General features: G+C 46.4%; 1 protein-coding gene and 2 long non-coding RNA genes across 9 annotated transcripts; 2 read left to right on the top strand and 1 right to left on the bottom strand.

Moving 5' to 3' along the window:
• Nucleotides 1-4,109: 4,109 nt before the first annotated feature.
• SYT16 (synaptotagmin 16) lies at nucleotides 4,110-106,479 on the top strand. Of its 5 annotated transcripts, XM_035327982.1 has the most exons (9): nucleotides 38,377-38,414; nucleotides 38,521-38,768; nucleotides 50,827-51,003; nucleotides 63,082-63,124; nucleotides 63,353-63,979; nucleotides 81,793-82,046; nucleotides 86,171-86,614; nucleotides 87,654-87,843; nucleotides 98,828-106,479. In XM_035327982.1, exons 5-9 carry the CDS (start codon nucleotides 63,424-63,426, stop codon nucleotides 99,139-99,141), a joined length of 1,758 nt encoding a protein of 585 aa, XP_035183873.1. In that variant the 5' UTR covers nucleotides 38,377-38,414; nucleotides 38,521-38,768; nucleotides 50,827-51,003; nucleotides 63,082-63,124; nucleotides 63,353-63,423; the 3' UTR covers nucleotides 99,142-106,479. The 5 variants fall into 5 exon arrangements, with proteins under 5 accessions (XP_035183876.1, XP_035183875.1, XP_035183877.1 ...); XM_035327983.1 differs by lacking the exons at nucleotides 38,377-38,414; nucleotides 38,521-38,768 and adding an exon at nucleotides 47,668-47,686; XM_035327985.1 differs by lacking the exons at nucleotides 38,377-38,414; nucleotides 38,521-38,768; nucleotides 63,082-63,124; nucleotides 63,353-63,979 and adding exons at nucleotides 4,110-4,264; nucleotides 4,920-5,021.
• Nucleotides 106,480-109,083: 2,604 nt separating this feature from the next.
• On the bottom strand, nucleotides 109,084-110,146 carry LOC118168169. The gene is made up of 2 exons (XR_004751400.1): nucleotides 110,033-110,146; nucleotides 109,084-109,922 (listed from the first exon to the last, which is right to left on the bottom strand). It is a non-coding gene; the product is annotated as an uncharacterized LOC118168169 (long non-coding RNA).
• A 1,529-nt stretch (nucleotides 110,147-111,675) lies between these two features.
• LOC118168096 lies at nucleotides 111,676-123,111 on the top strand. Of its 3 annotated transcripts, none has more exons than XR_004751357.1 (4): nucleotides 111,676-111,854; nucleotides 113,070-113,191; nucleotides 117,911-118,027; nucleotides 118,115-123,111. It is a non-coding gene; the product is annotated as an uncharacterized LOC118168096 (long non-coding RNA). The 3 variants fall into 3 exon arrangements; XR_004751359.1 differs by lacking the exon at nucleotides 111,676-111,854 and adding an exon at nucleotides 112,522-112,545; XR_004751358.1 differs by lacking the exon at nucleotides 111,676-111,854 and adding an exon at nucleotides 112,638-112,900.
• Nucleotides 123,112-124,588: the final 1,477 nt, after the last annotated feature.

Below are 124,588 nucleotides of genomic sequence, written 5' to 3'. Positions count from 1 at the left end.
TCATCATTCAGCCCTGTAAGGCTATAGCCTTAAATACCCCCTTATGACAATGCCAATTCAAGAAGAATGTGGATAATTATTCTCTTTGGTATTTTTCTCCATTTGAACAGAGCTGAAAAAAAAAGACCTGTCAAGAAAGGCCAAAGGAATTCAGGTGTCCTTTTCTACAATAAATACAAAATAGAAATATGAAAGGTTTTCAATATAAAAGGGGCCTAAACTGAATGAATTAGCTTGGCAGGTTTCTCAAAGGCCAAAGGAATTGAAGTGCCTTTATCTAGAAGAAGCTGTGAAGTGTAAATATAAAGGGTCTGAATATAAAAGAGGCATGTATTAAATGCATTAGTTGGTAAATGGGCCTAAACGATGAACAGGATGGATACTGGAAAAACTAATAATATTGCACTGGAAACTTTGCTTATGGGCAAAGAGGAAACACTGTTTAATAAAGCCAAGAATGTGTTGTATAATTAAGTGAACAATTGAATATTCAGTCGAATAGCTGAAAACTTTACGGTTTAATCCAAAAGCCATTATTAGTCCAGATGTAGTCATTACAGAAAAAGAGTACTTCTATACAGGAAAAACAAAATCTCCATAGAGGTAATTTACAGGTAATTTTATCATACAGTTTATATTCCTTTTTCCTGGTGTGACATACCCGCTTCCATTAAGCTTCTGGTGCTGAGTTACTAGGTTTAGTCTGTTGATTTAAAAAAAAACATACTGCAGATGTTTTTGTTTTAAAAAAAGACTCATCTGTAGTTATAAATGTGGGCAGGTATCATATCTGTTAATTTTAAATGAATTGGTTTTATTTGGATTTTCTGACACTAATAAAGGCTGTGCTTTTCTGTTAGCAGTACAGACTTATTCTGCCCCTAATTTTTAATGAGCAAATACAAGAGACGTAAAGAAACTTCTTAAGGAAAACATAACCAGACCTTTTTTGGTCAATATTGTCTGCTCATCGTAATGCTGTTACGATCCTGTGGGCAACACTGCCTTTGGCCATTTAGTCAACTCCAGATGATGTTCTGGCTGTGGATATGGAGGCTGACAGAGAAGCCTCTGGTATCCTGATGTTGCAGAGGATGAACAACAGTCAGTACTGGTGCAACAGAGGAACAATTTGAAAATGAGATACAGAGAACTTGAATCTCTTGGGAAAGCCCAGGACTGTTAAAAAAGATACAGATCTCTTTCTAGCAGATACTGGGTTTATGGCTTCAAATTCACCACTTACGAGTTTCTTCGCTTGGGAGGTTGTTTAAGGATGAATGTTGCAGCACTAGTCCCCTTCTGCCATTCCTAGGCACTAAGGTTAAGTTAGGTCTTCAGCTACGGGATTTTAAGTTGTTGGAGGTGGTTTCTCTATTTCCTCTGACTTGCAGGTTTCTTTCTCAAGGAGACTGAAGACTAAACGTATGTACAAAAACTTACTTTTCACTTTCTTGACATGCTTCTTTCAGCTAAATTATTGTTATTCTGTCAAGCATAAATTGCTCATGCTTCCCAGAAGTGGCAGTTTTTTATTATGTGACCATCTTGTTTGCCTCATTTTATATCTTTGAACCATCCCAAGAGCTGAGTAGGAGCATTTTTCAGTTTTTGACATGAGTTCTCCTGCAGACTTCTGAAAATGATTTGCAAATCATCATCTGATGTGTGCAAAGGCTTGAATATGCACAAAGATGGGTGCACTCAGCCAGCAGTTAGTTTAGCATTATAATTATGAAAACAAGTGTGCTCTTTAATTTGTTTATAAAATAACATAGATGTAAAAAGTAAGTTATGCTTAAGGATGAACTTGACTCATGACTATATACGGTGGTAATATTTCAAAAGAGTGATCTTTAGAATTTTGAGGCAACTGTAAACAACATTTCATAATGCTGGTGTGATCTCTTTTTTTTTTTTTTAAAAAAAAAAAAATATATATATATATATATATATATATAAATTCCCTTGCTGCAATCTGGTGAGCAATGACAGGCTATTAAAAACAAGAGAGGGAATTCCTAAGATGCTTCAGTAAAGCAAGGTGGTGTCATTTAAAAACAACAACAAAAACAGTAAATCTAGATTTCCAATGAATATTGTTTTCTAATGTCTAACTTTTATCCTGTTTATAGCCTTCTATCCTGGTTATAGCCTCAGTTAATATAGTAGTGCAAGACCTCAAGGTAACTTCATCTCTGTAACTCCAGTCTAACGTCCAACTGGCCTGCTAGATAAGGGTGAAGCAGCATGACAATATGTATCTAGATGCTACTATGGCTTTTCTAAATAAATTAGAGAAATACGGTTTGGCTGAAACTTCTCTAAGATGGATATACAACTGACTAGAGAATAACATTCATACAATAGTAATCACCATATGTTTAGCAAAGCTGAAGGATCCTCTAAGTGGACATTTGAATGTGTGGTATGCCACGTTTACAAGTATAACGTGGGTGATGAAAAGCAGAGTACACTTTAAAACACTTTGAGGTGACATTAGTTTAGAAACAGCTTAAGTGGAAGACATTTTCCAATACAATTTTTACTCTAATAATGGGAGAAATCAACAAGGTCTAATCAAGTAAAGCTAAGTGTGAAAGGCTGCACTTGGAAGGACAAATTAAATGCAAATACTAGCTAGGGAATGCTTGACAAAGTAGCTGTTCTCAATCTGGAGGGTTTTGCAGCTCTCAAACTGAAGGTGGATTGGTGGTGTGCTAATGTGAAAATTCCAAGTGTTACGGATGGCAGTGGTGACATGTTTGTGTGCAGTTCAGGGAGTATGTAGACATCTCTAGAAGAATCTTAAAAAACAAAATAGGGGGGCAACAAAGAGAAAACAAGCTCTGGGAGAGTTTAGTGTGGAAAAGAAAAGGTTTGAGAGCGAATTAACAGTCTTCATAACTATGTAGATGTGTTTATGCAAGTGGTGATTAATTGCTCTCCATGCTCACTGAGGTAGAGCTATACAACTCACACCAATGTGAAGTTACTAAAACAATGAGAGGTTTTTGCAGTTAAGAAGCTAGATTGGCCTTGTAGCAAAGTGAGTCACTTTTACAGTAGGAGTTCAAAACAATATTGGAAAAATAGTAGTGATGGTTGTCTGAGGTAGACCTGATCCTGCTTTGGAGAACTAGAGCACAACTTCAGGTTTCATCTAGTTGTGTACTTTAATACTTTTAAATAATATGACCCTGTGTAGATGGTCTGTGTTTTCTTATCACACATGCATGGGAATAAAGTTCTGTCATGGCTATTTTATCCCTTGTTTTCTGGAATGTTTCATTCTAAAGTTCATACCATTTCTGGAAGTACCCATTCACATTTTGTGAAGCTTGCTGCATGGAGCTGGAGTGAGGTCCTAGTTTCCTCACACCATGTTCATCTGTGTCCTCAAACCTGGGCACCAGACTAAGCCTGGTAAGTGAACACTTGTGTCCTCCATCTGTACCCGAGCCTATGTGTGGACATGGGACTGTGACAAGGTGTTGAGCAATGTGCTGAAGCTCCATCTTACTTACACTTAAGGGCTTGGGTCAGCCTTCTCTCTGGTGCGTGGTAGGTGGACTGCATTAGAAACATATGTAAAGGAATATTCTCTTGCAGAAGCTTGAATTTCATGTAACGGGCCCCAACCTGGTTCCTCTTTGGTCATAGTAATACAAACTTGGATATGGAAAATAGTGGATGTAAGGGCAAGTCGTCAGCCGTTAAGGGTTATTGGGCCTAACATTTTAAGAAAAGTTTTGTACATACAATGACATGTGAGGCATCATTTAAATCTCAGATACAAGCTAAACCACAGCCTGCTGTGTGGCTCCAGATTAGTTTCTGACAGGGGCTGGGTGCTGCAATAGGGGATGGTGGAGATGGTGCGTTATTGGTACTTTATTGGAACACCTGAGGGCCCCGCATGTGGAAAAAGGCTTTGGGACTGGCACAACACTTCCACAGAGACGTGTGAGGAGCGGGTGCAGCCTCATCCCCCGATATTTACCACACAAACACACCAGTGCCGAGGGCACCGTTCCCCATCCCCTCACGGGGCCCGGCTCCTCACCGGGACCCCCCTCGCACCCCATCCCTCGCTCCCTCCCCTCAGCGCGGCCGCGGCCCGGGGGCTCCCCCCGCGGCGGGGAGGCGCTGTGCGGGTCACCGCGTCCCCTCCCCGCTGGCGGCGGCGGCGGCCGGGCTCCGCCATCGGGCCGGCACGGGCTGGGCCGGGCCGGGCCGGGCCGGGCCGCCATGGCGACGGACGGTGAGTGCGGGCTGGGGGTGCCCGAGGGGCGCTGCCCCTTGCCGGGGCTTTCCTCAAGGCGCTGGGTGGCCGTGGGAGGACGAATAGCGGGAGGGGGAGCACCTGCTGGCAGGGGAATTAACCAACAAAGAGCGGGGGGGGGGGGGGGGGGGGGGGCGTTACGGGGCTTCAGCTGTGTCTGTGTGCAGCCAGCCGGGGCGGGGGGGGGCTCTGGCCGCAGCAGTGGTTTTGAGGAAAATCGCCTTCTGTTTTCTGATGCTAAGCCGTACGCCCCGGCTGCTGTTCGGGTCTGGCTGCAGGCAGGGCAGAAATTCCGGTTGGTGTGCCAGGGCACAGCACCGGGGGGGTAAAACCCGGCTGGGTGCTGCTGAGGTCCCGGGGAGCCCCCCAGCGCGCTGCAGAAGCGCGGGCATCGGTTCTGCTGGAGAGGGCTGGGCTGGTTTTCCTGTGTCTTTTACCAGAGTGTTTGGGGAATAAATAATCGCAGGAGCCTTTAAAGGATGTCAGGATGGCATAAAATGGTTCATCGTCTCCCCATCTCATCCTAGGCTTGAGTTTTTATAAAGATGGGACTTAACGGGCAGTCTAATTTCTCTCCTCCTTTTGTCATTTAGCGGTGCTCGCTTGTGTTTGCTGTTCCTCGTTGTCTTTCAAGAGTGTCCCTAAGGAGGGGTGATCTCGGGCAAGGCCCAGGCTGACACGATGTGGACGTCATTCCATGCTTTAACGCAGCCTTTGGAGAACGCTGCCGGTCAACGTGAGTAGATTGAACTAGATCAGCAAGCATAATGTGAAGCAGTTATGTGCGATGCTGTAAATTAGCCCCTCTTAAGCCTAACAAGTGCCAGAGGTGGGATTTACCATGTGGTGTGATCAGTGCATTGATCAGTGCAGTGTTGAAGTGTTGTTCAACTGATTGTAAGAGTAAGGAGGTAGCCTGGAGACACTTATATTGCCCTTTGGTGTGAATCTTCGTGTCCCAATCTGCTTTCAGCTGAGCTTTGCATTAAGCTGGAAGTGTTTGTGCTCCGTTGGGTGCTGTTCCTTGTAGTTCCTGCTGTGTGTTGCTGTCCTGGGCCTGCCTTCACCTTTCACTGGCACTGTGGTGAGAGACCAAGCTGATAAACCCTGCTAAACTCATCTGTCTTGGTCTGTGGCAACCAGAGTATCTCATACAGCCTACTGTTTTATGCTTGTTTTGGGTGCCAGGCAGAAGTTCCTTTTTTCCTCACCACTCTCTGTCTCAGCGTTAGTCCTCTTCTCCTTTAGAGGTGAAATACTTGCTCCAGTCACCAGTGTACTGCTGTACTGCTTTCAAAGCTGCCCATGTGCCTTGTGTTCATGAGGTTCCTTGGTGGCTTGCAATACCTAATCTTGGTAAGCACATCTAACAGTTAATTCCTGATCTAGCTGACATTTATTCAATATAGTGATCGAGAAATAATACCTGAAGTACAAAAGACCTGAGGGGTGCCCAGTATTAGAATGAAAGAGGTTTTATTCCTTGGGCTTGGTAAGATGGTGTCCTTATATTAAATTTCATTCAGATATAAACTGTGATTTTTATTCAAGTGGGCAAACTTGGACTGTTCTGTTTAGCTTTCTGTCTAACAGGTGCCTTAGCAGTTGTCAACCCTGCCAGTACCTGCATGGAGCAGTGGCACCATGGGCAGAACAGAGGGTTTGTGTTGATCAGGGAACTCTGGGAGGAGCAGGGGCATCCTGTAGCTCAGGTGCTATCAAATTCTGTCCTTGGATCAGAGCTGTTCCTCAGGGAAAGGAATAATAGCCAGAGCGTCTCTCTGTGGTCCTGGGCTGCCAGAAGAGGTGGCAGTGATGGCTTGAGGTGATCACAGATGCATGGTAGAGCAGTCTGCTCTGGTTTTTATCGTTAAATAATTCATTGTTCCTGATGGCTGAAGGATCGGAAGCAAGGCAAGTTTGGTCTCCAGTAGCTTTGGCTTCTGCCCAATTTGAAATGCATACAGCTTGGCCACAGTTCAGATCTGTGCTAGAGAAAATACTGTGCATCACTTGAATACACTTCTAATGGTAATAAATATGGTGTCCTCACAGCAGTAGTGTGTTCCAGACATTTTTAAATGAAAAATCTGCCAAGGGGACATATCAAAAAGATGAGTTAAATGGAGCCACAAGTGACTATTCAGAGTAGACTTTAAATACTAGAGAATAAATTAGTTTTAATTTGAAAGTTCATTTTATTGTAGGTGAGTTTGCTTTTTCCTGACTTAGGAACCTGTGATGCACAGAGAAACCATCAGTGTTATGGGGATGTGCACGTTTTCTGCTGCTGGTTCTGTGGCATCAGGGCTTAACCACATTTTGCATCAGCAGCCCTGTTTGTTGCACAGATGAGTGTGCTGGCTGTATTCCACCCAAAGGCAGCTTCACACTGCTAAAGGGCTGTTGGTCATTTGAACAAGATTTTAATTAAACAATCTGTGCCTGTGTATTTGCGTTACTTCATGTTCACGGGTTTCACAGTGCAGCAATGTATCATGAATATTTATTAGTGCAATAATAAGATCCCAGGCAAGGTACCTGAGTCCTGAATGAATTTTTCTCCCTTAACGAAGATGCTAGGAAGAGGATGTGGGTCTGGTATGGCAATCTAGAGGAGGGTGCACTCGTTTCCTTGGCTAAAATCCTTGTTAAAAAGCTTTGGAAATACAGGCAAGACTGTTAGGTGCTTCTTTATAAAAATAAGCGAATAAATTGTCACTAGCAGTTCAGAGTGTTAGTGATTTCACTGTCCCCATGAGCTGGTTGCCCTAGGAAATGCCTGCGTAGAGCCAACCCCTGCACCTGTATGCCTGATAGCTGCCCGTGAGACTGCGTGCAACCGTGGAAGGCTTTGCTGAGTACTGCCTCGCTGGTGTGTGTGAAAAGCCTCCCATTTGAAAGTAATCAGGGCTGTTAGATGCTTTGATTTTTGTTACCTCTCTTGTTTCATTTTGACACAACGCTGCTTAAATTTGTGCTAATAATAGACCTGCACCGCATCTGGTTGTGTTGCAAGCAAATCTCGAAAAACGCCTGCTTTGTGTGAAATATTGATTGCAGTTGTATGTTCTTTTCTGAATACTTGAAACGCAGTTAATTTTATAAAGAGCCTCTATTTGTGCTTACGCACTGTCCCCAGGAGAAAACTTTGAAAGAGAAATACAAATTCAGGCTTGAAAATGGCTCGCGAAATAAATTGGAGAGCATTTTAAATCTTCTGTTTCCTTCCTCTTTGGATGATCATTGAAGTGGAGGGTATTCTCCAAGGGAGCTACCTCTGACGAGGGTTTGTTTTGGGCATTGTTATTCACAAAGACAGGCGACTCTGACTGCTCTAGGAGCGGATGGGGACCTGGGATGCAGTGGCAGGGGCGCAGGCAGTGTTCCTTCTCCTATAAAAGAAGAGCTAAGGGACCACGGGGCTTGTGGGCCTGGAAGCCAGGCTCTTAAAAAATATTTTTAGAGGTTTGAAGACACAAGTGAGGTAGCAAACCAAGCGTTCCCAGGCATGTAGGGCACCTTAAATCAAAGCTGGCCCCAGAGCCTTGCTGGTAATGGCCGTAGCACTAATTTAGTATGCTTAGGTCATGGTGAAATGGGTCCCTTTCGGGGCGGGTGGGCCATTAAGGAGGAAGCCCTGCAATGTGGTGGTGAATCTGCGGATGCGCTGAGGCCCGTGCTGGAAGCGCTGCGGCAGCAGGAGAACTGTTAGCTGTGCAAGGGGTTGTAAAATGGAGGTCTGCGGCTTGTCTTCGCTCTAAGTAATGATGCCAGCGCTTCCTCGGGGACCCATCTGCAGCAGTCCGTAACGTTTATTGCGTGTTCCTTTCTTGAAGTGTTCTTTTGGTTCCCCTGCACATGGCAAACAAGCGCGTGCCATCTGGCCCGGCTAAGTCACAGCGCTGCTCAGCTGCAGAGCTGCCTCTTATCTCAACAGGAGCAGTCATAATTACCAGGGGAGGTTATCCGAAAACATCGGGCAGCGTTATTTCCAAAAGCAGCCTCTTTATGCCTCAGATAGGCCGACATCATGGTCGGTGGGGTTAAGTGTGCGTTCAGGAGACCTTGTGTTCCCTTCCCATTTGTACCATCTATCGCTTATTGCTCTTGTGCACTGAGAGGGTTCCATCAATTATTCAGCAAGGGCTGAAGGGCTGGGAAGGCACCTACTCTACAGGCAGGTTCAGCAGGAGCTGCTGTTTGGGCACACAGGCTCTGTACTGACTGTTCTTGGTGGAGTTTTAGGAAATGAATTCCCACTCGGGGAGGGTATAGCTATCGACTGTTCATCTGGTAATTATGTGCTCAACTTACTACAGTGGCTGTAAACAAATCCAATTAGACACATCTTAATCAGTCATAGATATTATGTTAGCTGTGCTCTCCAGAATGAACTTCCTGGATATCTTCATGTTTTAGTTTTTCTCTATTTTGTTTTAGGTTTTGGTGTTGATGGGTTAAAAGAATGGATAAACAGATGGCTAGAATTGCCAACAGCAGTGTTACCCATCAGCAGTGTGGCCAGCTGCAGGACTTGGTTAAAGCAACAGGTTGAAAGAGTGGTGGTTGTGGCAGCCTTCTGAACAGGTATGATGAGGACAAGGTGACGTTCATGAAGTCCTGAGGAGAACAGCTTACGGTAGTCAAAGTGGAAGACTAGGAAGAGAATTAAAGAGTATGTAGGGACTGCAAAGAGCAATCCTACGATGCTCCCTGGTGAAACCTCCTTGTGAGAGGAGAGCAGGGGGCCCAAGCTGCACTGGAGAAGGTGGAATAGGGCTGGTTTATTTAGTGTCTTATGGTACCCCTTAATCAACACTTACATGTATACAAAACTTTGCTTAGAGAATCTTTGACTGCTCTGACCACTCCTTTTTGCAAGTGGTGTCTCGGCCCTATGCAGAAGGTACGGCTGGGATTTGTGTCTGGGCTTCGGGCCTTGTTCTGCTTCTGAATTCCTCAGGTATCGTTAAGCGAGGCAGTGTTATCGAGCCTTTCTGGGTCAAATGTACACAATACTGGGTGACTCCAAGGAGTGGGGTTCAGCCATAATTAGCCTTCGCTGGTTTAATAGGGTCTGAAAGCCCCCGGACCTTGCAAGGTAGTGCAAAATGTACACATCTGACTGATGGATAATTCCAGTTGGATAATTATTTTTAAAAAAAATAATAATTTTATGGATACTGGAACTACTTAGTTCAGTCAAAGTTTGGAGACTCTTAAACACTTTTTGTGAAAATGTGGAAAACCAGAACATGGCTTACATCTCACAAGTGTCTAGAGAGCGTATTCAGGTAACATGTTGTATACATATGTATTAAAAAAACTCCACCAAACCTCTCCCATAACCTCCTCCTGGGGACCAAGCGCTTATGCAGTTGAAACAAAAATGTGTTTGGTGCCTGAACCCAGTAATTTTCATACAAATCTATCTACTCAGCCCTTTGCGATATCTCACTGTGACTGGAAGAAAAGAGCTTTCTGAAAGAGTTTGTTGCTCCTTGATGTGGTACTTGCTCTTTTCCTAACCGTTAGCTCTTCAATGGGATTCTGCTGGTAGAGGGCATCTGCACCCTGCTAATTCCTGGTGGCATTGCTGTTAATTTGATCAGAAGGGAAGCATTTGAGCCACTTTCAAAAGGTTATTTTCAGGATCTTGGGTTGTCATCTGCAGCAAACAATTGCAATAGGTTTTTCTCTTTTCCAGTATTTAATTTTGCTCAGAGAGAGACGAGGAAGTGAGCCTTGCAGCAAAGAGTGAAGCTCGGCAGTGGCTGACTGAGGCAACAAGCCCTGCCAGCAAACACAGACCTGGGAGCGGGCTCTCCCTTTCAGCAGCGTTCGCCTGATCTGCTCGCTGCAGACTGCTCCAATAGGCTGTGCTGCTGAAACTGCTGCAGGGAATTGTTAATTAACGAACCAACACGCAGCCACGGCTCAGATGCGTGCGTGCCTCAGGTATTAGAGCTCTGGGCAGACGTGCACAGCTCTGCTGGCACGTGGAGGGGGACAGCGTCCTGTCACGCTGCTGCTGGAGAAGGTGGCAGCAAACAAAGGGATTCTGCAGCATTTGCTCTTCACCTCTGCTCTGTGATTTCAGGTGGGATTGTAGTTCCTGATGCCAAGATCTCCGGAGCTTTACAGGGCCTGTGTTTTGCTAAGATATAGAGACCCTTCATTTTTAATGGGCTATTTAAGAATCAAAAGCATGGTTAAGACATCGTAGCCTGCAGTGCCTGTGTTGGCTGCAGATAGATATATCTGCTTCCTTACCACCCATGTCTCAAAGTCCCTAGGTGCTTTGGTGTTTTGCAGTGAATTGTCCCTGAAGCTGTGATCGTTTTTGTTCACTCTCTCCTGGGAGTTAACACCGAACAGTGTGCAGTCTCTCCTAGCCGTTGGCATAAACTGGTGCTTGTGCATGAGGAGTTGAGATGAGATGTGCTTTGCAGGGCGGCAGGAATTCAGGCAGTGATTTTGTGGCCTGACGAGTGAGGGGGAGAGGGTCATTTCACAATGGGTTAACAAGCTATCGGCAGCTAAGAGCCAAGACAGTCATTAGCAGGAGACTGACCGGTCATGCCCAAGAAACACAAGTATTAATAGAGAGCAGATAGTGAAATCCCCTTTGGGAAAAGCGTTATAACCTGGTTTCTGAAGGTCTGGGGTAATGAGCTGGAGAAGTGTTAGAAGAAGAGTGAGAGGAGAGAGTACAGACACTGAGCTGAACAGAAACCTCTGGAGAAAAAGGTAGTTGCTTCTGCCAGCAGAGGTCTTATGAAAGCAAGGTGAGTGCCCTGCCTGCAGGCTGGGCCCTGGCATCTTTCAGTCTGGATGAAACGAGAGAAATTCTTACAGCTGGAGTAAAACCAAGTGTGGCTTTTCATGATATCCTTACACATCTCCAAACCAAGTAATTGTTGTTTAATGTGTTTGTTGTAGCAAATAACTGACATGATTCCCTTAACTGATGAGTGGCCCAGTTTCTGAAAATTAGTTCAGAGGACTTGCAGTCACATCACTTTCCATCCCAAGGACAGGGTGAGCCTTAAAATCAGACAGTGGGATTATCTGCACAAACCATCCTGGGAAAGTTGAAAAATGCCCACACAGTAGCAAAGCCACTGGATCTGGGAGGTGGTGGTAGTGCAGGACTTGTGTTTGAGGTAGGTGCCTTTTGATGACCAGCACTAGTTGCAGTATTTTTGGCACATGTCAGAACAGTGTAGTGTCAGGATCGCGGGAGTTTCAGGTGAGTTTCTGACAAAATGTAGTGGGTTTTCTATATTGTGGGTGGTTTACTTTTCCATTCTTTTGTAACTGGGCAAAAGCAACCTAAAACTATCAGACAATAGCAGAGGGGGCTGAAACTGTCTGTTCCAGGGTGGATATTTGTCTTTTTTGTTGTTGTTTCCTAGTGAATCTTTGGAAGCAATGTTTGCTACCAAGAACTTTTGTTGAGTTCTTAAGAAGCTTTGCTCTTTGAAGCCCGTTTTGTATAGCTGTGCTATGGTTACGCTTTGTGCTTAAAAACTTTGACTCAACCCTGAAGAACGATGCAGTCACCATAACAATCACACACACGATGTTTAATGTGCGGGAGGTCTTTGTCTTCTTTCTTGTTTTGCAGCAGTTTAAATTCTTTTGAGTTTCTTTTTAGGGAGCAGGTGAAGAGAAAGAAGGGATTTATTTTTCATTGCCACAAAGATTAAGAAGTCAGTTGTTACAACAGCTGAGATTCTCACCTCACCACCTCCCACACACCTCGACAACACCTGTTGGTGCTCAATGAAGACTGACATTTTAGCTGCTGAGGTTGTGATAGTTGCATTCAAATAGTCCTTTGACCAAGCATACACGTTCCATGAAGGTAGGTGTCATTACAAGTTACTTTTCTTTAGAAGTTCTGTACCTAGACCCTGCAACTGCATTCATCATTCCCCATGTGCACAGCCCTGCTGGGACATGAGGCCAGGTGGTTCTGTCGCTGCACACCAAGGTAAGTGCTTGCTAAGGTTTCACTGAAGCCCTGTAGGTGAGGTGCATAACATGCTCACAGTGTTTTGCAGCTTTATTTTGTTGTTGTTGTTTGTTTTTGTCCTCTGTGATTTCAAGTACTTGATTTGTTACCCCCTCGCGCACCCTTGGAGTTTATATGGCTGTATGTTTGTCACAGGCTTTTTATGTGAAGGACCTTTCATGACGCTGAAGTCAGAAGACAGCCTGGAAGCAAATTAAGATATATTCATGTTGCCAAAACTTAAGCTGCGTCACAAGGGGTCCAACAGGCTGTCTGTGCTGCTGTATGTTGAGGGTGCTCAACCTGCCTGTCTCCAAGAGCCACCTGCCAACATTTTCATGCAGTAGAGAACTGTGTTGGTGTGCACCTAATGTAATGGAGAGCTGTAGTACAGGGGCGCTTCCTGGGTAGGAGATGACAGTGACTTCTTTGGGATCCCACTCCTCAGTTACAGAGCATTTTTGCATTTGATGGTGCTCTCATGTTCGCCCCAATTCTGGGAAACACTCACCTTTTTGATTACTCAGGAGCTTTATGGCTGGCCGTGTGACCTAGTTTGAAATGGTAAAAGAGCTGTAATTTAGTAAAGGCAAATATTAAATGCTATGCTGAGGAAGAAGTCCTCAAGCTGTTGGTTTTACTGGCTGTGCTGATACAACTCAGCACACCCCAGTTTGATGTTGCTAATTAATTTTGTCTTTATCAGTGGGACTTGCTGTAGTATGTGCTGCAATGACATGGAGACAGATGTGCTGTTCCCTGGAGCTGCTATGTTTTCACTGAAAAATGGCGGAGGTATGGCCAAATGCTATGGTTTAGGCTCTGTGAGGAGTCAAGGAGGCACTGCCACATGCTCAAAACTGATGACCCAGGCCTCCCAAGCCTGCAACCTGACATTGAAAAGCAACAATTTCAGGTCTCAAACAGGGCACGCGTTCTGACTGACTCTTCAGTCTGCGTATTTCTGATTTTTGGTTATTTCTTCTGCAAGTGTGAGAGCTAGAAACAAAAATGTAAATCAAATCAGAGCTTCTCTTTTGTTATTACATCGTTCCATTGTTCTTACATCTGTAGATTTAAGATAAACACCAAGTAACCTCTGTTTGATAGCAATTCTGATAACAGAGCTGCAGGGTACCCTTTTGCAGGGCAAAGGATGGGATTAAAGGTTTCCAAATAGGAGTCTGATAGGTGAGGAGTGATTCTTTTAAACGCAGTTGTTTTCAGTGTTCCTCAGCAAGAAGTGTGAAAACAAATGGTCGTGCATTTGGCTGGCTGAAGGCACAAGCACAGACCTCCAGAGTTGTTGTTCTTGTTTGCTTTCCTGATGCTTTCTTGCCTCTTCCTGGTTCAGTTCTTTACTCTCTCTGAAATTCCCCTGTCTCCTGCCTGGCAGAGGGATGCAGTCAGAGTTGCTGTCACCTCAGTTTGTGTTTTGTTCTTCTTTTAGACCGGGGAAAGGGGAGTTGTGTGGAGCTGGCCCCTCGGGAGAGGGAAGGAACACTTGCTCATATGGTGTTGCTCAGCAGCCTGTGCCTGCCTGGAGTCACTGAGCACCATTTGTGAACGTCCCTTGCTGAAAGGAGTAGGTGAGTCAGAGGCAGCCTGGGATTTCCAGAGTTTATTGGAGTATGAAATCCATAACTAGATGGTTCTGGAACGGGGTCAGTGGGAAATTAAGAGTTGTGCTTTGCATGATCACTCACAGGCTGGGGACACAGAAGGAATATTTCTCTTCTAGACATGGCAGTGAGATCCAGGATGAGCTCCTGTCAGACCATTAACACAACAGTCACAGGGATCCAGTGGTCAGCCACACATCTGCATGGTAAAACCTACAGCCAGCAGCCTGAGTGTGAATTGCTTTAAGGCAGTCAATATGTAATACTGTGAAGAAGTTTCCCCCTCTGAAACTGGAAAGAGGAGCCTTCATGCTCCTTCCAGGGAACCAGAGACAGCAGCTGAGGACTGTCCTGTCTTGTAGCCATCGCCACACATCTGCTGGAGGAAGGTGCTGCCTGCTTGATCTCACACATTGCTTTGCCTCTTGGGCGAGAGAGAAGCTTGTCAGGAAGCACAGGCAGATGTTTGCATTGTGGGTTACAGAAAGGATCAAGTGTGAGGGCGTTGTGCTGATTGGGTTAATGCTGTCACAGTTTCTGTGAGCATGTGGGTGCCTGGAGAATTGTAATGCAGAAAATGTCAGCTCCCCTGGGATTAGGTGCCACCTGACTGATGATTTTGAGGACTACAGTTTTGAACGTGGCACCTAAAAAAAAAAAAGAAATTGTGTGGGACTTTTGTCACTGATTTCCTGCAAGACTCAACCCTTTTTTTAAGACCTTTAACTTTGGGATTCTGTTGACATTCAATTCTAGTACGTAAAAATTCATTCACCAAATCTTTCTGTGCTGCACTCTAACCTTTGTGGCATATGCTGTAGAGCTTCAGCAAACGGGGTGGCAATAGGTTACATGATGCATAGCAGGGTGAGCAGTGCAAGGCCAAAACCACACGGTTAGGAACGTGTTTGTGCTGTGATAATCGCAAAGTAGCAGCTGTCTTGCCCTGTCTTTTTCTTTTTCTTTTTGAAACCCACTCCACTTGTTTTATAATGACTTGGGCTCATCACGAAGGTAAAAATAGCTTCTCTATTTAAAGAGAACAGATGGTTTTTCTAATGTTTTTTTTTTTTTTTCTTTAACATTGAATGAATTGTGGTTGAGTCAGAAACTGCCAGCACAGAAACGTATGTTTTCATTAGAGAAATACTTGATTAGGTTAATTGAGTGTGATTCAATGTGATGTACATTTGGCCAACTTAAAAGCTTTCCAACTTTGTCTTGGATGGAGATAACAGCATCTCAGTGTTTGCAGCAGGGCTCGGTAGCTCCTAAAAACATTGCCCAAGGAGTAATGAAACACTGAAGGGACGCTACTAAATTAGCAGAGGGAATATACATTTTTTTTATAACAAAAAGTCCCAACAACAAAGAGGCAAAACCCAAAACATTTTCAAGAAAGATGCAGATGGGGAGTGTGTGCTTATGGCATGTCCAGGCATAAAACTTGCACTGCTCTAATTACGCACCAAATTTTGAGCAAGGCATGTGGCTTCCCAAAGGCCAGACACCTGTATGTCATTGCTATGGCTCCATTTCCCATGGCTGCACAAGACTTCATATCATCTCCAGGCTGTAAGAGGCGCCCCGGTCCCTGGGGTTCTGGTTTTGTCTCCCACAGCATTTTTGTCAGTCTTCCCCACCCACCTGCCCCTGTGCTCTCTGCTCCCTTTCTCCCACCTGGTTCATATTCCTGCAGCAAGGGCAGTGGGGATTTGTGCCCGTAGTTGTTAGGATCTGGTACCAGCAGAAGGTACTTGGTAAAGATTTGCTGTGATACGTTTAAAGCATGTTTTGTCCTCACCTTGCCAGCTTATAAATGGGAGAAAAAAATGATGGTGGTTAATTACATGCAGAGGGATATGTATAAAAAGGAGCTGTGGTGAGGAATCTTTAATTTACAAATTTGAGGAAAAGGAATTGAAACTTTTAAAAACAAAACAAAGCACCAGTGGGAGCAGTATCCTCCTTTCTGTAGCCCTGCACCGAGTTTGAATGCAGCAGATCTGAGTGCAGCAATTGCCTGTCTTGGAAGGATCCAGTTAGATTCTGTCCCGTGATATGATTTATGGGAATAGTTGTAGCTTTTGGGAAGGGAGCAAGTAATAAAAATACAATACTTGCTTTCACCTTTGTTAGCATCTTATTTTTTTAGTAGGATATAAAGATAGTGATACTGAAAGTCCCTCCTAAAATGCTATGCCTTATTTTATAGGTATGCCCTTCTGAATAGAGGCTGGGGGAAAGGTGTTGTCCAAGTAACACTAAGAATGACTTGAACTCTCAACTTAATTATTAGCCCTGCTTTATATCCTCTCCCCTCTGTGATATCTGTAGAGCCATTTTTGCAAGAATCTCTACATCTAGATGTGAATGATAAAGTGATGGAGACTCTAGAGGGCACTGCAGCATCCTTGTGATAGAAGTAGCTTTTTTTTTTTTTTTTTTTTCATAATCTTACTCCTTAGGATGATTGCTTAAAATAGTTAAAAGTAATTTGGTATTTATTACAGAGAAAGCTTTGACTAATGAAAATTTTTGTAAGGAGAAGACTTGTCCCTCTTTTTAGAAGAACCTTGAGCATTAGACCAACTATACTGATTTGGTTTTAAATTTTTAATCACTTGTAGGACATTTGTATATGATTTAAGCAAACAAACCAACCAATGTAAATTCAGCATTCTTGTGCATCTTGCAGACTCCACAAATGAGCTATTTGCTTCCACATTGCTTTCCTCCTCCTCCTCCAGGACAGCCTAATGCAGCATATCCTTCAACTGGAGGTGCTGCCGCGTGCTTTCCTTGTATACAGGTAAATCAATAAATCATCGTGTCAGCACAGCACAGCTTGAAACTGCATTTTCCTGTGCTGGAAGGTTTCAAATTAATTTTAGATGGGAGCTCAAATGTGCCATACACACATCTGCAGATAACGTTACGAGGCTGCATTCGGAGCGATAGGGTGTTGATTCAGTACGGCAAGCTGCTCTGAAGGATATTGAGCCACAACCTCGAGGCTGCTCAGGCTGTCAGAAGGGGTCAGTAGCTACTTTCTACTCAATAAAGAGTTTGTGTGTGCAGCTGGCTGATTATCTAATGAGCATTTGCTGTGGGTTTTGGCTTTGTGGGAGAGTTCACATCCCCAGCCAGTGACCTTCTGTGTCTCTGCAAAGTGGAGCAGAGCCCAGGTCTTGCAGCACACGGGGGCTGTGCAGCCTGTTGTCCTCCGGGCGTCTGCTCACGGTGAGTTAAAGCGCAGGAGTCACACTCGGATGCCTCCAATTCTTTTTCAGAACACGTGCACGCAATTATCTGGAAGGATGTTTTGGAGGGCACGCTTGGCATACGCGACCCTCTTCCCCTGATATCTAATAATAGGTGCACACAGCAGCACCTGCTGTTTTACAGCCATCAGCAAGGGGCAGTGCTTTGTGCTCGCTGTCCTTCTGGAGGTGCCTCTCCCTCGGGGGAGGCACTGCACGCTCGTGCAGCACCTGCACACTGCCCGCACAGATGCGCGTACCGGGGATGCAAAGAGGCAGGGCATCGTTGCCATTGCAGGCACGTCTGGTGAGGGCACTGAAAGGTCCGTGCTGAAATCCAGCAGGCAGGTGCTCGAGCTAGGAGCGTGCTACCAGCATCGCTCTGAGAGTCAGCAGATGATAGATTTCTATTAACTTTCACTGTAGCAATGCTTCTTCCAAATTAAAATTGACTCCTTTACGCAGCAGGAAAAGGAGAATCATCCTAAATAGTTACTCTGGGCGCATGCAAAAAGCTCTGAGTGGACTCAGTGTTACACAACTGACTCTTCTTTGCCTTGCCTCACTTCTGCTTAGGGGCTCTTTCTTCCATTAACAGCATGAAATGCAGCTACTAACTTCTGTATGTCTTACAAAATACAAAGTGCGCATCTCTATGCACGGTGTTTTTAATACTTGATGCTCTTGAAATATGTATTTGTTTGTTTTCTAAGTAGAGCGCCCCTTGTCAGTCTGTGCAAATTAGAAGTGATGACAGGACAAGGAGAGCAGGTGGTATCAGAGACGTGACTTTACTGAGCTGAAAAATAAGATACAACATGGTCTTTTTTCAACCTGAGTAAAGGAAAATTGCCGATACATTTATATGTACTTAGAGAAATAAAAAAAAAAAAAACCAACCAACCAACAACAAAAAGCAGTAGTATGTTCCCTCTCAGTTCTGTCTGGTTTATCTTTTATTCAGTTTTGCATTAAAAACCAAAGTCAAGAGCATCCTGCCTGAGCTGCTGTAGGGATAACGCTGTAGTTGGGAAGGATGTGTCCTGCAGGGCAGGCTGGCTGCCTGCAGACTGGTGAGTGAGCTGCATGGCGACACCTGGGATGTGCAGAGAGCAGCACAAAGGTGCCTTTGCTTATACTTCTGTGGCAAACCCTTGTATGGGACCTGCCAGTGCCTAAAAGGGGCTGCAGGACAGCTGGGGAGGGACTCCTTGTCAGGGAGTGGAGCGATAGGACAAGGGGTAAAGGCTTTGTATTAAAATAAGTGGGTAGGTTTAGATTTATGAAAACAGGAGGAGGTTTTCATGCCCAAGGCCATGCTGGATGGGGCTGGGGGCAGCCTGGGCTGGTGGGAGGGGTCCCCGCCCATGGCAGGGGCTGGGATTAGATGTAAGGTCCTTGCCAACCCAAACCAGCATGTGATTCTCTGAGCTGGCATGGATGTTGGAAGCAGCCTAGCTGCAGCAGCACAGAGCTCTGTTGGGGCAGGAGCCTTGCACAGGCTCAGCCAGCGCAGGCAGCTACGCTGTGCTTGTCAGCACACGGGACGCAGTTGCATTTCTGTTTGATGCGGTCTCTTCTAGACTGCTGCCAATGCAGTGCCTTCGTTCATTTTCTTCTCCTTGGCTATCTTCAAACCCAGGGAACTTTACCCATTAGGTTTCCCTCCTTCAAGTTCCAGGTCTGCCAGAGCCTGAAGCCAGGGGCAGATATTGCAGCCCAGCAGGTGTGCATCAGCCCGACCGATTCTCCCTGGAACTGTGGAGCATTTGGGGGGATTGGCAGTGGCCTTGGTTTGTTTAACTGGCCAGGTGAATTGAGACTGCCTGCTGGACTGCCCTGCTCTTCAAACACTGAAAACATGTTGTCCTCAAGCACGTTACCTATCAGTAAGAGGCTTTCTGAATCTGGCTGACTGCTGGGTGATGTGTTGCGTAGGTATTGCATAGAAATCACAGTTAATTTATGTTAGTACCAATTAATTTCCCTCTGTGTTTTCTAATTAGCGAAGGTGTGACTTCAAAGTGGATTAACAGAACGATGATAAATCTCCGTGTACGCACTCTCCTTGTGAATGAAGGTTGTTATTTCTCTGTGGTTTAAAACTGAGCCGCGTGTGCTGTCTGACTTGAAGTGCCTGAAATCAGCATAATTGAACAGTGTTGTTATTTAAGGCTACTTTGAGTTTTCAAAGAGGAGAGATTGCAAAAGGGCTTAATGCCGGTGAGATGAGATGCTGCAAGTTCTTGTCTTGAGCATTTCTTTTGAGTGCACATCTCTGTCAGCCGCTTTAAAGTGTGGGACCTCTTTCCTGCTCCCACTTCTGCCCTCAGTATCTGCTTGGCATTCTCACGCCGTTCCTTTGGCTGCCTGCTGTTCCAGGTGTTCAGAAGCTTATGAATAACAGAGGAAAAAAAAATCATTTTTTTCCCAGCAATTGAGGGTGTCAGTTCTTAAACACGGTAGGGCTTTTTAGTGCTCTTTTCCCCCAGGTGATTTGGTCTTCCATTAACGGGGGCAGATCCGCCACTAGGCAGTGAACTTGGCTGAGTTCTGCCTGTTTTGACAACAAAAAATTAAAAAACAAAAACACAAAAAGCCCCCTCTTATCATTCAAAAATGTTGAAGTTAGATTCAGTGTAAGCAGTTTGGCTGAGAACATATAAATCTGCCATGCTGTGCCAGGAACTTATATCTACCAGATACACACAAAAAAATGAATTATCCTCCTAATGACAGATACTTCTGCCTCTCTCAGCAGGGTCAGCTGGGATCTTAGAGAATTAAACGGGATGACTCTGGGCCTTGAAGCTTATGCTGGTGTTACTGCTGTTGTAATTCTTGCTCTTGAATGACGACCATAGGGTTTTTAATACTCCCTGTCTTTATATGCTCTTATTAAAGGTGTGTTCATGGCTTACAGGGCTGGAGCTGATGCAATCATCGCAGCTCCCTAACTTCCCTGGAATTAGTCTGTCGTGCTAGATGACCTGATGAAGGCTTTAAAATGAAGTGCAGTTCTGTTTAGCTAGTAGTGAAGACCATCCTCACGTGCTGGGGCTGCAGGCATGTGGCAATGTTGGATAAAATCCAGACAGGCACCTGAAAAGAAATGGCTGTGTGGATGAGCAGTGCTGGGACCACCCGCTTGTGCACTCTTATTCAACATGCTAGGTCCTCAGGTTTGGTGCTGGGTGAAGCATTTCCCATTTAATAGGTAAGAAAGCAAGCACTGAGTCGTGTGATGGCCAGGGCACACCCATGTGGCTGCCAGTAGCATGGCAGGAAAACTCCTCTTCATTGCTGAGCTGGTGGCATGGGAGAAGCTGGGGCTGGAGAGATTGCACCTCCCAGGGGTCTGTTGACAGCGGGATCTTTCCGTGGAGCACAGAGTCCTTGGTGCTTTGCGAGGACGGAGGGAATTGCTGCTGCTTGAAGAAAAAAGTGCAAGACAGGGACTGGTGGGTGAGTCATGACCATAAACTGCTCAGAGGCTTGACAAACCTGTAGCAACTTTGCCAAGATAAAAGGGCCGGTGCCTGGCTCATCTCGTGAACCTCTCTTGCCAGTATCATGGCATGGGGGAGCCATCCCAATGCACGCAGTGCTCTTGTGCCCCGTGTCCTGATTGCATCCAGAGAGGGTGCAGCGTTATTCCAGGGCTGGATTCTCCCAGCTTCCATGATTTGCAGCGAGGGCACTCCCCAAGCTGGAGATGGGTGTCTTTGCTGCGAGCTCCCTCTGCCTCGCTTCCCCAGGTCCCTCTGTCTCGCTTCCCCAAGCTGCAGAGATGCAAAGTGCAGGCAGGCAAGGTCACGCTGCCTTCCTGTAAACGGCAGGCATGTTCAAAGTGTAATGGATAATTCCGTGATGTCAACGACCAACAGCAAACGTCTTGCAGGGTGTAATTGGTTTTTCTATGGTGTCAAGAGCTTTTATGTGTTCAGCATAAATATCTTTGCATTGATTGGGAGAAGGAGATAAAAATCGATGAATTACAATGCAGAAGTGCTTAGAACATGACATTAAAATGACTCTGGAAGACTTAGCTCATAGGAGACATAGTAAATACTCGAGATGTACAGGAAATGAAGAGACTCTTCCCAAGTCCTGAAGTCAAGCAATAAATTTAATAGTCTGCCTTTCCCTACCTAATGGATTTTAATACTGACATTCTGTTTGTCGAATTACTTTCATTTTTGTTGTTTGGATGTGGTTATTTCTTATTGTTTTTTATTTTGTTGTTGTTTGTTTGGATGTTTAGGACCTGGGGCTAAACACAGACTTTATTGTTTTGGGAGGAAACTCTCCTGCTTGAACGAAATGGGAGCCAAATCCTATTTTGACTGGCTTTGTGTACTAGTCAGGAAGAGGGTGTCTTTACCCATAGGTTCTGAGGAGCTCAGATAATCATAGAAAATAATGGTGGAAAGGAAATAGACGGTCTATTCCCTTGCCCTTTGTATAGGTGAGCTGTATCTAAATCTCTCCTGACAAATTTTCTTGTTGTGTTGTATCTAGTAAACACAGAGATCAGACAGTTCCCTTTCTTTACACAGTAATTTTGTTTTCCCTCTCCTCTAATCTTCTCTTTCCAGCCTAGGTGGTCCCCCTTTCTTTGTCCTCTCCTCGTGTGTCATGTTTTCCATGATCTTTCTTTTACGTATTCATTTAATGGCCATTTAATTGTCCCTTTCTTTCCCCCCAGTGTGCTCCTGGACACTAGACGCAGTACCGCAGAATGGAGCAGTACTGAGAAGGGAGGAAGGATTGCTTCTCGTGCTTCATGCAGGGATGGTCCATACTGCCAGAAGCAAAAGCGTGGGGCTGGTGTCTCTTGGCTATAAGTGCACCACAGTTGTCGAGGTCTCTGCAGGTGAAAGGGCTTGATCCCAGAGAAGCTTACAGGCTTTTCTGTGTCTATCTTGCAAGCTAATTGTTGGCAAGGTTAATTAGTTTGTGTGTTTCTGCCATGAGGAAACTGTCCCTACTACTTGTGCAAGCCAGCCTGAAGCTAGCTGAAGTCTCTTCTGCATTATCTAATGAAACGCAGCATGTGAAGCATGCAGACAGCACAGCAGCCTTTACCTTCTGCACAGTTTGTCCTTTGTCAGGCCAGGGGTGTGCTGCCACAGCTGAAGGCCTTTGCTGAGAGGAGCCTTTGATTGCCAGTACTGCTCCAAGGGTTTACGGAAGAATATCCCAAACTTTTTGCGAGATCGTGGAGCTTTTTTCTTTCCTTCTTCCCTGTGATCTTTGAGACTGGAGAATGAGAATGGAGCAATGGTTTGTTCTGCAAGTATTTATGTATATATATTTATATTAATCAGGAAAGTGCTAACTGCCTTTCCTTGCTGAATGCAACTTCTATGAGTAGCTATTCCTATGAGACTGTGTGCCAGCATTTATGTGAGGGGTACAAAACGGGATGTCCCTTTGTCCCGGAGGGCCAGAGCACTCTGCTGGCGTTGTGCGTCAGTACGAGCAAATGGCAGCACCAAGGCTTGATTCTGTTCTTCAAATACCTGCAAGGAACAAGGGCAGGAAATGGCCTGAAGGGAATTGCCTTCAAGAATTTCCATTGTGACTGCATGCTGCTACCTGCAGATACAAGGTAAAGTGTGAAATAGATCTAGTGTCTCCATCTGTCTTCCTCAAATCTATGCTAGGGGAAGGAAAAACCATTCTCTCCAGACTGTCTCACCACTGCACAGGTCAGGTTTGACTTTGGCTGCTTGCTTTAATTGCTGTTCAATGAAAAAGCTATAAAAAGCCTGTGGAATAACCACTACATCAGCACTACATGTAGAAAAATAAAAAAGTGTGTATGGTCCCCGAACGGCCTGAGAACAGTTGAGGATGTGATCTTATAAGTTCTTTCAACCTCTTTTTCCTCCAAAAGCTCTGAGGAAGCTCCCATGTTTCCCTGTGCCTGTTGAAAGAGCATCAGCTCTGCCGTCTGCCCCTCTCCCCAGCCCGGGGCTGCCTTTGGATGCAGCCCAGCTCCTCTGCCAGGCAGCCTGGGGTGGGAGGCGCTGCCTGTATGCATCCAGCACTGCCAGGAAGCTGCTGCCCGAGGGGCAGGCCAGGAACACTTACTGGTAAGTTTTTACAGAGCGAGTGGAGGCTACTGCTGAACTGAGGACAGAAACACACTGTGAGCTGAAATAATTAGCGCTGCTTTGATCGCAGAAATAGGGATTGCTTTGTGTGTGCAGTGAGTATTAGGGAGTTTAAAGGAAGAGAGGGAAAGGTGCTAATGATCCCTCCTCATTAACCTAACCCTTCAGGTTGGCGTTTCAGGGATTAGGTCCTGTTTTCTCTCCCTGCCACATGATCTGCATTTTACCCCTTCCCTGTTGTGCCTGCAAACTCTTCTGGACCCTGGCTCTTTTACTGAATGGCACCTCGGGCTGCAGCATCCGAGTTCTGGTTGACATCTGGAAAGTGCAAGTAATAATATAATAATATAATGCACATAATATATATAATAATAATATAACGCAAGTCTCACGTTACCAGAACTGGGGTTATTCAGGTATACAGGTATGCTGCTCCAGAGCTCCAGGTGAGGGAAGCAGGTCTGTCAGTGAGGAGGAAGGCTGCTCTCTCTGTCCCTGAAGGGATCTGTGGCTTTTTGGCTTCGTGTTTCTCACCAAGGGCTGCGTGCTGTTGTGGGAGTATCCTGGTTCCTGGATTACTGGTGGGAAACTCCTGCCGACGAGATGGCCGGATTAGCTTGGCCGGATTAGCTGTGTTGACTTGTTTATACCTGCAAAACCGTGAGAGATGCAGGAATGCCTTTTGTTGGGTTATTTGGAGAAAAGCAGTTCTGTACAAAGAGCTCACGATGCCTTTCATTAAGTGATTAAATGTGTCTTTCTTCCTCCTTAGCGCTTCTCTTCTTCCTCTGCCTTTCCCACTGCCCCAGTTTGTGAGGGGTGATGCTGGGTCCCTGAGCAGGATGACTTTGTGAGGGTTTAAGGCACAATTCAGGTGGTCTGACCATGCGGTTGCCATGGGCTCACCCAGCACGAGGTCACTGTTGCCTGATTTTACTTCCCCCGTGGCATGGGCATGAGCAGGTGCTGTCTGAGCCTGCCCTCCAGGAGGGATGCTCAGCAGGAGAGGCCTGACCCTGCAGGCTGTGGCAGGACGCCCTGGGAAGGAGAAGACTGTGGTTTTATTCCTGCTTGGCCAGCATCACCTGCTGGTCTCTCCTCCCATCTTTTTGCAAGCTGTGGGTGGCCGGGCTAGGACAACCACAAGCCCTGTAGTGCTTCTCCTCCTGGCTGTAGAGCCCTGGGGAGGGAGGATCGCTGTGCAAGTGCACAGCAGCGGCTGGGAACATCTGCTCAAACCAAAGAATAAGCAGAATTGGTAATTTTGCAAAGCTGCTGAAAGCTTTGAAGAGTTGGGGTGATGGACAAGAACTTTGCTGTCCAAGTGCCAGTGATGGGCTATGTGATGAGTGATAAGCAGCCCCGCACAGGCAGGCAGCATTCCCTGGTGGAGCTCCTCTCCTCACAGACCCAGCGTCTGTCCCGGCTGCCTTCTAGAACCCACCGAGGGCAGAGGCAGCACCGATGCTGCTGGTTGAGGGCAGCAGACTTGGAAGGGCATGGAGTCGGCATCGCTGAGCCAGCCTGGAAGGCTTGGCTGGAGGAAACGGGGTTGGCAGAAGCAGAAGGTTCTCCAGCACGCCTGCCGAGTGGCGGCTTGCGTTGGCCCAGGATGCTGGAAACCACTTTTTAGCCTGGGCACGTCTCCATCTCCATCCAATCTGTGCAGCAGAAGTCCTGCTAAAGAGCAGGGAAGTGGCTGTCCCCGGGCCTGTCTCCTGGCAGGTAAAGCGCCATCTGCAAGTCGGTGGCACGCTCGGGCTGCGTGAGGTGCCTGCAGAGAGAGGCAACACAGGGCCCACACCTTACAGATAAAGGAGGGTGCGTGGGTGCCATTTCCTCAGCACTTTAAGCTGTTGCAGAGTCTGATCTCGCTGTGGTTTCAGTCTCTCCAACAGCCCTCCTCCTAACGGGATGTATGGGAAGAACTTTTGCTCCATAATAAACTTTCAGGGGAGATTGGGTCTGAGATCAGCACGGGATTTTTCTTGCTCAATTCATATTTTCTCAGCAAATACAGAGATTTTCAGATTTGGTACTTCTGTAAATATCAGTGAAATTTCTGCTTTGAACACTGATGGCAGCTTGTTCTTGATGTTCTGTGTTTTTATAGCCCACCCTCCTGGTTTGTGCGCCCTCCTCTTTTTCTCAGAATTTAAGCATTTTATTTTATTTTACTTTAAATACCCAGTAGTTGCTTAGTTTCAGACTTCTAGACTTGTGTCTGATTTGCAGCATCTCCTTTTGATATCCTTTAGCCACCGTTTCCTAAGATGCTTTGCAGGCAGAAACTCACAGAAAAGATAGACACTTGGGAATATTGGGTACCTTATGTCTGAAGGTGGACGAACAGGAATTAAAGTGCTTAAAATTCTAGAGAACTGTTGGAAAATGTTTCTTCCGTCCCGTAACTTTGTAGGCTGGGGTAGTTCTGCCTCGGAAGGTAGTCGTGAAGATGGTGAATTAATCTTCCTGCTTGTCAGTGGTTATCTCCTGTCCTCCCGCAATTCCGAATGACAGCCCACCTCATTAAAACTCGGCGCGTGTGTGCTTGATATTAAACAAATTGGATAGTCTTGAGATTGCTTATTTCTTCCAGGGATACGAGGATGAATTGAAGCAAAGCAGTTTGCAGCCTGGCGTGTTTCAGCTGAAGGCTGCTAATGACGCATCCCAGAAACACAGAGCATCAGCAAGTCCTTTGTACCTCGCTGATATTTTTCCTGCAGTAGCACGAGTGCAGTTACAGCTCGGAAGGGTGGGAGCTGAAAGACTGGAGGAGATGAAGGAGTTTGAAGAGGAAAAGAGGATTTCACAAAGTGAAGTCAGGGGGCGTATGTGGGTTGGTGGGGGAACAAGCAGCTAGAAATAGTTGGCACTAACAGCTGCTTTAGAAATGTATAGGGATTTGGAAAGACACAGGTAAAACACTTTCAAGTGTGTTTGCTGTGCAGAAAGGAGAGCAATGTGCGTGCGGATTGTGAAGAAAGGAGCAGAAGAGCAGAGCTAGACAGGAATCAGGAAGGGATGAGAGAAAGTGGAGCGTTAACAAGGTAAAAGTGGGGAAGAAAGATGAATGAAGCAGTTCTCAGGGACGGATATAAACTACAGGGCACCTGATGTAAAATTCAGTCTTGCTAGCGACCACCAGGGAGGAGAAATTGCTGCTGCCTGCCATTCCAGCCTGCCCTTCCTCTCTCTCCCCCTTTTATCTTTTGATTTATAGCAATAAGAATTGTCCTTCCTAAAAGCAGATCATGAGACTCAGATGAGGGATTAAAGCCGAGCCGCTGACCTCCGAGCGCATCGTAATGCCTGTGAATCATTGACTCATCTTCTGTATTGGCAGGTTGATGGATTCCTAACGAGGTTGGTGGTGGCATCTCCGTGTTGCTGCCTGAGATGTGCCTTTTGTGCTTAAACTCTGACTTGGAGAAACAAGTTCATTCCAGGCTCTTTGTGTTTCTCTCCTCCTCCTTTTCTCAGCTTTTACTTCTTTAAATGTAGACTTCTTTTGACAGATCATCGCCATGGTAACTAACAGGACCGGGCTGCCTACAGAAATTGTAGTAATAAAGTGGTTGGTTTTTACACATGATGAAAAGATGATGAAGCACAATGATAGGTGATAAAGACACAGGTAATTGCTCTAGAATAATATTGCTGCCAAGAAGATGACTGAACTCCCACACAGAAGATGAACAGATGGTGTATTTATTGAAATTCATAGGCTGCGAGCAGGAAAAAAAAAATGTAATTGATGGCTGTGTAGGTTTTGTTTCAGTTTACTATATATTGAACAGAGCCAGGGGAGCGGCGTGCCAGCAGATGGAGCCCTTATGCAGAGCCACCGCATTTCTCTGGAGAACTCGTTTTGCTCCTTAGATCAGAATTCCAATCAGAGCCATAAAAGCAGCAGAACTGCTAATTACTCGGATGCGTTTTGCTGCTTTAGATCTGTCACATAGCCCCGTTTTATTTTAGAAAGGGTGTAACACTTCTGTAAGAACAGTCGTGGCAAGTTGTACTAGCATGCTGGGAATGTCGAAGGAGAAAGTAGAAAAGCGAATACTTGTGAAACTTGTGCTCAGTACCAGTTTCCCAGGCCAAATGCATGTTTGTGACAGTAAGTAGCAGCTGTAGCTTATTTGTTAGCCTGGTTGCTGAAGACTTTCTCCTGGTCTGCTTTGCAATATCCATGGGAAGGCAAAGGCAGGATATTTTCCTCTGGTTCCTCTCTCCGCCTCTTCAATATAAGATAAAACTGGTCAATCTGTTGTTGAGGATCTTGGCACAGTGTTGTCTGCACACACTTTGCAGTGCTGTGGGTTTGGTTTGAACAGTTCTGTTGTTTCTGTGTTGTGTGGTGCAAAGGTCCTGAGCATGCAGGGCCATGGCATCCCCTACCATGGGGCTTGGTGCCCTTAATTTCCCAAAAAGATCACTTCAGTGCTGCTCAGAGGTCAGACGTCTGCAGGAATCGTTGCCTGAAATGTGTTTCTCTGAGAGGTGTGACAGGCTGCTGCCTTCCTGAGCTGCTCGCCGCAGCCCTGACACCCCTGCTGTGCCCCTGCTGGCTCCCGTAGAGCAGTGATTTATTGGCGATAATGTTTGGGTGCTGTTAGTACATCGTATGGCTCTCTTCTCTGCAGCCTGGTGCTGCTTTATCGATTGCAGAACTCATTTTCTCATCAAGTTCAGTAAGGAAACCACTTCCCACCTGGGTTTGCATCCAGCTGCACCTATTCACGTATTGACTACGTTTTGTAGGGCTTGCATGCAAGGGGCTTGGAGAAGGAGTGTAAATAAAAGAAGAAGGAGGTTCTTTGTCTTGCAATGGTAGTGTCAATGAGAACGAAAATAAAAGTAGTATGGAAGAGCCTCTCTCTCCGGGGCACTTTGCTCTGGGGGAAGAAACTGTAAATTGTGGGTTCACCTCTTGACAGTATTTGTGTCAAAATCTCCCTGCCTTTTATCTTCTTCCTCTGGATTGTCAGGGCCCCCACATCTTCTGTGGCACCTGAAAAATCTGATTTGTATGCAAATTGCTGCTGTTTAGGTTAAAACTAACTTGCTGTCACTCTTTTTTTTCAAACTTTGTTCCCTTTTCCTCCAGAAAAGGAGGGGGGGGAGAAAAAGTTCCTTAAGTGGTACACCTTCTCCATACAAGATTAAACAGAATTGCGCTGGCAGGAGAAAGATGTGCTTTTTTGAGACCTGTCAGCCAGCCAGCAAATGGAGCATTAAGTTAAAGAGACGCCAGAGAGATGTACTATATTAATAAAAGAGAGGATAGGAAAGGAAAGGAAGAACACGAATCTGAGCACCGAAAGGAGCCTGGCTTACCAGCTATATTTGAGCAGTTACTCGAGTGCACGAAGCGTGGTTGGAGTTGCATTAACCCAGCTTGGTGACTGTCACCGTGTGGCGATGAGTTCCTAAAGAGCCTTCGGATTTATTCTCAGCGCCAGCCGTGGGCGTTGGTAGCTCCAGGCACCCGAGAGCTCCCACAGACCTCGCTGCGGGGAGCTGCAGGGTACGAGGCACCCCGACGGGCTGGTGGCTTCTCTGGGGAAGACGGTGCAGGACATCAGGACCTTCAGAGGATGAACTTCGCATGAAAGAGAGGATGGAAACATCATCCTGACCCCAGCTGTGTGAGCTGCCTGGTGGCCTGGTGCTGGCATCATCTCTCCAACAGGCTGGCTTTGCATGCTGCCCTGCTGCTGCTGGCCTCTCCCCCCAGCTCTTCCCGTCGCCACTAATTGAGTGTTTCAGGCAAAGCTGGTCAAAACATTTTATTCAAAACTTATTTTCTTGGCAGCCGAGCTTGGCAGCATCTCAGAAAAAGGTGCATAAAAAGATACTGTCATTTTGCTGGAATAAATTGTGGAATACATTTTCATTTTCCAAGTTAGAAGCTGTGCTGTTTTGTCACCCAGCTTGGGGGGGACCTTTCCTATTGCTTTTTCCTTTTCTGCTTCACCTTCTCCCTGTTTTCCCTTCCACCTCTGCTCTCCCTCCCCATCGCTTTTTTCATTTTTCCCCTACTTGGCTGTATAAAAATTGCCAGGAAGGTTGAGGGAATGTTAACTGATGTGAAGGTTTCCTCTCCAAGTTGAATATTTTTCATTCAAAAAAAAATAAATAGATGGTCTTCTATCTCCTTTCCCCCACAAGTAACGATTGTTCTTGTTTTCTGCCTCAGGTGGGCTGAGGCCCCTCTGGTTTCCTTGCCCATCGGAGCAATAAGAGCTTGTGGTTCCCAGACCTCTCCATCAGGTAGCAAAACCCACGTGAGGAGCTCTCAGCATCCCTGGGGTGTCCCTCATTACACACACGGGCACTGATTACGCCTGGGGCTGGGAGGGGATGCTGTGTGGGCACGCTGTAGCCCTCGGGCAGGTGGCTTTGATCCTTGTGGCAGAGGAGAGCCCAAGCTGGAGGAGATCAGTGCCTGGGAGAGGATTTGTTACCTCAGCACTGACCTCTGTGCTGCCCGGTGTGAATGAAGAGCACCTTAGTAAAATGGACATGAATAAAGATAAGGCTCCAGTTGATGCCTTGCTCTGGTCTAGGGGAGAGTCTGGGTTACGTGGTGCTCACAGTACTTCTGTGCAGTCAAGTTGCAGGACGTGGGGGCTCGCATTGACCAGTGTGCGCACAGCACACCACTTGGGCTGCTGTGGCATGCTGCTAGCTGCCTGTGACTAGCAGCCTGAAGCAGCTTTCAGGTGGCACTTCTGTGGGCACTGCTGCCCCTCAGCTTAAAGAAATTATCAGAGAGGTTTATGGGACAGCTACAGCTGCTGGAGCAGGTTATCTGTTGGATTCACTGAGTGAAAGCTGCGAACCAAGCGGCCATTTGTTCATCTTCTGTCATAGCTTGCAATCATGTGGGTTCAGGTTATTTTAGAATCCAAAAATATTTTTAAAAAGTTAAAAAAGGCAAACTGTGGTGTGCTGCCAGAAGGGCGGCTGTGCTGTGTCAAGGCAGAGAGCCCTGACTCCGCCTGGTAGCAGGTACCTGGGGAGCACGTGAAGGGAGGTTAACAAACAGATCTGGGCAGTGCATTCCCCGCTGCTGGCAGCCAGCATCTTAGGCCAGGGCTTTCAGTCCAACATCTGTGTTTGGTAGCCCGGGATGAACCCATACTCCATTTATCTATTTGCCTTTTTAACCCGCTTGTGCTACCCTGCAGCAGGGAGTTCCTATTTTCTTAGTTCTTTATTTGCCTTTTTACTCAACACCGATCTTATTTTCAAAGACCTATTTGGAGAGTCGCTGACATCCCCTTTTCTGAGCAAAAACAGTTGAATTAGGTCCTTCAGCTTCTCTGCAAGTAGCACCGATGCAAAAGTCAGCTCTCTTGCTCTAGGCCTATCATCCTGATTGTTTCTTGTACACCTTCATCATCTTTGACCCCACCAGCTCTCTGGAAGGTGTCCTATTTCTGCAACACTTGAAAAAGAATTGTAATTAAATTTTTATGCCGTTAGGAAGCTGCTTACCACAGTTGTTTCTTGGTCTGCCCTCTTATGATCCTACATTTAACTTGCCAGAAGTTCATGGTCTTTTTTTTTTTTTTCCTTCCTCCTTTGAACACGACGCTCAGATTTTGAAGGATATTTTTTCCCCTTTTTTCCTTACTGCCAGAAGCCATCTTAATCTGCTGTGTAACCCCAGACAACAAATTGATTTTCTCCTTGTCCTCTCAGAGTACTTTGAATTGGTGATGCAGGTAGCCTGATGCTTTTCTCTAGTACCTGTACATGCTCTCTTGAAAGCATTCCCACCTTTTCAGCTACAAGGATTTTTATATAGTTCCCCTTTTTCAGATCAAAGATTGCAGGTTGGATTTCTGTGGGCTTTTTCCCTTTGCAGGGCTGTTGAAGAATCGCCTTCCTTGTGTGTCCGAGGACTGGCTGCTTACAGCTTTCTACTTATTTGTGACGTCTAAGCAGACAGTCTTTTCATCACCCTGCCAAGATATTTTCCCCATGCGTGCGGGATAGCTGGTTTCAGATCACTACTGCTTCCTGTCCACACCCCCACTCTCCCTTAGCCCAGCAGACAGCGTCGCAGTCCGTTTGGTTTTACTAATCGTAATCTCTGCTTTTTTTTATCACATCACACCACTTCCCCACTGGCCTCGCTGCTTGCCACGTCTGGGGATTTGCAGTTTCCCGATGGCTTTTGTCAGCCTTGAAGATCAGGAGCCGCCTGCACCCTGGATTTCTGAACCAACCACGTGTGGGACTGGGCTGTGACAGCGTACGCCGCCCTTTCCTTCCACACCCCTTATCTGCAAGGTACTGAAGTTATTCGTTGTTTTCCATATAAAAGTTCTTCCAAGTATTAGGGGAGTGGAATATCGCAGCTGAAATCCACTTGGAAGCCATCTGCCACTTTCACCGTTGTGTAAGCCTGGAGTTTGCCTTGAGTACTGTGTACGTTCCCCAGAGCAAACAGCAGAGCTGGGAGAAGTCCAGGACAGGAGGCTGGGCCAGAGGCGTGGAAGTCCTGGTTCTGGGCAGAACTGGTTGACAGACTCATAAAGCAGGGAAAGAGGTTGACTTCGGGGGATCAGAGACCTGCCTGAGTAGCAGCAGAGGAGGTGGGCAGTTCACAGCCTCACAAAGCCTGAGAGGCATCAAAGGGAGCAGGAGCAGGCTCAGAAGGAGCAGAAGGAGGTGGCAGCAGGTTGGCAGCCTGCAGAGATCTCTGCTAAAGGCTGCATTGGATGCAAAAGGTTTCTGTGGGTTCAGTGAGAGACTGGAGAAGACAAACCATGTCAGACATGAGATCTCCTTGGAAATGACCATAGTTGGAGGTAGGAAGGTTACTCAGGAGAGGAGGGCACATGTGGGTGTCCTGCTTGTGCTCTTTCCTAAGGCATCCACTTAGGGCAGTGGGTGGAGAGCAGGCTGCTGCTCCTTGCAGGGAAGGAAGGCTGCTGGTATGTTCTCATCTTGTGCTGAAGCTTTTGCAGTAGGTTTTGATTTACATCTCTGATCTCCACCAGACCTTCACCTAATTGAGTAGATTGACCCTGGCTCTTACACAGCAGGCAATTAATCAAAGATTGACTAATCAGCGCTTTCAATGGCTGGCACCTTGCAGGAAGGCTGAGAATCACTTGCATGCTACCTCCACAAACCAGTTTTATGCTCCAAGATTTATAGCCAGCTGATTCTATTGAATTCTGTGGATTTACTGTAAACTTTAATTATTATAAACTCCAAAATATAGTGAAGGCTACTTCACTTTGCTAACTTAAATGGGTATAAAAACTAACTTTTGTAGATTCTTGAAGGCATCACACTCTGCAGTTTTACCTCTCCCTAAGAGTAAATACCCTAAAATCTGAGTATCTGAGCACTAGAGTCTAAAATGACTCTTTGACGTTTAAAGGTAGTTTTATTCAAAAATCTTAATTTTCATCTAGATACTTTCCTAAGTTAAGGTTTGGCACTGCTGAAATCTAGAGTTTGACTTCTAAGCTAAGGTTCTTTACTAAGCTTCGGTAGTTAATAATCACTCTGATTTTTTTCAATGTATTAGGAGTTTTAGATTGAAGATGCACCGTGAAATAAGGTAAAAATTATACAAAGCAGAATTCAGTATAGAAATATTTAGCCTTCCCCCACAGGCAAGCCGATTTATGTTGGTGCAGCCTGTGCCAGGGCTGAAGCAAAGGGCAGCGAAGGGATCTGCTTGGCAGCTGTGGCACCATCCCGAGGGGCCCCATGGTGGTGTCTGAAGGGGAGCAAGCCACTTGACAGCCTTGTCATGAATAATGAGAGGGATGATTTCATTTTTTTTTTTTTTTTCCATCCAGGTCTATGTATGAGCTTCCAGCTGGTCCTCTAAGCCCTATTCTGACTTGTTTTTTTGTGCAGAGAGGGGTAAGTTGGTGCTGAGCTTTGCTGTGATGTTCCTGAAAAACACGTGTTCCCTTCCCGGTAGCAAATGTTCAAATCTTAGATTTACCAGAGTAAATACACTTAATTAAATAAACTTAATTGTCGTGGGCAATTGTGAAGGGGTTCCCTTAATGTAACACTATTTTTTTCTAAGCAACCCAAACTCTGGAGGTCCTTCACGAACTTTTTCCATTGCTTCCCATGACTGATTGACAAGCGGAGCCCAGACACACTCATCTCAGCTAGGGGCTTTGTGGTCCTTGGTGCCTGTCTTGTAGAAGTTGTCTGCTTTGCTTGGTTTTCTCTTAATGACTTTTGTGTCCTTCCTGTTATTTCTAAGTCCTAAACCAGCCTGCTTGTCACTGAAAATACCTTCATTTTTGGCCTTCCAGTCAAATCCTGGGCTGGGCTACCCTTGCAGCTGTGTCGTTACTGGTAGGGGAATGCCCCCTGCACTGTTAGCCTGCTGACTGTCTTTTCACTGATTTTTCTTTTCCTTGCTGGTAGGTAACCATATTACATTCATGTGGAGTTGCACAGAAGCGTCTGGAAGCACGGATGATCTGTTTATAGTGGGGGATTCCCTGCGTGTGCTGGGTATTTCCTTCTGGCTTTTGAGTTTCTCAAAAGCTGAGACTTTTGAGGGCCACACACAGCCATTGCAGAAGGGTTTGGTTTTTCCCTGCTCTGTATTCAGACAGATTTTTGTTTCGGAGCAGGGCTGGGGTTGGGCTGGTTGACCGCATGGCCCCGCTGTCCTCCCTTCTCTCCCTTCTCCTGCGTGCCATAGTGAACTCCCAGCAGATCCCTGGCTGTCGTTCACGTATGCTGAGCACAGGCAGATGACAGACCTTGTGCATGTCAAGTACTGTGAAGGTTTTGTGATAACATTCCTGGTGCTTTGGGCTCCTTACTGGCTGCCTGCGTTTGTTTATGCATCTCTAAATGGTTTTACTGTGCATTGCGAGCAGCTGGTTCCTTTCCTTCAGCCTGATATTGCTGCTTATCAGTGTCACCGGGATTAGATTGCAGTGTTTGTACATGGCAAGTGTTTGAATTAGTTAAAGCCGCTCTGCATGCATCTTCCTCTTCTTCAGCAGCGTTCTCAGCCAGTGCACGTGTTACTGTTTGCTTTTTTTCTCCATCCTGGGCTGTTTGGTCCTGTCTCTTCCAAGATTGCTGACAGAGCAGCTATCTTCCTCTCTGCCTCTCATATCACTTCCCATGGTAGGCTGCTTGGTGTTGCCTCTGTTCTGGGTCTGTTTGCCTCACCTGCCCTGCTGCCTTGCTTTGGTAGGAGCCCATGTGCTGATTTGGTATTTGTGTTCTTGTTTTGGTTCCCGCCCTGCACAGCATGTTTGTCTGCAGCTCTCTTTGGACAGTTTTGGAGATTTACCTCTTCTCTTCTCCATTCACTTGCTTGCAAACGGGATTCATGTAACCCCCAAGCTCTCTACTTAGTCTGCTCTTTCCAAAGTGCATTGTGGACTCAGCTGCAAGGTGAAAAGCACTGATCATCTGTTTCTTAATTTTTTACAGAAAAAAAAAAATAATTCTGGGGAATTCCAGCCTCCCTTCATCTTATCCGTAGTTGTCAGGCTTTTGGTTGTGTTTCTAGCAACACTGTCTTTCAATGTTTATCCTTCTTCTCATGCTCAGATATTATTAAATAAACCACCCACCTCTAATTAGAAAAAGAAAGTCTTTACCATTGATTTTCAGGTCTCTAAATGGATTTGATCTTTCTTCCATCCACATGTACGCAGACTTTCTTTGGAAATCCACCTCTTGTGGAGTTCTTGTGGATGTCCTGTCTGCTTGCTTTGTTTTTTGGGGGTTGATTTGTCCATCAGCTTCTTTGCTGGGTGTCCTGCTGGACTGAGCGCTGCTTTCCTTCTTCCCACCTTCACTGGCACAGTAAAAAGTGTGTGGGTTGCAAGGAAGAGCAGAGACCCTTGGTTCTGCCCCCCAAATCTCCAAATATCTGTGAGCTGGGCTGCTCAGATTCCCTTCAAAACCCGCTGAATTAGTGGGAGGGATTTCACTGGGGTAAGTGAACCCCCCGGTCCAAGCTCGGGGCAGAAGTCAGGCTTGGATCTGAGAACAGTGTGAAGCGTGCAGGTACTCAGGATTTTAGTGAGCCTGGCCATCAAAGAGCACATGCTGGAACAGCCACAGGGAAACTGTTTCATCAAATTACTGCTGACTTAATAATCTAAACAGACACAATTTCTTTGCATACTCCTGCAAACCAGGTCAGATTTCTCTTCTGCAGGCTAGGGAGGCACATTGATTTTGTTGATACATTCAGATATAGGTGAAACTAATCTTTTTGTTTGTGGTTAATGACTTAGGATCTCGTTTCAGGTAAACAAGGCTGTGCTTTGGTCTGTGCCACTTCGTAGCAATTTGCTGGGGAAAAGCAGTGGAGTCCAGGCACGTGTGTAATTTGTGTGCTGGTTCTGCCACGGCAGCTCCTGCTCCCGAGTGGGGAACCTTGTCATCTACACCTGTTAGCAAGCAGCAGGTGAATATGACTTGGGCAGAAATGTGTTGTGTAAATATTTCTGAGTTCACACTCATCTAGCACAGGCACCTGCCTTCCAGTGTAGGCAGCTCCCGTGCTCTGCTAGCCCAGGGGAGGGAAGTACCAGGCAGACAGCGGGCGCTGAGACATGCCAGGGGTTCTTCAGTCCCATACGTGCACCTTAGTAAGAGACAGCAGGTCGGTGCAATCCTCAGTCCCGTTTCATAGGGTTTCCATCCTGGGGGCTTGCTGACTCCCCGTCTCTTGACACACTCAGAGGCCTGGCTGTTTTACTCAATTCTATCTTTGAAATTTTCTTTTCTTTTGAAATTTTATTGAAAATTTCTTTTGAATAAAGCTTGAGGCAGAGGTGAAAGCATAGTTGTACTTTGAGCATAACAAGCAGGAGGTACATTTGTTTTTGCAAACTTTACACTAAACTTTTTTTTAGGCATTAGTGCTGAGGGGTATTCAGAAATCATGGCAGCATCAAAACATCCTGGGAGGAGAGCATTGGCACGGGCTGAAACACAGAGCGAGGCATGTTTGGGGATGGGGCTGGCAGCAGGGTTGTGGCTTCAAGGAGGCTTCCTGACACCTCTGTGGGACCCTGCAGCTTCCTCCTCCTCCCACCTTTCACAAATCCTCCTCTGGCACCTTCTCCCTGCGCTTCCCGGCGAGGGGATGCTTGGAAACAGCGGTGTAAAGTTTTGTGTGAGACGCATTGTCCGGGTCTTTAAAATAACAGCTTGACATTTAGTGGGGTATAAAAGGAATATTTTTGCAGTTTAGCTGGTGGCTGACAAATAATAATAAAAACTATGTCTGTTTGAGAGGATGCTTGAATTTCTGCCAGTTCTGCCACAGATCTTCTAGCAACAGTTTGGGGAGGGGGGGGAAAGTGGTAGAAAAAAGAAGTGTCAAGTAGACAAGGATAGGAGTTTTATTCTCCTAGTGTTATTGTAGCGATATTCCTGTATTACTTTTTTCATTGCAACATAACAAATGATATATTCACGAATAAAGTTTAGAGTAAGAGGTTAATGTCAGAGAGCAAAGAAAGCAGCTGAGTGCATGAGAGTTGGAAGACTTAAATTGTCTCCTGTTTTCCTTCAGAAATAATTCTAGAGAAATTTAAATAAACGTGGATCAATACGTTTATTAGCACAGAAAAAAATGGTAAGGGCCACAGAAAAAGTTGCAGTCATCACCCAGCCCGGGGAACCAGACAGTGCATTGCCTGCCTGATGCATGGCAGGGCTTGTGTAAGTCAAGGGGCTTGGCATTTACACAGCAAGGATTTTTCTTTTCCTTCCCTCTTCAGCTCTTTCTAAGTAGCTTTTATTTTGAAGCTCCCAGTCTGGACTATTCTTCAGGGATCTGCCAAGCAGCACAACTTTTAAAAACAATTTCATCAGAATGCCTTCTTTTTTCTTTTTTTTTTTTTTGGGGGGGGGAGGGGGGTGGGGGTGAGTGAAAAATTGCCTCAGGGAGCAGTTTGCTTTAGAGAGGCAAGACATTGCTGATAGCTGATTAGAGCCAACTTAAAAATTGCTACAGGCAGTGAGGCCGGAAGGTGGTTTTGATAGTGAACAGCCAGGTCTGCAAGCTCCTGAGCAGGGGATGTACTCCTCTCCTTCCCTACATTTTTGTCTGCCTTCCTGGACCCTCCTGCTTTGAGCATTGTGAGTAGCTGGGTTCAGATGATGTGATTTTATTCTACAGCTTTTCCATACTGCTTATGAGGAGGATGGGATATTACAGAAACCAGAAACAGTATTTTGCAGTAATTAATAAGGTCCTGGGAAGATCTTCAGTTTCTCTGCAGGGAGAAGAGGCAGTGGGGATGGATTTGACCTGAATGATGGGGAAAGCTAACCCTTCTACTGGGGATCAAATCTACATCCTGAATCCACGTTCAAAGCAGCAGTTGTGTGGATAGCGAGAACAGGATGTGATCTCACAGCGAACATCACAGAACGTTCTTTAAAATATGCATTAATGTCTAAAACCAAAACCAAGCAAATCAGGAGGTGAAGTCCATTTTCTCTCTTTTTTTTTTTCCCTTCAGTGAGGCAATACTTTATAAGAGGCAGTCTTCAAGATGAAATCCCCACTAGTCACAGGCGTGTAGTAGGTATGTGACCTGCTTTGCGTTAGGATCAGTGCTGTGCTGCACACACAATAATGCCGAGTCTTACTCTTCTTGCTCTAAGAACGGTTTTTACCTGTGGGTACCCAAACCCCATCAGCAGTGGCAGAGCTGCTGGTGCTGCTTTTCTCTTCCAGCTTCGTAAGGCAGAGCCAGCTGGGGAGCAAGGAGTGGATGAGGCCTGGCAAAGGCAAGGGGTGGGCTGTACCATGGTATGTACCTTCATTTTCAACTGAATGCCAGCTCTGATCCTCACTTTGCTCTTCCCAGCAAATCTGTGGGATTCCAGGATGGAAAGGATACATTTCTAAAGTGGATGCAAAATATTTAAGGCCAGTGTGAATTTAAGGAGCACAATATTTTATATCTTTGTACAGGAGAGAACAATTAATTGCAGTTTTGTGGTAACTGACTGGCAATTTACTCTCCTTTAGCCAAATTTGTCAGCAAGGTAATTGTTCAAATAAAGACTAAGCGGTCAGGAAAGCTACAGGTAAGGTGGTAGTTTCTAAACAAAGCCCATCAAAGTGGCTTAGGCTGCTTTATCTTGTTTCTCTGGCTAACATTCCTTTGGTGGCTGTCACGTGTTTACCAAGCAGCAGCCTTCCTTGTTCCTTGGGACTTTAAGTCAACAAGTACGCACAGAGAAAGAGCAAGAGCACCACTCCTGTTTCTGAAACTTGGGGCTCTGCAGCTTTGCCCAGCGTGTGCGCACACCACAGGTTCAAAGAATTTAGCAACCTGCCCCAGGAAGAAAGCTGTGAAACGTATTATTTGTGAGAAGAGTGTTTTTGGGAGATTTCATTGCTGGTTTGACTTGTTTTGTGCTTTATGTAACAACAATTAGGTAAGTCTAGTGTTTTCAATGATTTGTGGCTATTTCTCGGTGGGAAGATAACTTTCCTATTTTGTTACTTCTGTGACAATTATGGTTTTAAAAGCAAATCTTGTGTTAGCAGTACTTGTTACTGTGGATTTGCATGCTTTTTTTGGTTTTCTTGAAGTGGTAATACAAAGATCTTGGAAATTGCAAATAATGAAATAGGAGTTAGCCTTTTCTTCTGTTTTCTACTTTGACATTGTGCCATTTCCTGCTGTCACTTTAGATTTTGCTGCAGAGCAGTGGTAAGACCATAATTACAGACCCAGAATGAGTAACGCAAGTGCAGAGAACTTGCATTCCGGTTAAGCGGAGGGTGCATCTGATCCCTGTGCAGGGGAAGCCGTGGATCCTTGTAGGTACTTGTGAGAGGTAGGTTAAGAAAAGGGCCTAAGAGTAGCGTGGTGCTTGTGGGAGAAGATAGTTGAAGAAATCCAAATAGTGAGCAGGCTCCACAGTTTGGCTGCATGTGTCTGAACACATCTAAGGAATGATGTTCTTTATTCTTGTGGTTCTGTATGTCAGGTGTTTTGTAGAATGTGTTCAGGGCCTCACATGGGCTGGACTGGAGCACTGGAACTGCAAAACCCCATGAAATATGCAGAATCTACTTTAGTGTCCCATTGCATGTGTTTTGTATGATAATCACCTTTATCTGCCTCCCCCCTTCTCACTCTTCCTGTGGCTCTTAAGTGGTGTGGCTCTCCATTCTGGCCTTGAGACTGGTCCAACATGGCTGATTTTGCTTGAAAGAAACTCAGATGCTTTGAAACTCGTTAATGCCTCTGAGGCAGAGCTGTGGTAATCTGGAGGGGGCCATTCACCCAGCTTTCATAGCGCTGGGGTCCTGCTCTGAGAGTTGCTTTTTCAAAGGAATTATGGAGAGTGTCTTGCAACACCAACATTTGTTTTCTCTGAGATCAGTCTTGGTCCCCATTAGGTCAGTGAAAATCCTGCTTTTGATTTCCATGGCCTTCTGCCATGGCAGGGACAGATATTTTGGGCGTAAGTCCCAGAGTCCACCTCTGATTCAGTTTGGCTGAGCTGAGATTAATCCGGTCCAAGGAGTGCCTGGAATGGACAGAAGGCATGGTACAGGGAAGAATAAGGGGAGAAGGCACATGTGGGGACCCAGGTCTTCACGTGACCATTAAAACCAGCTCTGGTTCACACTTCCTTATGCCTGTGGGACCTGTTTTCCTCTCCCTTGTCACAGAGCCCTGGGTTAGCGGAATGACTACTTCAGTTCCTGCCCTTCTCCTTGCAGCCCTAGTAACAAGTTAATTGGTTTGTTATGCTAGAGTGTGTAGAGAAAATTTCACAGTGACGTTGTAAAAGGTGGCAGTACTCACTAAGCTCTTTACTCTATTAAATACACAAATCTGAAAACCACTGGCATTTTTCCCCAAGCATTTGTGTTAATGGCTTTTGTTATTGTTAGGACATATTTTCTCAGGGCGTAGGTCACTTGGTCGATACTAGAGGCCTAGAAATCTTCCATAATATGATCTTTCTTGGAAACCACACCCTGCTTTATGAGCAGCCTTCTTCCGCTTCAGGGCTCCCTCTTAAATACCAGCAATTCATCCATCCCATTCCTCAACAGCTGGTGCCTGAGCTCAGTAACTAGCCCAGGACCTAGAGAGCTGTGAAGAGGCAGCCTCTCCTACAAAGACAGCTTCCATACCAGGCCAAAACCATACCTAAATGTCCCCACAAAACCCAGAGTATGGCCTGTGGCTTTCAGGTTCAGAGAGCGGTGGGTTAATGTCTTCTGCAGTACAATAAAGAATGGCCCAGCAGGGGAAGGAGAGCCTGAATGCTGGGGTTGGCTGTGCTGTTCAAAGCCCCCAATTTCCTTCAGCAATTGTGTGGAAAGGTCACAGTCAAAACCATGCTAGGTGATGTAGGGCTGAGGGCTGTTAGATGGTAATTGGGGGCTTTTCACTGACACGAATCTCTTAACCACCAAGTAAAGTTTCTTTCCAAGGCACAATTTCATCTGTGAGAAATTTCCCTCCTGTCTGCCATTTTGGCCTCTTTTCATGTCCCTTTGGTTTGCCTAAAAGCCAGGCTAATTATCTGTCATGGTGGCTGGCCTTAAATTCATGGGCCAGGAACGTTTGGTGGAATGGTAGAGAGAAAGGCTTTGTTTTAGTCTTAAAATAATCAATTACTGGTTGTGCTTCAGGCAAAATTAGCCACTAAAGCTGCCCTTTTAGCATTTCCAATTAGAAGTTTTATAATAAAGCAAGTGTTCTGCACTGCGGTTTGACAGCATTGCCTGGTCTAGGAAGGTCAGGAGCTGGTGATACGTGGCTGTCCCAATTTTTCTCTCAGGTCAGCAGATTGCCATGAGTGGTGTTGCCTGGATGTGTTTAATGGGGGCTGAAAAAGGGACGAGGTGGATTGAGAAGGCCACATTTGTAACAGGTAGCACCAAGCTTGTAGGCAGTGTGTGTTCCCAATCCTCAGAAATGGTATTTCTTTCAAGAGGGGATTGAGGCCTTGAGAAAGCATGGACCTTGTCAGGGTCCTGCTGCCTGGGCGCAGGCAGTCTCCTTGTTAACAGCCTGTCCGTCTCCTCAGCCTTCCAGGAGGCTCTCCAAGAGTGCACCAAGATACCCAGCACATCATGGCCTCCTGCCTCCCTTTCATCTCCTTCTGTAGCTGTCAGGAGGTGTGCACGGCCTACCACGAGCTAACAAACAACGGGGCAAGGAGGAGCCAGGGCTGTGTTCAGAGGGTGCCCCGCTTCCCGTGGGCATGCAGCCTGCTCTCCACAGATGGGAAATCGTCTAAGTATTAGGAGATTTGGTTTGATTAGCTGAAATCTCCTGTTGGCAGCACATTTTCAGTCCCTGGAGCAATGGAGATCAGACAGGTTGCCAAGGCAACGCGCAGCCTTCAGCGAGAGGTTTACTGCTGCATCGTCCTTGGTCAATTGATGGAGTGGGGTTTATTTAGGCCTTTGGAAAAAAAAAAAAATGCTGCTGTCCGGCCTTTTACTGTGGTGAGTCATTCTGCCTTGGGTCACATCGGTGGAGCTAAGAACAAGGTTTTGTGGATGAGAAAAATCAGTACATGACAGCATAAAGATCCCAATTAGATTCCTCTTTGAAGAGGTAAGAGCACTTCAGTTCTGAGTGGAGACAACTTATTCTTTTTCTCCTCAAATAACAGAGAAGCATTAACTGAGATCCTCCTTTCTCCTCCCTCTACTCCCTGCTCCTCTCTCTCCCAAATGTAAAATACTTCTTTTCATTTGCAAGAGGACTCTCTGCTTATTGATGAATTCTTGACCGATACCCAGGATCCTTCCAGTTCAACTTCCCATCAGTGCTTCGCTGGCTGTTCTCCATTCTCTCCTCTGTTGCAGAAGCCTTGATGAATTGAGCTTGTATAGGTTTTCTTTTAATTACATTATTTCTCATTTTGCAGGACCTGGGAGCTGAAATGCTCAGCTTGCCACCACTGTGAACACCAATGCGAGGGTACAGCTGAGGTGTGCGTGGGAGCTGGCATGCTCAATGTCACTCTGGTCTGCTGCAGGTTCATTGATCTGGACTCAAAGTCAGGGAGAGTGCTGGGACAAAGCCATCTTCCTGATTTTGATGACATAGAAGGGTTGGGCCAGTGCTGTGCAGACCTTTCGCTGAAATTTTGGAAGGGACCTGATGGAGGGGAATGCCATCATGCTGAGTGCAAGACCTTGGTGTGCTAAGTTAATCAAGGTCCCTTTAAAGTAATTCTCACTGCATGGTCTAACACATGGAAACAGGCTGGCATTTTGTGGACATACTGTTGCTCTGGTTCTCTTGTGTTCATGCCCCTCAGCTGGTGTCATGTAGCATGGGGAGTAGAGAAGGAATCAAAAAATAAACCCAGACTCTGCTTGCTGAGAGACAAATTCTGACCTTCTCTGTCATAAAGCCAAGGCATGGCCTTTGGAGACTACAATTTGTGTATGAAAGGGAGGAATTAAAAAGGGTAGAGGAGCCTTTAAAAGTCTACATTGGCATCCTTATTTATTTACCCTTTTTTGAGAGGATGACAGTTGATAGATGTGTCACTGTGATGATGCATGGTTATCTTCTTTTCCTGTCTCAAAATACTGCATTAGTGATACCATGGCAACAAAGAAGTTGTCTTTAAAGGAAAATGAAAAAAAAAAAAAAAAAAAGGAAGCGTGACTTGAGCGTTTGAGAAAGGTGGCAGACTGACAGCCCGAGCCTTCCCTTTCTACCAGGAAGGCAGTGGCTGTGTCAGCTATGACAAAATGTATCCGATTATGAACTCTGTGTTGTACCATGACTGAAATCAAGCCTGGGACACCATCAAAGACAAACCTATCACAGTAAGTCGGTTGGGAATTTCTGAGATAACATATTCTTGTCAGACAGTTCAATTTGGTTAAAATGTATAATTTTTCTAAGAAAAACATCATCTTGAAAAAACCTTTCCTAAATGCAAGTCATGTCCTTGCTCAGGATGGAATTCCTCTCTGAGAAAACATGGTGACAGCAGGAGAAAGCAGCCGTCCCTTAGCACAGCAGTAGGTTTTCCGGTGGTAAGAGTCAAAGGACACACGGAAGCTGCCTGTTTAAGTCTCTGCCCTGCTTGGTTCAGACTTGCATTTGAATCCAGGTCTCATCTCGAACATGAGAGCCCTGGGCAGCAGGAGGTTGGCTTTTAGGGACTAGTTTCCTTCTCCCACTTATCTAATCCAAACTGTGTACATAGTTATCACTACAGTCTTTTTGTTGCTTTTCTACATTTTGAAACTTTTCATCACCAGATTAGTCCTCTCACTGCATTGTCTAATGGAAGTTTTTACAATGGGAAATAGTTGGAGCATACAAAACAGAATTTGAGATTAGGATGAGCATTGAGATAGACGTGAGATGTCAGAATGTAGACTTAGAGTGTAGGGGTTTTCTCATAGCAGGTGGAACACTCACCTCCAGACTCAGTCTGTTACAATTTTCTGAAGATCTTGGTTTTGCCCAAGAGCTGATCAGGAGATCTCAGAAGTACCTGGGGACTAGGAAAATGATTTTCTGCCTGGTTCTTATTTTTCTTTGTTGGGTCTGGAGAAGGACTGAGATAAGCTGTTGTGAAGGCTGCTGTTTTTACTCTGTTTATCTCAGTTGTTGGCCCAAATCTGAGAACAATATTTTTTCTTAATAGTAAGTTTTCATTTGGGGGAAAAAATGTCAGGGAAAAGGTGGCTGTAGCATTTTAGTAGAGCATGGAGAATAAAGAGCTTAAGTCCGCTTCAATGTGGGGATAGGGAGCATGACCACTGCAGTCAGTGGGACATGCAGAAGGATTCAGGCTGCCCTGCCCAGCCCAAAATGCTCATGAACGTTGAAATTGTAGAAAGCTAATAGAGAGGTGGGATTATCTGGGTATTGCAGATGTTTTCATCTCTGACTCTTTAGCACAGTGAGATGTTTTCTTGCTAATGGTTTGTGTCCTGTGTTCCCAGCACTGTTCATCTGGCTCACCCACCACAGCTGAAGGTCTGGGGAAGGACGCGTACATATGGGAAACTGGTCAGAAGTGTGGTTTGGGGTCTGGCAGAACTGACTGCTCCTGGGGAAGGGGGCTCAGTCTGTGTGCAGAGCTCAAAGCAATGACCGTCCTGTTGTAGCTTGGGGCAGGGAGCAGCTGTGGGACAGGAGGTACTGGTACATGGCTGGGACCGCAAGGTTCCTTGTGCTGTCCCTCTTCAACCTCTTCAGCCTTGACATGTGCAGGACCAACTTTAATTCTGTGAATGGCAATTCAAGTGCTGTGCTGCTCACATTTTCAGTCTCCAAAGCCCTGTTAACTTCAATGAATTTTAAAAACCATGCTTAACAGGGGCATTGTCTAAAATTATTAATAAGATTAACAATTAGTCTCTGGATCATCCTTTGGAAACCTAGACTGTTACTTGAGTCACCTCTGTTAGACAACGTGAGTGCTCCCCTGTCCATTATGACACACTTCTGTCTCCTTTTCTCGTTTGTACCTGCAGTGTGTGCTTACACCCAGAGAAGTGGGTGAGAGCCAGGACTCTTCGAGCTGCAGAACATCAGGCATCGTATGCAAACACAGCGTACTTGCTGTTGCCTTGACCTAGTACTCCAGAGTTGTTTGAAATGCATCCAGCAAAACTAATTCTTCATATTTTCTAATAGGAAAATGCCTTTTGGTGAAGGCAGAATATTTTACAGAGCTGTTTGCTCGCTCGCAAACATTGTCAAGGACATTGCTCAAAACTAGGGTGGTGTTTCTGCTGCAGGGAAAGCAGTGCTGCCACAGAGTAGTATATACAAGCTATATAGCAGCCTTTGTGAGGTAGAAAATCTAGTCTCAAACAAAGCCTGCTTGAACTTGCCTCTCCCAGTTGCTGGCTTATGGCTCTCACAGGTAAGCTGTTGGATGTTCTGGAGGTTTTATCTCCAGGTTTTTATGTTCTGGTCACTTACCAGCAGCAGATACACAGTAAAGCCCAGATCGTATCCTGTGAACGTGAGTCTGGGTCTGTCCTTCTTGAATGTCAGTAAGCAGGTTGAAAAAAATAATGTTTACCAGTGCTCCCCTCTGATTGTGAGGCTGGGACATTGTACAAAGAAAAGAAAAATCTGAGTTTATGGGAAAATGTCACAGGCCTTTCATTTCTTAGCCCTCAATTATTCCTACTGCCTCCATGCGCCTGATGTGCCTTCCCTGGTGTTTCTGGGAGGTGTTGGGCTTCACCTGAGCACATCTACTGCTGGATTGTGTCCATAAGAAGAATCAGGTTTAGGGGAAGAAATGCCAATCCCCTGGCTTTCAGGTCATTTGGGGTGTCTGAGGAGATGCCCAGAGGCCAGCAGCTCTCCGTGTGGTGTCATCTGTAGAAAGGTGCTGTAGGTATTCTGTTTGGGAGCCTTGAGGTGAAAACTGAGGTACTTCTAGATGCTAAGTGCCTGCGTAGATCAACAGGACTCTTTTTTTTATGGCTCTTTTGGGCATAACTTGTACCACTTTGTGTGGAAAATCTGTGCCGAGGCTCCCGTTCCATGGAGTGGCTGCAATCAGCATTTCCCTGCCTTGCAGAGTTGCTGGGGGCGTAAGCACATTGAAGCCTGCAAGGTGTTTGGGTGCTGTGGTTGTATGGCTTGTAGAAGAAAGGGAAAGGAATTTGCTGTACTGTCTTTGAGACCTTTGAAATTGCATGCCTATGTCATAGGGCATAAGGGCTGCTTAAATCTTTAGAGGTGATCTGCAAACACATCAGCAACAGCTACGAGTGGGCCCATTCTTCCACCTTTTGATCAATTAAATTTTGCAGCCGAATTTAGTAGAAACATAGGTCAAAAGTTTCTTTCAGTCTTTCATGTTCCTTATATAAAAGGACTGGAGAGCTTCCACATCTTGCTATCTGTAGATCCGTACATAAAAATAAAGCGTGTGAAAGTTGGGCCTCGGTGCAGGGCAAGTCCTCCTGCCTTGGGTGGGAATTTCACCCTCCTGCCACGGTGCTGCACGTAGTCTGCTTGCGGGTCTGACAATGTATTTGTGGATCACCTTGAGGAGAAGAGGAGGAGTTATACAACCATTCCCTCACAGCACTGCTAGGAAGGGTCGGGCTTTGTCTCCTTTGAAATAGATATCAGGAGAGAGCTGCAATCCTGTGAAAACACACATTTATTTCTGAAGTGTTTGTGTATTGTGTGTGTGGTGCACATGAATAGAATTGCCACCTGTCCAAGGCTGATAACGATGATCCTGGGAGCAGTGGTCATGTGCTCCTTGTTCTAGCACTTTGCTATATGAAGAATCTGCTCCTACAACTCTGCCTCAGTTGGAATTTATGAAATGCTGCGTGCAGCGAGTTGCTTTGTCCTTTGTGGCACTTTCTGAGCTTGCATAGATACAGGTTCATTACAGGTTTTGATATTATTCAAACAGTGTTATCTGTGGCTCATGAAAACCCTTCAGCTTTTTTTTTTTTTTCATGGGGTCAGGAAGACCCCATTAGCTATCTGCTCTCCTCCCTCTAGGAGTCCACATCTGGTGCTGTTTTCCTTTACAGCCCTGACCTCAGCTTAAGGGCGGGCAAGGTGACTCCTGAGATCCTGATAGCCATGTGCATTGGTCAATGAACAAAGGAAGTGACTGAGAAACCTTCCTGGTGTTCTCATTGTCCCCAACAAGAAACTTGTCCTTGCATTTGGGCTGCTGTCATCATTTCACCCTAGACAACTTTCCTACAATAGCTGCTGATCACTGCCAAGCATGAGGCTTACTGCGGGTGGACTCCTGTGCTTCGCTGTGCTGTGACACTGATAGGGATGAGGACACAGAGGTATGCAAGTAGGTGGAAACTTTCTAATACATCATAATAGTAATAATAATAACGTGCGCTTCTTTCGCCTTGCAGCTTTCGCTAGAACTTCTGCCCACACATCAGCCTACTTGGTTCACAATGCAGTGTGCATGCTAGACAATTAGTGGTTGATAATGAAAAATGTCATGGGAACCAGCAGGAAAATCATAGCTTACTCCAAATATATAATGAAATGTAATTAGCATAGACAGTAAAACAGACAATTTATGGTGCTTTTTTTTTTTTTTTTTCGTAATTAAAAAGTACCAGTAAACATTCCTTTTGCAGAAAGCTTGGTAACAAATGGAATTAAAGAGCTATTGTCTGGAATAGGATTTTATGCAAAAAATTAACCCTTGCAAAGCAAATTGTATTAAGGTTTTGTTAATTGCAGGCTCTCCAAGTGAATCTGTTATGGCAATTGCATTCATTCACCTGGTCCGTTTGGAGGTGCCCAGAAAGCTAGCAGAACTGCTGTGAAACCTGCTGCAAAGCAAATACCCAGCTAGATTCAATGAAGGTAATGGCGTGGCCAGTACTTCCCAACTGCTCTTCCAGACCGGTTCTGCCTTCAGTCATCTGGTAGCATGGAGGCAGCTTTGAGGGAAGTGCAGGAGCAGGAACAGCATTGTGATGCCTTGTGTCCTCTGCCAGATGTCTCCTGTTCACCTCCCTTCTTTCTCTGATTTCCTCTTTCCTGGCTTGGGGCCCTTCACGCTGCACCTCTTGTTTGTTCTTCAGCAGTGTACACAAAGCAGTGCATACAGTTTGCATGCCCTCAGCCTGCCAGCTGTGTTGACACCATTTCTTGGCTTACACTCTCACCTGGAGCTGCAGAAGGTGGGGACTCACTGTGGCATTTCACTAAGGCATCTACAGCATTAATTGCTTGGCTTGAAAATGTGTAAATGACTGGGAGAAAGTCCTGGCTGAATGGGCTGTTCATGTCCCAGAGCACATGGTGGCCATCTCCTTCCCTGGCCTTGGGTGCTCGGAGTGTGAACCAAGAACTGAGTGCCACACTGCTCCTTCTCTTCTTGCCCTCGGGCACAGTGCATTATCCACTGCGGTGAGGCTGGATGTTTTACTTGGGCGAGAAGCTCTGACACACTCCGATGATACTGTAACACAAGTAACCTGTAGTTCTGAGCAAGCCAGAACAGAACTCTACCCCAAATCATTCCTGAAATGATTTCCCAGGCTTAGCCTGGAGTTCCTTGTCTGCAGCAAAGCCCTTCTGCTGAGGGCTGAGAGCAGAGCTGGGCCCCGTGCTCAGAACCATATGCAGGTGCAGTCCATTTTCTCCCTGATGACAGAGGAGCTAAGCACCAATGTGGCTCCTGTCCCAGAGGAATACATGCTTCCAGCAGGAGCCAGGTGCAGAGATGTAACGTTTCTGCCCACGTATGTGAGACAGTGCTCAGGTGCAAACTCACAGCCCTCCCTCAGAGATGCTGTGTCACAAACCACTAGGATCTGGCACGGATAACGTGGGGGAGAGAAGAGGAAACTTCTGCTTAAAGCTGTGGGACAGGATGCACAAGCTCCTCTGCCTCATGCTACAGAAGTCCCAGCCACCTCCTCGTGGCCCTCCTTGGATGGGTGCTGTGCAGGAGCGACCTGTGCAGGGGGTACCATGTCCTGCCAGAACTGCGGTGGTCCTTTGGGATTTTGCAAGGTGCCATGCAGCTCTGTTGGAGAAAGGGGCACCTGGGGACTTCTGTGGCTGGGTGCCTTGTAGCATATCTGAGCATGTGCTGGACAACTGGTGTTCAAAACTATTGGTTGCTTGCTTGCTTCCTTTGCTCAAGAAAAGGAAGAGTCAGCGATGGGACCCACGTAGGCTGTCATATATATCCTGGGTTTATGGCTACTTCGATTTATACTCAGCTTCTTTGATTCATACTTGGCTCCTGCAGCCACTTCATGGTGACTTCAGCAGCTGAAAATAGCTGCTGGGTGCATCGCTCAGCTGCACCCGGCGTTGAGGGGCTGGAGGGAACAGGGCAAGTTTCAGCCCTGGCTGGAGACCTGCCGCCTTCATGGCCCCTGCTCAGCGCTGGGCTGGCATGAGGAGATGTAAATGTGTTCACCAGAGAAGTGACTGTGCCCGTATGGAAGAGAGCAAGGCAAATGCAGGTTTGATGGTGTTGTCATTTGAGCTGGCATAATTCAGCCCATATTTATGTTCCCTCCTCGTGCTGCAGTGAGCGAGGTCAGAGCCAGCTCCGGGCTTTGTGTAACCCCTGTTACGCTGGGCTCAGCCCCCAGTGCTCGTCTGCTTTTATGTGGGCTGCCGCTATGCGTTTGTGAATTTTGTTTCCAGTTAAGGCACGTTGCCTTGTAGTAATTCAGTTTTTTAAAATCCCCAAGATCATAGTCCTAGAGTGCACGCTCAGGGCTGTAGCTGGAGATGGTTCAGCTCTTCCAGCCTGAGTCTTTTGCTGAGTCAAGTCTTGTAAACTCCCAGTGGGTTGTTTCACAGGCAGGGCTGGCTCTGTTTACATCCTTTCCAACTGCTCATCTCATCTATGAGCTGTAGCTTTACAAGCACAGGCATCCCTGGTGTGCCACTGATGCTGCTGATGTCTCATTTTTATGGGATCTTTGACTTGAATTGGACAACTGAACTTCACCTCTTCTTGGTGAAGTAATTACCAGAAAAACAAGCCATTTTTTTAATTTTTTTTTTTTTTTTTTGTCCACAGCACTTACAGTTTTTGACGTGTGTGCCCTTGCTGTCCACACTGGATGATCTATGTGGTGTTTGTCCCTTGTTTTGGCATCTTGATATGTGTGAGAGAGGTGAAATGGCTTTAAAAGCTTTTTGCTGGCGCCTGCGTTTTTTTGCAGACCTGGTGGGACAGTGGAATGTGATGGATTGAAATAAGACTGTTTCTCCCAATTTAATGTAGGGATGTTGATGTATAGCACTAGGTCATCAGCTGGTGCAAACACTGTGCTTGTTACGTGTGGCCAAAACTGATACCGGGGGGAGCTAAACTGAATTACCTCAGCTGGAGCCTGGGAACGATGTGCCTCGGTAATATACCTCCTACTTCAGGGTAAAGTAACAGGTTAATGAGGCTCACAGGCTAGACGTTAACCTGTTTCTTAGTAAATGTAGTGAAGTTAATGAATCCCATTCCAGCGTAGTCTGCTGCTTTGAGAGAAAATATACAAATTCCAAACAAGGTGTTGGGCCTTCTCCCCCGGAGCTAATCCTCCCCACAGCCACCCCTGTGCAGGCTCAGGAATGGTTTACAGCCAGCAGCACTTTCTTGGCTAGGTCCTTGTTGCCAGTATATGCCAAGAGTCCCTCTCTTGAAGCCAGTGGACTTCTACACTAAGATGAAGTTCGTTGAAGTCAGTAAGGGTCTCTCGCGATGGAGTTCACCATGTGACAGAAGTAAAGACCTCGATCAGAATTGGGTTTGGTGTGTAACATACCCCCTGTTGTTGATGCCCTCAGAAGACTGGCCTGATGTGGATGCTGTAACCATCTAACACAAGTCCAAATTCTGCTGAAATTTATTGCTCTTTCTTCTGGGAATGAGAACAGGAGGCAGAGCTATAGATGCAGATGTGGTTAAACAAATCTTTCTCTGGATAATTTCTCCCAGTTGTGCTGATATTTTCTTTCTGAACTTTTCTTCCTAGTTACTCCTGAGGCCACTGGGTTTTTGTCTGTAGTTGGAGTCTTTGTTATCCTCCTTGCAGTCCTCTTCCTCTTCATCAACAAGAAACTCTGCTTTGAAAAGAGAGGTGGACTCTCATGCCTGGAACAAGGGAGAAGAAAACACTGCAGAGAAAAGTCTAGAGTTCATGAGGGCCTTGGTAAGTATCACAATATTATACCGCCTTTGATGTACAGAATCTTCTCAAGGCTTTGATTGTGGAGAGGATAGAGATAGAGCCATTTGCTGTGTCTCAGGTTATTTGTGTGGAAAACAGCAGGGTTCTGGATAGACTATAGTAACCTCCAAAACTTGATCAAATGGATATGCAATTGCAACCAGGAATTATCTTTGTTGTCTGGAGTACTCTCTTGAGAAATGGAGGGCAACACTGGGGAAAAAAACACTCCCTGCTCTCTGTCTGTTATGGGAGTATTCTGTTAATCAAGTGAAGAACAAAATGTGAACAATTCTAAGTAATGACACTGGCTTTCTGCTCCTGAAGGATGCACCTGTCCTGGTTTTCTTGCAGTAGCTATTACATGCTTTTTCATGCATTTGTTCTTGTCTGGAAACATTATGTCTTGGGTAAACCAATGAGTCCTGGAGTCAAAATAACTGTAAGAGTGCCCATCAGGGAACCTTACTGTGTTGCAAAAATAACATTTTAATGTTTCTTGGCTGTCGGAAAGGCATCTATTCTGGTCATGGTGGTAAGTGAGAATTTGGTAATTTCATCATACATTTATTTGTAAATTTGCATGTCATAAGCATATAGTCATTGAGTCTATTAGCCAAGAAGTGGCCTTAGAAGCCTCACAATTAAAAGGTTGTCTTCTTAGAGGTTTAGTCATAAAGGTAATTGTAGAAAGGCACAATCGCACAGCCTGGAGCTTCTAGAGATTTTTTGATGTACTTTTTGCCTCGTACATTGCGTTCAGCATGGCTTTTGTAAGGGGCTTGGCATGGTTTTACTTTCAGAGTCCAGTACTTTTGAGCAAGCAAAGCCTTGGATGTTATGTGTGATAGGAAGTCAGTAGGACCCGCTGGTTCTTGCTATTAAGTGAGCCAGGGTCAGGCTGATGGCACCCACAAGTTAAAAAAGCAAATGGTGCTTCCAAGTCTCCTCTGCTAAAATTTTTTGACTTTGATATTTCTAAGCAAAGATTGTGTTGTTTTTTTAAACCATTTCCTTCACCAAGATTATATTTAAGTCTTTCTTCCCTTCTCTTCCCCTCCCATCAAGTAGTGTAAAAACGTGGCTTTTATTTCAGTTTTTAAGATGACACATCTCGCAGGAATGTGTAGGCGTTGACATTCTATGGAGCTGTCACAGGCTATCATGTAAACATGTATTTGCAATGCCTTTTAAAATGTGAATTATTAATAAACAGGGTGGCTTGCTTTTTTTGTTTTGTTCCTTCCGAATTTTGAAGGACAAAAAATTGCTTCCCAGCTGACACACTCAATGGCAATTTTCATTTCAGACTAAATCTTATGTGTCTGAGTAATAAACCTTTGAAAACATGGGTTTATAATGGAAACACTAATTCAACTTTAACTACAGCTGTGCCGTACAAGCAAAATACCACACACATTAATGAGGTGCTAAATCTGATTCGGTAGAGGAATGTGTTGTAATCATTAATTACAATAGAAACTTAAAGTTGGAGCCTCTTTCTTCTTACAAAATCAGCCTGGTGAGTTGGAGCTAAGAGCTATTTAAAAATACCAGGTCTCTATATTTAGTTTAAATTTTACCATAGTGTTTTGATACTTGTAAGGCCAATATGGAATATACGTGTAGGAAATGCTAATGTTTTTAAAGGACAGCAGCATGAGAGGATAGATTAAACCTGGGGCTGACATAACATGTCATATGGCAAACGCAGAAACCTGGAACCTGCGCTTGGGCTGGGAAGCCAGGAAAGCCAGTTTCTGGCACAGCAGTTGCCTGGTGAGGGAGCTCTCCCAAGAGGAGTGTTGACAAGCAAGAGTTGGTTTCAAATTCAGTCCTACTTTGCTGGGTAGAAAGGAGCAGGATGGAAGTGTTTGTAACGTGTAATTTAATGGTTAGCATTCACTTTTCCTATTCTCAGCTTGTTTCTTCTGGTGAGCTGTGTTTATTACAAGGAGATCCTGACTCTACAGGCTCTGCTGTTCTTTAACATGTAAGCTGATAATGATTGTTCTTCCCAGTTCTAAGTTCTCAGACTGGGGAAATCCTTTCACTTCTCCCCATCTGGAATCAAGAGTGGTTAGATCCTATTGCTCTGCTATGACTGTCAGCATTATAACGGTTCTAAATAGTCAGAAGGCATTTTGTGTTTGGCATGACCATAATTTCTGCAGTAGGATAAACCAAAATTTACAACAGCATATGTAAATGAAGGCTGTAGCCGCTGGATGTTTCTGGGTTCGATGCTTGTTTTTCTCTTGTCCTTGGATCTCGCTTAGTTTTAACTTACCTACCAGTAAAAAAGGAGAGTTGGTATTGAAACATAAGCAATTCTGCCTGCTTTGCACTTTGCAGGTGCATGAGCTGACATTCAGAAAATGTACTGTGAAGTGTCAAAGTCTGTTTTGTTTTGGTTTTGCTTTTCTATAAAGAGCCTGACCTCAAATTGGGATGTCAGGATGAAATAGATGTTTCCATCATCATGGCTCTATGATACACCTGGCTGGTTTGTTGCTAATTAAATTGTAATTGCACAGTTTCTGTCCTCATGAAAGGAACAAGAGAAGGGAAAAACCTTTGTGAAAATGATGATTTAATTGAAGACTCCAGGACAAAGGCTCTTAATTTCTGGGACACAATGGATACCTTTTCTGATACTTGAGGCTTTTGTGGTTGCTACTCTTGACTCCTTCACTGACCTTAGCGATGAGCCCATCTCTTGCACAAGGATGCGCTGCCCCTGATGGCCTTCCCTCAGCTGCATGAATCTATTTGCTGTTGGGGCTGGAGCTCATCTGGACATAATCACCCTGTATTTTGGACAGGCTTGGCACTGCAAGAGAGAGCTTAGAGCAGGCCACAAAGCTGGACGGAGAATTTGGTAAAGGCTTAAGTGAGAAAAGGGTAGCACAGAGCTGAGGTCACGTTTATTAAGCTTGCTTGGCTATGCCCAAGCATGTAGGCCTACATAAGGAGAGGCCTTCCTTTGAACAGAGGCCTGTCAGTGGGGTCTCTCATGAGACTGTTTTGGGGCTGTGATGGTTTGGTATCCCATTTTGTAGTGTGGATTTCATGATGAAGAGGTGGTGATGGTGTTCTTGTGGATGGTGTTTGCTGTGTTGCCGAGCCCCCTTTTCTTCAAAAGTTCATGGGTGAAGTGAACTTCCTCACAGAAACATGCAACGATGCTGTGCAAACCCTTGTGTTAAGAGCTGTATTGAACCGTGTGCTTCAGTGCCACGACTCAAGAAAGAAAAGGGCCCGCTTTGTTCTGTACCACAATCTTCATGTAATGATGTGACCAGAGACCAGGAAAGCAATTGTGATTTTCTGACTGTGCTTCATACAAAAATATTCCAGTTGCACTTTGCCTTGAACACTTGTGGTAGTGTTAAGCCTGTACTCCTGATACGTGAAATCTGTTTAAACATCATGAGATTTTGAAGAAATGTTTCTCCATTTTTTCCTTCTGGCTCATCAGCCTTGAGAGTGCTCTCAGTTCATGTTCTCAAGCTGTTCTGCACAGCCACTGCTCCAGCCTCTGGGACTAGAAACATACTTAAAATAAATAAATGGAGATGCAGTTCTTACATAAACCACTTGTCTTCAGTGGCTGAGGCTTTAAGGAATCGACACCTGTAAAAGTCAAGAGCAGGAAGGGCAGCAGCACTGCCTGTTGGCCCTGCTTTGCCAGCATGGCCTGGGCCCAGTCAGGAGCTGGGAACATGTCATGTGCATCTTGTGAGACCTTCGTACGTTTGCAGAGGTTCAGCTCGATGTTTAAAAACAAGTAATGTGGTATGCATAGCAGGCCTTCTTCCAGTGGTAAGTGGTAAGACACAAATGTGCTTTTCCAAAATGAATAAACCTGTGGGTGATCTTTGTAACCCTGACGCTGAGAGTCCAGTGGCTCTGGGGTTCTGTGCAGACTGAAGATGTCACCTCATTGAGGTGCATGGCTCAGCCAGGCTGCCAGGCTCCCTGAGCAGCCAGGGGCAGGAGGGAGGGGAGCTCTCAAAAGGGAAATTTCTCAGTGCCGGAATGAAGCTGCTCTTCTAAATTGCTTTCTCTCTCAGTTGTCTTGATAGAGGGTCTTAAAAAGAGTACATGGCAAAGTGTGAATGTGGCCACTGAAGCCTGTGTAGGTATCAGAAAGCCTGGCCTGCAACAAGGCCGAATTAAGGATAGTGTAGCTGTGGGAGCAGTTACTGAGTTGGTAGGGACAATGGCCTGCTTGGATCTGTGGCTCTGAATCCTTTCTTAAGTCATCTGAAACCAAACCTAGTTCTCCCAGTGACCCCGCAGCCTCCCAGTATGAGCAGTAGGACCGGCGCTTGGCTTCGCAGAAGTGACAGGAGATGGCAGGTATGGACTTAGCCATCAGTTTATGCAAAACAGTATCGAGGAGTGGGTTGTCACCCACTTCTTTTGGCAGCCAGGGCTGCAGTTCCCAAACTGTGCTCTGCCTGTGGTGGTCCATACCATCAGTGCAGCAATTTCCATAGGCTGTGCTACCGTGGAGCAAATGTGGGGGAAGAAGGAGTAACAGCAACCGGGTGACTCCTCAAAATGTTTCTGAAATAACGTAATTGTGTTAAACAGCTAGACAGGCTCTCCCCCTGCTAATTTCCATGCAAGTAATTGCTCTGATTGACCCTGGCTTGTTCAGTTCCTGCAGGCTGGGTAGCACGAGTGCGGGTGGAGTGGGGACTCGGTCTACTGGGTCTGCTCTACGAGAACAGCTTGACAGCACAGGTGGGTGGGCTCGAGTGGTGGTGTAAGCTGGTGTTTCTCCAGCCTTCTGAACTTGTGATTTCCTTTTGGATCTTCTGTCTTCACGCAATCCGACGAATGACAGCAGCTCAATTACAGAATGTGCTGTAATTTCTGACTGCAAGTTTCTACTTTCATTCCCCTAATCCAGTAATTACAGACATTTATCACTCCTTTACAGTGAAAGAACATGGTTGCCACTACGAACACCACTTCTCTAGTACCCCAACAATCTGTGATTTCCTTTATGCCCTTTTCTCAATCCCTTGGTTTGAAAAATAAAAGTAATGGAAGTTATGCATTGTTGATTTGTTGTACTACTGCTTAGCACAGAACTGTTTGTTGGGTTTTTGTGCATGCCTCTGGTGACAAGTGGCTATTTAACTGCAAGGGACCTGATTTTGACTTGGAGGACATGACTTGCTTCAGTGGAGTAACTCTGGGGTTACAGCAGTGCTGAGACAGAATCTGGCTCCCTGCTATACCCAGGCCAAGTATTATGGGCAAGGAAGGTGTTTTCATTCTTACCTCCTGAAAATCCACATGGGGTTGATATTACATTTTTGCTGACAATCTATGCATGCAGTTACAGGTTCCCTGTTTTGTGAGCACTGCTCTTAATGCAACAGACACACCACTGACTTCAGGAGGTCTCGCAGTCTGAGCAAATATCAAGGTGCCCAGTGGTCACCATAGGAAATCACTGGCAGTATCTCAGACACATTGCTGGTGGAGCTTCTGACTGTTAGTATTTGGATGCTGGACTTCAGGGAGTACTCTTTTTTTTTTTTTTTTTTTTTTTCCTTCTGAATTTGTCACCAATTCTCTCTATTGTGTGTGGAGAGATCTGGGTTTTTGAAAAAGGCTCCGTGGTTTTCAGCAATTAATGTCACATTTGCATAATAGCATTTCTCTGTTATCCCTTTCTTCTTCTACCTACCTGCTGAAACTGTGAGGATCCATAATTAGTTGTTGCCATTATTTTTAACAAGAGGAGAGCTTGCAACAAAAGGATTGGGAAGAAAGAAGGAAACACCATGGGGCTAAAAATACTGACCAGAACCACTTCTGTCATTTAGGTATCACTTTTTTACAACTAATTTGGCACAGCATCGGTAGTAGCGAGCTGCCTGCAAAGACATGAGATGGTTTGGGAGTACGAAATAAGTCTGCAGGCTTTCCCTGCTCAGGCTAAGTGCTGTTCAGCAGGGTGACAAGTGGCTATTTAAATGTCTGTCTGATCTCATCTTTGCCCTTTAGGGGGCTGCAGGAACAGTGCTTTGCTTTAGAGGGTTTAGGACCTGTTGATTTGTAACCGGTGAATTCTGGGTATGTGTTGTGGACCTGTCTAAACTGGCAACCCAGCAGCAGTACTCAAAAGTTTCAGTTGTGGAAAGGTAGATTCAGCAACCTGTCCAAAGTGCTAAAGTTTTTTGGTACGATCTTCTTGACAGTGGCAAAGAAGGTGCATCTTCCTAAAACGGTGGTGGGGCAGCAAAAGTGTCTTCTGATTCTTTGGATCTTTGGAAGCTGGGAGCCAAGGTCCTCCTCTTGTGTCTCAACACAGGACGGTGTTTTCCCAGGCAGAGGTGAGGCTGTGTTTCAGGAACAAGCACTTACTAGAAAATTGTTTGTTATGTGCTGGAACACTGTTTTCAACCTGTGGTGTACCAGCCTGCCTCCAGGGGGGCAGTTTGGTAGGTTTGCACACAAACAAGGTGACTGAAGAAAAGGAAGTTTGTGCCTGCACTGTGCAACAATCTGAAGAAGGGAAATTGCTATAAGAAATGCACGTCTGATGGCAGGTTTTAGGAGTATGTATATCAAGAAGATTGAAAGACACTTTGCTAATATTACAAACCTATGCATTGTGGTAGTGTTTGAAATTCTGCTGATAGTCTTTTTTTTTTTTTTTTTTTTTTTTTTTAGCTATCCAGTAATTGCACCTCTCAATGGGAACATGGTTCAGGAGTAATGATCCTATCAAGACAAGGGAGTATAGATTGTAGTAAAGGTTATGATGGTTTCTGCGAAAGGCTTAACATTGATCCTTTTAGCTATCTGATTTTCCAAGAGGAAAAAAAAACAACTTTGAGTTAAACAGGCGGTTCAATGAGAAAATTCTTATGGTTAGTTTTAGAAGGTGGAACTTGGAGTGAATTTGCTAAACTGTTTTTTTCTCTCTTTATTGATGAATGCTTTTAAAAAGAAATGGATTTTTCTTTCCCACACATTTCAGATGCTCTTCTCAGTTCCTTTTTTTTCCCTAATGCAAGTCAAAATTGTTAGAGAATTGAAAAGTAAAAATCCGTAACATTGAAAAGGCCATGTTGTGAAATATATCATAAACACCCTGTTAGAGCAGTGCTTGCTAATTAAGGGAGAGAGCTCCTGGGAAACAGCAAGCCTATAACAGAGATCAGCCCCCTTTGATCCTCTGTAGAGTTTGTAAAAAACCTTGCCTGCCTTAACTTGTCTGCAGCTTGTTACATATTTTATCCATCTGCTGCAAGACCAAAAATAAGCAATTTATAATTCAGTTGAACTCCAGTTGTTCAGCAGATCACAGACTGAGGAGCCTTCAGTACAAGGAGAGGACAGAAGAGAAGCCAAGCACAGGCTGAGCAGGGAGGGATTACGCTGGGTTGTGGTTGTACAGGTGTGTCCCTGGTGTGGCTGCAAAGCAGCTCAGATTTTTGCAATGAAACACACTTCAGTGTCTATCTGTTCTGTATATATTGCAATCAGAACGTTTGTGGGCTTTGCAGCTTTAATCCAGATGGATTTCCCAGGACTTGGTTAGAGTAATGGATCATTCTTCTTCACGGTGAGGGTGACGGGGCACTGGGACAGGCTGCCTAGAGAGGTTGTGGAGTCTCCTTCTCTGGAGATATTCAAGGCCCGTCTGGACGCCTACCTGGGTAGCCTGCTTTGAGGAACCTGCTTTGCAGGGGGGTTGGACCCGATGATCTTTCAAGGTCCCTTCCAATCCCTACAGTTCTGTGATTCTGTGATCATAGAATATCCCGAGCTGGAAGGGACCTATAAGGATCATCGAGTCCAACTCCTGACACCACACAGGTCTATCCAAAATTTTAGACCACGTAGCTAGGTGCACAGTCCAAATGCTTCTTAAATTCAGACAGGCTTGGTGCCATGACTATTTCCCTGGGGAGCCTGTTCCAGTGTGCGACCACCCTCTCGGTAAAAAACCTCTTCCTGATGCCTAGCCTAAACCTCCCCTGCCTCAGCTTGACACCGTTCCTGCAGGTCCTAGTGCTGGTGATTACAGAGAATAGGTCAGCGCCTCCCCCTCGTGAGGAAGCTGTAGACTGTGATGAGGTCTCCCCTCAGCCTCCTCTTCTCCAGGATGAACAGACCCAGTGACCTCAGCCACTCCTCGGACATCTTCCCCTCTAGGCCCTTCGCCATCTTTGTCGCCCTCCTCTGGACACTCTCCAACAGCTTTTTGTGCTGCAGTGCCCAGAACTGCACGCAGGACTCGAGGTGAGGCTGCACCAGCACAGAGTAGAGCGGGACAATCACCTCCCTCGACCAACTAGCAGTGCTGTGCTTGATGCACCCCAGGATACGGTTGGTCCTCCTGGCTGCCAGGGCACGCTGCTGGCTCATATTCAACTTGCTGTCAACCACGACCCCCTGATCCTTCCCTGTGGGGCTGCTCTCCAGCATCTCGTTGCCCAGTCTGTACGTATAGCCAGGGTTGCCCCGTCTGAGGTGCAGGACCCGGCACTTGTTCTTGTTAAGGTTCATGTGGTTGGTGATCACCCAGCTCTCCAATCTGTCCAGATCTCTCTGCAAGGCCAACCTGGCACCCAACCCATCACCTAGGAAAGGGGCAGGGCAAAGCCAAAAAAGTATAAATCAAGCAGGATGAGCAGCAGCTGTGTTGTTTTTGTTTATCTGGCTTAGCTCAACAGTGTGCAAAGCACAGCATGGAGAACTGGGCTGTTTGTAGAAGCAACAATTCCCATGCTTTTGCTTCAGCTTTGAATATTGGAAGGACAATATAACCAAGTAACTGAAACTATTTCAACTGGAATTAGCTCAAACCTTTCTTCACACTTTCTTTACACTCGTGGTGGGTGAAGACATCTCTATATTAATTCTCTTAGGGTAGGAAGGCTTTGCAGGAGTTCAACAAGGCCAAGTGCCGGATCCTGCACCTGGGGCACAACAATCCCAAACAGCGCTACAGGCTGAGAGATGTGTGGTTGGAAAGCTGCCTGGCAGAGAAGGACCTGGGAACATTGGTTGGTAGTCGGCTGAATATGAGCCAGCAGTGTGCTCAGGCGGCCAAGAAGGCCAACAGCATCCTGGCTTGTATAAGAAGCAGTGTGGCCAGCAGGTCCAGGGAAGTGATTGTCCCCCTGTCCTCGGCTCTGGTGAGACCGCACCTTGAGTACTAAGTTCAGTTTTAGGCCCCTCGCTACAAGAAGGACACGGAGGTGCTCGAGTGAGTCCGGAGAAGGGCAACGAGGCTGGTGAGGAGTCTGGAGAACAAGGCTTACAAGGAGCGGCTGAGGGAGCTGGGACTGTTCAGCCTGGAGAAGAGGAGGCTCAGGGGCGACCTTCTCTCTCTCTACAGGTACCTTAAAGGAGGCTGTAGCAAGGTGGGGGTTGGTCTATTATCCCATGTGTCTGGTGACAGGACGAGAGGGAATGGGCTAAAGTGCGGCAGGGGAGGTTTAGGTTGGATATTAGGAAGAACTTCTTTACTGAACGGGTTGTTAGGCATTGGAACGGGCTGCCCAGAGAAGTGGTTGAGTCACCGTCCCTGGAGGTCTTTAAAAGACATTTAGATGTAGAGCTTAGGGATATGGTTTAGTGGAGGACTTGCTAGTGTTAGGTCAGAGGTTGGACTCGGTGATCTTGGAGGTCTCTTCCAACCTAGATGATTCTGTGATTCTGTTAACCATACTTTCATTTTGAATCTGAACAGTCTTGTATGGCAGTAAAAGGAAATGTGCATGCATCATGTTTGCCCCAGCCTACTTGGTGCATGACAGCTGCGGGTTCAAGCCTTAGCTGCCTCTTTGGGATGCCTGAGGGACTGCATCCAGGCCCTGCAGGTGATTGCAAATCACCGTTTTAATTCTGTGATGGAATTAAATTCACACTTTTAAAAGCCCGTCTGCCTTCACGTTTGTGGTGCCAGCCTCCCTGCCGGGGAATCTGTTGTGCGGCACGGCACTGGCTGCCTGAGCTGTGGGGCAGTCGGCCACAGCATCCAGGAGACGTGGGACCAACTGGGTGTCAGCTCGGAAATAAGTAACGAGAGGAGCTAGCTATTCCCTACGAGGATATCACAAGTCTGCATTCTGTTGATTTTTTAGAACGGATCAGAGCTTCGTTTTTGCTGCCATATGCTTTCTCTGCACTGGTTAGCTGTCACTCCTGGATGCCTGCATCCCTCCGAGGGCTACTGCTGTCATGTTTCTTGCTGCTGAGATGGAGGCAGAGCCTTGTGAAGTCCTCTTTTCATCAAAATCAGAGACTCGTTTGCTGTTCCCTGTAAATAATTGACTGGATAAAAACGTGTCCTGTAACTAGCACTTACTGACCCAAATTTACCTCCTTCCACATGTCAGAAAATCTCGCTGTCTAAATTACCATCGCTTCCCAGTGACCGCTGCGGTGCTGTGGCTTACCAGTGCCGTGCATTATGCCTGGAGTGTGTGATCAGTGCTGCGAGAAAATGAGTTGCATGGAGCAGAGAGGCTTTGACAAGGGCAGGGCTGGGCAGAGAGGGTCAGTGAAGGGAGCAGGTCACCTGGGAGCCTGTGTCACGACTTTGTCTGCTCTTTGCTGAAGGTTTAAAGCATGGCAGAGAGCATTGCCTGGGCCCCAGGGCTCGGTCAGAGGCCAGCAGCTGTCAGGTAGGTGCTGGAAAGTGCCCAGAGCCAGAGGAGTTTGTAACAGCTATCAGTTTTAAAGGGGCTTTAGTGACCTGTGTTTATTTACTGTCCTTGGTAGGACTGCAATTTAAAGTACATACTGAAGCTGATAATAAGATTGTTGGAAGTGTCTGCACCATAAGTCAACATCACTGGACAAAATTATTCGGTAGAGGTGTTTCAAAATGTAAAAGACCTTTCAGGTCACTGATCTCATCTGTAAAGAAGCAGTTCCCTCCAAAAAAGTGTAACCTCCTTCATCCATGTTCCATTTAAATACCCCAAACAGTGGGCTTCTAATGATATTTCTCTGAAGACTGTTTGACAAGGTAATACACATTGCTGCTGATCTTCTTTTCTTGCTACTCATGCTGGTTTTCCCCTTTTGTAGTTTGATTACTCCTAGGCCTCTAAGTTCAGCAAGACACAAATTAATACTGGTAGTAGTATTATTAGCAATACTGCTGGGATTATTTCATTTTTGAAGCTTCTTCATCTTTTTAGTTCTCTGTTAGCCCCAGATCTGCAACTGTTTAATTCTTTCTTCCCAACCCCATCATGCTGTGTGGGTAGGCTTTTTCTCCTCCGAGTCCCTCAAGGAATATCTGTCTTGTGATAATCTGGGAAAATGTGTAATGGGCAAAAAAAGGCACCTTAGCTTTCTGCAAGTTATGACAGCAAAAAAGACCAATGTTCTTATTTAGTATTCAGGAGAGCTTTAAGAAAACAAGATAAGAAAAGCCTGATTCAATCTCCAACTTCAGAGAAAAGTCTCGGAGTTCATCGCAATCCAAAAGGTCGATATTTACAGTTCTCCAAATGTCTGGTTATTCTGGGTATGACGGTGCCTAAACAGCAGTTAAAATTTACCATCTCTTATAAATCTCTTATCATGATTGTTCTGTACTGAAGAAGCACTATAAGGACCTGGGCTGTGTCTACCTTCATAGTGAAGATGTGGCTGAAGCAGGTAGCTTATTCCAGCCACTGAGAGTTATAATGGGGATGCAGACCAATGCTTTTGTTAACTTGCTCCTGTTTTCAGTAATTTAATATCTATAACATCCTACCTCCTGTTTTCTGTTCATTTATTTGAAGGGCAAGACTACTCTTAATTGTGTTCTTATGGGGCAGAGATGGCTTTCCATAAAGCCTTTCTGAAATAAAGCATTTGAGGTGGTTTCCTACCACAAGCTGGTTCTGCAAGCTTTGGGCCTGTCACTTTAATCAACCAAAACATAATTCTCCCCAGATTTTCTATGCTTCCCATTCCCTATCTGGACACGCTAAGGGAGTGGTAGAAGTCAGGACCAGGACATTAGCTGAGATATTTTGACTGAAGTTTGTTTTGTACTTTATCTTTTACCAGGTCTGTTGATGGCTGTAACCAGAATGTGCGTGCTTCAGAAAAGGTACTTTTGCTCCCATGTTCTGTTTGTGCTTTTATATAAGGTTTAGCAACTCCACAGGAATATGTGTGATTTGTCCATCACTTCTGGATTTCTAGTGGTATTCTCAATGGGTGGAAGTCATTTTTCCATTTCTCCTCTCAGAGCTAGACACCTTAGGTAGATAATGTGTTGGCAGGTGTTGATGGACAAGCAATTTACAGTAATCTCTTCTGATGCTTATTCTTGTAGCTCCCTGAATTATAAGTGACATGCTGGCAAAACCGAACAACTGATCACCAGATACTGGCATAGTGTTAAACATGGCTTCTGAGGCTGCTCAGAATTTCCTCCAGCCACTGTCTTCTTGGATGTCTCAAATATACGAAGCTATCCAACAAGCAGGAGACTCGATATCAGCTTCGTTGCTGAATTTGAGCGGAGTGGGTCGTAAGTCAGAGGAAGAGAGAAACCGGGACTTGGAGGACAATGGAGGAGTTTATGAGGATTATTCCGAGGAATCAGAAGATGAAATACACATGGACCTGTGGGATGAGGAATACACGTATCCTAGAGAAGATGGTCACATTGGGGGTCCTCGTCTTGCTTCACAGCCCCTCCCCAGTGGCTCTGACCTGGGTCTCCAGAGGCAAAAATGGGTCAAAAATGCCACCAGTTTACCAGAGCAGAGTGTTGAAAGCACCAGGCCTTTGGCAGCCAATGGATCCTACTGGATGAATGAAGATTTCCAGCCACTTGATCGGCTTCCTACAATTGCTGAGGAAGAAGGTGAGCCCTCTGTGAGGGTCAGAGACCAGGAGAACAACCTCAGCGTGGGTGGCTCCACAGAAATTCATAATGGCAAGGCAAGTTTTGCAGGTAAGCGCCTTTCAAACACCCAGACCACTTCTCCACTGTTGATTTGATGCAGTTGCTAATCTGCTCATTTTGTTCAGTGTTGTTGCTTCTCACAGCTAAAACAAAGCCCCAACAAAAATCTAACCTTTCCCTCTTACATTTCCAGTTATTTTCCTGTTCATTAAACTGATCTAATTGAAATGAGGGGAAATCTCCAGGAAGAAATACTGTGTGTTAGATGCCACTCAGGCCCTGTTGCAGTAGCATGGAGTATTTTTCTCACCCCACCACGTTTTGTTTCAGGTAGCAGGATCCTTCGAAGACAGTGTTTAGCCTTAAGCCTTTGCTTTGAGAACCATCTGCCTTTGCGTCATTGCTATTAAAGATATATATAATCTCAAACCTTGTTTCTTTGTGCCAGGAATCTCAAGATGTTACTGTGCCATGTGCTGTGAAATGCTGTACTAAAAAGTCCCAGCCATATCTCATGATTTTATGGATGAAAGGCTCCCAAATCATTTTCCTCCCCTCCCACCACCCCCACAGGCTTTTGAAATAAAACTGAAAAGGACAGCAGGCAGGGGATTATGGGATGGAGAAATGAATTTGGTATTTTCAGTTTTAAATAGACCTAACTGTGACTTCTGATCATTAAGTGACATGAACAGCTTCTCAGGTCACTGTGCTCAGGACTGAATCTCAGCCACTTGAGTTGTACTCACTAGATACCTCTGTCGGTGTGGCCAGAGGTTCCCTGGGCCACAGAAAGCCGATGGAGATTTGTGTCCCAACCAAATGTGGGAAAGCTGCAGTCCTGCTGGCACCACCCTGGGGTCTTGTTGGGTTAAAGCTGCTCTTCAGGAACATGTTCCTAAGAAGGGGGTTAATGGGAGGAAGAAGGGAGGTTTACAGTATGAAGCCGGTGGGGAACTTGAGACTTGCTGGGCATCTTCAGAGCTTAGTTTCAAATATCTAATATCTAAGAGGTTCTGTCTAACCGTCAGGAAGCACTTCTGTGCTATGTGGGTGACGGAGCACTGCCCAGAGAGGCTGTAGGGTTTCCTCTTTGGAGATCTTCAAAAGCCATCTGGGCATGGGTCTGGGCAACTTGCTCTGGGTGGCCCTGCTTGAGAAGGGGCTTGGGCCAGATGCCCTCCAGAGGTCCCTGCCAACCTTAACCAGGTGTGATTCTGTGATTCTGTAATTGAAAAGAGCTTTCGCTTTAGCTGTTCTGTCCTCCAAGCTGGGGTTACTTGTGTCATATTCCAACTGAATGAATACGGATTCAAGCAGGGCTTGTAGCATCCTCCCAGGGCGTGCTGGAGGCATGGATCTCCCTGTACAAGTGCTCCACAGGGCAGGTTGCCCTGTCTCTGGACCGTACCCTTGCTTCCAATGGATGGGAGAAAAGGTGGTGAGCTCTCGGGGAGCTGGGGGCCAGGAGTGAGCTGCTGTCACTGTCAGAACAGCTTCTCACCTGAGGAGGATGGTTCTTAGGAGCGCTGGGATGGATGAGATGAATTTTCTGGCGGGATGTGTAAGGTAGGCTGACATTCAGAGGTGCCCGAGTAACCCATCACTGCAGCCGAAGGGGAGAGTCACTGTGAACCTTTTCCCAGCCAAGAGCAGATGCTGACCACGTTGGTGCTGGGCTCTGTCCCATTACTTATTCACTTTCCTTCTAGAGGACTAGGAGGCCTCAATGACCTCCCTAGCACCCATCTCGCTGCAGCCTAGAGTGCTCTGCTTCCCCACAGAGTGCTTTAGAGGGCATTGCAGAGCTTTTTACACCAAAGGGAATGTTACCCCGAATGCTCCCAAATGGTCTTTTATCTTATTATCTCGGCAGTGCCCTGCACAAAGGGCCATCCACTGCTCTCAAGACTTGATAAAGTTGGCTGCTGGAGGGCTGGGCCCCGATACCTTTCTTCTCAGAGCTGTCCAAGTTGTATAATAGGAGAGAAGGTGCTGAGCTGGGATTTGGAAATGCCCTCTGTGAGAACTTTGATGTGGGAGGACTCATTTTGCTCTTCTCAGCGAACCTTCTCTCCCAAAACACAGACATGCTCTTTGTATTTCACGTGTTTCTTTGTATTTCCTCTTCTTCCTTTAGATTCATTCTCTAACATCAAGAATGTGAACTCTTCTGACAGTAACCTAGACTTGCAGAGAGGCTGTAATGCCCTGGCAACTTAAAATTTCAGTCATGGATTAGAATGATCAAAAGAAGATGTTTGAGGTATCCTTATTTCTGCTAGCTTTGTTACCTAACCCTAAGTGACAATGTAAGTGAGCATATGGACTTGCTGACATTCAGCAAAGGCGTTCAGTAGCATCGCTATTAGCTTTGAGCATTTTTCCTTGCATTTGGCATTTTTCCTCTTTTCTACCAAACACACGTATCCTGTTTATCCTTATATTCTTTCAGAACATTGCATCTTGACTTTATTTCACTTAATGTACCGTATTTCTCTTCACAATAGAATATTTTAAAGCTAAATTGGCACAAAACAGTTGCGATGCTGAATGCTTTTTGTTGCCATGGAAATATTTCTGGGCACTTACTGAAGACCTGGTTGCCAATAGTAATGTAACAGAGAAAATAGATATGCTTCATTTAGCAGCCACTGGTGATTAAAGAGCCACAGAAACCCGTTACAAGGTCATTCCAATATATAGTTTATTAGATTTAGGGAAAAAAAAAATCACCCTAAAAGAGAATAGTTTAAAAAAAAAATATCAAAACAAAATCCACTTGTTCCTCTCTCTTAAACTTACATCATGCTTCTGAGATGAAAAAAAATAAAATTGCAGTTAAAACCCATCATTATGCCGCCTTCTTTTTATCAAATATGTTTCTGATCACATTTTTGCCTCCTAGGAAATGTGTCCTAGCTCCCAGGGTAGCTTTTCCGACGCCCCAGAGCAGCTCACGCATTATTGAAAACCATTTTTAGGCTTAGGGATTTAATACAGCATTTGAGCAATGAGATTCTTGGGTTCTTAAGTCAAACGTCTGCTAGGTACCGCGGGGCATGCTAAGCAGCGGGGTGCAGGGCTGGCTGCTGCCGAGTCCTGCTCTGTACTTCAGCGATGCTTGTCATGTTGTGCCAAGGTTTTGAAACAAATGCTGGGAAAAGTTTTTCACTTTGGATGCTTTTGGTCCGCGGCGTAAAAACGGGGAAGTAGTTCAAAGAAGCACGGTGCCTGGTTTTAAGGGTTGGTGATGGGAATGCAGCCCCTTTGTGCCACCACTTGTACATTTTGCAAATACAGATGAACTTGCTCCTGCAGCTTCCTTGAGACCCTCCTCGTCTAACCTCGGTGTTTCTGATAGAGGATCCATCACCCATCTCAGAAAGGGAAGAGAGCAGCTTTCGCATCCCCCCTGCGGCTGAGACGGAGCGGATCAGCTGACTGGGGGTGGCTGGTGAGAGAGCGGCTGCCAAATCTATCATTGCACATTTGGCTTAAGAGTTGGGGAGGAAAAAAAAGCAGCAGAGCAATAAGGCACTTCCAAAAGTAGTGCGCTGCTAGCAGAGGGGTAGAGCTGGCCAGTCCGTCTGTTTCCCAGCCTGGCGCTATTATAGAAGATCAGTACTGATGAAAAAAGTGAAGAGCAGCGATAACCGTGCCGTGAATGCAGTGATCTCAACCCGCTTCTTCCTCGGGGCCTGCGTCCTTTGCAAACAGAAAGTCAAAGTGACCATTAAGCAGAGCAGTTTCGGCAGTGGCTGCTCTGAAAAGACACGGGGAGAGGCACACGCCAGCAGAGCCGAGGCTGTGAATCAGAGCTGAGCTATTTTTGCACAGCCAGTTCTGTGATTGAGGAGCCTCCCGAGCTGTCTGACACCGTGTTCATAACATGAGCGTAATATATAGGTGAGCGCTACGCTGAAATTGCATCGAGTCTGGGGAGACTTTTCCCATCAATTAGGCAATCCCAGTGCTAGCTGAAGACTGCCTTTCAGCTATGCTAAAGTAAATTTTTTTGACCTTGGAGCACCAGGGAGTTTGGTGTCCTAACGGGAATCTCGTCTGGATGGCCGTAGTCATCCTCCACACGTGTGTAACTCTGGGAGTTTTTAAAACTGGAGAGCTCCATTGCATTTACTTACCTTAGCCTCCAGCTTAACAGGGGTCATTGATTTTTGCCGGTAATTGTTGTAGTGGAGGAAATTATTCTTTCTGCTCTATGTAAGCACTCCTGACCTCGGTAAATGACCCTTTGTACGGCCAGGAATTCCTCGGCAAGAAGGGAGTTTTCATTAGGTCCTGTAGTGAAATCCACCCGTACCAAAAAGCTGTTGTTTGTATGATAAATCAAACCTCTGCCTGCACCTGGGACTAAAATAGATAGCTGGGCTGTTTCCATTTAAAGACCCCGAGTGTTGATGTGTTTTTATCACCTGTCTGCCTACGGAGCCAGCCCGTGCTCCAGCCAGAACGTAGCCCTATAAAAATCAGCGCCTGCTCTCAAAGCAGGACATCTGAAGAGGGTACATTGAATCAGCAGCACCACCAGGACCGAGTGAAAGCAAGCAAAGACAGACGGTGGACAAAAGCACTTCACAGAAAATAATCCTGGCTGCTCGAGTGGGAGAGATGAAGTGCAGACACGAGTTTGCATTCAGCGCTTTCTCTCTGGGAAGCTCAGAGCCACTCAGGAAGTATTTGTGCGCAGACTTTTGTCCTTGCGAAGGTGGCACCGTGTTCCTTTTTATATTTAAAATACTCCTTTGCAGTTCTGCCTTTGCAAAGTTTCAAATTATGAGGTATTGTCATCCAGGATGCCAAAAGTAAGTGGATGAGAGTATGCGACGTCCCTGAAAGGGGGGTGGATGGCAGTATTTCCAGCTGTGTAGCCAGGGGAGTGGAGGCAAAGAGTGGTTCAAAACACGAGTTTTCAAAGGCGCTACTATTGCGGGATCTGTCTTATCCCCGTCGGCACTGCTGTTCATCCTCAGTTTGTGGTTTTAGATGCAGCCTGCCAGCCCGCAGTGGATCAGTGTGGTTTGGATTTTCACCAAGTTCCTTGCCTGGCGTTCAAGGCTTCATCCTGCCCAGATCCCCAGGGGGCTCTGTTCAGGAGCACTCCTCGTCTGTGCTGGCCATCGAGCAGGTTGCATAAGCTGCATGGAGAAAGATTTATTTAAGAGGAAGAGATGGCTGTTGCCATTCAGCACAGTTGCAGAACAAATTGTGTGTGTGAGCGTGTGTGTTTGTGCATGTATTTTCTGATCCGCTTTTGCTAAGTGGCGTCCTCTTCCCACTCCCCATATGGCAGCTGCGACTTTATCTTCCTCTGGGAAGGTTGTTTAGGGCCCAGGAGGCTTCATTTGCCAATAAACAGCATCTTGGCAGCAGCTGGGAAGTGCTGCCTCTCTCCTAGAAACCCTGCCTCCTCACCTTCCTTCTCCTACTACAGGCGAGGCAGGTGTGAATGATCTCACTGCGCCGTGGTGGAGGTTACGTGCAGGCATACTAGCAGCGCTCCGTAGCGCTAGGACATAGTATTTCTGTGAGCTGACACAAACAGTAGTACTTCTTCCCATTTTGTGTTTGCAGCTGCAGTTGCTGCTCGCTTGGCCTGCTTTGCAGGAGGCTGCTTGTTCAAACCCATGGCTGCAGGCAGATGCTCGCGGAAGGAAACGACCATGAGAAAAGTGTGGATGATCCTTTTCTGGTTCTTCCTACCCTCTTTGCATTGCTTACCAGCCCAAAGAGCACTCTGATGAGCCTATTGAGATGGCATTGCTCTGCCAAAAGGCGAGCTGGTGGTGCTCCTCGCCTTTTGCCAGAGGTAGGGGTGAGGATGTGGCTTCGTTTCTGGGTCTTGTGACGAGCTGCTGGCAGCAGTCCTCACCTTAAGTGGCCTGGTGGACTCCTGTAACACAATTGTAGTAACTGGGGGGAAAGACTGGGATGAAATTAGAGAGGGAGATTGTGGTCATGGGGGAAAAATGTGCACTTTTACAGGTGGCGAGGAGCAGTGTGGTGCTGTGTGGATCTTCCAGGTAATGAAGGAGATGTGGTTGGGATCTACTTCTGTGATGCGTTCACATGTTTTTCCTGCAGTTACCTCTGGTTTAGGAAGGTTTCATCATTACCTATTTGTAGTCCAACCATGGACGACTTAGACTGAATCTCAAACCAATCTGTAGCAAAATCTGTAGCAGATCCCTTTAAGTGACCATGAAAAGAACTGATGCTGACCAGGAGAAGAACTGATGCTGAGTGTGAAAATAGCTGCTGCTCTCCTGGCCTCCTCACCTCACCCAGAAGCTCCCTGACGTGCAGGCACGTGCTCCCCCGTCCAGAGAGCTGAGCAGTGATGCATGATGAAGCATCCCTGGAAGGACTCACGGCACTGGGTGAGTGCATGCCCACGCATGCCGCGTGCTCGGAGACATTTCATTCCTCAGGCTGAGGTGATTCGAGCCCATGCAGTCTATACGTAGCAGCATAATCTGTGTGGGAGCACTTTCCAGCAAATAGTTTGAGAGTTGCAGAGCTGGAGAGACGGCCCTGAGTTTGGATTAATGACATCGAGGTTTGCTGAAGCTCTGTGTCACAGGGCCTGGACCTCTTACCCTAAGTAATGTGCTGTAGCTGTGAGACCATTGGGCCTGAGGGTGGTTCTGCAGCTGTCGGCAGGTGATGTAAACCTGCAGCTGAGGTGCACTGACCTTCCCTGCTCATAAGTTGTGCTGCTCCCCATGCCTGGAATCACAGGCATGTGATTGTTTGGGGGATTGAACCGGTTCATTGCTTCCTCTGAGAGTCACCTGCCCCATCCTTGCTACTGTTAAACCAGGTGAGCTGGCCACAACTGAAACAGGAAGAAATGGGGAGGAGGAGGAGGACAGGACTGTCTCCTTTGGGTGACAGCGTTGGTCACCCAAACCCATCAGAGTCCTGATGCACCACGTCTGCACCCACCGCTGCCCCTGAGGGCTGTGATTTCCCCAGGGGTGTCAGGGCAGTGGTGGTGTCGCAGCAGTGGTGAAAAGAAGCTGTGGTGAATCAGCCCTGTGGTAGCAAACAGAAAGGTTCAATTAGAAAAGCCAGCGGGAAAATAAAGATCTGCCTTGTTGCAGCGCGGTAGTTATCGGTAGCAACCCCAAACAAATATCTGTGCGAGGGAGGCGATTTCCACCCTGTTAATCAGCAAACAAAGCCTTGGGGGTGTGAAGCTGGTGGTTACGGTGCTGAGCGCCACGACTGGTGTGTAATCAGCCTGCTTTTGCTGGATCTGGCTGCTTGTGAGTGTGGCACAGTGAAACCACGCTCCATGGAGGAGCAGGAGTCAGTGCATTGGGTCTCTCTTTGCCAGTTCAGGCAAAGCTATTTAGCTCTAGTAGAGAGAGCTTCCAAAGTGTCCTTTGTCATAGCAGGAGAAGCGAGTATCCAAGCCAGGCAGAAGAGCTGGGTGATAAGGAACCTGAAGGGATTCGACGCCTTGTGGTAAAAAGGCAACCAGGAAGCTGTCACGAAATTATGCTTCTAAAGAGAAAGGAGCTGGCCGTGGGGTGCAGCACGGCTCAGGGGTGCAGCCCTGTCCATGCTAGGGGATCTTCTGGCTTAGCAGGGTCTCCTGCACTGTGTCACCTTTTGTCTTCCACTTCTCCACAAATCCCAAGCCCATGCTAATAAAACCCGGGGGTACAAACGAAGCCTGGCTCACGCTTACTCCGCACCTAAAATGCAAAGTGGGTGACTGGGAAAATCAGGGATGGTTTTTGCTTCTGCTCCTTGGCTGCCATTTCCTCTCGCTGTGGAAGAACCCTAGGCAGCGAAGTGAGAGTTGGTTTGAAGCCGAATCCCGTGTTCCTATTTTTAAAACCCAAATTTTGGAGTAGGAAAAAAAGCGGCAGGAAAAGATGTTGATTGTCACGCTGTTTTCTGTGGGCAGGTCTCTATTTCTTTGCACAGCAGCGTGCAGAATTGGAGTTTATTACTCTGACTGCTGCATTGTTTGGCTTTACAAGTGCCTGATGGCCAGAGCCAAATACTGTGATTGGTCTTGTTTCTGATTACCCCTTGACTTTTTTGTTTGCTTTTCGCTTTCCGCTGGAAATTTCCCCTGCTCTGAAAGCTGCCGAGCTGCGATTCTCCCTGCCTGCATCGCACCCGGCGCCTTGTCCTCGCAGAGCTTCCCGTCTTCCCTATAAAAAGAAGGCTTTAGGCAAAGGGGTTGTATCTCCAAATAGTTTTGAGCATAAATGAAGGCAGGGGTTGCCTCTTCCCTAGTCAAACGCACACAGCAGGTATTTGCATGACTCCGTGTGTTGATTTGCACCCCCACTTCCACCGGTTGATAGCAAGAGTGAGAAGAAGCCACGAGACCAAAGCCACTGTGCGAATCAAAGCTGGAGATGCACAGAAATTGGTAGTAGCAACTCCCCATGCATTGCCATATGTCTCCTTTATAAAATGTTCCTCCTCTTTTCTGAGAAGCTCTAACAAATCCATTGCTTGCAGCAGGCTTGGTTTTCCCAAAGAGAAGCCCTTTTCTCTATTCTGTGTGCAGCTCTGGGCTTTGCTGAGTTAGAAGCCAGCGCAGATCACCGTTTCTCTGTGTCATCCCCATCATGAAAATTTTAGGACCAGGCCTATGTGACTGGTGCTGTAACAGCACCGAACGCTGCGCCGAGAGCTCCTGGGATCCTCCAAGTGTATGCATTATGCATGGACATCCTGATATTGTTTGTGGTTATATGATCAAATACTTTTTTTTTTTTTTTTTGGTATAACACTTCTACTTCCTTCAGGGCTTGATGTTGCTCCCATGGAAGCTATCACTGGCCTCAGTAAAGAAGAATCAAAATCTTTAGGACGAAGGTGAAGGGCAGCATTAAATGTACAGGAGAGCTGAAATTTGTTATTTGCTAACTTTTCGTTGCTCAGCCAAAATCACTTTTTTTTTTTTTTTTAACATGCAAGCAGACAGGATGCGGTACATCTATATTTTACACTTATGCTATGTATTTTATTTGGTAATTTTTTTTTTTCTTGGACGAGCTTTGAACAAATGCTAAGTTATTCTTTATACTTGGTAATGCTGCAGAGGATTCTTGAATTATTTATTTCCTACATTTTAGCTTAGTGTGTCTGGATGCCTGTAAGCCAACTTTGTAACTGATTGGGTGTTTGAAATTTCTGAGTAAGTAGTGGTAGTTTGGAATACCTTGCAAGAAAAAGAGGTCAGCCTCCTTCCTCCCACGCTGTCATCCTTGGAAAAAAAAAAAAAAAAACAATAACAACTCACATGCTTCCTTAAGAGTGGTGGGAAGCTGATTTGTGAAGCAGATGATATATAGAAGTAATTGAGTTGAAGTTGCTAGAAATATATATATGCTACGCAACATCTGCAGATCTCAAGATGTATTCATTATCTTTCCAGAATTTAGATTATAATTATGGGCCCTTTATTTAAGTTTCCATGGCGATATAGAAAATGTTTCCCCCTTGTCCTTTCCTAATCAGGACACTTGTATATTTGAATGGTGAACATTTTTCCCTCCCCTGGGAAGAGTTAGTTTTATTAATACGGAGACATTAAGCTGACATGGAGCTGTCTGCTGCTCAGGCACGGATTCAACAGCAGACGTATCAAGCATTTGCTACAGATTCCCCAGTGCCTCTGTTTAATTAGCCTGTGTGCTTCCGAATGCAAGTAGGAAATAGCATCGTGTCATAACAAGTGGTGATGCAGTCATGCTTTGGGGATTTGTGCAGTTGGAGTCAAAGTCAAGAGGCCAATAATCCCTAAAACCCGGCCAAACTCCTCCCTTTGCCCAAGCAAGATGCTGCAGATGAATTCAGTGAAGGGTACAGACATGTAATTTGGCTCTTCCATTAAAAAAAAAGATCCTTTAAAAAAAGAGAATTCTGAGCTTTGTGGAAACAAACAATGAAGCAGCCCAGCTAAAGGCTGCAGCTGAATAGCTAACTTTAGGTTTTTGCTGTAGATTTACAAAGGAATCCCACAAGCGTTGTTGCAAAGCGAGCACTGGTATCTGTCTTCTCTCCTGCACCCCACGCTTTTAAATGAATCTAATAAAGTATTCCTCAGCTAGGCATCCTCAGAAGTAGTACTGAATTTTCAAATGGCCAGAAATTGAGCTGCCTGTCCCAGAGAAGGGGCTCTGCTCTGTTCGCCGGTCGCCTCAGGAGCATGGGATCCACGTTGGCCTCTGCAAATTTTCTTTTAATAACCTGATTTACACACAACATCAATACACATTCATTTAAGTGTACAGCCTCGTGCCTGTGGACCCAGGATCTTAATGGTACGTGTTCATGAGCAAATGCTGAGACATGGCTTAGTTACTAAAGATAAGGTCTTACCCAGGATTTTCAGCAAACTGAGTGAAAACCGCACTTTTGTTTAAATTGAAGTAATTTTTATTTTGTGCCTCGAATACCCAGAAGATATGTGTAAAGTAGAGGTTATCAGTATTTGCTGAGCGCTGAAATTAATTTTGCAGCGGTTGCATGAGCTGTGGGTAGTGAGTTGACTGCACAGTTGGCTGAAAAGGAATATTTAGTTTTATGTGTTTCAATTATTAGGACAGATCATAGCGCGTTTAGACCAAAGGGTAGCTACAACTTGAAATAATTCTTAGCTAAAGCAATTTCAAAGAAACTTACTTTTAAGGGCTTATGTAAAAATAATCAAATTTAATGATGGCTGGGCACTGCCCATTTACAAACTAATGCCTAAAACCCTTTTCCTTTTTTATCACAACAGGAGCATTTAGCTTTTTCCTCCAACGGAGAGCAGTTTTCTAGAAGGTGCAGCAGCCTTGTTGTCAGATAAGTGGTAAATCAGAGCAAGAGGGGCTCCAGTCTGCCAGTGGGACATGGAAGAAGCCACCTTCTGCTGGCTGGAGGTGGGCGCAGGTTGCTTTGGTGCTGCCAGCTCCAGCGCCCCATCATCACTGCCCATGTGCTTATGGAGAAGCAGCCACAGTTGTCATCGAGGTCACGGGTTTTTAATAGGCGAGGGCAGGATGCTGTTTCCCCATGTGGTTGGTGTAAGTGAGATTTGAAGTGAGGAAAGGTGCTTTCCCCGAGAAAGCTGCCCTCCGCCCATTTGCCTGCACCGCTCATTTGTTCAGCTGCTTGGGTTTGCCATGGCGATTATCAAAGCAAGTCTTGGCAACCATTATTGTATACTTGGTGCTCAAGAGCGAGCAGCAGGTCGGCCACGGTGGACATCTGGCTCGTTCACATGCGTGTACACAAGCGTGCACGCACACCCCGGCTGCCCATCGTCCCCAGGGCTCCCTCTCCATGCGTGTCGCTGGGTCAGAGCCTCCTGCTGCTGGGCTCCTTCGATGCTGGGAGGGAGCTGGCAGGGAGATGGGCAAAATGCTTCTACGTTTTCACCCCGAGAAAGCAAGGCCAAGTATATATAGTGCGTATTGAGCCCTCCTTCCCCCAGCTGGCAGATATTTCTCTGCTAACGAGGGTGCAGTCATCTCATAGGCAGAGCACGTGCTGGGAGAAGGAGGGGAAGGGCATTTGTGGGGACGTGCTCAAATGTATATCTGCACTTTTAAAGGTTACAATTTACATTGGTCTCCCCAGTTCCTCTGCTGCTGGCAGATGGAGTCAGCAGTGCTTGTTAGCCATGTGCCATGTCTGTGTGCTCGTGGCGTTACCCAGAGGAGGTCGTGGCTGAGTTGCTTTTTCTGCACAAGAGAAGTTCCCTCTCCTCCTTTGCAGGAGCTGAAGGCAAATGGAAGGACAAGAAAGTTTTCAAGCACTCCGCTGATTGCTTTGTCTTTGCACAGGCTAACGATTTTACAAGTGGTTCTCTGCGAATGTTTTGTCCTACTCTGTTCTGCTCTGTTAAATATATGCATTAACAAAATAAGGTGAAGCGCAGAGGTGGGCAAGGTCTAATACCTTGTAATTGCTGCTGATACAAAATGCCATCCACAGGCTTTCCTGAGGTTTGAAGAAGCAGGTCCATGTCAAGTTCATTCCCCAGTCCTTCCTCAAACCCTTGTTCCACTGTCTGTCCCCAGCAGGTCCATCTGGGAGCTGGAAGTGTGCCATTTCATCTGGCTTCTTGGCCGAGGGCAGCAGACTGTCTAAAGCCCAAGCTGTCTTTTCCTCCCAGTAAACAGTTATGGGGTGGATGAAGAACTGACAGCATCTTCAGCGATGAATGAGGTGATTAAGCAGCTTGAGATCTATGTCATGCTCATAAAATTTTAGATCAGGAGTATCTGAAAAAGCAACACAAGCAGGCGTGGAGCATAGACCCACATTCAGCGCCTTCTCTCCAGCCATGAGGAGCGCAGTACAGAGGTATCTGAATGTGATCTCCCCTTCTGTCTCACTAAACTGGCTTTCCCTATTAATTACCTGCAGCTCATTTCTAAAATACTTAACGAGGGAAGCATCTGGATCCAAGCCCTTCTGAAGTCCACAAAGATCTTTCCATTGACTGTCTTTTGGTTTTGAGTTCTGGCTCCAAATCCACAGGGATTTTTATGGATTATTTTGCCAGAATAAAGACTGCAGGGCTTTGTTCTAATATTTTTTGATCTGTGCCATTTAAGTCATTTCTTTAGCAAGCCTTTTAGCAAAAGTTGCATGTCTCCTTTTGCAGCAGCTTTGCAAACACAAGGTGAACAGTGAATGAATTATGCTGGATCATTTGCCAGCGCATACGCCAAATGTCAGGCAATGACAGAAACTAAAAATTTATGGCACAGAAGGGAAGAATTTTATGATCTTCTATGGACTAATGTAATGACTCTTTTATACAAACAAAGATGGAATGCATTTAAAAATGTAGCTGCTTAGAAAATTGGCCCGAACACATTCTAAAATCTGGAGAAATTCATTAGAGGGAAGAGCTGTGAAAGTGCCCTCTGTTTTCAGTTCCGTAGAATGCCTTAATTTTGAAATACAATTGCTTGGTTTTAATTCACCCTCTGATCATTTCAAGATATGGCTCTCCATTGAACTCTTCTTCTGGCACAACATTGTGCAGTGTTGGTATAGCTTTTCAGAGGTGATATTAATCTAGTTTCTAAACAGCTATTTAAATATTATTAAACCAGATATTGAAACCTGCTTTCAACAAAGGCATTGGGTTCACCACCTCATTCCTCATTAAGCTCAAAATTAGACCCTTCATTATGAGCAAATGCCTATAACCTAAAGTCCTTGGGTATGCCGGGTCTCTTCAAACTGGTAGTTTTTGTTTTTTTTTTACAGAATCAGAAATCTAAAACAGACTTAGGCATCCAGAGGAGCTGAGCATCTTGGAGGGCCCTGAATAGCTTCTCTCCCACTCAGCCTTGGCATGCAGCAAAGTCTTCGCACATCCTGTTCTTAAACGAGATTTTCCTTGACCCTCTGTTTCTGAATGTCATCACGGTTGGCGCTTTGGACTTGTTTAGCCCAAACTTTTCAACCGTTAAAAATCGTTGTAGTAACCTGAGTAGAGCCTGGGAAGAGGAGTGTGCTCTGCAGGAAGGAGGTGTTTGGAGGATGCTCTGGGGAGCTGAATGGCTTGAATGCCAGCTCTGCCCACAGCCTCTCTGCAAATCACCCTGTTAATAAAGAGCCTGTTTTAGTTCTGGAAACATGGAGTCTTCTTATGCAATTACTCAGCATGTGGTAAATTAAACAATCTTGGCCTGATTGCATAATGTCACTTGAAATTTAAGATCCTTTTCCTCTTTAGCCCCTAAAATTTACAAGCCATTTTTGTTTAGATTTATAGTAATTAGATAATGGTTCTGCTTCTTTGAGGCTCTTCTGGGAAGTTTTTTAGCACTTTGATGGCTAATCTCAAAATAACCAGGGGCAGAGCAGGGCTCAGTCTCCCCATGTCTGCTGTGGTTCAGTGTGTGGGAGCACGTGGTGCCAAGGTACCAAAGAGTGGCTTGGAACAGGAGATCTAGCAAGGGAGTAGTGCTGTATGAGGGCAAGTGTGCTTCAGTCCCACTGACTTGTGTCTCTGCTACTGTGCATTGCCCCTCTTTCAGGAAGAGGCACGTCAAAATCACCACCAAGTCCAGAAGTTTCAAGATCCATCCTGAAATCCTTTCTTTCTCTTGACCGTGCTGTCTTTCTCTTGCCCAAGCTTGTAACTTTCCACATGTGTTTGTGTTCAGTCTAGGAGCAAGGATCAAGTTTCTGCCAAAAATCTCAAAGGAAAGACTTTATTTTTCTCGTAAAAACAGCGATTCACTGCAGTCCACAGAGCAAACATCACCTTGGCCAGCACAAGTAAGAGACACACGTTAAACTCTTTATCTTAGTGTTTCTTGCTGGTTAATAAACTACTTGGTGTTAATTTAGTAAATCCACTGGGCTTCATCTATTAACTCTGGCAGTGTATTTTAGGAACTGATGTTTCTTTAGCATATTGCAATTCATAGAACTGGGAGATTCTTCAGAAAAGAAGAAAAATATATTTTAGGTCAGTCAGACCATTTACCTGCTAATTTGAGAGGAGTCTTCACAGTTTTTTCCAGCCTGACTTTGAGGTTGTGTTGAACTTTCCCTGTATCCTTGGAGAGATGCTTCTGCATCCCAGTACCTGTTGGAGTTCTGCTCCCTGGTGTCGCAGGTGAGGCTCATGTTTCATCTGGCAGATTTCATGGTTTCTTCACAGCGCCAGTTCTGCAACCTTGAATGCAGATGTTCCTGATTTTTTGGTGATTTATGTTCCCTGGTGTTCACCTGGCCTTCATCATGACGTGTGACATGTGATGCAACAGGGAAAGCTTGTGGGGCAGGGCTGAAGAAAAAAAAAACACGTTCTTTTCGTGTACAGTGCCCTTAAGTTTAGAATTTGCTGCTACTTCTCCGAGGGGACTCCTGGCTAATTAAAGTTCAGATAGTTAGGTAGTGATGTCTCAACATATATCTGTGATACTCTGCTGTTTATTCATGTCAGGTATTCATAAGACAGTTGACATTTTCTTCCTTAAAGTTCTCTCAAGTAAATTACAGGCATTTTACTGCTATGACCTTTTCCCTTACATGAAGAACTTCTGTTTTGACCATTTTCTTTGTGAATATAACACCAGAACGGATGTAATTGGAGATGTATAGTTGTTCTAGTCTGCGTAGCTGAGCTGTTACCTGTAATGATCCCCTAATACAGGTATTTGTAAGTGATTATCACTTACCAAACTACTTAAATTTAAGGAAAAAGCCAGACTGTTTCTCTAAATGGTTTTGGTGAATCACCTTTTCCCTTCCTTTCCCTGAATACTACATTTGCTTTCCTAACACATTAATTTTCCCTGAGTCTTAGGGAAATGTCTTGCTCTATTAATACATTTCTGGAGTTTTCCTGTTATGAATAACCTTTTATGGCTTTAATGTAGTTTTTGAAAATTCCTCTATTATTGATCTAGATATTATCCCAGCAGGAGTCAAAACCACAAGACAATTGTGTGAGGATAATTTCTTACTACAGTAGCATTTTATTCTGAAAGCCTGCTGCGTGGTGTGTGCTTTGATGGATGACCCACTGTTTAAAATGTGTATTAGACATGGGCTTGCTAATTAAATGCCTTAAGGAGCGCCTGTACCCATTCACTCTAAGTAAATTTGTATATGTGGAATTTCGGTTATTTTGTTTCTTGCCTGTGTTCTCATGTTTATTTGTTTCTGTTTTCTGACGTTGTAGGGAAGAGTGGGAGTAATGGCAAAGAATCAAATGACTTCCTACCCTCGCTTGATTTCAGCTCAGGGCAGAGGGGAGAGGATGAGGGCTCTTGATTTCAGGACCAGGTCTGCCAGCTGGGAGAAGATGGGGTGGCTTTTGCATGTTAGAAGGGAGTGAGAAGAGTACTCACCTGGCATTTGGGAGATCAGGATTCAGATCCCTCATTCTCCTGAAGGACCATCTCCCACATCTCAGAAAAGTACCATAACTTTAAAATTGCGAGGTGCTCTCAGGCTGCTCTTTTGAAGTGCCTGTACTTGAGGCATTTTCCTGGGAGGGAGGATGTGAGACCCTTCGTGGACAGAGGGAAGCGGAAAAGGTGGTTCTCCTGGTCATTGATTGAAAGAGCAGCCAAGGAAGGGGGCAGGGGCTTCTGCCCACCTCCAAGAAATGGCTCCTGAGTGCCCTTCCCATTCCCTTTGTGGTTTTGTTTTTGGTTTGGTTTCTGTGGGGCAGATATGAATCATAAACAGCATATTTGCTCCTAGGACCAAGCACAGAATTTCTTCTACTCAGAAGGATTTGAGCTTTTTGTTCAAGACAGTGGGATGTGGAGAGAATTGAAACACTGATTCATCTAAACCAAAGCAAAGACATTGTTCTCTATTTAACAGAGTGATTGTTACTATTATTTGAGTTGGAAGCCAAATCTGATTTTTTGTTGTTGTTTTGTGGTAATGACCTTCATGAGAACAAACCTTTACATCCCAAGTGTCTGTGTTTCTGAATCTCCTTTTGTTACTTTCATCAGCCGTGTGGAGGTGCGGCTTTGTTTTGTTCAGTGTAACTGCTCCTTGCTTACTTGGAAGTGATGGAGGCAGAACCCGGCTCTGTGTCAAAAGCGAGGCCTGGCATCAGATTTGCTGGAAGGAGGAAGGTCCTTGGTTTTCTTCTGCAGGTGTTTGCAGAGCACATTCAAGGCCAGATCACGATGTTATTTTCATCAGCATTCCTGCCCATGTAATTACTTGTGTCACACCACGCAGAGTGCTCTCAGTGATGCCTTGGAGTGAAGTGCCCTGTGTTCAAAACAGAGGTTTTGATGGTGCAGAGGAGGAATCAGTGGTGGTCTGAACCAAAGAAGATCGTTTTGTTCTTGTTAATGAACCTTTCTTTAGCCCATAAAGTAGATGTCTAAGGACCAGATTAATTAAAACCAAGGGAAGAGTCAAGGAATTTGGGGAATACATCTCCCTTCAGCCACCTGTGGAACAAATTAGCCCAAACATAGAGTTTGGAAATTCCTGTTGGCTTGTGGGGCTGATAATGTGTACCCATGCTCTCAGGGATGGGTGATGGGGTTGTGGTGGCACTCCCACTGATGTGAAACTGCTTTCCTTACCAGCTCCATCCCCTTGGCCATGCTGCCTCTTGTCTTTTCCCCCTCCTCCTGCATAAAAGAAAGTTGCTGATATCACAGAATCACAGGATGGTTTGGGTTGGAAGGGACCTCAAAGACCACCTAGTTCCAACCCCATGGGCAGGGACAGCTCCCACTGGACCAGGTTGTGCAAAGCCCCATCCAACCTGGCCTTAATATCTGTTCATCAGGGCCATGCTGTGCTCTTCTGTAATTTATCTGATCTATATTTTCATGGAAGTGATTGCTTTGGGGCTGCAAAGCAACCCCAAGGCTCTTGAATACCCCATACTGCATTTGGTGGTGAGCTTCTTTGAGTAAGGGAAACCAGTTTCTCCATTCAGGATGTGAAAAGTAAGAAACAGCCATCTCCACTCCATCAAAAACTGACGTATAAATATTTGTTGTAAGTCCAGTGCTGCAGTGCTGCAAAGTAGAAACTGCCTCTGGCATACAGTGGAATCCCAGAATCATTAAGGTTGGAAAAGCCCTCCAGGATCATCTGGTCCAACCATCCCCCTACCACTAATGTCACCACTAAACCATATCCCTAAGCACCATCTCCAACCTTTCCTTGAACACCCCCAGGGACGGTGATGCCACCACCTCTCTGGGCAACCTGTTCCAATGTCTCGTGGAGATGAGGTCAAAAAAGAAAAGAAAAAAAAAAATGATTGGAAGACACATTCTGGGAGGGAGAGGGGGAGGAATTCACTCTAATCCCTCTGAAATTAATTTGTTGCTGAAAATTGTTAGATCTGGATGGACTAAGCCAACTGAGTTACCAAGACAACCTACCCTATCGTGAAGATGACCACGTATCTGTTGATTCAAGAACAATGGAGAGTAGGGGTGCTGGGCAGCATAAAGGGCCTAGGACGGAGTCCAGCACTGCTGATGGCATTAGCCAGCAAGCCACCGACGGATGTTTGGAACTGGAGACAAGACTTTCCAACCAGGGATTTGAAGGAAATGATGCTACTGACAGCTCATCGGCGTGGAGCCCTGAGGTACAGTGAATTGTCATTTGTTACATGTGGTGTAAGATTTTGAAGGATACCAGGGGCTAAAGAATGTTAGGGCAGAAATGAAGTGAAAAATTGATCGGCACAGCAGAAGGTAATGGTTCTCCTGTGTGCGTGAGCACACACCTCTCTGTGTGTTTCCCCTGTTTCTTGTATTGTACCTCTTGCTACTAACTCTTCAGGGAAGCTGCTTTCTTGCTTGATGTCTGACTTTCGGTCTTTGAACTGAAATCGCAACCAGCATTTATGATCAATTAGCAAAGAGCACCCTGTGGTGGCCCAGGGCTTTGCAACTGGCTTCATGTGCAGTGTGCAGGTCTGGAGATGTGGTGTCGTCCCTGGATCAGATCTCTGCCTCTTTTTCCACAAGGTTTTTGTGGCTTAGGCAATGGGAAGCATCTGGCAAGGTGGTGGCGACTGGTGGCTGTGACTTGGCAAAGTGACCATCACCAGGGTCCCACTGATAGCAGGCATCTTTCCAGGGAAGGAGAGAGAATGAGGTTAGAGCTGCTTTGCTTTGCCTTGGTTCTGCACCTTTATTTTGAAGCCTCAAGAAACCGTTACAGGTTTTAAGACTTGTAAATGCCTGATGACTTAGCATCCCTCTTTTCTCTCATATTCTTTCTGCGTGATGTGTTTGGTTTCATTATTATTTTACCACGAGATTGAATTTCTGAAAAAATATCAGCTTGCATCAGACATATTAAAAGAATCGCACAAAGGTCACGTCTTCTGCCTGAGTTAAAGGAGACAGTTCTTCACCTGTGGAAATTAATACCTCTGTACTCCGAGCAACGAGGCTCTGAAGGCAAGGTTCCTTTCCTCCGAGCATGCTGCCTGCAGCTGGTTAAAGCGATGGAGAGCCACTCCTCAGTGCGTATGCTCCAGCTTTAAAGGGCGTTTTGTGTAGTGTTTTGGTTTGCTGCACAAACCATTCCCACAAAGCACCATACAACACATGGGAACTCCATGCGATGGCAGCCCAGACCTCTCTTTGCTGCGTGCCTGACACGCAGTGTTTGTCTGCCCAACTGAGGCTTGTTCTTTCTCTTCATCTGATGACATTGCCGTGGTACACCCGTGTTGCAATGTCTCAGCTGTCCTCCACTTGTATTTCTTTGGAATCTGTCTCTCGTTTCGCTCCTGGCATGTACAGTTAAAAAATGCAAACAATGGCTATAGCATCAGGTGGCAGATATCCCCAAGTCCCAGTTTGTCTACTACGAGCAGCTACTTGTCCAAAGGTATTGTGTGGATTAATGGAAGACTTTATTACAGGAACTAAATGTTCTGACATGCCAGGAATGTCCAAGCTCTATTATGCTTCATTCAGAGCTCCTCTCTTTAGAGACAAAAATGATAATTTTATGCCCCTACAGTGGAACCACAAGTACCATTTCAAGCCTAGTCCATAATTAGCTGCTCTCACAGGTTTCTCTGGCAGAAATGGACTTATTTTACCTAGTGAGATGGATGTTGGCTCTGTCCTGAGCGACTGGGTTAGACATACAATATCAATCAGCCTACTTAGCTTGACGCCACCACAGCTGAGCTGGGAAGAGGGAAATAAATAAATTCAGACAAAGTTTCTTGACCCCACACTTTCCTTGGATTTCAGTTTAACTGTTTATATAGTCTGTGTAGCCAATACATTCACAAAGCACTCACAGACTCAGCTGATCCCCGAAAGGCAATGGGAATTTTGTCAAGACTTCCACAGAAAGAAGACTGAGCATCTGTAAGCTTCGTGGGCTGAACACCAGCAGGGAGGTGAGTCCTGGATAGCACAGCTCTCTCTGAAAGCACCAGCCCGTGGCATCCCGACAGCTTGGTTGTCCACAGAAAGGTCACTGGCACGGAGTCTGGCATTTCTCTTTCTCTCCGTTCCTCCACTGCATGCAGTTTTCTCTGCAGTGGATATGTCCACAGCTATTGTAGCACAGTTTGAGTTTTCCTAATATCCAGATCCATTTTAACTGCTCCATCAAAGACTGGATATCTGACCTTCAGCCCGCCCTTCAGGCAGCCAGAAGATGAGACGCTCAGCCCTGTTGGTAGGAAAGTGCCTCTTGGCTTTTTGTACAAGATGATGACGCACAGGTACTCACGGTCCCAGCTCAGGCATGTCGATGAAAGCAGCTATGCTGCAAGCACATTTCTCTGTACTCCAGTAGCAACTCTCAAATGCGCCTTGATCCCATCTCCTGAAACAGCAAATGCATGGATGAAAGTGGGGAGCGATGAACATGTGGGGGGAAGCATGAATCAAGTGCAATCCCTTTACATTTCCTTCTTAAATATTATTTCAGCAGCCAGACAGAAATAACTTGACAGCTACACAGCAGCACTTACATTTGCATAACGTCACGTTCTCTCCCAGCAGCCTGGCCTGCCTGGCATCTTTGTCTTTGAAACCTGCTGCTCATACAGAAAGGCACTTTTATGAGCAACTGAGTCATTTTGTGTGCTGACCAAGAGGTGATTTTTCTCTCTTTGACATCACTTCTGCAAAATATATGACAGCAGGTCTCCATCACTAACGTACACAGATGGACATCTGTATCCACAGGTATGAATGCCTCAAACACTTGTAAAATATGGAAAGTTGGAGCTCTGCAGATGAGTCTGAACACTTGAAAAGCTGATTGACAGGAAGCAGTTGGAAATTTTGAGATTTATCTGAGATCTTGGTTGAGACACAGGCGACCCTAGAAACTTCTCAAGGGAATTACATCAGAAGTCTTCTGGTCCATCATCTGTGCTCTAAACAATAAGATCCCTCTGTTGAAAAGCAGTGTTACTTGAAATGCGAAAGAAGATAAATGTTTGAGGAGGAGGGTGACTCAGACTGCTAGTGACAGGCCTTAATTCACCTTCTGGCTATTAACTGAAAATCTTTCCCGAGTACAGTGTATACTCATGTTTAAATACAAATCATTGATCACTATAGCAACCCCTTTATCACATGAAGCACATTCTAGCTCTAAGATAACAAGCACTTTTGAACAGAAACGCGCACGCCCACTCATCAAAAGGTAAGGTGAGCATCCATTTTTTATTTTATCAAGACGATTTTTGCTTTAGAAGACGGTAAAAGATCGCGTGTGACTTCATCTGCACATTTTGATTTTGTATTTTGAATTCTTATTCTGAATGTATTAGTATCCACACTGAACAGAAGGAACAGATGCATCTCTTGGGAGACTGAAAAAGTGAATAAAGAATCAATATGTATTTAATCAGACCGTTTTTCTTGATTATCATTGCTTTAGCAGCAGGAAAGTTATTGAGTTATAGGGTAGCATCTAGAAATGGAATTTCCATTCTGCCACAAGTTCTGACATTATGATTTTCCCCTTCAATCAAACTGAATTGTTTTGGATTTTTAGGAGTTTTAGGTTGGATGTTAGGAAGAACTTCTTTACCGAAAGGGTTGTTAGACACTGGAACGGGCTGCCCAGGGAAGTGGTGGAGTCACCATCCCTGGAGGTCTTTAAAAGACGTTTAGATGTAGAGCTTAGGGATATGGTTTAGTGGGGACTGTTAGTGTTAGGTCAGAGGTTGGATTTGATGATCTTGAGGTCTCTTCCAACCTAGAAAATTCTGTGATTCTGTGAACACTGCTTAATTTTCTTAATTTCCTACAGAACAAAATATCCCAAAAGGTAGCAGGTTTGACTGAATTGTTTGATTTTAGTAATGTTAAAAAAAAAAAAAAAGCCATCTTGAAAAAATTCCAGTGTATATTCAAAGTAATAGGTTGTCTTTTTTTTTTTTTTTTTAACCAAATGGAACCAAAACATTTTTCCCCTGCATACAATTTTTGCCAAATTAACAGTCTTATGCAAAACATCCAGATATTGATGAAACCTTTTTGATGGAAATGTTTCAACAAGTGCTGTTGCTTACTAGATTGTATGGGGAATATTACACAGGATCAGGCAGTTAACTAGCATTGGCATCTCAAAAGAAAGTGGGACCCTTATTTTGCAGAGAAACTGTCCATGTTTGCAAACACAAGTGAGGAGAGCGAAAGTTCTTAAGTAGAGTTGGGACCACAAAGGCAGTTCAGCTCGGATGGAGGTTTTATTTCTTCCTTCTCTTTGCAGGAGCATGATGAAGTAAACAGTGTACCAGCTCATGAGAGTGCCCATCAGCCCGTTTGTAGATGTGGTGATCTAGATGTCAGCTTTACTTATAAAGCCTCAAGTCAGAAGCTGGTGGTTACTGTCTTGGAGGCCAGGGACATCCCAGACAAAGACCGCAGCGGTGTGAACACCTGGCAAGTGCACACAGTCCTGATGCCGAGCAAGAAACAAAGGGGTAAGACAAGTGTTCAGAGAGGACCCATCCCCATGTTCAAGGATAAAATTACGTTCAGTAAGCTGGAGCCACACGAGTTAAGTGGCTACGCCATCCGTTTCCGCCTCTATGCCGTGCACAAAATGGTTGGAGAGAAGATGATGGGAGAACAGCTGTTCTACCTGAGCAACATGAGCCAGGAAGGGGATGTGAAGGTGACACTGGTCTTGGAGCCAAGGAGTAATTTGACTGTAAGTTTGATGAAAGAAATGTGGAGTCTGTAAAATTGTTCCTTTGCTGAATGGGGACCAGCTTTTCTTAACACCTTTAATTCAGGGTCGTTAGGATGCAACTGGTGGATCTGTCCTACTGTCACTTACCACGGGTAGCAGTAAGGGGAAGCACAGGGCATGTCTTCCATACAGAAAGCTGTGCCTCCTTAACGATGGCTCAGCTTGCAAGCTTGTACTTCTATGCAACTCATCAAATACCGTGCCATGCAGGATTAATAGCTTGGTCCTGGAGCCACAGAGGCTAATTACCTTCATTTCAACAAGAACAGTAGTTCTTGTGCACCGTTACGTTGGTGGAGCTGTACTACTGCCAGTTCAAGAGCTACCTCATTTGGCACTAGCTCCTGGCCTGCGGATCTCTGCGTTGAGCAGTTTCCATGTTACCAGAAATACTCAGTAAATGTTTCTTTTCATGGCAGATTGGAGTGGTAGGTCATGGGAGGAGGAACTGGCAGTGCTGCTTCATAGCCTTCCATGCATATCACAGTTGTATCCAGCTCTGGCTATGCCAATCAGTTTGTGTAGATGAGCTCTGACATGATTCACTGTCTACAAGAAGCTCAGTAAGGGGTTAGGCACACAAAATGAATGAAACATCACAGTCTGGGTGAGAAGGGGATAGAGACAATGTCATGGTGCAAGGAAATAAATTAAGAAAATACACAATACATGACTAAAAAAATCCAAAGTGAATTCCATCCAAAAGTCTTTTTTTAAGATTTTCTGTGCATTTAATGAACTAGGATGTACGCTTATCTCAGAGGCTTTGATTTACACTAGATTTACACATTGCGTAGCATTCCTCATCTTTAAAGAGAAAGTTAAATGGTGTTTTTGTAAAAGTAATGCTCTGATTCTTTTGGTGCCTTATCATAATTCATTCTTAGTCATTGCCATTTCTTAAGGGAGATCTTACTAAGCAAGGCTACAAGATATAAATTAAAGGGAGGGTGGTGGTGAACATTCTGATGAGACTTTCAGTGCTCTTTCCCTGCAGAGTGCAGACTCTCAGCTTAGTCTGTCAGCAATCTCTCACAGTGATAGCGCTTCTTCAACACAGTCCCTGTCGCATGGAGGGGTGCCAGAGCTGCTCGTGGGCTTGTCGTACAATGCCACTACGGGGCGGCTGTCAGTGGAGATGATCAAAGGCAGTCATTTCCGAAACCTCGCAATTAATAGGCCACCTGGTAAGTACTTTCACTGCTATTAAATAACACCACCGAGTCAAAATTTGTGTTTTATTTTCCTTCTCGAGATATTCAATTATGTCATTTCTGAGTTAGGTTTCTGTGCAGGGTATCTGATTGAAAATTAAAAGCATTATTGCAAATACATGTGCTGGTAAACTTTGCAGTGTAAATGGAGGCAATCGTATGAAGAACAGCTGACAGTACAGCAATACCAGAATGCTCCTTTTCTTGCATGTACCTTTCCAACAGCTGATTAAGGCAAAAGTGCTGTTACACCCAAAGCACAGAGTAATTGTCAGTAAATCCACAGAAAAAAGAAGCACTTTTTGAGTGATTATATGTTACCATGTGACACGCAGAGGCCTAGTGCCATTCAATATTTCCTAGGGCTACCCTTTTAGTCCCCTTCTGTGCTGCTGAGCGCTGGGTGACCTGGTGCTTTTGGCCCTTGGGGGATCTTCCTGGCATGATTTCTTTGTAGCCACACAAAAACATCTTTTGTAGAAAGAAGATTTGAAAGATGTTCTATTGAATCTCAATAGTTGAGTTCCCTTCCTCCAGTGCTTAAAGGAAAAAATGGAAATTGCCTTTCAGTAGGTTTGGTTAGTGCTTGAGCTATAGTTAGTCCTTGAGGAGGACAGTGGATGGATGGTGCTAATGTCTGTGCTACAGATGGGGCTGTGCGTGGCGTTATCTGCTTTGTGGCTTGTGCCCCTTATTCAGGGTTTGAATGGCAGCTCTGTATTCATCCCATATTATCCTTTTGCCTGCCGGCTGGAACCAGCAGCTAATGGCAATGTAGAATAACATTTTTTTTGTTTGCTGTTGTGTTTGGTTTTTGTGATTTGGTTGTCTGTCACCGGTACAGAAGGTAAGAACCTTTGACAGCTCCTTGCATTCACTGGATTTGATGCAGTATCTCCAGCTTGCAAAATGCTAAGATTGCTTTTGCAAGATGCTGTGCTCTTTATCTCAGAGCTAGCAAAGCATTTATGTAATATTTTGGTATACAGGCATGAAAACTTAAGTTTCTACTAAACTACTTCAGTACTTCAATTCATTACACAAATAAACCTGTGTGAGCAATCAATCCTTCAAGAATTAAGTGCAAGTCTCTGCAACAGTAAAACACGACTTCAGTCTGTGTAGTCCCAGCTAGTCTTGCATTAGCTGTGACAACAAAGATCTCCATGGCAGTTACTTAAAGGCATGCTATTGTTTGCATTTATGTGTTTTATTAAAAATTTCAAGTCAGGGCATTTTTACTTGGTTTAAAGCAAAGGTAGACTAAGACTAGGGTCTAGTCTTACCACATTCTCTAGCAAGCAAGTTCATATGTGTTTATGTATGCTGAAAAATGGACATATTTGTGAAGTTTTATTCTGACATTGAACAAAGTAGTCCCAGTATAGGTTCCAAGTTAATTTGCTGCAGTTTTTCTGGTGTGTTTTGACATATCTAGCTGTGCTCTTGGAGTTTTGTCACTTACTGCCTGAAGGGCAGGATTCTGCAGCATGTCTCTTCTTAAGTCAGGCCCTGCACAAGTCTTGCATCTGTCTCAGTCAGGCAGCTGTACTGCCCCACCCTTTCCCCATAAATGAAATGTTTGCATTGCAAAGAACTCAAATAATTGGCCTCCAATTTACTACCTGCAATATCATGATCGGATTGCTGACATTTGTTGGTATGCTTCTGATGAATGTCTCTCTGGGTGCGTAGTATCTAGCTCCATGTGTTGCAGGAAGCTGAGCAACCCTTGAATTCATCGTCTGAGTGCTGCATAATGGTGTCTGTTCTGGGCCTCTCAAGGGATGGGGTTTGGCAGATTAGCTGTGTGTGCACAAATTTGCTTTCAGGATGGAAAAGTTTAGCTGCCTTGATTAGATGTCCCATTAAGCTTTTTAGCTGTTGGGCACACAGGAAAGCAATGGCTTGGTTGACAGCATCTTTAAACCTGAAAACATTTCACATGTTTGGTGATGTGAAGAGAACAGGAGCCGTGCATGAGAAAAGAAGGCATTCTTTGAGGGAGTTTTTATTTTAAATTCTGCCTGATTTTTCTGCTTTCTGTGTTTGTGGGGATTCAGGTAATCCTAATGAAATCTGTTTGATAAGCTAGCCAAAGTCCTCTGACAGCCACCCAAACTAATATTGCTGACACTGATTCATAATGGTTCTCCCTGTCTTTGCTATTAAGGCTATCTTACGTCCATAGCAACTTTAGCATTATCAAGCCAGCTAGGTCTCGAGATTAGATCTGCTATCAGGTGAAGTTCATCAGTTATTACAAGGAAGTTCTGAACCTATCACTGCTTCTTTTTACTCAAATTCACCTAGTTTTTTTCTGCACCTGTAAAGTACCCAGTAGTGTGCTGAGAAGAGGAAAATCCTGTGAAGCAGAAATCAAAAGAAGCCAAGTAGAAGAAGGAAGAAAACCAGCACTTGTCTCAGATGCTGGAGTAGCTTTTCACTGGTAGCTCCTGCAGGCACTGCAGAGGAGTGCTGTGAGGTGGGATTGTTGCTGTCTGAAACATGCTGGTGGCTGAGCGAGAAGCTCAATAAGTCCTTCACTAGGTGAGAACTAAAACTGCTGTCTCCTTTTCTGAAGGGCGAGGAAATAGCCCTTGTGTTTCCTCAGATACAGCCTATCCATGGCTCTGCTGTTTGAGGCTTGGAGAGAGCGATTTATTTCTTGACACTATCATGGGGATTTCAGACATAATAGTGCTTTAAGACACTTAAATACTGAGACCAAACTGCTCTGCAGGGCTGTTACATGTGGTAAGGCTGGGAGAACTCAGTGGGCAGAACCCACCTCCATTTCTCACCCCTGCACACACAGAGACTCTGCAGTACCTTTTTGTGGTCCTCTCACAGCCCAGTGACTTTAGTATTGTCTGCTGCTGCCAGCTGCAACTGTGGGGAATGACAGGAGGCTCTTATAAGACAGCAAATTCTCCAGCTGTGCTCTTTTCCCACCTTACCTGCCACCTGGGGTCCGGCACAGGTAATCTCAACATCTCCTAGAGCTTGTGCACTCCCTTCTTGGCCTCCCTGCACAGGGATTTCAGTGGGCAGAAGAGGGAACTGGACTCAGGCGCTGCTGATTTAGGGTGTTAAAGACTGCAGAGGCTACAACAGGTAATTTCTGGAGAAGGAGGGGAAGATTGGAGCTGGGGGATTGTGCACATCTCTCAGTTTTTCCTGGGAACATCTTATGCTTCACTTAAACCTTTAAAATGGGATGCAGAGTTGAACCGAGTCACTTCAATATCAAAGTCATGGGTGTTTACATGGGTAACAGCTGGGTTAGGAAACAGCTGGGTGGCCCGCGGAGACTTAAATCTACCAGGCAGTGTCTTCTCTTCAGGTCACATATGTGGAATGTAAGGATCGTTTGATCAAGAATAAGCATCCAGGCATTGTTCTGGGGAATATGCAGACTTAAAGAGCTGAGCTCACAATCCCTGGTCGCACAAACAGGTCCATTATCACTCAGAGCACTTAAGAGCACTCAGGAGGATGGCTGCAGCACTGGACTGTAAATTGGCAATGTCTGCCAAAAAGCCTCGTGCACAAACGCATTTACAGCTTTGTCAGATGTGGGCACCCCAGGTGTTTTAACACTAATGATACGTGTCCTGTGCACCACCTCCTCTTTGGTTCTTGTAAAAATCATTAACATTAGTTATGCCAACATTAACAAGTTAGCATTTCGTAAGGGTTCATATTTCGGTCTGTGGTATTGTGTTTTCTTAGAAGAACAAAGCTCAGCGTGTTCACTTAAAGGATGTTTACAATAAGGAAAGTAACAAGAGAAGCATACAACACTGGCAGACACGTCTTTAAAAATTTATAACTGCTTATGTGCTATTTGCATGGTACAGTAGTACCTTGGGATTGTAGTGATGGGCCAGGGATCATGTGCCCTCGTCAGTGTGTGAACACGCAGCAGAAGGATGGTCTCTGCCCACACGACGTTTAACCTCCATCAGCTGCTGTGCTGGGTGCAGCTCTCCCTCCTCTAATCCAGCCTTTGCTTTTCTTCTTTCACATTTCTTTTGGGGTTTAGGTCTGGGTGTAGTGCAATTTGAGAAGGACTATTGTAAAGATATTCCCATGTCTAAGAAAAGTCCTCCTAGCTTTTCAGCAGCTGCAGAATTAATCACACATAGTAATTACATCCGTACATGATCATTATTATACCAGCAGCATATTAACCCCATTAAACAAATACAATAGCACTAACTCTGGGAAAGACAGGAGGGAGAGAACAAGCTATCAGAGTTTCTATTGGGAACAGGAGAAATTCTTGAAGTAAAGACTTGTCTGAAAACAAACATCTACCTGAGCCCCGGATAGCTACGCCAAGAAGTGCAGAAGTTGCTCATGTAGAAAAATCAGGGTCCTTAGATGGTATTTGTTGGTCTGGTGTCAGAGCGCTTGAAAGTCATTAGCAGATTTTATTGTTATCAAATTCTTTGTTGGGGAAGGAAATTTATTATCCTTGTTTCATTCCTGGAGGATTAAGACGCAGGTTAATTTCTTTAATTCCCACTTAGATCAGGAAGCTGAATAAAAAAAAAACTTTTAACCAACATATCTGGCACTGAACAGAGAGCTCGCTTGAGCTCCTAATGCTTTGTAATTCCTGCTCCCATCTCATCAGTAATAAAAGGGTGATTTGTACGAGGGAGCTGGGATGGAGTAAGCCCAGAGAGCTTGGTAAACAGCAGTAGAAATGTTGGACAATTGTTCGGTGCTGACTACTTGCCAGTTGGTCACAGTAGGCTTGTACGAGACCACTTCTCTGTCGACATCTTTTCATTGCCTGTCCTTGGATATATCTTGAATCAACTTAAATAAGCCGAGGAAGCTTTGTTCAGGGTAGAAAAGATGAGGCCAGCTGCAAGGGGTCGCAGAAGGATGTCTCAGTAGTGAGCAGCTGGGCATGGGCATGGAAGATGAAGTGTGGATAAATGTAAGGTATGGTGGTGGGATTCAAACTCAACATGCGTGGACTCAGAGCCTCTTGGGAGTGAAATATTATAGTAAATATCTTCAAAAAAAAGTCAATCAAATATATAGTATACAGAGAAAAAAAAAAGAAAATTTTCTATTTGATTGTGAATATCCAAGCACCTGCACAATGAATGCCATATGCAGCTCTGGCTCCCTCATTATATGCAACCAGTATCTGCTGTATTTTTATAGATCTTGTAAGGCAAGTGCTGTTGGGTACTGTTGGGTGGATGGACTGACTTGGTACAGCTCTTCCATGTGAGACATGTGAGACCTGGCACTGAAAACCAATGAATTTTCCTGGAGCAATTGGGAGATTTTGGTGAGGATGTTCCATAACAATTAAACATCCAGTGATAGCTTGCACTTGCAGTTATCTGGTACCATTTTCAATGGTTTTGTATTTCTATGACCATTTACACTTGCTGTGGATAATGTGAAGGTATTTCAGAACCAGGAGAGTGCATCTGAAGCAGAGTGTGTGACGATGCTTTGAAAAGGAAAGAAAAAATCTTTCTTGTTTTCTTTTTTCCCCTCCAAACACAAGCAGAAGACAAAGAAATTGCTCCTTGCTAATTCCAAATTTCAGCTGGAGCCAAATGTTTAAGGCAAGTCCGCAGCGACTGCACGGAGCAGCGTTCGCAGGAGGCCTGATGACAGGCGGTACGATAAAGCCGTGCCTGTGGGCACCGTCGCTGGAGATGAGAACAGCCAAACCTAAGCACCCTTACATCATGCTGCAGCAGAGCTACCGCTGCTGTTGCTGAGGAGCTGTGCCTTCATGCAGGCAGCATAAAGCACACTATACGTTGTAGGAAGTGCTGAAATTGCTCTTGTTGGAGGACAGACCTCGTGCAGCTGGAGAGACCCCTCATCTCCTGCCCCTCGCAGCCCCTCTGCTTGCATGAAACAACCTCCATGCATACAATTCCCCCTGCTGAGGCCAAGCAGTGCTGCCAGGGAGTACAGCACCCTTCTCTGCTGCCTTTCAAACGAAAGGCGCTGCCGGTCTGTTCCCCAGTGTCTCAGACACCGCAGAGGCTGCCAGCTCCCAGCCTCTCCTTGCAGGAGAGCTGCCAGCCACAGGAGGGGGACCGCAGCGGCAGAGGCTTGGTGGAAGCGGGGAAAGAAATTTGGCTCCTCAGCGACATAGTAGGCAGCTCCCAGCTCTTGCGTAGTAAACAGAGTAGGTCACAAGCTGCCCAATGCAGATTTACACGACGTGGGGCTGGCCGCAAAAGCTCAAGTCTAATTTTGCTCCACACTCTTCCTCGGTACAGCTGTGGTGAGCCAGGTTCAGAGATCCCTGCCCCGGTGCTGGTTTCATGGGGAGGCAAAGCCATGGGCTGACAGAGCAGCAGCCTCCTGGGACAGGTCAGTCTGAGTTAGTGGGGGTACCAGGGAAGGTATCACCACACTGAGCTGTGCAGAGCAGCAGGGATGCTGCCCCAGAGGCCGCTTGGCTGCGGTTTATTTTGTGGGCTGGGAGTGTGGCCATGCCAGCTGGGAGAAATTAAGCTGAAGGCCCAAGGCTTTATTTTACACTGGGTCTTGTTAGTCTGGATTGCAGCATGCTGGCATGGTTATACTGCTTTTGGAAACGAGCTAGCTTGCCTGGAGCGAGGGTGGGAGAGTCTGCACAGCGCTGCGTTATGCCCTGCAGTCCACAGTCCGAGAGGTCAGAAGGCTTTGATTGTTTATTTCCTTTCTAAATATAAATTCAAGCAGGGAGTTGGACCCTTTTGTACTGCAGTGTTTTTGTTCGCAGGTCAGTGTTTTTAATAATGGTGGAGCTTAGGGTAAGTGAAAGCAGAGCTCACGCTACGCTCCGTGCTCCAAAACCAGGAACGTATAAATTATAGTTGATTATTCCCCTGAGTTGTCATTATCAGTTAGTTCCCTTGGAAGGATGATGACAGAAATGGGTCATTAGAAGAATCACGGATAAACTGATTGCCTTTGCAGATGAGCTCTCAAGAGGTGTTTTATGGTTGGGGCACTGCTGATGGAGACGGAGCAATCCGCAGGAGAAGACGTTTGGCCAAACCTCTGGAGTACTACGCAGCGCCAGCCCAAAATGTGTCTGGCTGCTTGCAGCGTTCCTTGATTTAGTGCTTTTCACTCTGGGATTAAATGCAGAGGTGTTGATATTTCGTGTCTGTGAACATTGTTCGCTCCATTCATCCCAGGATGAATGATGAGTTCAACGTAAAAACGATCTGTGGCAAGAGCTTCTGGTCCAAAGTTGGTGTGGAAAGGAGAGCCTGGTGGATGCGGTGCTAAAATTGGTCTTGGCAAAATCCAACGTCGTTCCTGCTTCTTCACAGACTTTCGTGTAACCGTAGGCAAGCTTCAGTGCCACGCAATCCCAGGTATTAAGAGGTCTGGCTCGTCTTCATGGCAGTGAGAGAGGTGCCTCAACAGAGGGTGAGCTCTTAGGCATTTTAAGGAATGTAAGCCTTAATCTTTCTTTTCCTTTTGTGCTTGACGGAGGTGACATGAAAGTAAATACACTGAAGAGTGTGAAGTGCTGAGATACCACAGTAATGAGGCCATTACTGAATCTGAGCATGTAATTAGATGGAAAATGTTTGCCTTCATAATGAATAGATGCTCTCACACATACATTCCTCAGCAAATTGGCAAGTTCATCCTTGCTCTAGTTCCACTAATCTCGCCGGGTGCCCACGGGTGGATTTTGTTTGGCAAAGCCAAGCCAAGGGGAGAGCTTTCCATCTCGGAGAAGCAGACTGGACTACAAGGAGAGCCGGGAAGTGTTTTCTGATCAGACACACCTAAAAAGGTGCTGAAGGGAGCACAATGCGGTACGGGTGAGCGAGCCACAAATGTGGTTAGTGAAGCAGAATAACAGCTCTGCTTCGTACGCACCCGCTCTGCAAAGCAAATTTCATATGCTAAATATATTATCCACACCTACTCCTTTATTTCTGTTCAGGCAAGCTCAATTCTTTTGGCTGGTAAAATACACCCAGTGGAATAAATCTGAGAAGAATTAGCAACCTGATGTCACTCGCACTGGTTTTGTGCCTGTGTTTACACGGAGGTGAGTAAGGCTCCTGCTAGTAGCTCTGCAGTGAGCTTCTCCTCCCAGCCTGCGCGTTCTCACCTTATCCAGATGATGTGTGCAGAACTCCCTCATACCTTGGTACTGTGCAGGCAGGACAGTGCCAGAGAATGATGTAACAGATTCTGATTTGTACTGAGGAAAAAGCCTAATTTTCTGGTTTTGATCTCCCTTGGTTTAAGTTGTCAGCTGTGCAGTGCTCAGTTGTCTTTAAAGCCAGGTCTGTTACTCCACACTTGCAAAAGTTGAGGCCTCACTAGGGGATGCGACACGCTGCAAGAAACCCGTCCATTAAATACCTGGAAAATTGTCTGGGACATGTGGAACACCTGTGAGGTTCAAGCTGCGGCACTTGTTTAGTGTTGAAACGGAGCTCATCTCTAGTGGCAGCACTGCCTACTAGATGGCTGCCCAGTTATGCCACGTGCTCCTTTGGCTGTAGGGACTGCAACTTGGTTGGATCCGTAGGGCTCTGCTGAAATGGAAGTGCCTGCAGTTAGGTGTGAGGAACCCCACCTGAGCTGGCAGTGCTGGCAGTAGTGAGAGGGGAGGATGATAGGAGCCTTTACTGAAAGGAAAATCTAGACCTCGGTCCTCCCTGTCTTCGCAGAACAAGAGATGCAGGCATGTGGGGGTGACCCTTCTCCCAGGTGGCAAGGGAAGATAAACTAAAAAAGCACTTCACCTGCTGTTAACCCTTACTGCAATCCCAGCCAAGTGTCCTCGTCCTCAGCAAAGCGGTTCTCAGAGGGTGGTGGGGACAGGGATGTGACACCAAGGACATACCTACAGGGGAGCGGAGCACAGAGGGTCTCAGCTCTGTGAATTCCTGGGTCCCAGCACTCGCCTCGCTTACGTGCCAGCAGAAATGAGCCTTTTCAGCTTTCTGCCTGCATGTGGGATTGGTTTGGAAAATGTACTGAAATTATGCAGAAGATGTGAGATTTCGATTTTTAAAGGAAAGGCAGTTTGGAATTTAAGCAGGGAATTGTCCTACTTAGCTGCTTGTTTGTATCCAAAAATCAGCCTGGCTGAGTTTCTAGCTGCTTTGAAATTCTCTCCTCACAACAACAAGAAAAAGTTTTTAAAAAATAAAGAAAAAAATCACCTTATTCCCCATTTATCTCTAATTCTGGGGAGCTCCCTGCAGCCAGGATGTCCAGGTGAGGAATTAGATGGTCTTGGAAGTCCTTTCCAACCTTAATGATTCTTGTGTTTCAGTGCACGTTCTGGTTTGTTAGAGCAAAATAAAGTGACATCTCTGTGAGTATGGCAAGGAATTGTGCCTGGTAGTCATCTGGCTTGGTTTCACATTGAGTTGAGCTTGAGCAGAGTCCTCTCCTGTGCATTTTGTTTCTGATGGGTCTGAAGTTGTTCAAGATCTCAGTCCCTCAGCATCACCCAAGGGATTTGAGTTGAATATTCCTGAGGGAATTAGCCCACCTCTGGGGAAATCAGCTCTCGGTGAAGCAGCTCTTTCCTTCCCAGCTACGATCGGCAAACTCTTTTACGTCAGAGCTCCGCTTTTCTGTCTAACGAGTAGGTCTTTGCTGGCACGGTTTACTCATCTCCAGCGTTTTGCTAGGAGCCAACTTGGCCCCGCTAGCTAATGATTGAGCTGAACTTTCCCCGCAGAAACTCGATAGCTGTACAGCTGTGCAGGCTCACAAATTGCTCCTCGATTGGCAGTCTCCTGACAGCTTTTTCAGCGGAACAGTTTGAGGAGCGGCGAGCCCTGCTTTGGAGACACAGAAGTGTTTTCACACCTGAAGTGTAATTTCACACCTTGTGTCGCTCAGCAGATAAGTGCGTAAAATAGCACATCAAACGGGAACAGAAGAGGATAGACATGCTGTAGACAAGAGACCGTGGCTTGTTATTTATTTCCTATCTTCAGCACACTCTGAAATAATAATCACTTGCAGAAACCCAGGCACAGATTTACAGAGGGGTTAGGAGAGGCTTTTTCTGGCCAAGTGATCTGCTACCATCGCCTGCAGAGCGAGGAGAAAGATTGCACAGAGCTGGGGCTGTGGAGCAGTGGGACTGGAGAGCTCTGCCTGAGACCACCACGTACCGAGGTGAAACAGTTAATACTGGAGGCAGCAAGAGTTTGACGGGTGGATCTATAGGAACATTGAATTAGACCATCCTTTCCCTTTATTTACTGACCATTTTTACTCCTTACATTGACTTAAGTAGTGAATAAAATTGACTTTGAGGCCACCAAAAAAAAAAGACAAAAATTTGGAACAGGCTTTGAATCCATTGTGTGAGATCAAATCATTTCACTGTGCATGCAGGTTTCTTTTCCTTCTTTTTTCAGCACCCTTTTCATTTGCTGTTTCAAATAATAGGTCAGACTTTTTTTTTTTTTTTTTTTTTTTTTTTTTTAAGGATAGCGATGGAGAAGCAAGTGCAGCCAAGGGAAGCCCTGTAAAGCCCTGGTAAGACAGCTCCAAAGAAGCTTTGTTGTGAGGGAGAGGAAGGGAAGGTGCAGACACACTGTTTGACATGGAGAATCCACAGAGATGCTCATAGTTTCAGTTAGACAGGTTTCCTAGGCTTGAGAACCACCTTTCCTGCTTTTTCCAAGAGGGTAAGGCTGAAGCACTGTTTCTTTCCTTTCTTCTTCAGTAGGGTTGCTTCCTTCCTTTCTTCTCCCCAGCTGAATATGAGGTGCACCAAGAGGTGCTGTCCTCTGCTGCTTCTCATCCCATGGTTTTTACAAAGGAGACATCCCAGAACTCATCTGTTTTGCAGTGCAGACAAAGCTGCTCTGCTTTGAGTGTTTTGGCTGTTTTTTGATGACTTGGGGCTTTCGTTGAGTCTGTTAACCATTCCAAACATTTTCTTTCCTCTGTTTTGTCCTAGACACCTATGGAAAGCTCTGCCTGCTCAACTCCATGGGCCAGGAGATGTCTCGCTGCAAGACCTCCATCCGCCGAGGACAGCCCAACCCCGTCTACAAGGAAACTTTCATCTTCCAGGTTGCCCTCTTCCAGCTCTCCGATGTCACGCTCATGATCTCCATCTACAACAAGCGCAGCATGAAGCGCAAGGAGATGGTCGGCTGGATTTCCATGGGGCAGAACAGCAGCGGGCAGGAAGAGCAGAGTCACTGGCAGGAAATGAAGGAATCGAAGGGGACGCAGGTCTGCAGGTGGCACACGCTGCTCGAGTCCTAGTGGTTACAGGGGCAGCCTGCAGGTCCTGGGACCGTGGGCTGTGTTCGCAGTCAGCGGGAAGCAGCTATTCCATGGCGAGCACTGTGCTCTGCCAGGTCTTGTACACTTTAACTTGACTGTCAATGTCATCTGTCATGAGCATTGAAAGCGGCAAGGCCTGGGAAGCAAGTTTACTTCTTGTCTTTGCAGGTTGCCCTGCATTTTCCATATCCAAATAATTATCCCAAGGGAAAAGCGATGGGCAAACCTACAAAATCCTCTCTTTGGGCCTTGTCTTGCTCATTTTGTCATAGGCCTAACCATCGCAGTCTGATTTTGATGCTGTTTTCTTCTGGGGTAAATTCTCTCTTCCTTCCCTTATTTATATTAATGAAGTTTGCAAACATTCTTGACACGCAGATAGCTCACAGATAAGCTAAACTGCATGCAGATCACGTTCTCTCTCTTATTACCATGTTTTTGAGTCCTAGAAATAAGCATTTGGTACCACTATGGACTGGATTTTTCAGGCAGCATGGGAAGCACTGTTGAATTCTCTGTCAATTTTTAAGTGCCTAGGCATTACTACTGTTTCCTGTACTAACAATTGATATTATTCATTAGGACTTAATACTACCAGTATTTTTAATGAGGCACCCTGTGCACTTGTTAGCCTGTATTGCCATAGGCGTGCATGAGAGGTAACTAGCATCGGTTTTGTATTGCAGTTATACGATGCATGTTTAGATGCTTACTTGAAGTCCATGGCTTCTGTCATCATGGATACCAAAAAGAAAAAAAAAAAAAAAGACCAGAACAAGCTGCACATCCACCTTTGTGCCTGAATCACACTTTTCTGCATTGTTTTGGCCATGTGTTACTTTGCTGTGTAAAAGTGAGGTTCATTCAGAAAAGCGTTCCTGTGAGCAGTGCGCAGAACGGCCTTCTGGCCGTGGTTTCTCTCATTCAGTTAAGCACAACTCAAGCTCTCTGGGGGCTCTCGTTCAAATGTTCTATCCTGTAATGTCTTCTGGGGATCTGAAAAGGGACCATTTTTGGCATGCTGAGCAGCAGGGAATGCCAGACCACATCACCTCATCTTTGGGGCAAGCTCTCCTACAGGCAAGAAATAGGATCCGGGGGACCCCTCCTAGAGGGGGTGCTGGCTCTGACAAACCACACGGAGAAAAGTATTACATTTTCTGCCTCTGACTGAAACCAGTGCAAGGAACAGGCTTGCTGGATGAGGTGATGACACTTTTATGTAGTTACTCTTCGGACTCTTTTTTGTCATTTTCCATTTTAATCTTTTTTCCTGTCTCTGTGAGTTAAAGTCATGGAGGCAATGGATAGGGAACAAGTCTTCGTCTGCTGCCTCACTACTGAATGTTTAGCCGTCGTTAGGTATTGCAAAGTTGCATGTGACACAGCAGAGGATGTTCATCTTCTTGTGCAGTGAGGGTGCCAAGACATTCAAATGCTATCAGTGGCCTGATTTCGATTCCCTGCTCTCTTTAGGAGGACTGGCGTTTCTTCATTCCTGCTGATGGTAGCAAGACAGGAAATATTTTGCTGAAAAGGTTTCTCAGTACTGCATCACCTCGTGTTTTGTTTTTGTTTACTGAGACCTGGCACCAAACTCTGCCTCTTGCACCACAACTGTCTCCTTCTCTTTGATGGTGCTGTGCAGATCTAATCAGTGCAAGTTTGGGCACTGGCTTTTTAACCAAAACTGAGCCTGGGTGCTGGTTTGCCTCACACCCAGTGAAGTGCTGGAGTTGGGTTATCACTTGGTGTGGTGCAAACAGGCTTTGTCTGCCCTCATGGGGCAGTCCAACAAGACAGAATAATCTGTAGGGTGAAGGTCTTCTGGTATAGGTGAGACAACTTATCCTACAGGTCATGGTTAAAGATATTCTTACACTTACCTGTCAGAGCACGGTTTTCCAGTGAGACTGGTGGGTGTCCTATGCAGGAGGGTTGTCCTCCACTGCCTTGTTAAGCTGGCAAAATATCTGCTTTGCACTACTGGAGCTTTGTATCCCAAAGCAGGATCTAACCCAAACACAACTACATTTTTGACTGCACTGTTAATGCTGCTGTATTACCAATAGGAGAGAAAATAAGCATATGAGTGGTAATGAGCAGAACAGGTCTGCCTGTGTTTCTTTTACCATGTACTTTTCTTCTAGAAAAAAAAGTACAGGAAACAGCCCAATTCAAAAGGTGCATTTGCTGATTTCAGATGTTTTCCAATCTCTGCATCTGTTTTTCCTGAACTGCACAAAATGTATATACAAGTGTTTATAAGCAATTTTATTATCTGAAATGTATATGTATAATAAACTTACTGAGATTCTCTTCATAACTTCTTGAACCTGCAAAGTATTGCTTATGCTTAATTTAATGATTAGCTAAGGGAAAAGCTTAACTTGATAGTATGCGTCAGAAGTGAACTGGAGATAACCCAGGTTTTTAATTGTCTGATTAAAAAGAAATCTTGGAAAAGACCATTTTAAAAAGCAACATAGTAAACTGTTTTTGGACTTCCATGATATTTTCATATCTACATCTTCTCTGAAGATACAGCAGAAGGGAAATTGAATTTTAAGATACATTTCCACTGTAGAATAGTGGGAGACAGGGAGCAAGAAAAAAGTAGCATTCTCAGAGTCAGCTAATATCTGAGCATGTTAAAACTTTGCCTCAGATGCAGTAGCTTCCTGCATCATTGCAACGGCATTTTGGCCTGATGTTTTACAAGAAGAATTTGGAGGGAAGGAAAAAGGGATGAGGCAAGGGAAGCATTGTTTTTTTATTATTATTATTTTTATTATTTTGGAGCTGCTGCTAAACCCGCTGGCACATCCACGCCTTGAGCAGTACATTTGTGAGGTTCATTAAATTCCTCCTGAAGCACAGAGGGATTTAGGAATCTTGGCATGAACAGTGTTGGAGGTGCTCATGCTTACGAGCTCTAGTTTGGGGGTTTTGCTACTTTTTTGGTTTATTTCTTTTTGCAGTATTGCGTATCTATGAAATGAAGAAGGCTTTGCAGCAGCTCCCCTTTATACCAGAGCTCCCGTAATTCTTCCTATTGACAGATTGAATTAGTCATTGCTAATATTGATACAGGCTGGCCTTGTGCTCCTGGTCTTTCTCATGTAAATACCACTGCCCTTTCAGTCACTGTCTTAACCCCTTGTTTCCTTTAAAAGTGGCTGAGAAGTCTGAATTTCCAGAAGTACTTCCATTCCGTGGGAATCTGGCCGTGTGCTTAGCTCTCCGTTGGCGTTGGACCTGGAGCTTCGTGCTCTGCCAGCCTCCATCCACGTGGATGCTGGTGCCCTGCCTCTGCTTCTGGGGAGCTCCAGGAGAGGAGGGAGACCATGGAGCAGTCAGAGGCTGACCTGGATTTGTGAGTGCTTGGGCACTTGCACATCCTCCCTGTGCAAGTTTCCTAACACGTTTTCTAAGGTAATTCATCTCCTTTTGATTCTCTTGTCTGAAATCCCCTAAGAGCTCATTCGAATTTTCTTCTCTGGGGGGAGTGGTGGAAAAAAAAAAAAAAAAGCCCCCAAACCCACAAAACTGTTGTGTGGGAAGGAGCTAACAACACTGGCATAAGCCCAGAGTCCTGTGGGTAAGTGCTCTGGGTACATCTCTGTACCTCAGGCAGCATCGTTCAGCTAGCTGCAGTCTGCTCCTTCCTTGGTCTCCCTCCAGCCAGCACTCTCCTGTCCTGCTCGGCTCTCTGCTGTTATTTTATTTTTTAATTTTGTGTTTAATGTGTATCGACAGCAGAACAGAATGATCTCACCGCGTTTGTATTCTCTGCAGTAATGCTGACTTTCAACTGATGCCCACAGAAACGAGAACCTCTTTTAGCCCGTGGCACTGCAGTGACAGCTAACTGAAGTGCCCCTTTGCAAAGGCTTCCTCTGAGCTGTCTGCTGTGCAGTTTGATGAGCCTGGGCTTCCTTTCTACCACCATCTTTAATTATTTGGGCCCTGCTGTGTCCTGCTCACTCCGGCTTGCCTGCGTTTCCCTCGCGGGGTGACGCGGGGTGTGCGGTTTCTGGGGTGCACAGACAATGCGTGCGGGTATTTTTAGTGGCTGCAGATCCCGAAGTGTTACCGTGTGCTTTACATCATTGACTGATCTTCAGTCGTGAATGTCTTCAGATGTTCTTGGACTTGCAGAACCAGGGGCTGCCAGCCAGAAATTGATCATTTCTCCAGCACAAAGCCGATGGCGGCAGCCTGGCAGAGGAGCGGGCCTTTCCTCTGGTGGTGGTTCGCTTTCTCCTTCAGCTGGCGCTGACCTTGCAGCTAGCGTGCCTGCAGAGCTTTCCTTCCACTTCCATATTTATCAACGTCTTTAATCTGTGTGATCACTGCACTTTTGGCCTCTCAGCTGCCTCCTGCCCTCTGCCACAAAGGTGGACGTGGAGGCTGAGCGAAGCCTACGGCCTGCCGCGGGGCATGGCGGCGGGGCCAGCTGCCGCCCGAGGGGCCGCGCTGGAGGTAGGCCGCTGGTGTCTGGCTGGTCTTCTTCAGCGATAAACACAGCCAGACACTGGCAGGTCTTAGAGCTTGGAGTTCAGTGTAGCTGATTTGAGTGTTTATTTGGGATCTGGTGCAGATTTAGCATGCACTACATGCAAGAAGTTGTGCAAGAAGTGAAAACCCCCAGCAATGGCCACGACAGGGGCAGGGAAGGCTGGGTGCTCGCAGTGCTGCGGACCTGTGGGCTTGCCGTTTGTCACCACAATTCCTTAGCCCCAGAGCTGCTGAAGGCATACACAAGACGTGTAAAAAGAAAAGCTTTTTCTTTTTTTTTTTCCCCTCCTCCTCCAGCACAGAGTGAGCGTGTGTCTTCCCGCAGCCTGCACCGTAGGCCTTAAGAAATGAAAGTGTAAATATTTTGTCTCTCGCAGCAGCCCAAGGTCATCTTTCTGGAACAGCAAACAGGCACAGAATCCAAAGAAGATCAGTCCGTCATGTGAGTAAGGTTAGCATCTGCACTTACAAATGACAAAGGCTATTAATCCTCATGCTGTAATCCCCAAGCTGTTTGCCAGCTGGCAGCAGGAAGATGTTCCTGCTCAACCCACACAGCTATCCATGTTTTTTCACCTTTATGAAGCAGATATAGGTCAATACTGGATAGCCTGGATAACGAACTTGGTAGCTACCATTCATCTCTTCTAGCGTTACAATTCATCTCTTGTAGTGTTACAATCCCTCTCTTCTCCACGCAAACCACCCGTATGGAAGAGGGTGCAGCAGGAGAGCTGCAGGCTGTGCACCCCTCTGATCGCCAGATCAGATGGCTGAAGGCCAGGTTGCTTCCCTCTGCTCCCCCAGTTCTCAAGGGAAGGAATAGCAGAGAAAACGCAGTGCTTGGTTGCAGCAGGTAAAAGGCCACTGTTGAGATGTGTTTGATCATCTCTTGGGGACACAACCAGCCTGGGCCCTGTGAGGGACTGTAGACGGGGCCAGAGGGAGTGATGCAGGTGGTTGTGGTGCTCGGTGCCGCCTCATACAACACACAGCCGTGTGTCCCCCTGTCACCAGCACAGAGTACTGGGCAGCTGAGGCTGGAAAATTTTCAAGAGGAGACCCAAGAGCCAGAGGGGAGCCTTGAAGATCCATCGATGCTCTCAAATTTTCTAAAGAGACAAGCAGAGTCTTGAGCCATGCTCAACAAAAGTGTGGTTTAACAGAAATCTCAGCTCCCAGGGGAGCTGCAGGTGTGAGGAGGTGAGGATGTGGTGGCCTCCCATCCCCTGCTGGCTGTGGCAGACCAGCACCACAGAGGTACCAAATGCTCCAGAGGAGTCCCTGTAACTTCGTACCTGGTGTGGGCGGATCTCAACTTGAGGACCAAATCAAAAGCTGCTCTGGCCATGGGTGAAGAACAAGAAAGATGCAGGATTCAGACACAAGCTGAATTCTTTGCTGAGTCCAGGGAAGGCATTTTATCATGCCAAATGATTCCCTCTCCTTTCATTTCTCAGACTTGCGAGAACATTGCAAACTTCTCTTCTCATTAGCAGCTGGAAAAAAATCATATAATTGTGCCAGTTTTCCTCATCCCTGTTGTGTCTTGTTAACACTTTCCAGGTGCTTTTCCTTCACACCACCTCCACCGTGCCATCTCCCAGCCTTTCATTAATATCAGTAGAAATCTGCTCCAAGTCAGGGCCATGCCTGGCAGCAATATTTTACATTCATGGTGCTCAGGATAAAACCTGTTCTCCGATCTCTTGCTGTCACTATGTGGCATCTCAAGCACAAGGTTTCCAATTAAACCAGTCCCACGTCCCTCCTGTTGGCCTCTGCTGGCGCGGCTGTGTTTTTTGTCTTGCTGGGCTCTATTCCCTTTTGTAACTCCATCGACTTTTTCCCAGCAGAGAGTTTTGCCTCCTTCTTGTCATGAAGAGTAAGTGGAGTAATCATTTAGTAGACTTAGCATTTAAATATTGCGTGGCACTTATATATGTGTATATAAAAATGTTTTTTTTTATGGTAGAGTGCCCCTGGGCATTTGCATGAAGCACATTTCAACGTACGTTCGACTGTTGATTTAAGCACACTGTACATAATAAGTCATTTTTAGTGCATATTGGCTTCTTTCTCTGTTGGAACAATGCACTTTTCTGGCAGGGATGGGTCTTTGTAGCCCCTCTGGCACATTTACTGCTGGACGTGGTGGATTCTCTGGCCAAGGTGTACGTGGCCCCTCCTGCTGCACGTGCCCTGGGATGTGGTAGTTCTTTGTCTCCAGCTGCTTGGTGGGTGGATGCCAGAGCTTTTGGGGTGCCTTGGCAGCACAGTGAGCCTGCTCCCTGCACCTCCCTCTGGTTCTTGGAATAATCCCCTGGGAGATTTTTCTTCTTTCCCTGCCATCGTGTCCTAAGGCTGGTTGGTACACCGAGAAATGCGGAGCGACCTGTGGCTGAGGATGCATCAGGAGTAACACGGTCTCAGCTCTCCTTTGCCAGGTATCCTCTGTAAATTGATCACTTAACATGGCATCAATATGGACAAATTAATAAAAATGCCAGCTCTCTAGCTTCTGTCTCTATAAAAGCAGGTCTTGTAGAGCCTGAATTTATTGCCGATTTATAAATATGTCTATAAAAGGAGAACTGCTCTGCTCTGAAGGTTACATGGAACAAATTCATGTACCCTTTTCACTTTCATAAAGTTCAAAGATAGCACTGAAATTTGTACCTCCTTTCTAGCTAGTGGATGACTGGTACTGACTGGTGAGGCCACGGGAATGGTATGAGCATCGTTTCACTTGCTACGTGTGGGACTGAAAGAGATAAGCTGAAGTGCAAAACTGTGATAAAAAAAAAAAAAAAAAAAAAAAAATGAAAAATACGATGAAAAGATGTTTGGATATTCAACAGGAAGAGTGATATGGGTTTATTCTTAGCTTTTCATGTACTTGACAATGAAACATTTTTATTCTACTTAAGTGTTAACGTGCATGATCATACAATATATTGCCTCTCGCTAATTATATGCTGTGTTAGGAATACTAATGTCTAGATGATATCCGACTGGGGAAAAAGAAAAAAAAAAAAAAAAAAAAGGCATTAAACCCAGCTTCTGCAGAATTCTGGGCTGAAATTACCCACACGCGCACACAACCATCCACACCTTACAAGCACCCTTATTTTGTTTCGGTGAGCAATGCTGTTCCAGGTTTTTATCAATAAACTAGAGGCAGATGGCTCATGTAGACATGCAAAAACCAGCGCGTCGTTCTTATTGTGGCAGAGCCGAGTGAATATGCATCTAGGAGAGGCGCGCGCGTTGTGTTCAGAACAAAGATGCAGGTGGCCGGTGCATAATGCATGGCGGGGAGGAACGGGAATGTGCCCCCTCCGTCCCCCTGTCTGTCTGCACGGATGGACAGGGGGACAGGGGGGCTCTGGGTGCCCCATGTGGATGGGGTGGCCAAGGGGAGGATGCGTCTTGCTTCGGAAATGGAGCCAAGAGCTCAGAAGTCATCTTTTCCATGAGGGCTGCTCCTGATTAGCCGTGTCCCCTACATTTGCTTGGTCCCTTGGGCTGGACCATGGTGGTTGGGCTGACACGAGCCCAGGCACAGCACCGGGGTGGTGGGGGACCTGTCCCTGTCTGGTGGCCACTTGGCCTGCAAGTACCCTCAGTCGTGCTTTGCTTGCATGCGGTATGCTTCTGTCAGGTAGCAGATGTAATCCATGGCCACGTTAAGCTAGGAAAAGATGGAAGTTTAATAATAATTCAGAATAAACAATTCTGAACCGGGGGTGATTTTGAAGTAGAGCACCAAGAGTGGTGATTTATTAGGAGGAACCAGGATTTCTGAATCCCTGCTGGCACCCACGGGGCTGGCTCTCCAGGGCCAGCCCAGAAACAGCTCCTTCTCCTGGTGGCTCTTGGTGGCTTCAGTCTCCAGAAGCCCCAGCAGCAGCTGCACAAGCCCAGCCTGGGCGTGCAGCAAACCCTGCCCAGAAAAACTCACCCTGCTGGTGCAAATCTGGGCTGGCTGATAGCACACCATTTCCCCATGCATTTTTCTGAGACGCATTTACAATTCATGCTGCCTGTCTCCCATCCTTGATTACCCTGCAAACGCCACGCTGTTTTGTTTTGTTTTGTTCCCATTATTTTGCTCTTCCTCCAGCTGCATGTTAATCTACTGCTCAGAGCTGCTTCGGTCCTTGGCAAAGCACCAAGTACTGTTTTGCCAAGATATCCCTGATGTCATCCCCGTTTTGGCCAGGTGGAGAAGTCACATTTTTAATGTCGGGAAGCTGAGTTTTGAATTTCAACGAAAGAGTGATATCATTTTTCATGAGAGGGTGAAAGCATTCCCACGTCTCCATCAGCTCAGTTTGGGCTGGGGAAGCTGAGCTGTCTGCCATCTGTCTCCTCGCCAGTCTCTCCCCCACCGTCACCGTTTCTGAACGGTTTGGCCAATTTCAAGCACATCTGAGAGAAGGGTGAACGTCTCAAAGCCAATTACGTGTGTACAACTTGCATTACCTGGCAGAGGGGCGCTTGCAGAGAAGCAGAAAGGAGCAGATTTGGCAGCCCTGGGTCAGTCGGCAGGAGCACGGCCATGGGGTGCAGCCCCGGCCCCGCTCTGCGTGCTGCCCCTGGTGGGGCTGGATGTGGATGAGGGGCTGCGGTGGGATTTGGTGGGAGGCTGCTGGGCAAAGAGTGGAAAGGGGGATAAGAACAGGCTCCGTTTGCTCTGCTGCTCCCCAGCTGGCTTCTGTTGTCTCACTATTGATTTTAAAAATGTAAACAGGGTGACAAAACAAAACAGCCCCCTGGCAGATTCTAAAATACCGACGGAAAAGGGCAGAAAGGCAGAGCTCTAAGACTGGAAAAGCCAAAAGGAGCTGGCCTTCCAGGCTGTGGGCAGGGCTGGACCCAGGCTGCTCAGTCCCTCCGTGGTGGGCCAGCGGCTGCAGGGCTCCGGCAGCTGGATCTGCACATCCAGATGTGCTGGGTCAAGGGGAAGATTTGGGGGATTTTGTGGGCTGGGGCAGACGAATGGGCCAGGCCAGGGGGAGAAACCGGAGCAGGGCACGCCTGAAACTGCTCGGTGTGTTGGGTGAGGATGTTAAGCGGTTCAGGTACATTTTGTCTGTTTTAAATACTTTCTGCATGCGTAAAGCCGTGCCTCTGTGCCAGCGGGGCTTGGGCTGTGTTCAGCCACACAGTTGTGCAGGTGTATGGCACCTGGGAGGACTGCTGCTCCTGCACACGTCTTTTGGGTGCTTGGTGCTTCAGTTCAGAAGGCACATTCATCTCATGCATCGGTTCTCCACAGCTGGCTGGAGGAGATGTAACTCTTCTGAGATGAAGGAACCGATTTTTTCTAATCCTGCGAGGCAGTTAGAGTAAAGTAAATGCTAATGGTTTTGTTTGTTTTGCTTTTTTTTTTTTTTTCTTTTTATGTTCCCAATTGCCCTAAACCATTTTAAAATATGTTTATTATTTTATTACAGCACTGACTGTGCTAGGCAATTTTGCTTTCCAAAGAATTAAAAAAGAAAAAAAAAAAAAAAAAAAAAAAAAGCTACTCTTCTATTGTCTGCTTGTCCGGGTTTTATCTCGTGCAGTATGCATTTGAAGTCTTATCTTTTCAAATAATATCACTATCAATAGAGACTTTGGTCCCAGTTCACAGGTCTGTTTAATTTCCACTGCACGAAAACAACGTGCGCTTCAGCTGGGCAGTGACTCCTGAGCGGGCACCCCTGGCAGAGAGGGGAAGGCTCCTTCCCCAGGGAACGGAGGGTGGCTCTCGTCCCATGGCAGTGCAGGGGATGGGGTGGGATGGGATGGAATGGATGGGCTGGGATGGAGCATCTGCTGTGCATCTCCCTTCAGGTCATGTGATCTCTGGTTTATCTCAGCAAGAGATCCATTCCCCTATGCTCTCTGCCCCCTCAGAAAGGGGTCAAAGAAAAGCAGCGAGGATTGGATTTCAGAAGAATTTGCTCTGGGCTGCTCAGGGGATGGCAACTCTTCTTGGGGCCAGCTGGGAGAAGATGAGCTGACCTCTCGGCTGTGAGTTATTGCCAGCTAATAAGTCCCACTTGTTTGCTGACAGGAGGGGGAAGACATGTCTTTGCAGCAGAAATTGTGTTGAATGTTAAAAAAATTCACAATCAATTTTGGGAACGCTGGAGTAACGCAGTCTGTCATTCGCTTGGCGCCTAGATGCAGAGTAGGTGCTGCCGTGTCTTCCTTTTCTATCTCCGTATCCAGAAGTGATATTACTGAATTAATTATGACATCTTTGTGAAGAGCTGAAGCATCGCTCAAGTCCTCTATTCAGCAGCAGAGAAATGTCAAATTCATCTCACAGTAAATTTAAAATTACACCAACCTGAACTATCGCTGCTGGCAGCATAATAATAAGGCAGGTAATCAAAATCAATTAAATTCCAGTGCCTTCCTATTGTCCTGGAAAGTTCAAATTTGAAATTAGTTTGAGTTCATTTGACTTTTCAGTAAAAGGAGCAGAACTTCAGAGATAATTTGAAGTAAGTATGTGGCCGTGACTGATCTTTTCTCGAGCTGCGAGGACCAGAGGAGATGTGTGTACGTACCGTGTGTCGGGGCAACCAGATGCCCAAAGACAAGGCAGTGGCTGGTTTGAGGCTGCTCTGAACTGGGACTTGGGCCTGCCATGAAGACAGGGCTGGTGGTGGCATGAGCACGAAGCTCTCAGGAGGAGTGGTGGATCCAATGTGGATCCACGGTAGTTGTGTTGTGTGGGCACAGACAGGGCTGGGAGGGTTTTCTCCTTGGGAAGGGTGCTGAGCAGAGCCCAGGGTGCTGGGCTGATCTAAGAGGAGGTTTGGGCTGTCTTTCTGTGTGGTGTCTGCTCCTGCAGCAGCCCCTATTTCTGCCCATGGGATTTCAGGGTGCTGTGGGGGAGCTCTTTGGGGTCACTAGTGTATGTGCCACAGGCAGGGTGATGTGATGGGCATCCCAACGGCTCAGGGAAAGGCCAGTGTGCCCAGAGGGAGCGATAGGCACAGGGGAATAGGAAGAGGAGTGTGACCCAGAAGGAGAGCAGTAGAGCTCCCAACTCTTACTGCCAGCAGCCCCAAATTGGACTCTCCACTTCCCCAGGTCCTTCCAGGCACTGGGTTATGTTTCTCCCCATTTTGCTCTCTCCCTGTCCTGGGGCAGACACCCAGCACCGTTCTCCTTTTCCCTTGCAGCTGCTTCTCTGCTCCATAAATCCTCCATCCTGCCCAGAAGGGACATTTTCTGCCTTTCCATCCTCAAAGCCTGGAGCAGGGCTGTCCCCTCCTAGCTCTGGCATTTCTCATCCCCATCCTTTGCCCTGCCACAATGTCCCTGGAAACCTCGCACCCCTTTTTCCAGCTCTGAGTTGTGGCACCTGCTCCATCCTCTGGCTCCACCCTGGTGGGCTACAGCGTGTATTTCTCATCCAATCCCACCCCATCTCATAGAATAGAATAATAGAATCACAGAATATCCCAAGTTGGAAGAGACCCACAAGGATCATTGAGTCCAACTCCTGGCACCACACAGGTCTACCCAAAAATTCAGACCACGTGACCAAGAACACAGTCCAAAGGCTTCTTAAACTATGACAGGCTCGGTGCCATGCCTATGTCCCTGGGGAGCCAGTGCGCGACCACCCTCTTGGTGAAGAACCTTATCCTGATGTCCAGCTCGAACCACCCCTGTTGCAGCTTGACTCCATTCCCTTGGGTCCTATGGATGGTCACTTAGGAGAACAGATCAGTGCCTGCCCCTCCACTCCCATCCCATCCCATCCCACCGCCCCCACCCCACCCTATCCCATCCCACCCCACCGCCCCCATCCCACCCCACCCCGTCCCATCCCACCCCACCCCACCCCTCCCTCCACCCCGCGTCCCGCCAGTGATGGGCAGAGCGTCACGGTCTCCTAGCGACGCCCCTAGCAACGCCCCTAGCAACGCCCCTAGCAACGCCCCTAGCGACGGCCCCGCACCTGCTCCCGCTGGACCAATCGGCGCGGGGCGCATCTGGGCCCCGTCTCGGCGCTGCGGCCGGGGGTGATGCTGGGCTCAGTGCTGCGGGGACCCGGGAGCTGCCAGCACCGCCAGCACCGCCAGCAGGAGCAGCCGGCGGCTCGCAGAGGACAGGGGAGGACGGGGTGCAGCCTTCCTGCTGCAGCCGGGCGGGTGAGTGGCCGTGGGGCTGTGCGCCGTGGAGGGCGGCGTGGGGTTTTGCTGGTTCTGTTTCCCCGGCGGGGATGGCAGGGGGATGTCAGCACGGAGGAGTTTGGTGGGGTGAGATCTGGGCTGTGCTGTGCCTCGGCAGGGAGTGAGGAGCCCAGCGGGAGGCTCGGCTGGTCGTCCTGCAGAGGCGTCTGCGGCTCAGCTGGGCTGCAGCAGGCTCTGGGGAAGGTGGCTGGCTTCCGAGGCACCTCGGTGTAGCCAAAGCAGGACTCTGAGAAGTATCCGTAGCTGCTCTTTTGGTGCCTGTTAGCTGAGTGTCATCTCCTGGGATGAGACAACCATCCAAATATAGATGTCTTACAGCTGCGAGACAGGCACGCATGCATGCACACGCTCTGTTTGTCTTTCTCTGTCTTTCGCAGTGTTTAGAGCTGTTTGTTCTTCTTTCACACACCTAAAAGTGTGAGTGCCTGCACACGCAGGTGAACGTGCAGAGCTGGGGATGCACGCACAGAGCTGTTTGTGCTCCCCACCTGGAGCGGGAGGTATTCTCACTGCCCCGTGCTAAATGCTCCCCCCGGGAGGCGAGGCATCGGCTGGGTGCTGCTGCGTCTCCTTGCAGCCCAGGAACTGGCCGGTGCACAAGGCAAACACTGAAACGTGCGCGCTGCAATCGTTGTGTTAAATAAAGCTGGTTATCTGCCTTCCCCCGAGCTGTGCGACTCTGCAGGAGTGTGGGTGTGCGCGCGTATGGGATAGGAAATTAGCGCTACTACTCGAAACGATGCTGTGGTTTTAATAGTCTCCCTTCAGCTTTCCTCCCAGGTTGACGAGAACTAACAGAGGAAATAACGTGCAGTTTTAAAGGGCAGTGATCAAGGCAGCAATCGCGTTCTAGCTGAGAAACTTCCGGATATTCAGGGAGCAAGCTGTATTTTTGCAGCGCTTGTTTTGGGAGGACTGCAGCTATACCACCGAGAGGCTGAAGCAAATTTTCTTAATGTTTGATTTCACTTTCCTGATGTTTGAGAAGGTGTCTAGGAAGCGAGGTCAGAGTTACAGCATTGGACGTGACACCACAGCTCTGCTTTCCCTGCTAGCGAGCCCCACGGGGCTCCTGAGATAGCGCTCCCCTCTCTTGCAGCCCAGCTACGTGCCGCGTACGTCCCGGCTTTGCCACCTGAGCCATGCGTGTTTCTCCTTGATCCCCCGTGGCAGGTACCATTCAGCAGTGCCGTGCTGCCAGAAATGCTCGCTGAGCCCGTGCGAGGAGGAAATCTCACCGGAACTGCTGGCGTTACCCCAGAAAGACCCTCTGCAGACTGACTCCACGTCCTCAGGTAACCACCAAGTTTGCAGACTCCAGCTGGTCGGGCTTGCCTTCGGGGTGAGGGGAATTACTTGGATGAGTGCTAACAGGGGATCAAGCTGGGGATGGGATTTTATTCTCTTTCTTTGCTGCATGTGGCCCAGGCTCTAGCCAGCCCCTTAGTCAGAAGGGTGCAGGCAGTGGGACTGCAGGGACGGGGAGAGAAGTCACTCGGTTTTCATGCACTCGTGAGAGCTATTCGGATGCTTGTGCCTTGCCCAGAAATGAATTAGGGAGATCTGCAAAGCAATTAGCAAACTAAAAGGAAGGCAGGTTTAAAGTGCAAAGCCAGCAGCTCCTGCCAGCAGACAGCAGCAAGGCTTTTACCTGCCCACAGGTGAATTAAAGGGGCTTTCTCTGACCGAGCAAGGAGTAGGAAATCTGTCCCTATCCTCTGGAGGAGCTGCAATCGATTGGCAGTCTGTGTGAGATCCTGGGGCTGGCATGTTGTCGATCCACATGTTCGCCTGCCTGTGGCTTGGTAGCTTTGTGTTATCAACCGGAAAGCCCCGGTGGGACCAGCTGCTTGTCCTGCCAGCGGCAGAGGAAAAATGCAGCAGCATGGCATGCAAAATCAGAGTAGGGTTTCAGCCGAGCACTCCTTAATTGTGAGCGCTGCTAAGGTTAGAGACAGGGGAATTTATCACTGAAGTTTGCAAGGACGTTATGATATTCCCAGCCATGTCAAAGTCACAGCTCCTGCTGGTAATAAATGCTTGGTTCTGCGCACTTAGAAGCCTCCCTCAGGTTTTCTATTTGTGCCTGCAAGAGATGCTCAGAAAAGGTTTCCATCTTGCCCATTGATCACCTTCTCCCGTGTTAGGAAACCCCACTGGGCACGGGCACATTTTACCAACTGCCTTCCACGTGCTGTGCCGGCAGCTCTGGCTTGGCCAGCGAGCCCCTCTGCTTGCCCCCTGCAGACATCTGCATCAACGTGCTGATAGTAGCAGCTCCTACGGCCCCGTCACTGCAGCACAGTGAGGCAGCGATGGGTTTTCCTCTGAGAAAAGGAGGAGACACTGAGTGTAGGAGAGCTCCCCAGCTCTCACGTACGATGTCTGGGGCAGAGCTGGGGCTGGCAGATCCCTCTCCCTTGCTCCAGGTGGGAAAGCATGAGCTTTGCTTTCTCCTGGCTGTCTGGTCATTCATTAAACCCCACTTTTACCCCTCTCCGGGCTCACTTGCAGCCCTCTTGAAATCACCCAGCACTAATTCATGCCGCAGAGGGGCTCCTGTCGCTGGGTGATGGGGGAGCCCGGGGCCAGATAAAGAGAATTTCTTGCAATTTGCAGCTAGACCGCGAAGTTGCCGTGTTATAAATCGATTTCCATTTCAATTTAGATAAGATAGCCCTCTGCCCAAACATGCCTAGTAACTCTGCGGGTCCACGCAGCGCTGTAATTATTCCCGGAGAAATGAATAGGAACGGGCAGATTTTGCTCTTTTTGAAAGCGCAATTAAAGGCCTCGCGAAGCTGCGCTTGAGAGATGCAGGCTGGAGAGACGGAGGCGTCTATTCCCTCGCTGCCGCGCGTGGGATTTATGCTCCCAACTTCCATTAGTGCTAATGGCAGCCGGAGCCGCCGCGCTCCTGTGTGCTGTGCATGCCGAGCAGGCGGCGGCGGCGGGCGGGCGGCGGGGGGCTCAACGCGTTTCCCGAGGTCTGTTCCAGGCTGGGAGGACAAATATCAGGCTCAGGACCCACCGGTTAGCCCCTGCGGGGGGGAACTTGGCACCGCGCCTCGCGTTGTGGTGTGGCGCTGAAGAAATGTAATGTGATTAAGATGTATCTGTCTCCGAGCTTGAGTGAGGCGGAGGCAGTGACTCATACCACCTTGCTGTAACTGTCAAAACACTTGGCTGGCAAGAATAGCCCTCTACACAAAAAGCACTGATTCAATATGTTTATATTTAAACAAAACGCTAAGGGTCTGATTCACTGCGGCATTACTACCGCCGTGCGTGCCTGCAGCCCTGGCCAAGCAGCCCCGAGGCACGCACGGAGGCCGTCCGCTCTGACTTTCAGAGAAGGATTAGAGCAAGGCTGGCAGCTCATGAGCCTCCTGCCCTGGGGTTTCTGGGCTTTGCCAGCAGCTAGCGTCACATTGAGCAGCTTGTGTCTGCTTGGCTCTCTGTGTCTTTTGAGTGGCTTTGCGCTTTCAAGTGGGAACACGTCCTTTTAACATCAGCCTCGCAGCCCAGAGGTGCGTTTAGTGTTCAGCTGCTGAGTGCTGCCCTTCCTTGCTCCTAAAGCAAGTGCCGGGGGTTGTGATAACTCCCCTGCTTTGCCTGATGTTGTAAGGTCTTTGGGAACTGACTACGGTTTGCACCCGAGGGCTATGTCCCGAGCTGGTGCTGTCTGTACCCTGCAGACTTGGCAGGCAGAGGGCTGGTGCCAGCTGGATGCCAGCCCAGCCCACTGCCAGGATGGTGATTTGTGTCCCTCTCAGGACACAATCCTCTCCCTCTGAGAGCACCCCAGGGACCAGCGAGGACAGGGCAGAGTGGTGGGGACAGCTGCAGGCTCTCCTGCACCGTGGCTCACCCTCATGCAAGGCAATCGTGCCTGGAGGGGGTCTGGGTCCCAGGAAACTGCATCTGACATGGCCATTCCAAACTATTTGCTGGTTTTTCTTCAGGACCATGCATGCGAGGAGCAATGACTGTCCTACTGTCACCCCCCACCTCCGGAGGGGAGGCATTCCAGTGACAGCAAAGGAGAGGTTTGCACGGAGCTGGAGGAGCTGTAGGCTCTGCACACAGCAGCAGCGATGCTCTGCAGGCTGTGCTCGTCTATCCTGCCTCTGCTCATTTTCTGCTTGCAGAGCACACAGGCAGTGCTGGGTCTGTGCTCCTGCCTTTTCACTGAAAACCACCAGGGAGCGAGTTTTAGCATTTAGAAGCTCGGTTTGAAGGAGAACAACGAGCCCCTGGTTGGCTCATCAGCCTGTACGCTGAGTTTGGCTCTGTTCCCATCCCTGATGGCCTGGGTGGCCATGGGAACGCCACTTCATCTTTCATACCTCTGTCCTCAAAGTAGGCTGAGGGAAACCGTAATGTTCTCCTACCCCACAGTGCAGGGAGGGTAAATGCTTTGGGACTGCACTCAGAAAACACAGCAGAGGGGCTTTAACCTAGGAGAACCTATATCAGAGTAGTTAAGTGCCCAGGTTGTCCAGTCTCCAGAATAATTCAAATACTAGGATAAAACCTGCCAGCACTGAAGGCTGCTGTACGTGTGTTTGAACGTGTGTTCATAGCTGCCCAGAGCTAATTGCAGCTGTGCCTCTGGTCCCGAGAGCTGAGGTCAGTGCAGGGAGCATCTCTGCTGCGTGCAGTGGTCCAACTTGACTACAACACGGTGTTGTCCTGTTGCAAGAGTGACAGACCCCTTCTGATACCTCTGTGGTGGGAATGGTGCTGCTTTGTGGGATCCACGTCAGGCCAGTCCCAGGGCTGGGGGACTCGGCTCTAAATCAGCTGTTAATCCATCAGTCAAGGTTTTTCTACCCCAGTTTGTAGTGTTCTTTTATGGCAAACCTCCATCCTCACTGACTTGAAATTCAGGGAGAAAACACAAGAAGAATTTCCTGTGAGGGTCTGTTCTCTTCAGCCAGCTCTGTGGGGTTTTGGTGCAGAGGGGGGGATGGCAGAGCACATCGCCTCCAACCCTGTGAGAGCTGCACCAACATCCTTTCCTTCCCACCTGCAGCGAGGACTCCAGGAGCTCCCCAAGCCCACCCTGTAAGATGAGGTCTGGTTTGGCTGCACAATGTATTTGGCTCTGCTGCTGGGGTAGAGATGCAGTCCAGAGCCAAGCCCTTTATTTCCTCAGAAAGCCGGGCTTTACGTGCCCCTGTAAAGGATCTCAGTGTGGGAAAGAAATTTTATGCCGTAAGACCTGAGTGAATCTAACTTTTTGGGACTACCTTTAAAATTCAGCATAGTAAATGTGCTGAAAAATCTCAAAAAAAAAAAAAAAAAAAAAAAAAAAGTGCCCATTTAAACGCAAACCATGACAATGAGAGCGGGTTTTGGTGGCGGTGATGCCGCCCCACAGCCATGTGCCTCCCAGTATCTTGTCACGAACTGGGAACCACAACCGGGCCCCGGTTCTCCCGGGGGTCCTGAGCTGCTCAGCACCAGAGTTATGGTCTCGACGAGGTGCTTCAGCCCCACATCTCCCCTCGGAGGAGCACAGCTGGGAGCAGGGCGCGCAGAGAGCCCCGGCCCCAACGGGGGCACCGAGCGCGGGGCCTGGAACCCTCACACGGCTAACGGCCGCAGCGGCTGGGCACGGCGGCTCCTCCGGGCCAACACCACCCCCTAGCGGGGCCGTGCTGTGACAGGGGGGCGGCAGGAGCTGCCTGGGTAATAATGGTGGACCCCAGCCGGCCTCAGCCCCCAGGGACCCCTCTCTGCAGCGGGGGGACCCTCCCGCGGCCCCCCGAGCCCCCCGGCCTACGCCCCGTTAGCCCGCGGGGGCAGCGCTGCCAGGGCAGGGCCTGCGGGGCTGGAGGGCTGCAGGCTTGGAGACCCCCCTCAGGTTTTGCCCTTGGGGTGTGGAGAGGAGGCAGTGGGGTCAGGGGGAGCCTGGTCCCATCTCTGGGCCCTGTACAGCCCAGGCTGTGCTGTTGCAGGCGTGGTGGCAGTGTTACTGAGCCGCTTCTCCTTCTTCTTTTGCGCAGAGCTGATCTCATCGGGGCCTACCAAACACATTAACGACGTCGAAAGTAGCCTACTTTAAGAGGAAATATGCAGAAGAAGAACATTTACATCAAGATTGCCATGAGTATTGTCCAAAAGTGAGTAGCTTTCTCGTTCCAGCCCCCATCCTCCCTCGGTTTCATTCCTCCGTACTAAAGACCCCTTTGATGCTCTTTGCTCCCCAGCACCTGATACTACCCGAGGACCGGACTTGTATTCTAAAACTTTCTCTCCAGAAACTCCGATTCCTGGAAGACCCTGAAGCCTACCTCCGTAGGTCTGTATTAATTAACAATCTGTTGAGGAAGATTCACCTAGAGACAGAGAGGGAGAGCTATGAATACTTTAAGGAGGCTCCATGTTATAGGACTGCTTACTCTGACGCACGAAAACGGCTGAAGTTTATGGTACAGGAGTGCTGTTCCCAGTCGCTCTATTATGAAGAGCTGCATTCGTATCGTATCGTGCCTTATTCTGCAGAGAACGCCGTTTACGGAATGGGCTACACAAGCAGCCACTTGGAGCAAAATTCTCAATTGCTTATTTATAAAATGAATTAAAGTAGCTGTTAGACCCACCTATGTTTGTTTCTGAATGCTTGAACTGCTTATTGAGGTGTTAAGATGAGGCACTAATTGCAGAGATACTTAATGATCAAGCCGGGTGCGGTAGGAGCTGAGCGGATGGCACTTTGAAACCCGGTGTTAACCCCGTGGCTATGAAGTACCTTGGCACACACACAGAGCTGGTGCAATACACAGGTCCTTACCCACCGGGGCTGTGTGCAGCGTGTTGCGTAGAAGCAAAGCCGCATTTAAGTTCTCTGTGTGTAGATACAGACATTGAAAATCACTTTGCAGTTAAATTCTGCCATCTCTGGCAGAAGGGAAGCCCCCAGAGTAGCAGAGTAGTCTAACAGTGAGGAGTAAAAAGCAAGTTATTTACATAAAGGAATAGACAGAAAATTTCTCTGAGGAAATGTTTGGAATATGAAGGAGTCAGTGCCAAAGGAAACAGCCTTTTGCTTAGGATTTTCAGAGACTAACTCGCTTGCTACTTACAAGACACTCTATACTGAGATTTACAAGGTTATTATTATTTTTTTTTAGAATAATTGCATTCACCTTTTTACATATTATTATCTCTTAGCTGGTATCTATTTTGCTATTTTAATGCAGAACAGAATGACTCACAGGAAAAATTGTTTCTTCAGCCCGCCATCAGTGTTTCCTTAGCTTCATTTGATTCTTCCCCTAGTTGTTTCCCTGATACTTTTCTGCATGCTAATTTGCTGTTTGGCCGGAGGTTCACATTGGTGCTAGGGAATAGACAGTCATTTATTTTTACGTGGAATAAACAAGGCAGAAAAACAACCATAACTCCTATCGATAGAGAATGAATGTACGTGACAGATGCTAGTAAAGCCTCAGAGATTCTCCTGATGAAGCTACTCGGCATTCGTAATAGTGTTTCAGGTCAAGTAAAATGTCTAATTTCAATCTGGGAATTAACCTTAGAATATGTAAATCTATATTTCGCAAGCTATGAAATGACATGAGAGATGTTCAGCAAATCAATGACTACAAGTGGAAAGTTTTATAGCTGCCAAAGCTATATCACGAAAATACCAAAGAGTAATATAAGGGAAAAGATGATGCTCCAGCAATGGGGTCAAAAGCAAAGATTGCACTATAACCTGTGGAAATGTGATTGATGAGCCTGTAAATTATCAGTTACTGATACACCTGCTGTTCACTGGAGGGTGGCTCGCAACCCAGAATCACTGACCATATACGCAGAATGGTCCAAAGCCTGTCCCATAGGGCTTTTGGCTTCCAGTGAAGAAATTGGCTTTGCCTGGCTGGCTATCACCCCCGCAGCTTTAAAGCAAAGTAAGTAACAGCACACTCTCAGCTGGAGGCAGATATGTATCTAAGAACCTGATTTAAAAATATATATATATTTTGAAAGGCTTTTTTCATGCAGGTCTGGCCAATGCTATTGCTGAAGCATTATGGAGTACGAACAAATACCATTGCTCAACAGGGATGTGTTTAGTGTAGGATTCCTCCTGTAACCCTGCCCGGAGCATCTTAGTCGTGTGTGTTGCACGTATCATTGCAGCTGTCAGGCACGTGTTCATGGTGCGGGAAAAAAAGATAGGAAGGCGAGAGCAGAAGGTGTGAAGAGCAAAGTCAACTCCTACATCAGCAGTCGGAAGCAGGACAGGTTTAGGGGATAGAAAGGAACGGTTAAATACAACTTTTTAATGAGAAAAAAAATGCAACAGCTTATTTCAAAACAAGGATAGCCTGCAAAGTGGGGAAAACGAACAGCACAGGTATTGCAGTAAGGCTGGAAAAACAGGGCAGTGCTGTTTTTGGGAGGTTGTTACGAATATTCAGGCTGTGAGAAGCAGCTTTTGTTTTTGTGCTGAGGCAGGGCATATTTCTTTGCCTCTTCCAAAAGGTGTCATCAGCCCCTTGCCGTGCAGGACAGGGGGCTTTGCCTCCCTTCCAAAAAACTTGTGCTGGGCCCTGTTTGGGGAGCCTCCAGCTATGAGGGTCTGTGCCCAGCTTGACAGGGGCCAGCTGAGAGAGGCCGGCTAATTGCTAATTGCCAGCTGGGTGCAGCAGCCCTCATACCACAAGCAGAAGCTGGAAGCCAACCCTGTGCTGCACAGGAGGGGGCTGAGAGCTGATGGGTGCCACGAGAGGTGCTGTGAGCTCCTTGGGAGGTCCTGGCCCCTGCTGGCCCCTGGGATCCTCCCGGGGACACAGACCTCAGGAGGCTGCTGGGTGCTACAGGGAAACTGTTCCTCTTGTCTGGTATTTCAAAATACGTAATTTGCTGCTCTGAAGTGATCCGATTTATACACTTTTTTGTTCTTTGTGTGTTTCTGCCTGAACTCATAATGATCTAGCTACTATATGAAATGCTAAAATGCTTTTGTTTTACCTCTGACCTGCTTTATTATATTCATATGATGGTTCTGGCCTGAAAAACAAACTTTTTACGTAAAAATTGTTGCAATGGAGTAAAAAAGCTCAGTAGGATTAAAGCCTTTAACCTCACCTGAAAAAAAAAAAAAAAAAAGCAGTGTCCCTGTCAGATTCAGCTCTGAACACTAATTTCCTTGCCTGCAAGGGGCAGGTACTTTCTTGCCTATTGAAAGCTTCTCTGATAACGCGCTGTCTACTGAACAGGTACAACAGATGCAGATCTGGATCAGATAACAAAACTGCTTGGGCTACCCATGAAAGAGGGTAATGTTTTACTCGTGTTTTTCTCATGTGTTGCTTTCTTGAACAAAATACACTGTCTGATTTTTAATTTTATTTATTTCTACTTGCTCTAGGAGCTGTTAAAAGAGATCATTTATTTCTAGAAAACTCTGGTTGACTTTTTGATATGAAATTGAGTTAAAAGTCCACAATTCTAACTTATTTTGAGTCTACACAAGTTTTTGTTGCCTTCTGCTTCACCCGGTGGTTTGTGCTGTTGTAAAGTGGGTCTGAAACATTCAACTTCAGTGCTTAAGAAACATAATTTTCAGAGTGATAAAGAAGTAGAAAGGTGCAATTACATTGCAAGTTGCTCCCGAAATATTTAATTTGACAGTTTTTTGAATTATGTGCTGATTTTATCATTTAGTTGCCAAGCTACCAGGTACCGGCGTTTTTAATACAGCTTCCTACAGTGATTTTCCTGTTCTGGGGTTTGTAGCTGCAATTCAGCTCTTCTAGCTTCTGATGTGTGAATCTGTCTGTAGGTGGTCAAATTTCGGTGATAGATATATATATATGTATTCTACTATGACTGCGGTAGGAGCTCCCACACACGGGCTATGTTTGCACTGGATGTAAAGAAAGTCCTTCCTTCCCTTCAACTCGGTTGCCTTGGAGATAGCGCGTTCATCAGAGACGACGCGGGGCGACACGGACAGAGCTGGTAACAGATAGCTGGTGACTTTGCCAAGGACTGGCTTAGGACAATCCATTGTCATCTCGGAACATGGCTGTAAGTAGCGTTTCAAAGAGTTACGTTTTCTTGTGCCGCTTTCCCCAACCTGGCTGGGAACGCCGGACCTGAGCAGCACCCGGTGCCGCCCGGAGCAGCAGCGGCTGTGGCAGGAGGCAGCTTGGCCCAGCAGGAAATCAGCTTTGGTGCAGACATCCCGCAATATTAGGGCCCTGATCCTGCAAACACTTGGGTTCTTGCCCGAGTGTCTTGGCACGCATCCTCCGGCTGCAGCCAGGGAGGCTCCTCGTGTGCTCAACGCTCAGCATGTGTACGGGCGAGCAGGGCTGGGGCTGCCCTGCACCACAGACGTGCTCCTCAGTTGCCTAATTATCAGTGAAAAGTGATCATAGAGCTGCCGCTTGAGTTCTTGGATACGTTTATATTGCACTGTAAATGGAACTTTTGTTTTCGATGAATGTGTTGAGTATACATACGGACTATCGTGCCTTAAAGTCCCATCCTCATACGAGCCTTTGTACATGTCCTGTAAAAACCGCAGCCCGTGTTTAGCTGATAACTCTGTGCACTCCACGCAGATCTGGCTCCGTGCTCAGCAGGGCCTTGGGAAGCACGACCCTGACCCCAAAGTTTGCCATGAACACAGAGGGCGTTTGGCAATTCCCTCTTCTCGTCTTTTTTAGACTGCATTCCTCCTCGTGGTTCACGAAATTTCTCCTTTTTCCAGTTTCTGCCATAACCGGGTTCTGCGTTACCTGCAATGCCAGCGCCCCTCCCGCGAACTCAAAGTTGTAAAAAAAAAAAAAAAAAAAAAAAAAAAAAAAATTGTCTCCAGCTTTTCAATGCCATCTGTACAGCGCTCTCTCAGCAGGGAATCACAAATGCAGATAATAATGTTGTCAAGTATATCATCGTATATTTGACATGGTTAACAAAGCAGGAAAGGGAACACCTATTTCTGCTGAAATGCATGAGCCTGCATTATGGTAAATACATGGTGATTATACACCACTTAATTGGAATAATACCGACTGGTTCTATGATAAAAAAAAAAATGGCTTTTTAATGTTTAAAATTACTTGGGACCTGATTAAAGGTTTTTATGAAATTGTTTTCTAAAGTGAATAGTAGAAAAATGTAAATGTATTTTAAATATACATATAATGTGCATGTTTATTAATAAAGATCTATTTCTATTGAATCAGATGGGCTCTCATTGAACATACGCTGCTTGGTTTACAGGAAAACATGCAAAATTACTAAAGAACTAACACCATTCTAACACCGTTAACTCCCTGAAGGTTTTTAAACCTACATTTTCCTTGGGTGACCTGCATCCTGGGGTGAACCTGGACCCAGCTGACACGTCTGACATGCAGAGCTGGGGCAATTCCTCTGCGTGCTGTGCAAACCCTGGCATTCCCCTGTCCTTGTCCCATCCCTTGCATCCCAGCTTGCCTACGGGCTAGAGAGACCCTTCTCATATCTTCATTTACTTTAACATTTTGCAGGATGCCGAATGATGCTGAAGGAGGGTCAAAGATAAAATAGGCAGCTATTGGAGCTGTTCAGGAATAAGTTTTTTGTTTGTTTTTTTAACTAAAAATCCTGATTATAATGGAAAGATCCCCTCTCCCTCATCCTCCCCGCTTTTCTTTAGGATATTCTTTTCCCCTGAAGAAGCTGAAACAAAAGTCTGAAACTATTTTAGTGTTATTGATAAGGATAAATGTTTATAAAAGGATGAACTTTCCTCCTGTGCAGGATGGGAGCCTGTGAGGAGCCTCTCACAGCAGCAGGACTGGGTGCTTCAGCCAGGGCGTGGGTACCGTTGGGGGCTGGCATTTTTTCAGAACCTGAACATTGCAACCAGCAGCCTTAGGCACAGCTGCAAATCATCCTCCTGCTCCAGCTGTGCTGCCTGAGGAGCCAGCAGCTACAGCTGCTTGTTGTCAGCCTGGTGACTGCCCTGAAAGCACCCGTGGCAAGTCCCCTGGGTACCTTGTTTGAGCTGGATGCTACCAGGGGGAAGCAGCGACCACCCAGAGCACAGGATGTTCTTTATCACCATCACATCCCAGGCTCTGTGCATTTCAGGGCTTAATTAATTCAGGCCCTAAGATAAGCAGCCCCGTTCCTCAGCTAGGCGATGCTTTGAGCTCCTGGCCGAAGCCTGCTCCTGAGCATCCCCCTGGCTTTTGGGGCGCGGCTGGTCAGTCTGTGCTGCCCGCAGGCTGCTGTGCTGCTGACGGCCGATTATCCCCAGCTGGGCTGGATGGTGCCAAATCACAGCCTTAGCAGGGCAGGGAGACCATGCCGAAACAAGCTGCTTGGTGGAAATCGTTGCCATTTCACAGCAAGAAGGGCTGCCTGTAACATCTGCCGGTGGGGAAGAGGAGGCAGGAGAAGGTCCTATAAGGTGCCAGCGTCCCCAGCAGGAGGGCTGCTTTCCCCTTACCTCACTCTCACCTTTTTGTGGTGCTGGTGGGAGCTATGGGATTTTTTAGCATGCTCCCAGATGCTCCTGGGGTCACTGCACCATCCCCAGAGAGCATTCCCAAAGGAGCCTGCACCATGCCCCACATGGATGGGGTCCTTCCCAAAGCTCAGCAGCACAGAGAGGGGCTGCAGCCCCCCTATTGATAACAGGGCCAGAGTGGCCTCAGCTCCACAGCCTT

The sequence above is a fragment of the Oxyura jamaicensis genome, chromosome 5, assembly GCF_011077185.1.
Source record: "Oxyura jamaicensis isolate SHBP4307 breed ruddy duck chromosome 5, BPBGC_Ojam_1.0, whole genome shotgun sequence".
NCBI lineage: Eukaryota > Metazoa > Chordata > Aves > Anseriformes > Anatidae > Oxyura > Oxyura jamaicensis.
The sequence above is the reverse complement of the archived record's forward strand: the minus strand, read 5'-3'. Positions and strand labels throughout refer to the sequence as shown.

What these genes read in the sequence shown, in the direction of transcription:
- SYT16 (XM_035327982.1), top strand. Translation starts at nt 63,424, where the DNA reads ATGGCTTCTGAGGCTGCTCAGAATTTCCTCCAGCCACTGTCTTCTTGG. An exon ending in TGGCAAGGCAAGTTTTGCAG is followed by an intron (nt 63,980 to 81,792) that starts GTAAGCGCCTTT and finishes GAAAATTGTTAG; the next exon opens with ATCTGGATGGACTAAGCCAA. An exon ending in CGCAATTAATAGGCCACCTG is followed by an intron (nt 87,844 to 98,827) that starts GTAAGTACTTTC and finishes GTTTTGTCCTAG; the next exon opens with ACACCTATGGAAAGCTCTGC.